Source organism: Peromyscus leucopus, chromosome 9 (genome assembly GCF_004664715.2).
Source record: "Peromyscus leucopus breed LL Stock chromosome 9, UCI_PerLeu_2.1, whole genome shotgun sequence".
In the NCBI taxonomy this organism is placed as follows: Eukaryota; Metazoa; Chordata; class Mammalia; order Rodentia; family Cricetidae; genus Peromyscus; species Peromyscus leucopus.
Genome location: NC_051070.1, coordinates 110,053,296 through 110,197,474, shown reverse-complemented (window position 1 = coordinate 110,197,474; position 144,179 = coordinate 110,053,296). Strand labels below are relative to the sequence as shown.

The following is a 144,179-nucleotide window of genomic DNA, read 5'->3' as shown; positions in this document are numbered from 1 at the left end:
GGAACAACCAAATCTTTAATGCATGAGACCCTGGCCGACATTGCATCGTTAAAGCCATAACAGGTTGTGATTTGTGTTTACTTGAGCTGTGAGCAAAGTTCTGCCTGGAAAGATTTTGTTTACTTACCGTGACTCCTTTAGTTTGTGTACACCACAACCTGTACATCACAAGTGTTCACACGGTTGTTCAATGACTAAAAACAACGTTAGAAAAACAAACGAGCAAGGGCCGGGGAGATAGCCGAGAGGGTAAACGCACTTGTCACCAGGCCCAAAGATCTAGTTCAGTTCCTGGACCCCACATGGTAAGAGAAGAGAACCAGTTCCCACAAGTTGTTCTCTGACCTCTACCCATGCCATGGTATACACACACGTGAGTGCACACACACACACACACACACACACACACACACACACACATGCACCACTAAATAAATAAATGTAAAACAAAACAAATTTTAAACAAATAAATCAGATTCCATCACAAATCCAAAGGTGTGAGAATAAAGGAAGATCCAGGACCTCCTGCAGGCAGCTCACTTCAGGTAGCCTGTGCCTAGGAGCGGGCTATGGGGAGAATGAAGCAAGAAATACAAAGGGAGGCAAACCAAGAAGCATGCTACAAAAGCAGGTCAAAATAAATGCAATTTCCATATTCTGGCACTCAGGCTGTACCACCTCGCTGTGCCTCAGTCTACCGGCTAGGTGGCTCTTTCTTGCTGGATTTGTTGTTGTTGTTGTAGTTTGAGACCAGGTTTCTCTGTGTAGCTTTGGAGCCTGTCCTGGATCTCACTCTGTAGACCAGGCTGGCCTCGAACTCACAGAGATCCGCCTGCCTCTGCCTCCCGAGTGCTGGGATTAAAGGCGTGCGCCACCCCCGCCCGGCTTCTGGTCGAATTTTTTGCTGCTGCTGGCAGTGCTCTGAGAGTTCCTACTCCTCCCCTCACTCCTGGGCCACTCCAGTCCTGACTGGTTCTCCGCACACCAACAGAAAGCACACCAAAAACAGACTTTGCCTTTAAAAATTTAACAAATAAAATCCAGGCGTAACAAGTAGATGTATGAAGAGGTTGGAGAAACGGCATGAAGTATTCTTCAATTACCGAGTTTAAACAGGGTTCTTGTATACTGTAGTATTGGCTTATATTCTAGGTGCTGCTGAGGTGGAGAAAGAACGTAAAATATAAGAAACTCCTACCAATCAAAGGCAATTAGGAATGGAGTCGTCTTCCTCCTCTGGGTGGGGATTAAGGAGGAAATCACATTCTGTTTACTAATACTCACTCAAAACATCAGTTTTTAGAAACCTAGTCCCTGCAAAGCAAGATGCACTTAAACCATTTGTCAATACCTTCTTCCAAAAGCCGCTGAGTCTGTCCCTGCACTGGGCAGCACAGAACCCAGTGAGGCTGGTGCTCTGAGCAAGCCATCTTTGCAGAGACTACTCTTGAGTGGACAGATTGTCCCCACACTGGGGACTAAATAAAATGCTAACACTGACCTCGCCAGTGTGTAAGGGTCACAGAAAGCCATTTTGGAGTCGATGCGATGATGGATTAATGAAGTTTTAGCAGGGAAAAGAAGTATCAGAAGTTAAGATTTCTGGTCCTGATTCTGCCAATGATTTATAACATCATTGTCTACCATGACACGTGTACATTTTGGTCCTTGATTTCTCCACTTGAAGTAACGTGAAGTTGTGAACCACATGATTCTAAAGTCCTTTAACTCAAAATGAAGACTAATCATCAGATTGGTTTTGCACAGCTACTACACCAATGAATTATGCAAGTAAGCAGGTGTGCTTATTGGAGTGTGGAAGGAAGGGGATGATGTTATTTTTATGTGGTTCTGTATTTACATATCAAGGAACACAGTGCATGATTGTTATATTCAGTATCAGCACTGTCAATAACCATCACCTGAAGCACATTCCAACAGTGGGGTAAAGCAGTGGCGGCTTAGAGTCAAGGAAACTGAAACATTACAATTAAATACCCAAGACAATATTACGGGTCCATTGCAAAATGTACCGCTAATTTGCTTAAGAGTGTATACTATCGAATTTGTCTCTTCTTGTTCCCCAAAACAGTGGTTTCCTGAAAACCTAAACAACACAGAATCCAATGACAGGTTAAGTCAGGATCTCTCTGTAGCTCAGACTAGCCTCAAACTTGTAATTCTCCTGCCTCAGCTTCCTGCATGCTGGGATTACAGATATGCAGCACTATAATATATTAAAGAATCAATGTGTTGCTGGGCAGTGGTGGCGCACGCCTTTAATCCCAGCACTGGGGAGGCAGAGCCAGGCAGATCTCTGTGAATTCAAGGCCAGCCTGGTCTACAGAGCAAGATCCAGGACAAGCACCAAAACTACACAGAGAAACCCTGTCTCAAAAAACCAAAAAAAAAAAAAAAAAAAAAAAAAAAAAAAAAAGAAGAAGCAGGAGAAGGAGAAGAAGAAGAATCAGTGTGTGTGTGTGTGTGTGTGTGTGTGTGTGTGTGTGTGTGTGTGTGTAATATATGTGTACGTGTGCATATGTGGAAGCCAGGGGTCAATGCTGGCTTCTTCCTCATCCCTTTCCACCTTATTTTCCCCGTCTTAATTTCTGAAGCTAAGTCTCTCACTGTACCTGGAGTGCACTGGTTGGCTGAGCTCACTGGTTGGCGAATGAGCTGCCACAGATATGCCGGTCTCCACCCCAGCCTTCCAGGACTGGAGTTACAGACATGTGCCATGTAAGGCTTTTGTGTGGGTGCTGGGGATCTGAATTCAGGGCCTCATGCTCAGCAGCAAACACTTGACTGACTACGCCATCTCCAAAGCCACTCAAATTTGTTCAATATAGATTCAAGCTACGAGAATAGAACAAAATGATTAGTAAATGCTACTATGATTGGAGAAGCCTCCAAAAAAAGTGAAACTTTATCAGACTTCACAAGAAGGAAACTCGGTGTTCAGAATGAGGGAAATGGGGGGGGGGGCGTTTAGAGCGCAATGCCTCTAAACAAGATGAAAGGAGAGGAAAAAACTCATGAAAAGTTGTCCTCTGACCTCCAGATTTGTGCCATGCACAAATGTGTGTGTGTGTGCGCGCGCGCGCACACACACACACACACACACACACACACACACACACACACACTGATTCTTTTTTAATTAGATTTGCTTCTCTCATTTTATGTGTATGAGTGTTTTTCCTGAATGTATGTGCAGCACGTGTGTGTCTGGTACCCAGGAAGGTCAGAGAAGGTATTGGATCCCCTGGAATTTGGGGGTTCCAGATGGTTGTATGCCACCATGTAGGTGCAGGAAGTCAAACCCGAACCTATACAAAATTAGCAAGTGCTCTTAACTGCTGAGCCATCTCTCCAGCCCCTCTTAATTAATTTTTAAATTAACAACCTCAACTGACAGAGGAACTCTCTCCCTGATGGCTGACTTAATAGTACTAGAAGTTGCTTATGCAAGCTCCAGGAGGAAAAAAGACTTCTATGTCTCACCCAGGGCTAGATCCTGCATGCTGCAATACCAACCTGCCTGACAAGATGTGTCCACTGACAGTCCTGGGAGTAACTGATCACTTTCTGATTGGGTCTGAGGTCTGCTCTGCAGAAGGGAGTTCATGCCTGTACTGTAAACCAAGCCAAAAGCCTATGGCTCAAGAGCTTATCTGCTGCAGGGAAGAGACAACTGTTGTTTTGCTAAATGGTTAAAGTGCTGAATATAAGGAATTGAGAGTGCTCAGCTGCGAATGAATCATCTCTCTCTAGCTCCCTCCATCCAAGGCCTAGGGACACTGTGGAAGAGGGGGCGGTAGATGGGAAGAGAGTGTGAAATCCTGCCTTCTGCACATGACCTGGCTTTCGCACACATTACCTTAGAGCAGCTGTGGTTACTTGCACAAAACTTGTACAAGATCGATCAGTCAGGATTTCCAGCACGGATAGAGGAAGGCCCCAGGGCTCAACGCCGCGCCCCCTCCCCCGCCCCCCGCCCCCCCCCCCCCCCCCCGCTTGGCAGAGTTACTATTGGCAGTTGATAGATCCCGAAGGGAGAGTCGCTCTCCTGTGGGAACCTGGCTCCTGCAGGGTCCCCACACCCCAGTGGATGGCTCCACGCCCGTGCACGTATGGGCAGCTCTAGTTAAGTCTCACACGGTTATTAATCACATAATAAAAAGAGGACATGGGGTTGAGAGGGAGACAGATGGGGGGGTTATAAATGGAGCTGAAGGGAGGTGGCAGTGGAAGATGATCAGGATATATTGTATCAATAGATGGGAGTTTTCAAAGAGTAAATAAAACATCACTTAAAGAATGAAATTTCTTAAAAGACTAACATTTTGCCTCTTAGAAGAGAGAGGAACAGCCTCCCTTCCTGGCATCCCCAAGAATAATTAGGGCCATTCCTACAGCAGCTATTTAGTCAGAGTTTGTTGACTGATAGAATTCCAATAAAAGGCCGGGATTTCTATCAACTTTGTATTACTCACAGACAAACCCCACTGGAAAGGAAAAATTGCCCAATTTTATTTCCCATCCATCTTTTGTGTCTTTTTCATGCCTGCTGCTGTTTAGAATCCAGGGGAAAAAATGTATTGCCAACGAAGCCATCGCCTCATTAGGAAGCAGGGTCTGAAACCAATTTTTCAGAACAATGACTTGTTAAGTGGTGAAAAATGCGGTGTTTAGTCATGGAGAAAATAAAGACAGATTCACCGTGCAATTTGTGTTTTTATATATATGCTAAAAGATGAGAATTTAGCAGTGAAGGGAGCTGGTCTATTATCAATGTTCTCCTTTGAAAAGAAAAAACAAGTGTACACCTTAATGCACCACTCAGGAAGGCTTCTTCCTCCGCTCCTCACAAACCCTGCCCACCCCCTCCGCTGCCAAGTTTTCTTAAAATTCAGAACAAATGTTGGCCTTGAAAGGTGGGGAATCTCAGAATGGAGGACATATAATGCTCAAAACAAAATCTCCCCCTGAGAGACAAACCGGGTGAGCATTTTCAGGTGAGGGCGTGTGGTGAGCGGTCTGTCAGGGCTGCCAGTGACTGCTGGGTTGTCTGTGAAGGACACTGAGGACCGAAGCTGAGGAGCTCCAGTAGCCCAGAGTGAGAGATGTCAAAGTCAAACCAACCAGACATGAGGCCAGTTCTCCGTAAGTAGCATCTCAGAATCATTCCGTGAGAATAAGTTCCATCCTATTATGTATGTGGTCTCTTGAAGATAAATGGAGAGAAAATAAAAACTGTTTGACTCCATCCAGTGTGACCACTGAAGGAGGAAGAAAGGCAGAATACCAATGCTCTAACATCAGCTTGGCATGCAACTGAAAACACCCGCAATCTTTCTTTCCATGGTCCAGAATGCATAGAGCAGTAATGATTTCCTCTGTAGAGTAATTGCTTTCTCCCTGCTCCGGGCCACAGATTTTAACCATCAACTCCAACAGATTAGTCAGCAAATTTACACCATCTATCACCAGAGAGGCCAGGTCAGAGGATAGAAGTAGCCCCACCCAGATGGCCAAAGAAAAGCAATCCCTAAGAAGATTCTGCAGGCGGGTCAGCCTACCGCGTCAGATCCTGGGGGTTTTTTCTTAAAATTCTTTGTTTTGATTGTTGTTTTTGTTATGTTTGTTGATGATGGTGGTAGTGGTGTATGTGTGCTCACATGTATGTGGGAATCAGAGGAAAACATAAGGTCTCCTGCTCTATCACTCTTGCCTTATTTCATCAACAACAACAAAAAGTGTCTCCCACACTGCCTGGAGCTAGACTGGCCATCAGCAAGCCTCAGAAACCCTCCACAGTGCTGGGGACACAGGCGCTTCTGCAGCCTTGACTAGCTTTAGGCATGGATGCCGAGGATTTGAATCCAATACAACAAGCACTCTTACAGACCGGAGCCAGACTCTCCTCAGCCCCCATGTGAGATTCTTAATCTAAAATATGTCAGCAGGACAGCAGAAGGAATCCCTGCCATCCAAAGAGTCTCAAGGTGCTGTTATTTCTGACACTGGTCTGGTTATGGCTGTTACTGAAGAAAAAGTGTGGAGAAGAAGGTTTGGGCGACACAGCCCTAGCTTTGTAATGTACGTGTTTATTGTTCCCTCCTCTTGCTTCCCTTCTAACAAAAAGGAATTAAGTACCGATACATGCCCCAACGTGGATAAACCCTGAACACACTACGCCCAATGAAAGTCAGATTTGAGAGTAAATCAATTGCATGATTTCATTTACTTCAAATGTCCAAACCAGTCGAATCCATTGATAATGAAAGTACATTAGTGGTTGCCAGGGATTGGGCTGAGGAAGAGGATAGGAGCCACTGTGAACGAGTATGAAGTTTCTCTGGGAGATAGGAAACTGTTGTGAAATTGTATGTGGATGAATGCTTGCTTGCACAGCTGTGTGCGTGTAGTGAAAAGCCACTAGGTTCCACACTTTAAGCAGGTGAATGTTATGTTTTATGGATTCTATCTCAGCTGTATGCAATGTTGGGGAAACAGATGAATAGTGTTTGGGGTGAGATAGAAAGCAGCCCAGCAGCCAGACCTGCATTTTGAGCTGAAGGCCTGAGAGAAGCCGTGCAGCAGGCTTGACAGCACACGGTTCAGGCCCCCCTGCTGCAAGGAGAATAGCTGACTGATGATCCAGCTGCTGCTCCTCTGGATTTGCTACCCCATTTGTGCCAGGCTTCTGCTGGCTGCTTCTAACAACTGGGCACCACAGGAGCTGCCGCAGGCTTATTCCAGCAAGAACCCAAGTCCTCTAACAGGCAGCTTTGGCTCCAGGATTTCCCGGCTGCCTGACGGCTAAGAAGTTTAGTGCTAGCTCTTCTCTGCAGGCCAGAGCTCACGATGGAAAAGGCGATCGGAGCTGACCTTGTTAATTTTTACAGAGATGAAGTGTTATAAAGTGATACAGCGCTGGGCCAGTGGGACAGTCAAGGGAGCCTGACATCCTAAGGGAGAGTTAATACCCTGCGGTGCTCCAGGGCAAAATAGGTGGACAGTCACCCAAAGTGCTGTCTTACATCTGCAAGAAAAAAAGAAAGATAGGAAGGAACGAGGATGTGGCTTGAGGGTGTTCTTCCCAATGAAGAGCTGCCCCCCTCACTCAACGCTTAGGAACGAGGCAATTTTCTTACCCTGTGACTTTCGTTTTGTTGTTGTTTTTTTAAACAATGTTTTTATTAATTCTTAATTTCCCACAACACATTTTAAATCATTCACTCTTCCCGCAACCCCAACTACCCCCATAACCATCCTCTCCACCCTCCCATCCCTTCCCACCCAACTTTGAGCTTTCCTCCAAGTCCACTTCAAGGCAACTGTTAGATCTAGAACCTACTGCCTCCCAAAAATGAGATGTCCAGAAAGAACCCTAGGCCATGACAGCACAATAAGGGCACCCAAGACTCACCCCCACTCCCCTGCCAGTCCCTCAAAGGATGTGGGGCTTTCGCTATTGCCCTTAATATATCATGGGGATAAAGAATTTCTAGACTTTTTGAGAACTATTGAACACAGAATCTAAGTAAAATTGATATCTACAGACCTAAAACATCATGATGGCCCTTGTGTTATCTAATTTGAAGACCAAGCAGTAGGTCCTAAGGTTTTGGGCCTGTGTGGCAGGAGCTACCACGGCAAAGAAGGCCACACAGAAACTCTGCAGGACCCGGATAGATCCTGAAGGATGCCCACAGATAACCACAACCTTGCCAAGCAGTGGTCCTCATTGCTGTGCTGTGCGCAGTAGGAATGCCACCCAGCCTAATCAGGCTTTGGAGATGGGATATGTGGATAAGAATTTGGAAAATGCATCCTGTTCCATTCTGCATTCGCATGAGACCAGTGCAATGTTCATCTATCTACACGGAAGGTGGCTGTGTGCTAGAGGCTTTGGTAAGATACGCAGGGCAGGGTGTGGAAAATCTATTGCTACTCCACCCATCTCTCCCACAAATCAAACAGTCCTGGTGAGCCCCTTTGGAGCCTATGGTCAACCAACTCCACACCTGAGAGGACTGCTCTAGCCCTTGTCGGGTGACCTGAAGGCTGCCAACTGTGACCAGAGCCCAGAGCAGGAAAAGGCTGCCCATCATCTACAACAGAACTGTCCAGCTGCTTGTGTTAAACAACCCAGCCCACTCTATGATATAGGAGTATCAGGGGTGGACAGAAGATGAATGTGGAGCCTGTGTCGTCACGCCCCAGAGGAGAGTCTTAGTACCAGCCCTTGGGATCCTGGAGTGAGTCAATGCCCCTACAGAGAATTGCATGCTCTTTGGAAACTAGTCCCTTAGAGTCTTGCCTCTGAAGCAAGTGAGTAACCACACCTGCCCATTAAAAGCTGGATTTTGGGGGCTGAAGAGATGGATCAGAGGTTAAGAGCAATGAATGCTCTTCCAGAGGTCCCGAGTTCAATTCCCAGTACCCACATGGTGGCTCACAACCATCTGCAATGAGATCTGGCACCCTCTTCTGTATACATAATAAATAAATAAATCTTTAGAAAAAAAAAAAAAAGCTTGGTTCTGTTGAACATGCCAAGGGAAAAATGTGTGACAGCCCCAGCAACATGCCATCATAAGACAGAAATGATACACCTGTGACCCAGCCTGAGCAGGAACAAGGCTGGATGTAGCATGAACAGGTTGCCCAGACTCCAGATCTCCACCACAGCATGCCAGCGCTTCCCTCTCAGCTCACACCCATGGCTATTCAGGAAGTCCTACAGAACCCATTGGCAAGGTGGGAAACAGCCTAGGTCTGGCTTGCAAATGGCTAACAAAACAGTATGTGAATTATATACTAGTTCTGCCTTGGTCACGAGCCGAATATGGTTACATGTTGCTGAATATGGTTACATGTTGCAATGGCTAGAAACTGTGTTACAGCCACATTCAGAATCAGCCTTGAGGGAAGAAAGAGCAGAGGGAAAGTCTTCCCAGTGGGTAGGTTCAAGCAGCTCACTGGGTCATGCACCTTGTGAAGAAGTAAAAGTAGCCTTGACCTGAAGTGAAACCATTTAAAAGTGTCTGAGCCAAATTGCCTGACCATTACTCGGGAGTCTGGAAAAAGGTGTGGGGTGGTGCTTCCTGGTCCCGCCAGCAAGGGGGTGACTGTCATCAGCTAGAGAGGTATGATTATCAAGGGCTCAGAACCCTCAGAGGGAAAGCCTGAGTCACACAACCAGTAAGTTACTAAAACCTACCAAGGTGACGGCGGAGGCGGGGAGGGGCTGAAAATGGACAGTAGAGAAGAGAAAGAATGGGTACCAGTAGTGACCCTCACCCAATCACAGAGAGGGGGCCCACAGTTATCCCACCCACCTCTTTTAATTTTCCCTTTAGAAAAAGAGGCTTAGGGGAACTGTGAACACTCTCCAAGAGAGGTAGATTCGTGCATTGCAAGGAGTGGGCACCGGCAGCCACAAAAAATGGTTGGTCCACATCTCCTCCTGAAGAGTGTGCGCTGACGGACAGCCCCGCCCAGGGATTAGGTCTGTGGGATATCCCCGCAGGCTCATTTGGGTAAGACACGGAACTCTTCTCAAAGGATGCTGCCTGGAGCTCTCCCCCACCGACCAGGCTGAACCTCTTTTGGAAGTGCACTGCAGGCTAGAACACTTTGTACCCAATCCTGTTTCCTTCCTTTCCTCACCCCAAAGATGTCAGGCCCGCATCGAGGGCTGTGCCTCCAGTTCTCTCCCCTAAGGAATATCGAGCACGTCTAATCCCCGTCTTGGGATCTGCTTCCTGGTCGACTCCGAGTAACACCGGAGCTCTGTAGACGAGCTGGTATCGAGTGAAGAATCGCTATGTTGAACGAGGCACTTTTGTGGCTAGAGAGAATTTTTATCATTACCCACTCTGCCCAAAATAGGTGTCATTATTACCTCCTGCCAGGAGTTGAGTGATTGAGTGGAGTGTGCTAGCTCCCATCTGAAGCACTAGAAATGATGAATGGGCTACATCTGAAAGCTGTGTGCTATCAGCTCCTTTTATCCACTCAATTGCTACTGGGTAGACGGCGTGAATACCTGCACGCTTCCCAGCGCACATCGCCAGGAGTGCTGGGACTTGGAAACCTCTTCTGTGTTTCTATGAAATTAGCAGAGTTGAATAAAGCATTGGTGATTTGGGGCCTAACCAGAAAAACTAGGCAAGCACCCTAGTTACAGTAGGAAAGCTCCACGCTGCAAATCAGAGCAGGCCAATAAGTGACAGACCACTCATCTTAACTCCCTACCCAGTGAGGCAAGCGGTACTGGCCAAGCCAGACTAGGCAGCTTATTTTTAATAGCCTTCCTGGAACCCCTTGGTCACACCTGGAGGCTTTTCTGATGTGCCTTAGAGTGTGGATGAGTGATGGAAACCAAACAAGCTGTCTCTCTCAAGGACTGAACACTCCGAAGTGCTTAAGCGGGAACTCCATCACCTGGCCCTTGTTAACCGACACCTCCAGCATCCTGGAGGCGGGGCTAGATGGCTGCAGCTTCTCAATCAAGGCTCATCTAATGACTAAGGAGAGCCTCAAAGTGACAGACGAGAAGCAGGACAGGGGTTGTCACTCCATTATCTAGAGAAAGAGGATTGATGGAGCACGTTCAGTCAGGCCCTGTTTTTCTCATTCCTTGCTTGTTTGCCTAAACGTCAAAAGCATTCAGTCTTCAAGTCTTTTATTTACTCTTTAGTATTAAGATGAACACAGCTGGCTGGGGATGTAGCTCAGTGCTAGTGTGGGCAAGACCCTGGATTTGATCCCCAGCGCTACAAAACAGAAAAAAAAAAGATGCTAACATCTATTTTTACATGTGTATGGCCATATATGTGGGGGGATGCACCTGGGTGGGGGCCCATGGCCGATGTTCAATCTTCCTTGACTGCTTTCCATTTTATTCATTGAAGTGGGGTCTCTCCCTTGAACCCAGAGCTCACTGGGATAGACAGCTAGTCTAACTAGCCAGCTTGCACCAGGAATCCCATCTCTGCCTTCTGAGAACTGGAATTACAGGCAGGCCATCATGCCCACCCTGCGTTTGCATGGGTGCTAGGTATCTTGAGTTCTCACACTGTGTGGCAACTATTTACCAACTGAGCCATCTCTCCAGTCCCTGATCACACCTATTTTATCAACCAAAGCAGAGACGTCAACTGGTATTGGGTATTTCTACCCTTCACCTAATCTCCCTTTAAAAACCAATCACTTCTGGCTTACTATCCCTACAGGAGTGGGTAAAGCATCTTACCAAAGGCAAACACCGAAGACATGGGAGTTTAAGCTAAGCTCTCTTTCTCCAACTTCAGGTAATCAATCGCCAGGGGTCATCCCTTCATAGATTCTGAACTCCCCACTGGGCCAACTGAGGCCTCCACTGAGGTCGCACTGAAGCTCAGCTTGATCCTGCTCCCATGGGTTTTTTGTCTCCACAGCAATGGCTAATAACACCTCCCGCTAATCTTCACCTGGAGCCAGCTGCCTGAGGTTAGGATTTTATACCCAGCCGGCAATGAAGAGCCCACATCGGTGTAGGTGGCACAAGGAAACCCAGGTGAAGTGGATCGAATACTGCAGTGGAAAGTAAGGCCCTGGCTGGCATGGCAGGTCAAGCATTAGGAGAAATATGGACAACACCTTAACAATACGAAATCCAGTGGCTGTGGCTAGAGATAGTTGCCCTGTGTAAAAGGCGGTGGAAAAGTGAGATGATTGACAACAAAGCAAAGCTAAGCATGAAAACTGAACAGCCTCTTTCATGGCATGAAAAGGAGCGTTGGACTGACCAGATGGCTCAGTGAGTAGAGCTGACACGCAGGCCTGACAACCTGAATCTGACTCCTGGATCCCACAGGCAGCAGGAGAGAATGGGCTCCCCGGAGTCGTACTCTGACAGGCATGCCAAGTCTCTCTCTCTCTCTCACACACACACACACACACACACACACACACACACACACACACACACACACAATAAATATTTCTTTTTTTAAGAAAAAAAAAACAGAAAAGAAAAGAAAAGAAAAAAACAGGTCAGGCAGCGGTGGTGCACACCATTAATCCCAGCACTTAGGAGGCAGAGGCAGCCAGATCTCTGTGAATTTGAGGCCAACCTGGTCTACAGAATGAGTTCCAGGACAGGCACCAAAACTACACAGAGAAACCCTGTCTCAAAAAAAAAAAAAAGAAAGAAAGAAAGAAAAAAAACAAACAAACAAATAAATAAGTAAGTAAATAAAAACAGAGAGTAAATCTGGCTCTTAATAAAAGCAGTTGAATTTCAAAGAGTGGAATCCTGGTCACTGTCTTAGAGTTTCTTTCTATGGCTAGGAAGAAACACCATGACCAAATGCAGCTTAGAGAGGAAAGGGTTTATTCCACTTATAATTTCAGATAACTGTTCATCATTGAAAGCTTTGAGGACAGAAATTCAAAACAGAGCAGGAACTTGAAGGCAGGAGCTGATTCAGAGACAGTGGAGGGGTGCTACTTAGTGGCTTGCTCCTCATGGCTTGCTCAGCCTGTTTTCTTATAGAACCCAGGACCACCAGCCCAGGGACGGCACCACCCACAGTGGGCTGGGCCCTCCCACATCCATCACTAAGAAAATGCCCTACAGTTTTACTTACAGCCAGATCTTACAAAGGCAATTTCCTTTATTACAAAGGAAATAAAGAAATATTTATTTCTCAATTCCCTCCTCTCAGAAGAATCTAGTTTATGTCAAAACAGTATGTTTGCTTTGCCAAGGTCAAACTCAGGTAGAAAAGGATGGGGCAGTTTCATGCAGGAAACATGAGTTCTTAAAAATGTTGAGGCAGCCTACTGCTCCCTACAGGACAATGCCTGCTTCTTCCAGGAAAACAACGTGTGTGTGTGTGTGTGTGTGTGTGTGTGTGTGTGTGTGTGTGTGTGTGTGTGTACATGCGCACATACACACATGCACACCCCTCAACATGTACTCTCATCCTCCCTCCTGGCCACCATGTTGATATGGTTTAAGTCACAGCATAATCCAGCAACAAGTAAATGTAAACACTAAAGGTTCCCTATGTGGAAGCAGCCCTTGGGGAAGTGTTAACACAGGAGCAGACACTTTGGGGTGCTGGGGTAGGGGATGGACACGCCACACAGGAGCCTTAGGACCTAGCCAGTACCTCCTGGCAGGAGTGCAGAGAGGATGCAGAGGACTGGGTTCCAAGGGTGCTGGATCAAGAAAGGGAAACATAAGGATGAAGAATGTAGAGCTTATTGCTTCAGGAATACTCTCTGGGGATCCATGATATAAGTCCCTGGCAAGCATCCCAGGCAACGGGCTGCATTAAGTGAAACAGGCATACAAATATTGCCACGGCAGAAGATGGAAAGAGGAATTAAAAGCCTGGGAGGTGGAATATCTACTACACCAGACTAGAAAACCTACCTAAGACTGTGTTTCTTGGGAGGACTTAGAGAGACTGCACTGCTTCCCATGAATCACTGAGAAGCTAGTGGTGGCTGTCCTGTGGGCCGGGGCCGAGAGCAGAGACTCCTCTCCCCTGTGGGCCGGGGCTGACTGCAGAGACTCCATTGCAGAATGGAGCTCATTGGCAGAAATGATGAAAGAGATGAGGGGACCTTTCTCCTAGAACCCTACCCTACAACTAGACACAGAGTCCAAGATGACATTCATTTCCAGAGTCCTAAAATAGCACCAGGCACCCCTCGACACCCCCCAACACACCCAGTGGGTGACAGGACACGTAGATAGAACTGCAGTCCTGGCCCAAGCCCAGGTCCCAGGAGGTCAAGTAAGTTTGTAACCCACACAATAGTCAGCTCTCCGATCCTCAAACGTGTTACCGGACAGGCCTACTGAGTACTTGGAACAGCTACATTGTTCATTTGGCCTGTGGGGCAGAAGGTGGAAGGCCCTGGACACTTCCCACCCCTTATCATACATAGAGGCCAAGTTTGGGAGCCCAGATCAATACTGCCTCCAGGAGAAATAAAGAAAATGAGTGAACACAGATCAAAGGGGTGCAGAGGTCCTAGTCTACCCTTGACGTCACTTAACTCACCAGCCTGGTTTCTGCAAAAATGAAAACTGAGGTAGATCCTAAAGCTTCAACGTAGACTGCTATAAAGTCAGCCAATCGGTTACTGCTGTGCCTGGAAAAACTTTGTTGATGGTGCAGCCTGAGAGGACCTCGGGTATGTGGTAAGAGCTGGTCATTTCAGTGTCTTTCCCTTACAGAAATGATGGTCAGAAACAGTTCAATACCGCTTAGAACAAAGAACAGTATTCAGTCATAACCTTGTCTATGGTGTACGTTTACCATCTTGACCCTCAGCCATACAACTCTCCTACCAGCCTCTCAGCCAGACCAGCCTGAAAATCCCACAAAGCATCATGCTGATTACTGTGTGTTTCACTGCCCTGCCAGTCTTGGCCGGCAGGACAATTGCCTAGCACATTAAGACCTTAAGCAAGTAAGTCCTCCAGAGGGTAGGGAGACAAGTCCTACAAACTTGAGTCTGCCCACCAGTAAAATCAATTACTTTTGGTATGCCAACATGTACCCATGTTAAAGACAAATATCCTTATTTGTATCTTGTACCTCCCACTAAAAATAAAAAAGGAAATTTAAACTTAAAAGAAAGAACCCATGCTCAGTAGGCTTCTTTGGGTTTGAAAAACCATACTGCATTCCATCGATGCTACTGTAACCCCTGTGCCGAGTGATGTGATTACTAGTTTTGAAGAATCCGGCGCAGGCAACAGTCCTGTGGCAGGCCCAGGCTGCAACAGAAGCAGCTCTTCCTCTCTGTCCATGCACCGCGGCAAACTGAAAAGCCATCAGGAGTTTAGGAAATTCACAGTGGGGGATTCACAACAGAAGAGCTTCAAGGTCTGGAACAAGGCGACACCCTCTGCTGCAGAGCTGCGTCCACCTTTTCAAACCCTGTTTCTGGGATCCAGGGGTGCTGCTCTAAGTGGAATTCTACCTAGAATCCGGTATGAACTGAGTTCTGTGAGACCCGCCCAATTAGAAGGTTACAGGTCCAGCGGGAATCCACTGAAGGATAGTAGTGTGTCTGAGAACGGATGCAAGCAGGACCGGAAATTATAGGCAAGCTGCGTCAGCAGGCACAGCAGAGCCTCCTCAGACTGTCCTACTGCGCCAGGGGCCTGGCCCTCCGATCTCCAATTTCTCATGCAGGGCTTTTCCTTTATGATCAGGGAAAGCCCAGCTCTGGTTCTTGGTCAGCTTGTGATTCAAATGCAGAGTCTGGGTGTGATGGACACTGGAGGGCGAAGACGAGCCAGCAAGACCCTCTCTCAAAAGGAAAAAAAAAATAGGTGAGCGAAAGTTTTAAAAAGCTATATGTGCATCTCATTCACAGTAAGAAGATCGTAATATAAATGGCAAGTATTCCAAGGTTAGACTAGGATATATACCTTGGTCCAAGGCCAGACTAAGATAGATACCTTGATCAGGGGCCAAGAATGGGGATCAAGACAAAAGTCTGCATCTAACCCTCAAAGATGAGGAGGCTGCTGACAATGTGTATAGACTTCATCATCTTCAGCTACGGTACCTACCAACCTTGTATAAAACGTTAGCCCAGAGTAAATGAGAATGACTTCAAATTTTGCCTGATTAAAAAAAAATAATTACTTTGTGACATTTTAAAGAAAAAACAAGCCTGTTAAAACACAGCCACTGATTCAACATGACTGAGTCTATATTAAATTTAACCTGCTAAGAAGCATACAAAATCTTATAGAGGCCATATGATTCCTTTTTTCCTTTCACTTATTCATTTTATACACCCATGAGGAAGGACATGCAGGTGCCACAGTGCTTGTGTGGAGGCCAGAGGACTGTGGCAGAAGTCTGTTCTCTCCTTCCACAATGTGGACTCTGAGGATTGATCTCAGAGTTGGTGACAAGCTGACCCCCTGAGCCATCTCCCCAGCCCAAGGCCAGGTGATTCTTATCTGTCACTCTCATTGTCTCCTCCCCTTGATTTCCATTTAGGACCGCTGGCTGAACGGGCTTGGATGCTAATCACATTACCCAGGGTCCCAGATCAGGCAGCTGCTCCTGACATGCTCTGAGAAAGGAAGAAGACATGACAATGACTCACACCTCCTCCCCAGGCCTCCAAGCTTTCTTTAGGACTAATATCATAGATGAAAAGATACAGGGATATAAAGAAGAGAATTCTGCCAGAAAGGATAAATGTTTGAAGAAAGAGAAGTGCCAGTCATCCTAATGAAATCATTACATGTTGTGTACATGTGTAAGTTATCAGTCCAAATCCCTATAAATATGTACAAATACTAAATGTCAATTAAAGTATGCAAATGAAAAAATTTAAATAAAAAGACAACTTTAAAACAAAAAGAGTTCTGGACAAGAAATAAGGTCAGTTTGAGGTCCAGTGTTTACAAACTGGACTCTTGAGCATATTATTTTGTCTATATTTCCCCTAAAGTAAGAACACCAGCTCTCCACCCAACAGTATTCTCTGAAGACCAAGTAAGATGGTATATGGGGAAACACTTTGTAAATTAGAATGTATTAATACTTCCCAGAGTGGTTTTTGTTGTTGGTTTCTTTTGGAGACAGAGTTGTTAGGGGAGGATTTTGTTTGGATTTGGTTTTGGGTTTTCTTACTCAGAATCTTTCCATGTAGCCCAGGCTGGCCCTGAACTTGCAGGAATCCTGACAAAGCTTTCCAAGTACCAGGCTTATAAGCCTGTACCACACATATGGCTAGGTTCTATTTTTATTACCTTGAAGGATATTTCTCCTTCACCATTTCCCTGTGTCTTCGTTAAAGTTTCTATTGCTGTGAAAAGACCCTGTGACCCCAGCAAACTCTTACAAAGGAAAACATTTAATTCCGGCTAGCTTACAGTTTCAGAGGTTTACTCCATTATCGTCATGGTGGAAAGCAAGGTAGCTTTCAGGCAGACATGGTGCTGGAGAGGTAGCTGAGAGTTCTACACCTTGATCCACAGGCAACAGGAAGTGAGTGAACTGTGTACCACATTGGGTGCTAGGTTGAGCACAGGAGACCTCAAAGCCCACCTCCACTTCCCGTAACAAGGCCACACCTCCCAAGAGTGCCACTCCCTGTGCCCAAGCATGCAAACACATGAATCCATGGCGGCCATTCCTGTCCAAACCACCACACCCTGTAAGATTTGAAATGCTCCTCTTCTGCCGTCTGTCTCCAGCTGTCCTCTGGGTGTCCCCAGTATGTCTCACAGATTCCACACGGCTCTATATGCACTGCCTTTCCTGATCACTGTTTCACACAGACAAGTCTTCTCCACAACTGGAAGGTAGGGTGGTCAGGAACAAAATCATGTCACACTATGAAACCTCTCTTATTTAGCTGAAATAAGGGTAAGTCCCCAGTAAATAAGAATCCAACTAGCTGATCCTAAGGTACATATGAAAGAGCAACAGCCATAGGCTAGCCACGAGACTCCTGAAAGAGAAGAGTATGCAGTGAGGAAGGAGGACCTGCTGACCAGAACAGAAGACTTAGAAAGCTGCTGTGGTTAAGGCCATGTTTGTTGGCACACAGACAGACAGACAGCCAATAACCTGCAGGTCAGTCCAAGCCTAGGTAGACATTTAGTTATCTTAAGAGTACCATTGCAGTGCATCGGGAACAGACAGGCTTACTGGCATCGGTCATCTACACGGGCCAAGGTTAAACTGGATTCCTATCCCACAGGAGACAGAAAAATCTATCCAGATAGATTAAATTTTCTTAAGACTGGGAAAGACAGAATTAAAACTTAAAAGGAGATTATCCTCATGTATTTGGGGCAGATGAAGTTTAAAGAAAATAGACATGCACTAAATTTTTTTTAAGATTTATTTATTTATTAGGTATACAGTGTTCCGCCTGCATGTATGCCTACAGGACAGAAGAGAGTGCCAGATTTCATTACAGATGGCTGTGAGGCACCATGTGGTTGCTAGGAATTGAACTCAGGACCTTTGGAAGAGCAGTCAGTGCCCTTAACTGCTGAGCCATATCTCCAGCCCTAACATTTTTAAATATCTGAAAATTTTTACTGCATAATTCATGTGGCTTAGTGGTAAGATTGCCCAACATGTGGGAAACCCTGGATTTGATGACCAACACCACCAAAAAAAATAAAATAAAATTAATGATTTGTATTTATCAAGAGTTCACAAAGAAAGAACAAGCCATAAACTGAGAGAATGCCTTTGCAACATTCTGAAAACAAAAACTCTGTATCCAAAAATATATAAACAAGAACAAACAAAAGGCCATTGGACAGCCTTGACAAGATGTTCAGGAAAGGCAGAGTTGGGGAACTTAAGTTCTGCCAAGATAGAGGTGCTGGGGTTGGCTTGCTGCAGATGGAAGCATTCCACAAAAATGTAGACTACCAAAGCATCTGAACACCACCAGGACAATAGCCAGAGCCCAGTGGAGCACCGTCATGCTTCTAATATATGGCAATTAATACAGGGAAATCTACCCATAAATGATGAAGCATCTAGGACATCACATGGGATGATGGCGTGATGGGGATGTGAGCAACAACAGGCAGCTGTTACCTTCCTTGAGCTTGATGGGCGTGGGCAAACCCTGACCAAACCCAGCCTAGCACCAGTTCTTAGAAACACAGACACATCTGTTCAAAGAGTCAAGTACAATGTAACAGAAAAGGTATAACTCACAAAGCCTGAGATTCTCATGCCTTGGCCCTTCCTAGTGATGAGCAGCCTTAGGCTAGAGAGGCAGAGGAGGAAAGCAACGCTGCGAAATTGCAAGGACAGTAGTCACCGGCCACCACTTGAGTCATGTAGGTAGGGCTGCTCCAGATCTAGCTCAGCCATTGCCGTTTCCAGAGATACTGCTCAAGACACGGCTGAGGGGTGAGGAGTACCTGGCTGTGCCCTTGAATCTTCCCACAGGCAGCACCTCCCACTTACCAACCCAGCAGAGACAAAAGCCAGAAACACAGAGCCTGGGGTGACAGCCGCCTGCAATACAAAACAGAGCTGCCGGAAGCCAGCCATAGATCCGAGAACAAACCAAACCACAACTACAAATCCCTCCGAGAAACCTTTCCACCTCTGCACCAGAAAACAAGACAAGTGTGTTGGTCCTACAGCCTTGTTAGTGCAGGTGGGAATAACGCCAGACACTACCCAAGTCTCCAGCGACAGGACAATGGCTAAAACACTGTGAGAGCCCCTGTAATACAGTACCGCACAACAGTGGGGATACATGAATTCAGCTAGATAGAACATTTTAATCCTGTGTATGTGTGTGTGCAAATCAATATGCCCCAAAATGTACTATACGATAACCAGGCCTAATAGGTAGCACACCTATAAACCCAGTACTTAGAAGGCAAGAAGATCATGAGTTCCTGGGTTATGGGCAGTGGTGGCGCACGCCTTTAATCCCAGCACTTGGGAGGCAGAGCCAGGCGGATCTCTAGGAGTTCGAGGCCAGCCTAGGTTACCAAGTGAGTTCCAGGAAAGGTGCAAAGCTACACAGAGAAACCCTGTCTCAAAAAACCAAAAAAAAAAACCCTAAAGTTCAAAACACACAACTAAATAATACATGATTTTTACAGTTTAAATCTATAAAGAAATGAGGAATAGAAAATCCCAGCTGGGCAGTGGTGGTGCACACCTTTAATCTCAGCACTCGAGAGGCAGAGGCAAGTGGATCTTTGTGAGTCTGAGGCCAGCCTGATCTATGAAGTAAGTTCCAGGACAGCCAGTGCTGTTTCACAGAGAACCTCCATCTCAAAAAAACAAAAGAAAAGAAAATTCCAGGCAATAGTTGGGGAGAGGGGTAGCGCAGAAGCAGTAGCCTTAACAATATTGGCTAACTAAAACTTGGTTACTAAGTAGTTATGTACTGAGTCCATCGACATTCATTTTTTTTTTTTTTCCGAGACAGGGTTTCTCTGTGCAGTTTTGCGCCTTTCCTGGAACTCACTTGGTAGCCCAGGCTGGCCTGGAACTCACAGAGATCCGCCTGCCTCTGCTTCCCGAGTGCTAGGATTAAAGGCGTGCGCCACCACCGCCCGGCCTGACATTCATTTTAGTATTAATCTTTACAACATACCCATTTTATGCCTTCATACTAACATCTGTAATTCTGTCTTTCCCGTGGGTATTCCAAAGACTGTGTTAAAGGAAAACTATTCCTTTAGGTTTGAAGACATAAAGAGAAGGCTCTATGACAAGACTTTTGTCACCTAGACACCCAGCAGGCTGTCCCCAACCATGACAATGTGGACAAAATGTGTCTTGAGACTCCTCTCTCCCTGGGGGATGAGATCTAGAAAAGCCCAGACACATTTTGGAAGGGAAGTGGGGAAGATTTAAAAAGAAACAAAAGTCTTGCTGTGGGAAGTCCTGTGTGTAAGGTGCTGCTGCAGAGGCTGAAGGAGCCAGGATTTCACAAGGACAGTGACACACACGAGGGTCTAGGGTCCGAGGGATGTAAGGCAGAGATAGGAAGACCAGGATGCCTGGGAAGAGGAAGCAGCATGGAGGAGAATGTTTTTAGAACCTTGAAGAAGGCATTAGGAACTTTGCCTATTTTTTTAAGGGGTGTCTGTGTGTGTGTGTGTGTGTGTGCGTGTGCGTGCGCACGCGCGCGCACTCTTGCAGAGACCAAAAGAGGAAAATGGATCCCCTAAAGCTGGAGTTGCCCATTGTGAGTTGTGAGTCACCCAGTGTGTGTGCTGGGAACTGAACTTGGGTCCTCTGAAAGAGCAGAATGCGCTCAGCACATCTCTCTGACCCCAAGATAACTTCATTTTCTGACACTTGGCACAGCAGTTCTGTCTGTGACTCATTATATGATCTTTTTTTTTAACTTTTTTTTGGGGGCGGGGTTTCAAGACAGGGTTTCTCTGTGTAGCTTTGCGCCTTTCCTGGGACTCACTTGGTAGTCCAGGCTGGCCTCGAACTCACAGAGATCCGCCTGGCTCTGCTTCCCGAGTGCTGGGATTAAAGGCGTTTTTTCAAGATTTATTATGTAGAGAGTGTTCTGCCTGAATATATACCTATGCACCAGAAGAGGGCGCCAGATCTCATTACAGATGGTTGTGAGCCACCTTGTAGTTGCTGAGAATTGAACTCACGACCTCTGGAAGAGCAGCCAGTGCTCTTAACTTCTGAGCCATCTCTCCAGCCCTTCACAGCTCTCCTTATTTTCTGCTTTTTCCATTCTTTTCTCCCTCTCTTCTTCAATGTTCCTTGAGCCTTAGGATGGTATAAATGACTTGTATAGGACTCAACACCTTATGCAGTCATTAATATCTGCACTCACCACCATTTGCTAGAAAGTATTTTCTCATTAATAACGACAGTAATGTTTACCTATGGGTATAAACATGAATCTCTGGAGGGCTGCTTGGCACACTACATCAATTTAGCTAAACAACTTTATTCAGATCCTATCTAGGATCTGATCTTCCCCACTAAGAATTTTGTTTTGTTTTTTGTTTTAACCAAGTTTCTGGTACCAGACATATATTCCCTCCAGAGGTGTTAGCCTCAAATCCAACCAGAAAGCAGTTGGTTACTCTCATACCTGTAGTCCTGCTATGCACAAGTGAGCACATCTTGCTTGGCACTTTGATCTCTGGAAACCAAATAAACAATAATAACAACAACAAAATATCTTTACTGGTTTTTTTTTTTAATCAGTATTCTTTTACCTCAATTCTTTAACCTAAAGAATGATCTCTCTGGATACTGCATTTGGGATCAGAGGTTCTTTTGTTTTAACACTTGAAATTTTGAAAAATGTTGTATCACTTCTCCACGACCTTCATGGTTTCAGAGGTGAAATCTGTTGCTCTTTAAACTGTTTTTACGTGGTTTCTCTGTGTATCCCTGGCTGTTCTGGAACTCTCTCTGTAGACCAGGCTGGCCTCAAATTCCATAGAGATTTGCCTGCATCTGCCTCCCAAGTGCTGGGATTAAAGTCATGCGCTGCCACACCTTCATTTAGACTACTTTTAAGTTTTTTTCTTGTGTTTTTTCAGAAGTTTAATTATATGTATTGATAAATATCGCTTTGTGTTTATTCCATTGGGTTTATTGGGTTCTTGAATATGTGGGTTTTCTCTTTCGCCAAACTTGGTAAATCCTTAGCAACTGCTATTACTTATAAATACACTGTCAACAATATTCCCTTCTTTCTCTCCTTATAGGACTCCCATGTACAAATGTTCATTATTTTATTAATGTTCCAAAGATCTCTAAGGCTCTGATAAAAAAATTTTTTTTCAGTCTATTTCCTTCTGGTTGTTCAAATAATTAAATTCTATTGGTTTATCTTCAAGTTCATTGGTTCTGTCCTCTGCCATATCCACCCCAGTACTCAATCTGTCCAGCAAAATTTTTATTTTAATTGCTAGATTTTTAAATTCTATCATTTCTATTTGAGTCTTTTTTGTCACTTTCTTTGGGGACATTATTTAATATTTTTGCTTGTTTAAAGAGCATTTGCAATTGATTGTTAAAGCATTTTTATGATGGTGACTAAAATCCTTGCCAAATAATTCCAACAACTGACTTGTATCAGTATTGGCATCGATGCATCAGCTGATGGCCTTTTCTTATTTGAATTGTGCTTTTCCTGATTTGGGGAGTAATGCATCATTTTTGTCACTGGACATTTTGTTCCTATTGTTTGTTAGATGGGTCTTGAGTCTATCTAAATCCTTGTGAAGTTTAGTTTCAGTGAGAATCTGGTTTTGAGAGCCCTTGCGGCGCTGCTCTGGTCTGCTTCGTTCTGATGTGACAGAGTTCCTGCTCAGGTCTTCCTGGTGCCCTCTTGGAAGCAGAACGCAAGTCTTTCAGCCACCTGCCATTTCAGAAGGACCTTCTGGGGCCACGGGGTGGGACAGAAGCCACTGGCATTGAGACTCTTGTGCCGATGGGTAGAAGGCAGGGAAACCCATGGAGAAGTGATATGGAAGGACAGGAGTCTCCAACAGCCACCGTTTTTAAAGTTTCCCATGGAGTTAACCAATCTGTTGTGGGTAATGCCTTCGGTGCATGGCATCTTGGGAAATGCAAAGAAAAGACACTGTATTTCAGGTCTTGGCAAGGGTGAAGCATAGAGAATATCCTAAAGCAGATAAGACCTGCGCATGACCTGGGGTTTGGAACAATGATAAGACAGCGCCAGTGTTGATCAGGAGAACATAAGCACTCAGAAATTCACAGACCAAAAGGAGGAGAGGGGTCAAGTCAGCTTTCTATATGTCTCTAAGAACTGACAGCATGAGCTACCATATCTAGCTTTCTTTGTAGCTTTGACTTGCATTTTTCTGATAGGTAAAGATACTGAGAGGTTTGGTTTTGTTATGTTCCTTTTCAGAGACAGATCTCACCATGTAGCTCTGGAATCTACTATGTAGACCAGACAGGCCTCAAACTTATGGCAATCCTCCTACCTCTGCCTCCATAGTACTGAGACTATAGATATATACCACCATGCCCAGTCACTGAGCATGTTTTTCATATTTTCAATGAATTGATCATTTTTATTTATGCTTTTGAGAAATGTCTGTTTGGATCATTTGCTCACTTGCTAGATTTTATTAATGGTTTTAAGTTTTTATATATTTTTGAATATTAATCTTTTATAAGATGGATAACTGGCAAATTCTCTCATTTTATGGGTTATCTATTCCCTCTGTCATTTCCCTTACTGTGCAAATGCTTTGTAAAGAGATGAAATCGTGTTCATCAATTCTTCGTTTGCTAGTTTCGGAATCTCTTAAAGTCCTAGGAAATCCTCATCTGTGCCAAGATCCTCAAGTGCCTCTCCTGTCTTTCCTCCACTAGTTTTGGGGTTTGGGGTCTGTCAACTTGTGTTGGTTATCAACTTGGCACACTTGAGAAGAGGAAGTCTCAGTTGAGGAATTGCCTCCATCCGACTGGCCTGTAATCATGTCTGCAGGGCATTTTCTTGATTGCTAGTTAATATAGGTCAATTAATAAACTGTGCCAACCCTGGGCATGTCAGTCTATATGAAAGGTAGCTGAAAAAAATATGCAAGCCCCACTCCAAAGTAGAAAAAAATAAAGGTAGATGAGCAAACCATTAGGCAACCTTCTTCATGGTCTCTGCTTCAGTTCCTGCCTTGGATTCCCTTGGGATGGACTAGAAACCTTCCCCCAAGTTGGTTTTTCTCAGTAGCAGAGAACTTAATTAATACAGAGCTTTGCATGAAGGTATTTGGTCCATTTTGAGTTGGTTTTTGTGTAGAATGAAAGATAGAGCTCTAATTTGAACCTTCTGCATGTGGATATCCAAATCCCCCAGCACCGTTTGTTGAAGAAGCTCTACTCTCTTACAAACACACACACACACACACAGAGAGAGAGAGAGAGAGAGAGAGAGAGAGAGAGAGAGAGAGAGAGAGATTTTTTTTTTTTTTTTTTTTTTTTTGGTTTTTCGAGACAGGGTTTCTCTGTGCAGTTTTGCGCCTTTCCTGGAACTCACTTGGTAGCCCAGGCTGGCCTCGAACTCACAGAGATCCGCCTGGCTCTGCCTCCCAAGTGCTGAGATTAAAGGCGTGCGCCACCACCGCCCGGCTGAGAGAGAATTTTTAATTTAAAAATCATCTTTAGAGAATAAAGGATCTGCTACACTGTCAACAAGCTATTTGATACACTGGTAAAAATCAAACAGAATTCCAGATTACTGAGCTAAATTCCAAAACTGCCAAGTTACACTCTTTAAAAGAAATGGAAGGTGTCTTCCTGCTCACCCACAGAGAAAAGGTAGATCCAGCCCCTGTAAAAGTCTGGGGTGGGCTGAACCCATCATAAGGACTGCAGACCACGTTATACAGCAGAAATGGCTCAGGGGTGGTGGTGTGGAGACAATATCAGAGAAAATGACTCAAGGGGAAACAATCAAGGAGACACCAATAACCGACGGTATACAGGGTGCCCTAGTCTGTTCCATTAGTATGCCTGGATAATGAAAAGAACTGACTCATTTGGAGAATGATAAATAGAACAATCATGAGCATTTGCAAAGTATTGATTTCCTTGGGACCTCCAAGGTTTTCCTGGTAATAATCTAATTTATAATCAAGCCGCTCCCATGATGAGCTTGGTAGGCATTTCCTACACAGGTCTGTGCTATGCTACACATCTCACGGAAAAGGAAACTGGAGAGAGAAGATGCAGGCTTCATCGAGACCACATGGAAATGTTCTAAACAGCTGGCCTCTAGAGGATGCTAGAACAAATGGCTTCAGATTACATGACGGGCCATGGTTAAGGCATTAGCTGCCTCCAATCCACCCTCCAATCTAATTAAGTCTAAATAAGTGTTGCTAATATAATTTAAAATATGGGCGCAATTGTCTGATGGTTCTTGAAAGAAATAATACACAATGTAGAACAGTAATTTAATAAGGATAAAAGCAAGCACTTACTTACTATATACCAGGCACTATTCTAAATATTTTACGTGTAATTCCTCATTAAGTTTCACAAGTACCACTTGATGGCCATCACCTCCATCATTTGAAGAACAAAACTGAGGCAAAGAAGGAACCGAGATAAGGGAAAGGCCCAAGAATAAAAGCTGGGCAGTCTAGCCCCAGCATCTCAACCACTGTTCTATGCCACCTCTCAATACACTCCAGTGATACTTGAGCATATCTTTAAAATTGAGATCTTTTTTTCCAGGGGAGTGAGAAAGGAATTCAAGAATACTTTTCCCTCATTTTGATCAAAACAAGATCAATTTCTCCCCCCCCCCCCCCCGCCGCCTTCTCCTCCTTCTTTTTTCCCCTTGAGATGGGGTTTGCCCAAGCTGTCCTTCAAGTCTTGTTCAAGAGATTCTCCTGACCTAATATTCCAAGATCTGGGATTGTAGGCATGGCACCATGCCCAAATCATTTCATCTTTGAGTTTGAAAGGGGAAAAAATGCATTCAGACCTTAGAGACTTGGAAGTTTTGGGGTGATGGTTGTCTTCATAAGACTGTGTGAGTTACATGTCAATACTCAGTGGACATACACTTCAGATACATTCATTTCATTTTATATACATTTTACATCACAAGGAAAAACAAATATTAAAGTAGTTGGTGCTGTAAAGGTAATACAGTACTGAGGAAAAAGAATATATCTGTAATTGACTTTGAAAAGTATCCAAAACTACCATGGATCAGAGAGAGGGAAGGATGGGCGCCCACATATGTGATGGAGTGCAGTAACAGCTTCAAAACAGAACTTTGGAAGAATATTATTATAGTCACCACCTGAGTCAAGAAATAGTTTTTCCAGCTACATTAGAAACTCTTCTGGGGCTGGAGAGATGGCTCAGAGGTTAAGAGCACTGGCTGTTCATCCAGAGGTCCTGAGTTCAATTCCCAGCAACCACATGGTGGCTCACAACCATCTGTAATGAGATCTGGTGCCCTCTTCTGGAATGCAGGCATACATGCAGACAGAACACTGTATGCATAATAAATAAATTTATTTATTTTTAAAAATTTTAAAGCCTAGAGGCAAAAGGTAGATGGGATAATTTAAATTAAGAAAAGCTGGCCAAAAACAAGCCAAGCTAAGGCCAGGCATTCATAAGTAAGACTACATCTCCATGTGATTATTTGAGAGCTGGGTGGCAGACCCCACAAAGAGTAAAGAGTAAAAACAACCAACTACACAGTTGCTTGCACTCAATACCTAGGTTCCCTGATTCATCTGAGACAGGGAGATAATATCCTAATTCTATTTCACTGTTTCCCTTTAATAGTCAGTTATAAGGTTCAAAAGGGGAAGGGAAACCATGCACTGTTTTTACTTACAGTTTTAGAAAAATAAACTGATATAGGTTATCCAACTAGTCTTTCTTTTGAAATACTGTGAACTCCTGGGGGTTTTGTTCTTTTTCTGCTTGTTTTGTTTTGAGGTGTGTGGTTTTTTTTTTTTTTTTTTTTTGTATGTTTGTTTATTTTGTCATTTGAACAGGGTCTCACTATGTAAACTAGGCTGGCCTCAAACTCATAGGGCTCCTCTTGCCTCTGCTTCTGGGTGCTGGGATTAAACACCTGTGCCACCACCCCCGGATGAAATCCTGATTTAAACATCTTCATTAAAGCTCACCTTGTTGGTTTTCAATCTGCAGGAGCCTCTTTCAATGGCCATAGATCTTTTGCCCACAACTCCAATCACCTTTGCTAACTTGTCCACTGTGTGATAGTCAGAATATTCTGGTTCATCTTGTATAATTAATTCCCACTTTAGACCTAGAAGTAGCCACTTTTCCAAAAATCCCTAAGTTTTTTGTTTTTGTCTTTTGGGGTTTTTGTTGTGTTGTTTTTTGAGACAAGAGCTTGCTATGTAAGACATCATCATTACAATGTAGATGAGTATAATCCTCAGTGCTGGGATTATAAGCAAGCTCAGCCATGCCCAGGCTGAACAAGGCATTTCTAAATTCTAAGCTGGGAACTAGGGTTATTTCCTAATGTGTTACTAGGGACTTCTTGCCAACATCCTTGTTCTCCACGATTCAGAAGATGGTGGTTAGAATGTCTCCTCAGATCCCCTGGAACTGGAGTTACAGACATGTGGGTACCAGGAACTGAACCTGGTTCCTCTGGGAAAGCAGAGTTCTCTTAACCACTGAGTTGTCTCTCCAGCCCCCTCCAGAAGATTTTTTAAATAAAGGTCCATGAGAACCATTTTCCCAGGTTCTTGCAAGTTGATAGAAATTCATGTCAGTCTTTCTGCATATTGAAAGCCCCTCGAGGGGCTGGAGAGATGGCTCAGAGGTTAAGAGCACTGGCTGTTCTTCCAGAGGTCCTGAGTTCAATTTCCAGCACCCACATGGTGGCTCACAACCATCTATAATGAGATCTGATGCCTTCTTCTGGCCTGCAGGCATACATGCAGGCAGATCACTGTGTACATAATAAATAAATCTTAAAAAAAAAAAAAAGCCCCTTGCTCATATGTTCCTTCCTGGAATATCTTCAGTATGTCATTTCCTTTTATTTTGGCATACAGTCTTGTCATCAAAGGATGATAATCATCCAATTTTCTTTGTTTCATAAGTCACAAGCTATTGGTGTCTCAAAGCTTTCAAGAAAAAAGTTTGTTTTCTTTAAAACTCAAGAACTATTCTGTAGTCTATCTTGGTGTTAGCATTCTGGGTTGACATGCTCAGGGACATCGTGTGCTTTGATAGGCAGTTCAAAGCACTCCAGTGAATGCTTTGGGAAGTTCTCTCACTCTCTCTCTCTCTCTTTTTTAATTAAAACTGTTCCGCCATTAGCTCAGCCTTACCACTGACTAGCTCTTACACTTAAACTCAGCCCATGTCTGTTAATCTATATGTCATCACATGTTCCATGGCTTTACCTGTGTGCCATTACATGCTGCTCCCTGGTGGACTGGCGTCTGCTGACTCAGCCTTCCTCTTCCCAGAATTCTCTCTGTTTATCCCGCTTATACTTCTTGCCTGGCTACTAGCCAGTCAGCATTTTATTTATCAACCAAATCAGAGCAACATACATTCACAGCATACAGGACAAGATTCCCATCATTTCCCCTTTTCTTTCTATTTAAAAGGAAAGTTTTAACTTCAACATAGTAAAATTATATATAACAAAACAGTTATCAAGCAAGAATTACAGTTACAATATCTGGTCTATTTATATTTGACAAAATCAAAGAATATATCCTATCTATCCTATATTTGTGAGTCTAAGGTTTCATATCTATCTTATCTCTTATCATAACCAAGGAAAATTATAACTATCTAGTCTTCAACTACATTAAAGACCCCAGAAGGATATAATATTATCTAAGTAAACAGGAAGAGCATTGCAAGCAAGGGAAGTTCTCTTGACTGTTGAGTTTTTCTACTGGTTCTGTTTTCTTCCCTCTGTCTTTCCTCTCCAGAATCTTCTACTACTAATGTATAAGTTCTCTTATCTCTGTATATGTCGCTTCTTGAAAAATGTTTTTAATTGCCTCACTTCCTTTTGGTTTTTAAATTGTATTTCTTGGGCTGTGAGATGCCTCGGTGGGTCATGGTACTTGCTGCCAAGCTTGACGACCTAAATTGCATCCCAGGGACCCGAGTGGCGGAAGAGGAGAACCAACTCCTGCCAGTATTTTTGTAGTTTGGATATGAAATGTTCCCTTAGGCTCATGTTCTGAAAGCTTGGTCCTCATCTGCTGGATCCAATCATTGAGAGGTGACCAGACCACTGAGATTGTGACCTAAACAGTGAATTAGTCCCTGGTGGTACCCCTGAGAGGTGGTAGACACTGGGAGATGAGGCCTTGCTGGACAGGACAGCTACTGCGAGCAATGCCCTGGAAGGGCATGTCTCCTCCCTGTTCAGGTCTCTGCCCTCATGAGGTAAGCAGTCCTTCTTCGTCACACAATCCTGCCACCACAACGTTCCCACGTCACCACAACAGCATCACAACGCAGCCAGCTGGCCGTGTCCTGAAACCATGAGCCGAGAAGGCGCCCCTCCTCTTGTTTTTCTCTAGTAATTGTCACAGTCAAAAAGCTGGGTGACATAATATTTTTCCTATCTCTTATCATGTTAATGCTGTTCAGTTCTTTTGAAATACTGGTACTGCACTCTGTCTTTTCAGCATGCGTTCCAAAGTATTTTGTCCATGCTGTCTCCTGATGCCTGAAAACGTTGAAGAGAGCCTGATTGGCTCTGAGGGGAGGAGAAGGAGGAGGGCTCCAACTTACCCAGGTACTGTAAGGCCACGTGACAATGCAGGTGTCACGTATCACAACAGACCTGAGCAAGAAGCTCCTAGTTTTTAACTCAATTGACAAAGTGGTCAACTGACTTCTCAACATCTAAACGTGTACCCAGGACAGCTCTCTGCCTTAATCAGAGAAGCTTCTCCTCACAGTGATCAGCAGTGAGTGCAGAGTCGTAATTGCCCAGGATGCAGAGGGTAAGTGATGGTTGTTGGCCCAGACCAAACAAGGCATTTATCCCAGCCCCTCTAAGGCTCAGGGAACACTGCGGAAGGGGCAGGAAGTGTGCAAGATCTAGGGTAAAGAACTGTGAAATGCCCTTCTCTAGACCTAACACAACTATTGCGATTATTCCTAAGCTGGGCCCGTGCAAGACTGGCTGTGAATGAGGCTGAGAATGAGAAGAGGCCCGCAAGGTCCTCCCTACCCTTTACCTTGGAACTGTTCGCTGCTGATAGACTTTGGGAGAGAGGGAATTGTACCCACTGCTGAGCCTACCAGGTTCCAAACATCCAAACCCATGGTCACACAGAAGGCCCTGTTTAAACTGAGGTTAAACTCAATTAAACAAAACAAAATGAAAGTGAGAAAGAGATTTGTGGGGAGCGGGGGAGTTGGCAGGGTAGCAGGAAGGTGGGGACAAAGGGAGGCAGTAGGGAGAATAGTTAGTGTGTATTGTATACATGCATGGAACAGCTTGAAAGCAGATTTAATTAACAAAAAATAGTGGTTTACCATTCAAGTCCACTTTTAAAAGTATGGAAAACAACATAATTTCAAAAACAAATCTGCAGGCTGATGTTTCCTTTGGAGAAAAGTAGGGAAAAGAAGTTAAAAAAAAAAAAAATTCCAAAGTAGGCCATCCTTGCTGGAAGTTTCAGGGAACTTTCCCTTCTCACATTTCAAAAGTAAATAAGCTATCAGTGTCAAAAGGAACTGCTCCAAACAACACTCTGAAAATCCCAGTGTCAGCTCAGCCTCGCTCTGAGGTCCTCCTTCCAGATGAGACTTTCTCTGACTCCTTCATGCAAAGCAGAGAGATCACTGACGTTATGAGATAATATGAAAGGGCATTTCAGAGAAGACACTATTCAGCATCAACCCTGAACATACAGCTCTGCTTTCATTGAAATGTTTGATCAATTGTTTGATGTCAAACAATAATATTTAATTAGATATGTCTCTCTTGACATAAAAGGAAATTACAGAAAAATTAATTTAACAACTTCCCATCAATAAAAAAAAAAAAAAAGAACTTTGCCCTCAAGCTGTTTTAATCATCTGACTTTTAAAATGCAAACTAGACTTTAATCCCACTCAGGAGGCCCAGGCAAGGAGATCTCTCTGAGATCAAGGCCAGCCTGGTCTACGCAGCAAATTCCAGAACAGCCAGAGCTACAAAGAGAGATCCTGTCTCCAAACTAATAAATAAATAAAAATAAAGTAAAATGCAAGCCAGAGTTGAGGAAATGTCTCAGCAGATGAAAGCATTTGCCTCTAATTCTGACAGCCGGAGTCAAATCTCAAGAACCCGCAGTGGAAGGAAACACAGACTCCCAATGTTGTCCTCTGCCCCCCTACACACACACACACACACATACACACACACACACACACACACACACACACACACACACACACACTGAGCACGAGCACACACACACTCACACACATACCAGTCCCCAGGCACTAATAGTAAATAAAATTAAGAGCACTGATACAAGCGTCTCCACAATCATTTTCCACTTTCTTCGGATTAATAATGTACTTAATTGTGATAAATTTAACAACTTACATTAGTATACATGTAGCAGACAAGTGCCCATGAAAATGACCATCTTGCATAAGATATAGAAAAAGTCTTATCTTTTGATTGGAGGACACAAATCTCTGAACATTTGTATAACAAATCCCGCTATGCTATTACAGTAGAATCATATGCTAGTAGTAGTAATTACAGTATATCATATGTCAACAATGCTGCTTTCGGCCTTGCCACCTAAATAGAACCTTTGAAAGGTCAGAAAACTCCTCGAGACTTTTTTTTCTTCCACAATCATTTCCTGTGCCTTCCTACTCGTGCCCAAGTTCATTCCCAAAGAGTTAGCCCAGGCTGCAGCACCGTGCTTGGGCGACAAGGCTCTAAACAGCGTTAGCGGAAGCACGATTAATGCGACAGCATGACTTGTGAGGAGGTGTCGAGAAAGAAAGAGACCCAGAGGAGAGAGAAAAACTAGAGAAAGATCCAAGGGGAGTCTGACAAAATTGGGAGCAAGAGTTTGGCGCCATCAAACCGTCCCCTCCCCTTGCTGAAGAGACCGCTGCTGTTACTGTAACTGTTCTCTGGATCTGGAGTCACCGTTTACTCTGTCACTGTGTGCAAAGCACTGCGGTCTCCAGGAATCCTCTGTTCTCCTGACCCCTCTCCCCGGAGCCATTCCACTTAACATCACAGATTTACTTTTATGTGAAGTTCAAAGCAGTGTTATCCATAAGGCCCAAAAAGTATCGACCATCCTAAAACCCGTCAACTAATGAAATTATAAACGAAATTTAGGGTATTTATACAAAAGACTATTATTCAACACTAAATAGACAAGCATTGAAACGTGATAAAACCTGGTTAAATTTCAGAGACTATGTGAAGAGGGTGGTGAAGGAGGATTGCCTATACCACAGGGCGGTTTATGTGAACATTCAGAGTTGGCCCATCAGTAGAGAAGAAAGTAGATTAGGAGTTGCCTAAATCTGGGAGCAGCGAGGGGAACTGAGAAATGATTTCTAATAGGTCTGGGATTTCTTTGGAGGTGATGAAACTGTTCTGATATTGATTGTAGGGATGCCTGCCTAATCTGTGAATATACTTAAAAACATTTAATAATACACTTAACTGGGAATATTATAAGGCACATGAATCACATAAGTCATAAACACATTATTTTTTCAAATCACGGGTTGAATAAAGCCATCATCCTTGAGGAGAGGGGGTTAAGACTGACTTCTTTAAGCTTAAGAACTGGCATATTCTTGAGATACTTAAAGAGTATAAAGAGTACTAAAAATAAGAGAAAGTGTTTGTTTCTCTGCTGGGATTGCGAGCCAGAGATCTGAATGCTAGTAATCTCCGTCAGTTAGCTGTACCCTTGAATAAAGAAATCTTGAACTATGAGAGGCACAAAATCCCTTGTTAGGAAAATGCCACAGACGTGCTTCTGAGCGAGGCCTTTGTGTGCTTGCCTCCCTGTGCTTGGAGCTCACCTAACCATCACCAGGGAGCCTAACTCCTCAATTCTGCTCCCACCCTTTCTGTTCGGCATGTCCGGCTTCCACCACACACTGTCAGCCAGGTCCCCAGTCTTCATCATGTCTGGATGACTGAACTGCTCCTGCTAGGTCTTGCTGCATCTGTTCTGTGCCCTCTCCAGCCCCCACAGCCACATTACCATCAGAATAATCTCCTTGAAACAAGGATCTGCCAGTCCCCACCCGCTAGCCCTTCTGTGACTCTTCTATATGCCAGAAATTTCATCCCAGCATATTTTAAGAGGAAGACTAGGTGGAGGGATCTAGTGGAGGATGATTATGTCACTGAGGACACTGACTTTGGAAGAGTAAAAGTAATATTCCTGCGGCCCATGAGTTATTTCTCACAAGAAGGTGGTTAGAAAACCATGAGCTTGTCCCTTGAATATATCTTTATGGCTTCATGTCCCACCATGTGACATCTCCCTCTTACACACATGCCCTCCATTCTGATGCCGCATACCATGAGATCCTCACTAGAGCCAAGATGATGCCAGTTCCTTAGCCTTGAGTCCCTAGCACTCTGAGCCAAATAAACCTCTTCTTTATAAAGTGCTCGGCCTTGGGAATTTTGTTATAGCAACAAAAACACATTAATACATTTCACTTCCATTTTTCTCAAAGGATGAAAGTGAGCCAGTTCATTTTTCTATGCCCTGGTCACCTGGCTCCCAGGCTCATCTCCATCAAATGTCTACCCACCAGTGATGCCCTGCCTTTAGTGCTGCAGGCCGCAGGAATGTATCCTAAGAACTCAGCTGGTTATGGCAAAGTCACTACCTGGAGGGATCAGGGAATTCCTCCAAAGGAAGCCAAATCCCAAGGAGCTTTTGGTGTTATTTGGCTTGTTATATATCAGCTGTATTCTGTTATGAAAATCATAACTGATTTTCAGTTTTCCCAATTGACTTTTCCTTTAGAAGGACTAACAGTGTGGACTGATCACTCTCTGGACATACACGTTCCAGGTATTTGGAGAACAGCCTCAGGAAAGGCTTTCTCTGGAAAAAGCCACTTTCAAGAACTAACAGGAGACACTGCCCAGGTGGGCACCCGACTTTCAATGACTAACAGTGATAGCAGCCCACGTGCAAGTCTCCTGACTTAAGGTAAATTCCACAAGGAGACACCGCCTAGGAGAGGTGGACACAATTTTTTTACACAATTTAGCTCGGACCCTCCCTTTATATACCGGGACTTCCAGGGCACCAGACAGAGAAGAGAAAAGAGAATGGAAGAACTAGATGGGTAAGAACTTGAGAGGAACAAACTGAGATGGGGAAGAACTAGATTGAAGAGCTAGAAGAGAGTACTAGAGGAACGAGATGGAAGATGAGGAAGAGCCAGATGGGTAAGCCCTAGCTGGGTAAGAACAAGGTGAAAAGGACCTAGAGGAGGCAGAATTAAGATGAGAGAATTAAGATAGAACTTAAGAGGGAGCAGTAGATAAACAGAGAGAAATCAGGCAAGAAAGGAGCTAGGCACGAGAACAGAACTGAAGCTGTGTATAAAGGATGTTATGCCAGAGGAATTAAAGCAAGTGGACTATAGAGCTCGGTGTGCTGAGATTCTATTTCCTGAAAATAGTCCTCACCAGTAGTAGTTCTCTCTCCTGAGCCCCTGGGATGTATAATATTAAGACTGGTCTCTCTAATGTTATACAAGACTTTAGCCCTAGCAACATGAGATCAGAGGCCTGGGGGTCTCGTATATGTCACCTTCCTCACATATCACAGTATATCACATGTCCTATACTGTCCTCCTCATGGAACTGCTCTTTCCCTAAGTCTTTCTACCCACTAATAATGCCTAGACCAATGTAGCTCATCTGATTGCCTCTAGGGTGGTAGCTGGGGTGAGGAACTGGCTAGAAAGAAATGCAAAGGAACTTTTTTCAGTGATCAAAACATTTTGCATCTTGATTGGAGTGGGATTTTCAACATTCATTGAACTACATTACGATTTGCACTTTGTTTAAATTTTTTAAATGTTAAGAAACAACAACAAAAAAAGATGCTTAGAGAGTATCATTTCCTAAAACAAGTTCCCTCAAGACTCACACCTAATACAGACTGAGTTAGACATCATTCCTCAGTGGCCCCATGGCACCCTATGAATTCCTTTATCACAGAGTTAACTTGTCCTACTATACTACACAGGGTGCTACAGTAGTACACAGTATATAGAGTACACACTGTCATACAGTAGTACACAGTATACATAGTACACAGTATACAGAGTACACAGTGTCATACAGTAGTACACAGTATACATAGTACACAGTATATAGAGTACACAGTGTCCTACAGTAATTAGTACACAGTATACAGAGTACACAGTGTCCCACAGTAATTAGTACACAGTATACAGAGTACACAGTGTCCTACAGTAATTAGTACACAGTATACAGAGTACACAGTGTCCCACAGTAATTAGTACACAGTATACAGAGTACACAGGGTCCTATAGTAATTAGTACACAGTATACAGAGTACACAGTGTCCTACAGTAATTAGTACACAGTATACATAGTACACAGGGTCCTACAGTAATTAGTACACAGTATACATAGTACACAGTGTCCTACAGTAATTAGTACACAGTGTCCTACAGTAATTAGTACACAGTGTCCTACAGTAATTAGTACACAGTTCCTACAGTAGTACACAGCTATTGTGTCTATCTTACCAAACTATGACCTTTAGGGTAAAAAATAAGTCTTAATGGTTGTGAATCACCAACAATTATACCTTTATGGTATCTCCAGCATAACACACACATACACACATACACACACACACACACACACACACACACACACACACACACACACTTGGATTTTTTTTTAGCCATTTGTACATCAAAATGAAACTTATAAGCAGAAGATGGTGTAGGTGGTTAGCAAGATAGAGAAGAGTTCTGAGATTTTAATGTAACTAAGAGAGAAGGAAGGAGGGGAGGCGTGGAGAGGGAGGGAAGGAGGGAGGGGGAGAGGGAGGGAGGGAGAAGAATAAAATGTAATCATCCACTGCGTTAGGATCAGCCTTGAAACCACTACTGCCCTTGGCCCCAGCAGCCTCCCACAGCCACACAAACATAACCCACACCCCTGTTCATCTTCCTTTGAAACAGTTTAAACCAATACTTGTGTTGGGGTTGAAGGGGACCCCTTACCAATGAGGTTGAGCTTGCCTGTTTATTCCCCCTTTAGTGCCAATAAAAGTTCTGAACAGAGGCGCCTAGAAGTGCAGCTGCGCCCTGTGAATGGCCAGCAGGAATGATAGCAAATAGATTTGCCAGGGGGGCAAAAATTCTGCTTGCTTCTGATTTAGACAATTCACCCTAATCTCTTCAAAACACGTGTCTAAGGGAGCTTTATCATCCCTATAATTAACTTAATTTAGATAAATATTAGTCACCAGAAATCTTACTTTATAAACTTAGCTATGGTTGAACGCTCCTAGAAGGCCCTAACGTGCTCCAGGAATCGATGAAATGTTAACAAGATCTGACGGCTTAGCAGGTGCTCCAAGGAGACCGGGATCCTAAGAGAACCGCGGCCCAACGGCGTTCTGTCCCTTCAAGGTCATCATCCTGCCACTGGTTCACATATTTATTGATCTAGAAGCCTTAGCCTCGGTTAGCCATCCAATTCCTCCTCGTATCGTACCTCTTCCCTTTGCCCTCCCCAGAGAACACCTCTGCCCCGAAAAACCTGTCAAGAAAGAACGGAGACATCTTTGGTGGCAGAACAGACTGAGACAGAGAACGGAGACATCTTTGGTGGCAGAACAGACTGAGACAGGCTCGCTGGTCTCATCAGCAACTCTAAAGATCCCAAAGCTGAAAACCACAAGGGTAATTTGATGTGAACTCATTTGGCAGCACACCCTGACCTGAGTTAGCATGAGATTCTTTGTGTAAATTTAGTATAAATTTGTACCATTTGGTACGAATATTCACCACTGTCCAATTACAGAGCTCTGTCCCGGACCATGTTGGCAGTATTTCATACCAAATACTATACGCAACATATCACCTTCCCAAAATCCAAGAATGTCTGAATGCCAAAATACTTCTGGCATCAAATGTCTTAACTAGTGATTATGAGTCTAAGCCTACTTGAATACCAACTGAATTGATTTGTTGTGGGCATTCAATGGCATTTTTGTGACTAATTGGGCAGAAAAAATACCATGGCAGCAAGGAGTGGGACCCTGTTGTCTGATAACACTATTCCTGCCTCTTCTAAGGGAGCTAACAACCCACCAGAGGAACATCATAGTTAGGACCTAGCTCTTGGAAACCTTGCTAGGTGGTGGTCTCAAGAGCAGGACCCTGATACACAGCTAGGAGAACACCCCCACAGGCCTGTCCATGGAACAAGAACTGACGGAACAGACACTATTAGCTGTGGTCCCCAAGCCATCAGCTCAGAGACATAGGTTCCAACTAGTCACCAAAGCTTGTTGGCAAAATATGCAAATATTGGGAGATTTAACTGAATCTCAGACTTGGTATTGAACTCCTCAGAACAGGGTACACTGCATGCATCAGAGTAAACTGAATGACTTTTAGAAAATCAAACAAGACCTTGCAACCAGTATCTAGAGCCAAAAATCTAGTATCTCTAGTACTAAAGAGTTTCCCATTGTATTCCCTTCCAAATCATTATCATCCCCTCCCCCAACCAAAGACAACCACAATCCTGACTTACAAAAGTCTGGCGTTTCCAACTTGATTGGCCTTCCTTCCGTCCTCCTTCCTTCCGTTCTTCTTTCCTAGGTTCCTACCATCAAGGGTCCCCAGACCCTGCTTGATAGTGTTTCGAGGAATGAGAAGCAAACCCAGAGACTCAACGCTCTTACACACACACACACACACACACACACATGTAAAATCAAACCCTGACAGGAAGCTGATTATGGAGGCTCTCAGAAGACTGAAGCAGGAGGATGAGGAGATCAAAGACAAGCCGGGCTACAAAATAAGACCCTATCTAAAAAAACAACAACACAAATTAAAGACTATGTCTTCATATAGGTGTGTGTGTGTGTGTGTGTGTGTGTGTGTGTGTGTGTGTTTCCTGTATGTATGTCTGTACACCACGTGTGAGCCTGCTGCCTGTAGAGTTTAGAAGAGGGTAATACATCCCCTGGAGCTGCTGTGTGGATGCTGGGAATCGAACCCCAGCCCTCTGGAAGAACAGAAAATGCTCTTAACCATTGAGTCATTGCCCTACCCCCCAAAGGATATTTCTTTACATGATTCAAAAAAAATCAAAGTTTGTTTACAATAAATACCACAGAAATTAAATGTAAACAAATTGATTCAACTATATACCATTTAAAACTTGCAGAATGCCAATTTTTTTTAAAGATTTATTTATTTATTATGTATACAGTGTTCTGTCTGCGTGCCAGATCTCATTACAGATGGTTGTGAGCCACCATGTGGTTGCTGGGAATTGAACTCAGGACCTCTGGAAGGGCAGCTAGTGCTCTTAACCGCTGAGCCATCTCTCCAGCCCCCAGAATGCCAATTTTAATTAAGATAAAATTCACATACCATAAGATTCACCATTTTAACCATTTTAAAATGTGCGGTTCGGGACAATCATAGGGTTCTGCAACATACACCACTACCCAGTTGCAGAACATTTCTTTCCCACCAGATGTAGTGTCACGTAGCTGTAATTCCAGCACTTGGGAGCTGGAGGCAGGAAAATCGGAGTTCAAGGGCAGTTTTGACTATACAGCAAGCTGGAAGCCAATCTGGGATACTTGGGATTTTGCCTCAAAAAAAATTTTTTTCATCTCATCAAAAAGCAGCCCTGTGGGTTGGGGATTTAGCTCAGTGGTAGAGTGCTTGCCTAACAAGCGCAAGGTCCTGGGTTCGGTCCTCAGCTCAAAAAAAAAAAAAGTAGCCCTGTACCTACACGAGTCACTCCCAAATCCTTCTTCCCTATCCCCTGGCAATAACTCTCTGAAGATATGCCCATTTGGATACCTCATATACACTATCCAGCCTTTTCTATTTCTCTTAGCATGGTGATAACAAGGTTCACCCACTGCCCACTGAAATGTCATGTGTCAGAACTTCATTGCTTTTTGTGGCTGCATAATCAAATTCTGTAGATGTACCACATTTTCTCTATCTGTGCATCAAGAAGTAGACATATGGGTTGTGTTGTCCCTTAGGCTGTTAGAAACAATGCTTCTGTAAACATCTGTGTACACGTTTGTGTGAAAAGGAATGTTTTCAATTCTCTTGTACATACTAGGAAATGGAATTTCTATGTTACATAGTAATTTTAACACCCTAAGGATCTGCAGATTATTTTCCAAGATGGCTACAACATCTTGTGTTGCTACCAGCAATGTGTGAGGTTCCAGTTTCTCCACATCCTTGTCTGTACTTATAGTCTAATGCTGTTATTATTGTTGTTATTATTATTACTATCATCATCTTAGTGGGTGTGAGAACGGTAACTCATTGTGACTTGTCTCAAAACAGCACTTGTCACACAAAGCATAATCAACAGATATTAGCTGCTATAATTTTATATATGCATTATATTATATCATAAAATGTAAATTTTTAGTTATACAATGCGTATATTTACATATATAATTATAAATGGGTTTTTAGCAATTTTTAAAATAAGTTTTGCCATGATCCTCTCCATCCTCTCTTGCCCGCAGAAGATTAGGCTCTATACATACAAAGAAGTGTGATAGTTTAAGATAAGATAAAAGGCCATGTGAGAAGTCTGGAGGGTAAGAGAGAAAATCTAGAAACACTAGAGAAGTTAAAGACAAAGATATGTTTTTCAGTCTTTGTCCACTAGATCTCAGTTTCTGAGAGCGAGGCGGTTAACTTCTCCAGGAAGGTTTCATCAATATCTTCCTGACCGCGCCCTTGTTTTCTGGGAAGGTAACAGAATGTATTCCAAAAGAAATAAGAATCAAGAGACATGAGTCTGGGCTCTGATTTCCCCACTAACTCTGTAACCCTGGAGATTCGCCTCATTCCTCTGACTCTTGGTGTCCTAGTTGAGGGAAGCACACAGCGGGAGAGGAAGGGAGATGCAGGGAAGAAACCGAGTGGAGAAGGAAGAGAAGGTGGGAGGGAGGAAACGGGGCAGGGAGAGAAAAGAAGAGGCCCCCAGGCCCCCGGTCCAGTGATCAGGCGTTGCATCCTGAAATCTCTTTGTAACTCTATGGTAAGCAGCATCGTTCCGGCCGCTCTTCCCATGTACGCGTGCTAACCTTGCTGCGAGCGTTCCTGTCACGTTGATTTTAGTGAGCAACACAGAATGCCCCCAAATAATCTCCTCTCCTTGTGGAATCTCTGCCCGAGAATCAAGCACCCGTACATCTGAAGGAGGGGCAGTTTCTATGTCAAGCTCAGAGGTGGGCATGAGTGTCGACTCCCCAAAGGCCGCAGGGAAGATGTGCAGAACAAAGGTCCCTGGGACGTCGCTGTGCAAGCCCACAGGTTGGAGGAGCTGTGTCATCAGAAGAAAAGAGGAGGCTGCTGCCACGCCACATGGTGTACAGCCAGCCCGTGTGCACCAAGCAGAAAGCAACCAATTTTGAAAGTGTTTCTCTTCTTGCCGTTTGCCTCTATATGCTGACAATAACTATATAAGTAAAACTATCCCAGTTACTGGGTATACAGCAGGGCACGAAATGAAGCCCCTGTACCCATGAAGTCTACAGGTAAATGGGGAAGAAATACAATAAAGCAAATAGGTGTGTGCGTGTATACATGTAGGTGCATTATGTACATATGTGTGTACACCTATGTGTGCACCTACTGAAGTATAAGCATGTGTGTGCCCACTGGTACATGCTTTGAAAACAGTTAAAGGAACAGAAAGTGGAATAGAGAATGCGGGGGAGAGCTAGGAGCAAGTTGCTTCTACGAACAGGACATGTTGCAGATATAGCTCATTTGGGAAAGGGTTGCCTAGCGTGTACAAAGCTCCGGATTCTGTTTTTGAGTACCTCGTAGACTAGGTATGTGATACACACCTGTAACCCCAGCACTTGGGAGGTGGAGACAGGAGGATCAGAAGTTCAAGGTCATTTTTGCCTAGGTAGCAAGTTTGAGATCAGTCTGGGATACATGAGACCCTGTGTCTAATGAATTAATTAATCAAAGTAGTTAGAGTGAGGCTGTATTGATTAAGTAACATATAAATGAAGAATTGAACAACAGGGACCTGAGGCATCTGGAGAAAGAGCACTCTAGGCAGAAAGAACAGTGAGAGCAAGTGCGGGTGTATATTCGAGAGGAGGAATTGTGAGGCAGCCACTGTGACTGACTCAGAGAAACCAAGGTAGGAACAGGAACCATAAGATGGGGTGAGTGGGAAGCATCGCGTGCAGGGCCCGAAGGACCATGTCCAGACGTTGGCTTTTATTCTGAGCAATGTGGTGATCTAGTGAATGATTCTTAGCAAAGAGAGACATGACTCAACTTGTCTTTAGACAATTCCTAAAGCTACTAAGAGCATCCATAGAGGTAGTGGCAGAAACCCCCGTCGGCAGTTTGTGCGTTACCCGATGGGCTAGGGAGATGGGTCTATGGGAAGAGGGCTGGCTATGCGGACAAGAAAATCTGAATTTGAATCCCCAGCACCCACATAAAAGCTGGCATAGCCATGTCTGTAACTCCAGCGTGGGGGTGGGGAAGAGGAAGGGTAGGCAGAGACAGACAGGCAGGGGCAGATCCCGGGAACTCGGTGGCCAGCCAGAGTAGCTGAAAGAACAAGCCTTGGGTTCAGTGAGAGACTTTGTCTAAAAAAAAAAACCTGGATAGCCATAAAACCTGAATCCTTCCAGGCCTCTCTAAATTCATATTCACACACACACACACACACACACACACACACACACACACACACACACACCATGCATGAAAATAGATAGGCTTCCCTAAGCATAGCTGTTAGGAACGTGACAAGGAGCTGGATTCCGGGTAAATTTTGCAAGAAGAGGCAGCAGACTGTGATGTAGATGCAATGTGGGGCAGGGTGTGAAGAAGGTAAGCATGGCTGCAAAGTTTCTGAGCTGAACAGCTAGAGAGGAAGCTGTGTGGGGGAGGAAGACCAGAGAGGGCAGGAGGATGACCCCCGAGGTCAGTGCTGGGTACGCTGCTTGTACAATGCCTGCTGGAAACAGAGAGCAGATGAACAAATAGTTCTGAAGTAGAGGGAAGTCCTCGCTAGGGGTATAAATTTAGGAACTGATGACATCATTTCTTGGCTAAGATCAAGTGTAGAAGTTGATAGCAAATGTACAGCACTTAAATCCATGAGCCCAGGGGTCCCCGGGGAGTTTTTGTGAAAAAGAGATCTCTCAGCTGAGGGGTAAAGGCTCCCCAACACTAAGAGAATGGGAAGATAAGGAGGAAACATGGAAGAAGACAGAGAAATGTACCCCAAGCCGGGAGGCATGTGAAGGAGAGGATGCTCTGGAAGGCAGATGAAGGAAGAGGAACTATCACAGACCACGAGGAGAGCTCGAGATCACATGCACAATGACTCACTCCATTACAGAAGATGTCAGGAGGAGGCAGGTGGCAGTCGGTCCGTCCGTTGTTACCAGGAGCTGGGGCTAAGGACTAGAGTGAGCCGCGATGGATCTCAAGTTTCTTTTGGAGATTAGGAAAATGTAGGCCGGGCGGTGGTGGCACACGCCTTTAATCCCAGCACTGGGGAGGCAGAGCCAGGCAGATCGCTGTGAGTTCAAGGCCAGCCTGGGCTACCAAGTGAGCTCCAGGAAAGGCGCAAAACTACGCAGAGAAACCCTGTCTCGAAAAACCAAAAAAAAAAAAAAAAAAAAAAAAGGAAAATGTTCTGGGGTTAGAAAATGCTGATGTGGGGCAGTGGTGGCACACACCTTTAATCCCAGCACTCAGGAGGCAGAGCCAGGTGGGTCTCCGTGAGTTCGAGGCCAGCCTGGGCTACAGAGTGAGATCCAAGACAGGCACAAGCTTACACAGAGAAACCCTATCTCGAAAAACAAAACAAAACAAAAAAAAAAAAAAAAAAAAAGAGTGTCTTCAAAAAAAGAAGAAAGAAAGAAAGAAAATGCTGATGTGACTGAAGTTTTGTGAACAAACTAAAAATTTAGCTGGATGTGGTGGTGTGTAGCAAGGAACCCAACACTCAGGAGGACCATAAAGTTAAGACTGGCGAGGGCTACAAAGTGAGACCTGACAAAAAAAGAAAGAAAGAAAGAAAGAAAGGAAGGAAGGAAGGAAGGAAGGAAGGAAGGAAGGAAGGAAGGAAGGAAGGAAGGAAGAAAGAAAGAAAGAAAGAAAGAAAGAAAGAAAGAAAGAAAGAAAGAAAGAAAGAAAGAAAGAAAGAAAGAAAGACTACTAAATTACAAACTTTGGAAAGTGAGGGTTATGGTATATAAATTAGGTCTCTTTTTTTTTTTAACTTTGCAAAAACATGAAGCCTCAGGTTTGTACTTTTGAGTGTGAAAAGTACAGAACATTTTTATGGGCTGGAGAGATGGCTCAGAGGTTAAGAACACTGGTTGTTCTTCCAGAGGTCCTGAGTTCAATTCCCAGCAACCACATGGTGGCTCACAAACATCTATAATGAGATCTGGTGCTCTCTTCTGGCCTGCAGGGATACATGCAAACAACACTGTGTATATAATAAATAAATCCTTAAAAAAAAAAAAAAAGAGGGCATTCTAGCTAATCCATGTACATCAGCATTTGAGGACATGTAATGAATTAGTGCATCTATCCATTCATTCATTAATATTACTGATCATCAGCAGCTATTAACACCTCACAAGGCTTTACAAGCTTCCTGATGGAAGAAGACACCCCCACCACTTCTGAAGTCGTCCTGGCCCTGTGCTTCCCCAAGATCACATGGTTTCCAGCTCTGGCTGCTTATCTGCCCCACAAGAATACAAGCAGCAGAATCCAGATCATGAATTGTGTCCAGGTTCAAATAGATTTTTAAGGAATTACCACAGGGGCTAAGGGGGTTGTTTGGTAAGTTAGCTTGCCTTTCAAGAACAAATACCTGAGTTCAATTCCCCAGGGGAGCAGGGGGTGGGGAGGGGAGTTAATCGCAGGACATGATAGCCTGCATTTGTAATCCTAGCACTGAGGAGGCAGAGACAGGTGGATCAATCCCTAGACTCATTAGCCAGCCAACCTAGTCTACTTGGAGAGTTTCGGGCCATTAAAAGACCGTGTCTCAAGCTGGGCAGTGGTGGCACACAGGCCTTCAATCCCAGCACTTGGGAGACAGAGTCAGGCAGATCTCTGAGTTTGAAGCCAGCCTGGTCTACAGAGTGATTTCCAGGATAGCCAGGGCTGTTACACAGAGAAACCCTGTCTTGAAAAACCAAAAAATAAGAAGAAGGAGAAGGAGGAAAAAGAGCCCTTGTCTCAAAAAAAACAAAAATAGTTGGATGACACCTAAGGAGTATTATCCAAAGTTGTCCTGTGGTTTCCATATTCATGCTCGCACACATACACACTGATAGAGAGAGTTAGAGGAGAGGCCCTGGGGAGAGTAAGTTCAGCAAAGGAGACGGTACAAGGGAGTTAAGAAATGAGACAAAAGGAGGTCCCTGGGGAAGGGAACAACATTTTCTGGAACAATGCTCGAGTGCAAGCATCAGGCGATTCCCCCAAGCACGTCCAACTGTGTGTTCTTCCAGAAATGTTATGGCAGAGAAGGGGATCTCTTAGCGGGGGAAACCTGTCGCCTAGTTTGTTACATTCAAGGGATGCCAAGACATGAGCCCGAAGCATTTCCCATCCTCAGGGAGCTCTTCCCTGAAAGCACTGCTTTCTCTGGGGGTCATGATTACTCTTCACCAATAACATCTCTACTTCATCAAAAACATCCACCACAGCACCTTTCCGTAATTCTTGAAAAACACTTGGATCTTTTTAAAGAGGAAATAATAGAGAAAACAAAGTCTATAATCCCGTTACCCAGATTCCATTTCTCTTTTTAATAGATGTAATATGAGAAGTAGAAACCTCCCAAACATTATTCTCCGTGACCCTTTATCTTTGAAGCAAAAATTCAGACGCCTCTTATAAATATTTGAATTAAAATTCACACACAGCCCCAGGATACTTCAATTCTCCACCTTGCCCTTTATGCTTCCAATCTTGGAAGTACTTACCCACACATTGATTTCCATGGCCACGGTGCACTTTTTAAGAATGCTTTGAACTTTATCATATCTAAGTCTCATCAAAATACAGTGAGAAAAAAAATCTCTATTTTGCAGATACGAAAACTGACCCAGAATGAGATTAAGTGGCCTGTCCCACGTCTCGAGGGAGATGGAAGTTGAGGTAACTTCAGACGCTGGTCTCCTCTCATTCACTGTACCACTGCGCCCCCTCGTGGCCCTCAGGAAACATTTCCCCCCCCCACACACACACACACACACACACACACTCCCCGCAGCAGCGAGCCCCCTTCCTCCTCATAGTCCTTAGGAAATACTTCATCTGAATTAAGACCATCCCACACTCTAAGTTGTGTCCTTTTTTTTGGTTTTTTGAGACAGGGTTTCTCTGTGTAGCTTTAGAGCTTGTCCCGGATCTCACTCTGTAGACCAGGTTGGCCCCGAACTCACAGAGATCCTCCTGCCTCTGCCTCCTGAGTGCTGGGATTAAAGTCGTATGCCACCACCGCCCCTGAGTTGTGTCTTTATCAGCTCCTCTGTCTGGAAATTTAAGGGCGTCTCATTATAATCTTGGTTCTCACAACCAGAAAACTTTGAGATAGGAAGAAGAAAAAGAAGAGGAGGAGGAGGAAGAAGAAGATGGAGTGGAGGCACATGCCAATAACCCCAGTACTTGGGAGGTGGAGGCAGGAGGATGAGGCATGAAAGGACAGACTCAGCTGCAGAGGAAATTTGAGACCATTCTGAATTACCGAAGATGCCGTCAAAATGCACCGTTCAAGAAGGCTGGTCTTAAGGCTGGAATGTAGCCCAGTAACAGGGACTTTGCCTAGCACATGTGAAGCTCTGGGTCTAATCCCCAGGACCCCCCCCCCCCCCCGCAAAAAAAAAGGAAAAGGAAAAGAAGGAAGATTGACTTACACAGTGGTATGCTCCTGTATGTGGTGAAGAGGTAGAGGCAGGATCAGAAGTTCAAGGTCACCCTCCACTACATAGAGAGCTCTAGACCAGCCTGGACTGCGGGATCTGTGTCTCAAAAATACAAATGAACTCATTAAATTTTCCATTGAAAATATGGTTCATAGTCAGGTATGGTAGTGCATGCTTGTAATCCTAGCAGTTGGAGAGCAGAGGCAGGAGGATTATCGAAAGAAAGCTCAAGGCCAGCCTACATAGGGTGCTCCAGACTAGTTAGGATTACATAACTAATAAAATAATAAAATAAATAATAATAAAAATAACTAATAAAAAGACTCTATTTTTGCCGGGCGGTGGTGGCGCATGCCTTTAATCCCAGCACTCGGGAGGCAGAGCCAGGCGGATCTCTGTGAGTTCGAGGCCAGCCTGGGCTACCAAGTGAGTTCCAGGAAAGGCGCAAAGCTACACAGAGAAACCCTGTCTCGAAAAACCAAAAAAAAAAAAAAAGACTATTTTCAAAAATAATAATAATTCAATTTTAAAAGATACATAAATTGGGGGGCTGGAGAGATGGCTCAGCAGCTAAGAGTACTAACTGCTCTTCCAGAGGTCCTGAGTTCAATTCCCAGCACCCACATGGTGGCTCAAAACCATCTGTAATGAGATGTGGTGCCCTCTTCTGGCCCACAGGCATACATGTAGGCAGAATGCTGTCTGCATAATAAATAAATAAAAATCTTAAAAAAAAAAAAAAAATAAGACTGTCTCTCAAAAAAAATCCGTTAAAAAAAATAAAAGAGTAATAATTGTTAAAAAAAAAAAGATACTTAAATTGAGACTTGACATAGATTATACAATAATTGCTTAATGTCAATTTTTTCCTGCACTAAAAATCAAATCACACCAAGAGCCAGTTTTGCTTATGGTGGGGAGGGGCCATATATATACAGGATTTGTTATGTCAATTAGTCATTTATTTATTTATTTATTTATTTATTTATTTATTTATTTATTTGTTGGTTGGTTGGTTTTTCGAGACAGAGTTTCTCTGTGTAGCTTTGCACCTTTCCTGGATCTCGCTCTGTAGACCAGGCTGGCCTCAAACTCACAGAGATCTGCCTGCCTCTGCCTCTCGAGTCCTGGGATTAAAGGCGTGCGCCACCACCGCCCGGCAATTAGTCATTTATGTTTGGACATAAAATAAACCTTAGGGGCAGACAAGCTTTGCCATGTGGCTTAGAGAAAATGCTCCCGAAAGCAAAGCCTGTCTTCTCCCACTTCAATCCCCCACTCTAACTAGGGTGTCCTTTTCTGAAGAGTCCTGAGCCTTCTTACACAGGCTCAGGTCCCCATCCAGATGAAGTTGACATACAGAACCACTATTAAATAACAGTAAAATACTACAACAGCTTTCTTCTCCATGTAGATAAGGTACTATTAGGGGCTGGAGAGATAGTCCAGTAGCTAAGAGTACTTGCTGCTCTTCCGGAGGACCCAAGTTCAGTTCCCAGCAGGTGGTTCCCAACTACATGTAACTCCAGCTGCAGCGGGTCTAATACCATCATCTGGCTACCACTGGCAGCCACATACATAGCATACAGACACACACACACACTCGTTCTTAAAGGTAAAGACTTCTCTAATATGAGTCCCTGTGGTGATATTTTATTTGTGCTGAAATGTGATATTTTATTTGTATGTTAATAATAAAGTTTGCCTTGAGATCAGAGGTCATAGTCAGCCATAAATAGAAGTCAGGTGGTGGTAGCACACACCCTTAATCCGATCACATGGCAGGCAGAGTTTCTGTGTGTTCAAGGACACAGCCAAGCGTGGTGACTTTAATCCCAGTACCAACCATAGAGACCTGGAGGTCTGTCTAGACAGGCAGTGATGAGGAAGTGAGGTGGCTGGGCTTAGAGCCAATGAGAAGGCAGAACAGGAAGGCAGTAAAGGCGCAGGTTAGACAGGAAGAGGCTCTCTTGGGAAGATACAGTGAGGTGGTGAGCTAAGGTTAGTTGGCGGCTATTGCTCTGATCTGTACGGCTCACACCTCTGTATTTGGTTCTGTGTTTCTTATTAAGACTGTTTAGAAGTTTGTCTACAAGTCCCCCTCTCTGCTGAGTTCCAAGAGGAAACCAAAGCCTGTGAGCTTGGAAAATGGTGCTGCCGAATGGAGACCACCCGCTGGACAAACCTTCAGAACCCACCCAAGCCCCTCTCACCCCATGCCAGCAGATGTTAATGACAGAATAGAAGAGGATGTTGGATCTGCTTCTCTGACCGAAACTACTTGGTTGTCTGCTGTCTCTCACTCTTGTTACGGAATACTCTCAACAAAACCCTGGACCGAAAGGTCGTAAGACCTGCTGGTTTTTATCTGATTCCCACTGACATATGCTTAGCTTTGTTTTGAAGACTGTTATTTTATGTGAATTAGTGTTTTGCCTGCATGTATGTATGTGGACTTCACATACACCTAGTGCTTGCAAAGGCTAGAAAAGAGTGTCAGATCCCCCTGGGAATAGAGTTAAAGATGGTTGTGAGCTGCCATGTAGGTGCTAGGAACCAAACTTGGGTCATCTGTGAAAGTTATAAGTGCTCTTAAGCACTGAGCCATCTCTCCAGCCCCTACATTTACCTTTTAAAAGGATGTTATTTAGAGAGCTGGGTGCATGCCTTTCACCCCAGCATTCAAGAGGTAGAGGCAGGTGGAGCTCTGTGAGTTCCAAGACAGCGAGAGCTACATCGAGAGACCCTGTTTCACTGTCTCCACCCACAAAAGGGGGTGTTATTTAGCTTACAGGGGAGGAGGGCTATGATGATACCACCCCACCTTTCTTCAATGTCTAGTCTGAAAACAAACTCCAAACTCAGATTTTGATTCTTTTTCTTACAATGACTTCTTTCTTAGTCCTGATTAATGAGCATGAAAAGCCATTTCTCTGAGTCTGTCTGCTACAGAAGGCAGGCTTTGCTGGCCTGTTTGCCTCATCTGATTGTACTGTTCCTGGCTTTTAGAAGGCCAGCCTGAAAAATACGCCTAAGAAAAGCTGTTGTCACCCTATGCTGGACCAGCTCACTGGAGAGCTTCTCATTACCTAGCAAGATGCACTTGTCCTTGGCTAACAGATATCCTCACTTTTTAACACATATGCCTAGACTCAGCATTTTGTAGCTCTAACATCTGACGTCCTCTCTCTCAGCAGCTGGCATGTGTTAAGCTGCACTGGAGGCCTGGGGAGAGTATGGAAGTGTGAACTGCAGCACCTCCGTCCACTTCCCAGACAGAAATGAGGGTGTTTGAAGAGCCCACCCACCCACCCAGAGAGGTGAGGGGTGGGTTTGCAAGAAGGTTGAAGCATATTCTAGATACAGGCATTTCAGCCGTTACCATGATTTCTACGTGGTGCCAAGAGCTGTACAGATTGTCCCTACTCATAATACAAATCTACCACTTGCGGTCCAGCAATGGGGGACACCTCATTGTTGAATGAACCCTGGTATTAATTTGCTCATATTTTCCTAGCATGGGCAAAGTTTTCAATGTCTATGAGGCTAGGATATGGATATCTTTCAATCTGTAGCTTTCAGATGAGAAAACAGATCTAGAGAACGTCTGTGACTTCCAAGCTGCCAGCCATCGGGTGGAGGGGCCCAGTTCTGCTGGGTAATCAGTGTTAAGATGCTGTCTTAGTCTGTCAATCCACAGAAGGGAAAAACAACCTTTCCAAGCATGTTCTGAGAAGCAGTACTCAAGAGCCAGGCATGGTGATGACATATGCCTATAACCTCAACATTTGGGATATAAAGGCAAGAGGATCAGAAGTTCAGAGTCATCCTCAACTGCATAAGAGAATCCAAGCCATCTTGTGCTATATGAGACCTTGTCTTTAAAAATTAAAATTTAAAAAAAAAAAAAGTGGGGGCTGGAGAGATGGCTCAGTGGTTAAGAGCACTGGCTGCTCTTCCAAAGGTCCTGAGTTCAATTCACTGCAACCAGATGGTGGCTCACAGCCATCTGTAATGAGATCTGGCGCCCTCTTCTGGTGTGCAGGTATACATGCAGGCAGAACACTGTGTACATAATAAATAAATCTTTAAAAAAAGAAAACAAATGCTAGAGAAATTGCTATCAGTACAGCTCTTGACTCAAAAACAGGAAGGCCTGAATTCAAACCCCAGAACCCATGCAAAAATGCCATATGTGTGGCACACGTGTGCATTCGTTGAGGACAGGGGACTCCCTCAACTGGCCAACTAGCCTAGCTCCGTGAGCTTTGGGCCAGGAAGAAACTGTTTCAAAGGAGGTGGGTAGCACTTCAGGGATGACACTAAGGTAGTTCTCTGGCTTCCACATGTGTGCATCTATGCACATGATCTCCCACACACACACACACCAACACATACACACCAACACACACGTAGACCCACGCATACATAAATATTCACATATGCATTTTAAACATTTTAAAGTTTTGTTTTTACTTTATGTGTATAAGTGTTTTGCGTGTGTGTGTGTGTGTGTGTGTGTGTGTGTGTGTGTGTGTGTGTGTGTATACCATGTGCATGCTTAGTGCCAGGAGAGGCCATAAGAGGGCACAAGATTTCCTAGAACTAGAGTCACAGACTGTTGTGAGCCACCATGTGGTTGCTGGGAACCAAAGCTGGGTCCTCTGCAAGAATAGCAAGTGCCCTTAACCTCTGAGTCATCTCTCCAGCCCTGCAATGCGCATTATTAGAAAAGAAACATTATTCAAGAGCATCATCCTGAAGAGAATCTGTTTCTTTTTCTCTGAACTAAAAGCATGGAGAATTATGGGGCTTGACTCTTCTGCTCTCGGCCTTCTCATCCTAATCCCTAATCTGTCTACCTGCTGCTCTCCCCTCTATGAGGGAATCAGCCAGATCAGAGGTTCTCAACCTGTGGGTCGCTACCCCCCAGGGCGTCACACATCAGATCTCCTGCATGTCAGATATTTGTATTACAATTTGTAACTGTAGCAAAATTGCAGTTATGAAGTAGCAAGAAAGTAATTTCATGGGTGGGGGGGGCATCACCACATGAGGAACTGCAGGGTGGCGGTGATAGGAAGGTTGAAAATCACTCATCTAGACACTCAGCACCATTACCATTTCTTTCTTTTTTTTAAGATTTTTTATTTATCATGTATTCAGTGTTCTGTCTGCATGTATGCCTGCATGCCAGAAGAGGGCGCCAGATCTCATTACAGACAGTTGTGAGCCACCATGTGGTTGCTGGGAATTGAACTCAGGACCTGTGCAAGAACAGCCAGTACTCTTAACCTCTGAGCCATCTCTCCAGCCCCACCATTACCATTTCTTTCTCTCTTTTTTTTTGGGGGGGGGGGTTGTTTTGGTTTTCTGTTTGTTTGTTTGTATTTGTTTTTCCACTATAGGGTTTCTCTGTGTGACCCCAGCTGTCCTGGAACTCAATCTGTAGACCAAGTTGGCTTGAGCTCCGAGATCCATCTGCCCCTGCCTCCAAGTGCTGGGATTAAAGGCATGCACCACCACCGCCCGGCTCCATTATCGTTTCTTTAGACTTACTGTACATTGCTTTATAATGCTGGTTTCCTCTTTCTGACATTCTTTCCAAGTTCCTAATTACCTGATGAAAATTTTCATGAGCAGAGAAATAGCAAGAAGGCAAAAAGCAAAGTTATTGGGTCGTCACAGACTGGGTCAGCAGCCCCCAAGATAACCAGAGTTGACTTCAGCGGACGTGCGGTGACCTTGTTACAGTTCAGCTACAGGAAAAAACAGGTCTTCCAGTATCCTATGAGCTGCTCAACAGCAAGAGAGCAGGAGACGAGGACCAGCTCCAGTACAAAGCAAAACAGGATCCAGCAACAACATTCAGAGTTAAGTCAAGCAGGTACGACCTTAGAAACACTTCCCGAAGTTCCTTTACCACCTGATAAAATCTTACGGAGACAATTTTTGTTTATTCCTCCTTTCTTGCTCCACAACTCAGTTTCATTGCTTCATCTTTCATACTTTGGTAGGCTATCCACCATGCACCGTGGGGTAGCTGGGGTAGTGTACGTATTACTGTGGAATGGACCTTTAGATCACCATGGTTTTATTTGCGCTGATTTATGAAGCTAAGGGACACCTTGGGAGCCAAAGAGCTGAGATGCCAGCTGAGCCCACAGAGAGTGAGGCAGAGCAATCTTGTGTGAGGAGCCCTGCGGCGGTGGCAGGATTGGCTCCGCCTCTGTGAAGACAGGTTGTCACTTTGCATATCAGAGCGTCTACTTACTCCTTGACATCCTGGCCCTGCTCAGAATGAGCATGAAAGAAAATCATACATCTGGATAGCCTGTGTATAAGTGAAGAATAGTATATGCCTATGATAGGGAATATACTGAAAATCACGACACCAAAAGCATGGTGCATTGATCATTGTGATAGAGGTCTGATATACCTTATCAATGCTGGAAATATAGATTCTTTTATCCATACAAAACTGAACTGCCTAGTTAGTAAATGGCGAAACTTTGGACTCTTTATTATCATCCTTACTCTTCTAGATCCTTTCAGAAAACCAGAATGTGTTCTAAGAAACCTGGGAACGCACCAGGGCACTGAAATGCCTCCTGGGAGAAATGCTGTTTCATTCCCCGTTGGTTGCACACTCCTTTGCTTTGAGTGTGTTTTCATGCATTGGATACTGTTTCAACCTGACAGTCTTGGAAGGTGGGGCCTAATAGGCAGGATTTGGGTCGCAGATATGGAGGATATTCGAGGATATGCTCGGCTATGAGTCTCACTTGTGGAAATAGGTGAGCGATCTGAGCATCCAGGCCTTTGTGGCATTCTTCGGTGTGCACACTTGACTTCCATCTTTTTCACTGTGAACTGACACACGTGAGGCCCTTACTGATGTGCCCACTCCAGCCAGCCTCCAAAAGTACAAACCAGGAGAACCCCCTGGTTCCAGGCCAGCCAAGGCTACATAGTAAATCCTGTCTCAAACAAAGCTTAATCCCTAAGGCAGTGGTGCTTGGAGATGAGGGATCTGGGAGGTGATAAAGTCATGGTGTGGATCCTCATGAACGGGATTAGAACCCTAATTAAAAACAAAAACAAAAAAACTGGGATTTAGCCAGGTAGTAGTGGCGCACATCTTTAATCCCAGCACCTGGGAGGCAGAGCCAGGCATATCTCTGTAAGTTCGAGGCCAGCCTGGTCTACAGAGCGAGATCCAGGACAGACACCAAAACTACACAGAGAAACCCTGTCTCAAACAAACAAACAAACAAACAAACAAACAAACCTGGGATTTATTAGAACCCTAGTAAAAGAGACTTGAGAGGAACCACTTTCAGGATGCTAATAGGTTGACCCTCCACTAGTTTTAAAAAGAAAGATATAGATTAATCAACTTTTGTGGTGATATTTTGTCTGTGCTCTAACAACTAGAGGCCAGGCAGTGGTGGCACACACCTTTAATCCCAGCACTTGGGGACCTCCAACAGGGAGTGATAAGGCAGGGTGGAGACAGGAGCTCAGCCCTTAATCTGAGGATTCCTAGTGTGGAGAGCCCCAAAACAGCTTGACCACACAGCAGCATGACAGGCTTAGGGGCCTAGATACAGCTTCTGTGACAGGCTTCCTGGCAGGCAACACCCAGATCCAGGAAAAACCTTAAGCTGATACCACCCTGGGATGAGGAAGTACCTAACATCCCAAACATTCCAACCATTAGATAAGGATAACACCTAGAGGTAAGAAGTCTCTCTAATGGCTAGCTGCTCTGCTTCTCTGATCTTTCAGCTTTCACTCTGAAATCTGACTCTGGGTTTTTATTATTATGACCAGTTAGAACTAGTGCTACAAACTTTGCCTCTGGAAACTGTTTTCCAGTACAGTTACCAGTTTGGAAGGACAGAATTCAAAGAGTGGATCTTTTTTTCTTTTTCTTTTTTTTTGGTTTTTCGAGACACAGTTTCTCTGTATAGCTTTGTGCCTTTCCTGGATCTCGCTCTGTAGACCAGGCTGGCCTCAAACACAGAGATCCACCTGCCTCTGCCTCCCGAGTGCTGAGATTAAAGGCGTGAGCCACCACCACTCGGCTAAGAGTGGATCTTTTTATAATCAGTGATAGATTTTTTTTTTAAAAAAAGACCTCCCTATTCATATCAGGAAAGACGCTATTCAAACTTTAAAAAGCAGTAGGTGTAAGGATTCGGTCCTTTATTACGTCCCAGCCTAAAAAGTGAGTGGGCCCTCTGTGCGTCCCTCTCTTTCCTTTCCGCTCCTTCCTTCCATCTGGACCTCCTTCTTCTCTTTCTGCTCTCTCTCTCTCTCTCCCTCCCTCCCTCCCTCTCCCTCCGAATAAAGCTCTAAAAAGGTAACCATGGCTGTGATTCTTCGGATCAGCACTCTCCTCCGCTGGTGGCCAGCCAGGAGCAGCGCACTGTTTAACCACCAGTAGGTTCCACTGGGGAGGAGAAAGGCTCCTTGCTCCTTTTGAAAAGGCACAGCAAAGTACAACATTGAAATTACCCGTTTGAAGTGGGGGCGGGGGGGGCGGGGCGCTGGCTGGCAGAGGGCGTGGTCTTGGCTGTATGGCTCATGGCTGTACTCCCAGCACCCAGGAAGCCGAGGCAGTAAGAGCATCTCAAGTTCAAAGACAATCTAGACTACAGAGTGAGTTCCAGCCCAACCTGAAGTACGGAGTAAGGCTGTCTCAAAAGAACAACAAAAGACTGCTTGTCAATTCAGTTCTGCTGATCTATTTTCAACAATTCACAGCTTCAAGGCTCTGCTTCTGTGGTATGACAGATGTCTTGGTAGCTTCCCACCCAGAGCTGTACCTCATGAGTTGAAGAATTGTATTTATGCAGGACTAAGATGTAGTTCAGGGGAAAGAGTGTCTACCTAGCACAAGCGGCCCTGGATTCAATCCCCGGTAGTGCCAAAAGAAGAAAGGAAAAGAAAAACAAAACAGTTCCGTGGGTACAAGCATGAAAACCCCAGCTCCCATGCAAAAGGCCAGGCACGGAGGTGTGCACCTGTAATCCCAGCACTGAGAGGCAGAGAACGGAGAATGTCAGGGTGAACGGGGCTCACTGGCCAGCCGGTGAGTGATTCTGTCTCACAGAATAAGGTAAAGAGATAGCCAACGCTGGAGACTAACCTCTGGCCTCCACAGGCACACCTGCACACAGTCATGTATACAACATATACATACAAAGATTTAAAAATAAAGAATTCTATGTGTGTTTCATTATTTTTCACTCATCTCAGTTCTCAATAGATTGCTGAACTGTTGAGATCTGCAGAAAGAAGAGAAGAAAAAAAAAAAAAGCCTGACCAGTAAGGTTTTCCTAAGAAACCATTTTAATCATCTTTACTGAAAAGGAAATTTAGCCCAACCAGACAAATGGAAGGCTTGAAACTGTGCTTCACTACTGGACAGAGAGGTCGTCAATGGAACAAGATAGGAAAAGCAGCAACTTTTCTGTTGCAAAGCACCCATTTAGATCAACAATACTTCGGACACAATGTCTAGACATTTACAGATAAGAAATTCCACTTTCAGGCCGGACAGTGGTGGCGCACGCCTTTAATCCCAGCACTCAGGAGGCACAGCCAGGTGGATCTTTGTGAGTTCGAGGCCAGCCTGATCTACAGAGCGATCGATATCCAGGAAAGGCGCAAAGCTACACAGAGAAACCCTGTCTCGAAAAACCAAAAAAAAAAAAAGAAAAAGAAAAAGAAAAAGAAAGAAAGAAAAAGAAAAAAGAAATTCCACCTTCCCAACATTTCTTAAGACAAAGCTGCATGTACTGATGAATAGTTCTCTTACGTTCTTTTCAGCATCAAATATATTTTACTATAACATAAAATAAAGACTAAGGAAGTCTAAAAAGTTAATGAAACATTAACAAGTAATTTTCCAAAACTCAATAAAGCCCTTTTATGAAGAAATGTTGGTAGTTTTGGCCACTGGGATATTTTACACAATCACTATCCTGTATTTTTCAACCAGAAAGACATTTATGATAAATTTTAACATGTGGAGCATAGAAAACACAATTATTTGATTCTTATTTTAACATTACCTTTCTATACCATCTGCTTCTGGATTTTCAGCAAAACTTCCCCTGGGGTTTGTGGATCTTCATCTTTGCTGAGAGTTTCTAGAGCTTCCCAAGCTGCCTTGCTAAGGCAGTCACAAAGTGAGATGCACAGGGCCATGGAGGGCGACACAAGAGAGCAGGTATTCTATTACATTTCTGCCCCAGATCATTGTTTCTAGAAGGTAATGCATACATTTTTAATCCTTCTTCTGTTCCCGAGCAATGTAAAAAGGCCCGCTCCTGACCTACTTCAATCTCCTATCACAGTAGCGCTGATGATTTTATTGTGCTGGGGAAACTGGTTATCCTGTGTATTATAAGTCAGTGCCTGTTGAATGGAAAGCATATTTTATGTCCTTCTCTTAACTAAATGAATATTTTACTTCAAGGTGTAGAACAGGTACTTTTCCTTAAGCTTCCTCAAGGCTACAGGCAAGGTACAGATGAGCAAATGTTTTTTCATACTCTGATAGTGCCGCTGTGATAAAATGCCACTGCATTAGACCATTTCAGTAACTCAAAGTAAGCTTTAATATATCCTGTTTCACATTAATTTATGTAAGTGCAAGTGAGGGAGCCCATGGGATAAACGAATCAAGTTAAACAAAATATGCTTATTCCAGAAACCGTATGAGTGGTTTATCTGAGGAAGACTCCATCCAACACATCTTATGTCAGCTTGGTTCCAAGTAGACCTATGTGGAAAAATCCAAATAAAGACAGAAAATGCAAAAAACAACTGAGTGGGTAAAGAATGTGGCCCTGTGGTTTTATCTCAGGGTAGCAGAGTATGTTGAAAATAAATAATTAATCCTTATCTGAGATCCTGGACAAATTCAATCCATAGGCATTCAACAGCTTGTCAGTATGCCTTGGATCTGATACTCGGTCTTCAGTTAAAACTCATTAAGGGAATTAAAAACAAAAGTAAGACAAACCATGTTGATTTTGTTAGAAAAGCAAATACTGGTAAGTGAAGAATGGCACTATAAAAGCTGGGACCCGAGAGTGTAGCTGGCACCTCCCTTGAGTCAGCGAAGGAACCTGCAGTTTCCAGAACTGACGCAGCAGAAAGACACCTGTAATCAAACTCGTCCTATTGTGTTCGCTCAGAAACACATCTTCATTGCCTAAGGAGAAGCAGGGCTAAAGGTCCTCTGAGAGCAGCTGTGGATTTGACACAGACCAGCACATTTTCAGTGACAACCTCCCACTCTGCTTAGCAGATTGCTTCACAATGCAAAGGCGAAATCGATTGCTGAATAGTGTAGACAGAAAAATAATTTTTTTTTTTTTACACTTTAGCCACTTTGTGACTCTGCAAATGTGTGGCTGCAACTAATTGTAAATGCAGAGCTGTGCCTGGAGTTCTTTTCAGACCTTGACTTCTTGTCAAGGCACAAAGCAGTACGTTCTGCTAAATCATATGCTTAATCTCTATTCTCCTTCAGAGTGGATTGTTTGGGGGTGGCTTAAGACAGGGCTTCTCTGTGTAGCCCTGGCTGCTCTGTAGCCCAGGCTGACCTCACTCAGAGATCCGCCTGCCTCTGCCTCCTGAGGGCTGGGATTAAAGGGGTGCGCCACCATAGCCCAGTATGAGTGGATTTTTGCTGCTGAGTTTCTAAACAATTTGAGCAGGATAACATCTTCAGATGGACATTAGGGTAAAAAGGAGAACTTACAGACCTATCTTTCATTTATACAACTGTCAGAGAAGAACATTTCCTCGCCCCCAGCAGGTCCCTCCCCGTGGTGATTCGGATCCACTGTCTCTACTTCCTATACTGTGACATTCTGTCTTGCCCCACCATGGCTGCCTGCCCACACTAAAGGAAGGTGAAATAAGAAATGTGGAAGGCCATGGGCTCCCTAAAACCAAGCCTGGAGATAATACACATCACTTTCTCTAACAGTCCACTGGCCAGAATTGGGTCACAGAGCCACACCTGAACCAAAGAAATGGCCCATCACAATGGAAAAGTATAAGAGGGATTGTCCTTGAACTTCAAACAACCTCTGGCACAGGCAAAGTCAACCAATCTCATGCCTCAGGGCTCTTTTCTTTATAAACAGATGACAGAATACACACAATACCCCTATTGAGAATTTATTAACATATGTACCTATGAACCACCTTGGTGACAGTCTGCCAGTTGACTGTGGGGCTATTATTTAGGACATTGCTGGAATACTGCTGGCAGAGACAGTATGTTAGATTAAGTGACCGTAAAAAGCACAAAACTTTTTCGACCTGAGAATATTATCAAAAGCACTATGTTAAGTGTGATTTTGTCTGGAAATCAATGCATCAAGTAAAAGATGCTCTGTTGCTGTCCTCGCTTCTTTCTCTCTTCCCGACAGAAGCATCTGCCTTTCTTTCCCATGCCCCAAACCCCCACCCTGTGTGTGGGGGCGGGGGGGGGGGGGGCGGGGGGGGCATGGACACGTATGAGTGTGAAAGTCAGTGATCCACTTGGGGGCATGCTTCTTCCAGTGCCACATGCCTTGTGTTTGTTGTTGTTTTGAAACAGGGTCGGAGGTTTCCATACAGATTCTCATCACCAGGGTAAAGAGAAAAAAAAGACAGGGAGAAAGGAAGACACACCCAAGAACGTGAACATGGGCTTCTCAAAGGAGATGCACCCTCACCTTGTTTTTTGAAACAGGGTCTCTTGCTGGTCTGGAGCTCAACTAGTTGAGCCCAGCCAGCTAGCCCCAGGAATCTGCTTGTCTCTGCCTCCCCATAACTGGGCTTAGAAGCATGAGCCGCTAAACTCATGTTTTGTGTATTAACTGAGTTCTGAAATGGAACTCAGATCTATACATTCAAGACATACACTTTTACTAATCCAGCTGTCTCCCCAGTCTCAATGTGTATTTCTATTCCAGAACCAACCGTCTAGACCAGTTCACATATCAGAACTCTAATTCTAAAAAATACTTGGCATCTTTAAAAAAAAGAAAGAAAAGCTTGGCGGTGGTGGCACACACCTTCAATCAGAGGCAGGTGGATCTCTCTAATGGCCTTTAAAGTAATGAAATAATTACTCTTAAGTATCCGGTAAGGACTCAATTGTGAACCTCACAATAAGCTTGCAACCACTTGGACAGCATTCACACAAAAGGAATTAAGCGGGGATCGGTGATGAACAGCAGCATGGAGGTAACAAGTTCCACTCACGTGCAGCTAGCGTAATTCAAGAGTAAGCCATGCAGAATAGTAGCCAGATACATGATCTATCTGGACACCAGAGCTAAAAGATACTCATCCCAGCTCAGCAAATGAATCATGATAAGACCTTGGGAAAGTTAGCTTTCGATTCTCAAAAATGAAAACAAAAATAAAGAGATACTTCTAGAATAAGCCTTAAAAAAATCTAAGCAGGGGAACTGGGATGAAAAGATAAAGGGAAAATAAGGAGAAAAAAACACATGTGGGGAGCGGACTGAGAGGTTACGCTGGGCTATATTAAAAAGTTTGCTTTTAGAAAGCATGCAACCTAAGGATAATAAATATGCTAATACAAACAAATCGGGCACCTAGATAAGCAAATGTTTTGTTAGAGCTAAAAATTGCTATGTCTTCTCTCAGATTTTTGGGTTTTTGTTTTGTTTCAAGACAGGGTTTTGCTGTGGGACGGTCTATATGTCAAATTGCTCTGATTGGTCAATAAATAAAACACTGGTTGGCCAGTGGCCAGGCAGGAAGTAGGTGGGACAAGGAGAGAGGAGAATTCTGGGAAGCAGAAGGCTGAGGCGGAGAGACACTGCAGCCGCCGCCATGACCAGCAGCATGTGAAGATGCCAGCAAGCCACCAGCCACGTGGCAAGGTATAGACTTATGGAAATGGATTAATTTAAGCTATAAGAAGAGTTAGCAAGAAGCCTGCCACGGCCATACAGTTTGTAAGCAATATAAGTCTCTGTGTTTACTTGGTTGGGTCTGAGTGGCTGTGGGACTGGCAGGTGACAAAGATTTGTCCTGACTGTGGGCAAGGCAGGAAAACTCTAGCTACAGGGTTTCTCTGTGTAGCTTTGGTGCCTGTCCTGGATCTCTGTAGCCCAGTCTGGCCTCGAACTCACAGAGATCCACCTGCCTCTGCCTCCCCAGAGCTGGGATTAATGGCATGTGCCACCACCGCCCGGCATTCTCTCAGATTTTTGCCACAAATCTGTGGCAAATAATGAACATATTTACATAATGAACATTCTGGGGGTGGTGATATTCAACTTTGCTCCCAGTACTAAGAAGCCAGAAGCAGGAGAAATAAGAGTTTACAGCTGCCCTGGGCTACTTAGCAAGCTCCAGGCCAACTTGAACCACATATGGAGACCTGTGTAACAAAGAGAAAGTGGAGATGCTTAGAAGGATGGCTCGGGGCTCGCCATAGAAACAGAAAGATCTGAGTTCAACCCCCAGACTCCACATAAAAAAGACAAGCAAGGCAGCACGCCTATGCTCCCAGCACTGGGGATGGGGAGAGAGGAGGATCCCCGGGGTTCAGTGGCCATCTAGTCTAGCCAAATTGGGGAATTCATGGTTCACTGAGAGATCCTGTCTCAAACAAAAAAAAAAAAAAAAAAAAAAAAATTTGTGAGCAACTGAAGAAGACATCTGACTTCCACCTCTGGCCCCCACATGCATGCATATCCACTTGCCACATACCTGAACACATATGGGGGAGGACACACAGAGGAGAAACAGAGAAAGAAAAACAGTAAGATGGGGCGGGGTGGGGGAGGGTGGGGTGGGGGTGGGGACAAAACAGCTTGACCACACAGCTGCCATGACAGGCTTAGGGGTCCAGACACAGCTGCCATGACAGGCTTACTGGCAAGCTACACCTGGATCCAGGAAAAGCCATAACTGGCACCACCCAGGAACGGGCCAGCACCTAAGGGGAAGTACCCGACATTCCAAACATTCCAACTCTTAGATAAGATCCCCAAATGTCCCTGAGACCAGTACACACCTATTCCCCCTAGACAAATGTCAGCCAATCAGGGTCCTGAACCCTGGAAATCCCCTCACCCCAACCTTTGCTATGATAAAAACCCTACCCCACCCAGAGGTGCTCTCTGCTCTCACTGCTGCATTGGACAGACAGAAAGTCCAAGCTCAAGCTTGAAATAAAGGCTCTTTGCTTTTACATAGGAGATTCTTTTTTGTGGTCTTTTAGGGGTCCCCGAGATCTGGGCATAACCAAGAGAGAAGTGACAGAGGTAGAGACGGGGTGAGGGCAAGTGAGGGTTGAGGGGAGAGAGGAAGGTAAGCAGGTGCTCCCATGAGCAAGCACACTGAATGGAGCAGTATCTCCCAGGCCTTGGCAAGGCCTTTGGATTTCACACTGGGGAACTGAGAAAGCTATGGCTCATTAACAAGGTTATATATACAGTGGTTATATTTGGAACTAAAAGACGGTGCTCAACTTGTGTGATGGGTATTCCAGCATCTTTTATGGTAGACCCTCTTATTTATCATATGTAGACCAGCCTGGCCTCAAAGTCACAGAGATCTGCCTGCCTCTGCCTCCCAAATGCTGGGATTAAAGGCACAAGCCACCATACGTGGCTCTGTCTCAGAATTCTGAGGAGTTAGAACTACAGTTGCACATCACTGCGACAGTACAGATTAACCCCATAATTTTAAATGGCAATGTCCTGATTTCATTTCTGGTTGCTATGACAAAATACCCTAACAATGAAAACATCATCACAGGAATGCTTCATGTTTTACCACAGATCAGCTCACAGTAGAGCAGGGGTGAGATTGACTGCCTCTTAGGTTTTTGTTTCTAAATCATTTTTATTTATTTGTTTGTTTGTTTGTTTATTATGTATATAACATTCTGCCTGCATGTATGCCTGCACACCAGATCTCATTACAGATGGTTGTGAGCCATCATGTGGTTGCTAGGAATTGAACTCAGGACCTCTGGAAGAGTAGCCAGTGCTCTTAACCTCTGAGCCATCTCTCCAGCCCTATTTATTTATTTTTTAATAACTGAAGCCATGTATGGAGGCACAAAACTGTAAGCTCACCATTTAGTAGGCTGAGAGGAGGATCACAAGTTTGAGATCAATCTGATATCCATAATAAATTCAAGACCAGATTAGCCTCAAAATAGTAACAACAGGGCTGGGGAAATAACGCAATAAAAACCTACATTTTTTTTTTCCCAGAGCTGGGGACCGAACCCAGGGCCTTACGCTTGCTAGGCAAGCGCTCTGCCACTGAGCTAAATCCCCAAACCCAAAACCTACATTCAAAATGACCTACATTCTAGCCCCAGAACTCATATAAAAATGTAAGTTGTCAAGGCAGGCAGATCTCGGTGAGTTTGAGGCCAGCCTGGTCTACAGAGTTCCAGGACAGCCAGGGCTACACAGAAAAACCCTGTCTCAAAAAGCCAAAAAAATAAAATCATCATCATCATCATCATCATCATCATCATCATCATCATCTTTGCCAGGTGGTGATAGTGCATGCCTTTAATCCCAGCATTTAGGAAGCAGAGGCAGATGGATCTTTGTGAGTTCGAGGCCAGCCTAGTCTACAAAGTGAGTTCCAGGACAGCCAAGATTGTTACACAGAGAAACTGTCTCAAAACAAACAAAAAAGTCAGGTGTGGTAACACATTTGTAATCCTAGCTCTGGGGAGGCATATAAAGGGGACTCCCTGGAGCTCACCCAGCAGCTGGCCTAGCCTAATTGGTGAGTTTCATGCTAGCTTGGGCTACACAGCAAGACCTTGTCTCGAAAACAAAGCATTTTGAAGAGAATTTTCTATTCCAAAATATGAAATCTTGGCCTACTACACAAGTTTAACCTTGCTTGATTGGAAATAGTGGATTAAAAGGTGTTGCTTTTTCTTGGGAAATGTGACCAAGTGTCTGTTTTCCCCAGGGTACAAACATATACTAAAGGAGGGTATCTCCCCAGGTCTAACTTGCTTACTGACATGTGTTTGGATGAGGGATTATCCACAGCGTTCCTCCCTTGGGTTTCTGCCAGGCCTCCCAGGTGGTCTCATGACCGCTAGTGAGCTGCCCTTCTCTCCAAGGGCACATGTTCATAGGCCCAACCTTGTGAGGAGCTCTGAGGTCATCATTGTTTCCTCTGACTTTAAGATAGCAACAGCTCAATCATTCGTGGGGGACAGCATTTCACAACGAAAGGAAATAGTTTGGATTATTTTAGAACAGCTACATAAAAAAAAGGAAGCTAAAGACAGTACCTCGTGTGTCTCTGAATTTAGTACCTAACTTAAAATAATATATTAAGAGCTGGAGAGATGGTTCCACTGTTAAGAGCACATGCTGCTCAACCATGAGGACCTGAGTCCAGATCCCATCACCCAGGTCCAGAGGCTCACAAACGCCTCTAACTTAAGCTCCAAGGGCTTCAACACCCTCTTCTGGCCTCCACAGGCAGCCCTGCAAAAAACATATGTTGGCATACATTTACACAGACACATATGCACATATGTAAATTTAAATTTTTAAATAATAACATTAAAATTAGGGTGCAGGGGGTAACTGAAGGTACAGAAAGTAACGGGGCTCCTACCCACCACTGGGTGAAAGAAAGGTGGCCCAGATGTGGAATAAAGGATCCCAGAGATTCTAACACCAGAATCCTCCTAACTGGTGTGAAACTTTGAGCCACTGACTTCTTCTCTGGAGTCTGAATTAAACCATCAATTAAATGGTAGGTTCCCTCTCACCACTGGGCTGTGAAGCAAACCTCAATTTCTGTTTTGATTTCCCAGGGAACACCTATTCACCAAAGCATCAGTCCAGACATTACCTCCTCCTAGGAAGCTTTTCTGCCTCCGATGGGATTAAGGGCTCCACCCTCTGGAATTCGATTAAGGGCTCCACCCTCTGGAATGTCTAGCATGGTGGTTATTTGCTTGCTTTCAGCTCCTCCCAGAGCCCGCCACTACTCTATACATTCATTTAAAATACACGTGAGGGAAGCGTGAATAAATAACATGTTCCTTTCCCTGCTTTTGTACTTGCTCCACACACGATTCCATAAATGATCTTGGGGTGTAAAACCATAAGCAATACAAATATGTGGTGGTGTTTTGATGAAAATGTAGAGGTTGTCCTTTCAAAAATGTTCAATTGCACCGAGGTGTCTTCAATAAAGGAAAACGTTGGTTTTTAAAGTAACTCAGCGAAAATAGGCTGGGCACTTTGTTTTACTTTTTAGTAGTACCTAACTCCTTAAGATGCCCAATAAAGCCGGGCGGTGGTGGCGCACGCCTTTAATCCCAGCACTTGGGAGGCAGAGCCAGGCGGATCTCTGTGAGTTCGAGGCCAGCCTGGGCTACCAAGTGAGTTCCAGGAAAAGGCGCAAAGCTACACAGAGAAACCCTGTCTCGAAAAACCAAAAAAAAAAAAAAAAAAAAAGATGCCCAATAAATGTCTGGGGTTTGTTTTGTTGTTTTGAGACAGAGTTTCTCCGTGTTACCGCCCTGGCTGTCCTGGAACTCGCTCTTGTAGATCCTACTGGCCTTGAACTCAGATCCACCTGTCTCTGCCTTCAGAGTGCTGGAATTAGAGGCCTGAGCCACCACCGCCCGGTTGCTTTTTGTTTGATTTTAAGTGATCTTCTTATAAAATAACGGTGTTCTTTAATCCGGAACGATAGAAATATTTACCTGGGACTCCGAAGAGAAAACGCAAAGGGGTAGAGAAAGGGATAGACCAAGTCCTGGGTAGTTCCAGGCAAACTAGTTTGGCTGCTTTGAAACATTTCTTTCAAAATGTGGCGTTGTTAACAGTGAAGGTGCAGTCTGAGGTCGGAGGTTGACATGGTCTTCTAAACGGTCCGTGGAGACTCATTCCGACCTGGGGACAGCCCCGGGGCCGGGGTCCCGCCCCGCAGGCAGGAGGCGGGCGCGCTCGCGGACGGAGCTCAAACCCCGCCAGGTGACCGAGGCCCCGCGACTACTTAAGCGCCACGGCGCAGTCGCGGACGGACGCCGGGACTTTCCGGCCGATGAGGCCTGAAGGAGGTCGGAACCAGGCTCCCAGGGCGTGGGAGCGGCGGAACGGAATAGCTGCCGTACCAGCCTCCGCGAGGCCGGGCGGAGAGGCGGAAGCGGCGGGCTGCCTGAGCTGGGGGAACTTGGGCGGGATGGCACTTTCCTGTTCTCGAGCCCGCCCCCGCCGGAGGGGCTCGGCTCCGGGATCCAAGATGGAGTCGTTGAGTCGAGCAGGGCAAGAGATGAGCCTGGCGGCCTTGAAGCGACACGACCCCTATATCACCAGCATCGCAGACCTTACGGGCCAGGTCGCGCTCTACACTTTCTGCCCTAAAGCCAACCAGTGGGTGAGTGAGGCCCCGCCGCCGGGGGATGCCAGCCTGGCCGCTGCCGCCTCTTAAAGGGGCCGCGCAGGCAGTTTAGGATTGGGGGTGGGGGAGCGAAGCCGGGGACTAGGACGGCTGAGGCGAGGCCAGAACCTCTCCTCAAGGCCCGGGCAGAGCCAGAGGGGTGACACGGGGGATGGGAGGAAAGACGCTGAAGAAGCAGGCCGGAGGCATAGCGGGGAAAATCAGATGGAGAGGGGAGGAATGAGGCAGGGTCAGTCCTTGGGGGTCGGTTCTGGGGACTTGAGTGGTTCACCTTCTTTACGCGTTGCATTGGAAGGATATAAGACAAGTTGGATTTTTTAAAAAGTGACTGAAAACCTATGTTTGAGGCGTTGAGAAGTATTAGGTACATTACATGTATTTAATTACAAAGTCCACCCCTCTCCCCCAACCGACCTAAATGAGATGATAGGGTTTGAAGCTTAAAAAATCAGTTTCAAGAGTTAGTCCAGCTTCAATCGAACTACTCTTTATCTCCAGAGTTTGGGGAAAGATTTCAAGGCATTTTGGGAAAGGGCTACTACGGTAAGAATTGGATTCCTTGGAACCTTTTTTGCAGGGAAAAGACACCAGTGGTACATCTCCTTGATGGCTCACATCTGAGTACTTTATGGATTTTGTGAGTGGCGATGGAGTTCCGAAAAAGTTACAGTGACTATTCACTGACTCTGGTTAGCCTCAGCTAAAGCACCTGGAGCTGGTCACATGATTTTCCATGTTCTTGTGCTTGACTCTTCCTAATTTATTCATTCAGCTGTAGAAGCTTTATGCTTTTAATGGGCAACCGTCGGTTGGATAGACTTGATCAATGATTGGCGGTCACACTTCAACAAGTAATGAGGCCCTTTAACTAACAAAAACGCTGAAGTATTGTAACTTTTATTCAGTGTGATACTGATACATAGATGTAATTTTGTGGAAACTCATTGTCACTTATGAAAGTTACTTGAGAAGAAGTTTCCATAATTTTCCTCCTCCTCCTGGAAGAGAATAGGATGTAGGAAGCCACCAAGAGTGAAATTATAAACTGTTCTACCCTTGTACCTCTTTTAAACAGGGCCTTAGCTTGAAATATTTTGCATCATTTTTCTTTGCTTGATCTATGTGTGAACTAGGGGCTGCAGGCAAGTGGTGAGAATTGTAGGTAGCATTTATTACTGTTAGCTATTTGTAGTTTTTCACAAAGGCTTAAAACACTTGAGGATTTGAACCATGGAGTTCTGTAAAGTGAAAACTAAGCTGCTGTTGGTTTGTTTGGACCTTGATACATGGTGTGTCCACCATCTTTTCTCATAGTGAATGGTGAGTTGTAACTTTGCCTAATGTATTTCGGGAGGCAAGTTTACTTTTTTTTTTTTTTTTTTTTTTTTGGTTTTTTGAGACAGGGTTTCTATGTGTAGCTTTGCACCTTTTCCTGGAACTCACTTTGTAGTCCAGGCTGGCCTCGAACTCACAGAGATCCGCCTGCCTCTGCCTCCCGAGTGCTGGGAGTAAAGGCGTGCGCCGCCGCCGCCGCCGCCGCCACCACCACCGCCCGGCTTGCAAGTTTACTTTTATTCTGAGACAACTGGCTGCCATTTTCTTCTAATGAGAATATTTTTAAAGGCAAAAAAAGCCCTCAAGAAGGGAAAGTTTCATCGTGGCATAAAAGACATGTATAAGAAACAGATCTTGGCCGGGCGGTGGTGGCGCACGCCTTTACTCCCAGCACTCGGGAGGCAGAGGCAGGCGGATCTCTGTGAGTTCGAGGCCAGCCTGGGCTACCGAGTGAGTTCCAGGAAAGGCACAAAGCTACATAGAGAAACCCTGTCTCGAAAAACCAAAAAATAAAAAATAAAAATAAAAAAAAGAAACAGATCTTTATTCATTTTTAATTTTTATCACAATAAATTGATATAACTAACATTAAATTTTGGTAATTTTGTGGTTACATTTAAAATATCAAGATTCAATGTAGGCCATGAACTCTGGACTGATAGGATTATTTGACTTTAGAAAAAATTAAAAGCACCACGCATGTGCCTAAAACCTGTTTGTTTTTTTGAGGCAGGGTTTCTCTGTGTAATAGTCCTGGCTGTACTGAAACTCGCTTTGTAGACTAGGCTGGCCTTGAACTCACTGAGGATCCGGCTGCCTCTGTCTCCCAAGTGCTGGGATTAAAGCACTTAATTAAAGACCACTGCCCGGCCTACCTGACTAAACATTTATCACAACAAATGAAATAATACTAATGGGTTGTATTTTCTTGTTTTATTTCTTGCAGTGCAGAAGATCAAACCCAGGGCCTCATGATGCTATGTAAGCATCATATCTCTACCACCTGGTTATATACCCAGCCCAAGTTACAATTTCTTAATCAAAATTTCAGGTGCTTATTTAAAAAACCTACCAGAATTGCCTGAGTCAGAATGGTTTCTATCCATGATAAAAAAAAAAAAAGTAAAAAGTTATGTTTGGTAGTAGTCCTTAACTAACCACAAAATGTGTTACTAATGAAAATAATCCTAAATTCTCCAGAGATGAAACAAAGTATCTTATAAGAAAATTACTAGAGGGTTAGGGATTTGGCTCAGTGGTGTACAGCTGTGCATCATTAGCCCCAATGCCTGAGTTCAGCTCTGGTATCAGTTTACTTTCTTTTTCTATTAACTTTGATAGACTGTTAAAGTTTGTTGTTTTTGTTTTTGATTTTGCTTTTTTGAGTTGCAACACAAAATACTTTGACTTGATATTAAGATACCTGGTTGGAAGGTTTTAGCTTTTGCAAAAGTAAAGCTGGGGCTGGAAAGATAGCTCAGTAGTAGCTAAGAGCATTGAAACCAGAGGACCTGGGTTCAACTCTCAGCACCCACATATCACCTCACATCCATCTGTAACTCCAGTTCCAAGGGTTCCAATGCCCTCTTCTATCTTCTGTGAGCTCCAGGCCCACATATGGTGCACAGACATATGTGCTGGCAAAACATGCATGCACATTTTTAAATAAAAATGAGTACATAAAAATAAAAAGTAAAGCTATTTCTGTTTTTTGGGTTTTTTTGTTTTGTTTTGTTTTTGTTTTTTGTTTTGTTTTGTTTTGTTTTTTTTTTTTTGGTTTTTTCGAGACAGGGTTTCTCTGTCTAGCTTTGGAGCCTGTCCTGGATCTCACTTTGTAGACCAGGATGGACTCAAACTCACAAAGATTCGCCTGGCTCTGCCTCCCAAGTGCTGGGATTAAAGGTGTGCGCCACCACCGCCCAGCTTGTTTTGTTTTTTTAATGTTCCTTACTGTTAAAATACAAAAATGCTACAGATATAGACATGCTGGATTGGATATTGCATACACTCCTATAAACACCTGTAGAGTTGAATGGATACACAATTTGTAAAGAATTGTACCCACATAATTGTACCCTGAGGTACTCACATAAAAAGCTGGGTGTAGTATTGTGTTCTTCCAATCCAGCACTAGGGAAGTAGAGGCAGGTGATTCCCTGGGGCTCACTGACCAGCAAGCTTAGCTTAATTGTCTGGCCTCTGGCCAGTGAGAGACCCTGACTCAAAAGAACAAGATGGACAGTTCCTGAGGAGTGACATCTGAGGGTGACCACTGACCTCTATACAAGCACCTGCATGCACACACGCACGCACACATACACACACACACCCTCTCTCTGTCTCTCTGTATCTCTCTTGGTTTCACAATAAATAAAACAAGTTGGTCTGATGAAAGCATTTCTTCTCCACTAAAGCCATTTGGCTTTGGTTTATTAGTGGAAAACTAACAGAATTATTATCTGTTACAGGAGAAGACTGATATAGAAGGGACCCTATTTGTGTATCGAAGGTAAGTTTTTTAAGTCTTTCTATTTCACTTGAACGGGGAGCAGTTTCTTGTTATAGCATGGTCCGTTTCTGGTGTTTCTTTGGAGCCTTCCTGTTTGTTTCCTTCCAGTTCCATCCACACAGGCTGTGCACTCCTATCCTAGCCTGCTTCTCTACTCAGAGCCTGACATGGTTATCTCGGGATAGAAATCCATTTCTAATAATGCATCCCAAGGAGATGCTGCCCAGCCCTCCCATATTAAAAAGGATGAACGTATGAGTGTCTGTGGATCCAGTACACATTAACTGTAGTAGCTCAGACGTCAGTCTTGCTGATCTGTAGTCTCGAATGAGAGTTTGTCCTCTATGACTGGTTCTGCCCCTTTCCCATTTCTTCCCCAAAGTTCTGGGCTGTATAGTCTTCATCATACCTATTTTAGTTTGAGAGTTTAGACTGCCTAGGTTATTCATAATTGTATATCTATTTACTTTAAGCTCCTGAAAATTCTTTACATTGGTAATTTGCAATGGTTTACAGCATTACCTTGTTTGGACAGACCACAGGATATGACAGTCATGGGACACTTGTCTTTTGAGATGCCTATAGGGCTTGTTCTTAAAGGAACATCCCTTGTTTTCTAGAACTTGGAGTGGTGGCAGCAAGATGATTGTCTGGTTCTGTTTGTCTTGAGTTGGGTTGAAGAGAGTGTCGTGTTAGCTTAAGGAACGTTCAGTGCATTGTGTGTTGAATCCCTTAGTAAAGAAACTAAGAGCATTCTTACTGTAGGGGTCAAGTCCATCTAACTCAGGAAAAAACATCCAAAAACTATTTAATGTAAGAAAGATTATTGCTGCTATGAGTGGCAGTCATAGACATATTTGTACCATATTTAAAAAATGGTATTTCTTCCAGCATATATGTATTACATGCCTATGTCAATCTTATGTCAATACATGCTTATGTAGACATGTATGGGGGGGAGGCAAAGCTCCTCAGATGCAGGGAGCGTACATTCTAGTAGTGGAGAAAGGTGGTAAATAGACAAACAGTAGGTGGTACTGAGGTGAGGAGGTGACATTTGAGCACATGCCTGCTGGAGATAAGGGGGTGGTGCTCGTTGGGGAGCAGGAGTTCAGACGCGTCTTTAGGTGGAAGCACACCTGCAGACAGTGACAGCCAGAGCAGCGGAAGCAGGAAAGACACCGGAGGTGAAGTGGGGTGGGACCCCGATGACTTGACTGTGACGCTGAGGAACTGAATCCTTATCAGCACTTAGGAGCAAACGGGATGGTCTTTTAAGAGTTGAGTCCCTGCAGGGTGGTGGTGGCGCACGCCTTTACTCCCAGCACTCGGGAGGCAGAGGCAGGCGGATCTCTGTGAGTTCGAGGCCAGCCTGGGCTACAAAGTGAGTTCCAGGAAAGGCGCAAAGCTACACAGAGAAACCCTGTCTCGGAAAAACAAAAAAGAGTTGAGGCCTAACCCCAGGACTTTGTTCATGCTAGGCAAACACTCTCACTGAGTTACATCCCTGCCTTGTGTTTTTGTTCATGGTTTCAAATGTTAATCATGTCATGTGATGTGATAATGTAGGCATTTTTTAGTGAAGAAAAAAATAGATACCTCTTCTCCAGATTGAAAGGTAACATGTTCCCTTTCTTTAAATCTAAGGTCCGCTTCACCTTACCATGGTTTCACCATTGTCAACCGACTGAACATGCACAACCTGGTCGAACCAGTGAATAAAGATTTGGAATTTCAGCTCCACGAACCATTTCTTCTGTATAGAAATGCAAGCTGTGAGTATATCTGTTTACACTGAACAGAGGTGTTTCAGTTTCAGGACGTTAGAGTTTGGAGTTTCAAATTATACAAAATATGGTCTATACTCTATGATTATTAATATGTGTCTTGGTAAAAGATCGAACTCTTCTAAATTTATCTCTGTGTGTGACTGTGAACTCATGAGTGCACATCCACCACAGCCCATGTATGGAGGACAACTTTCAGTTCTCGCCATCCACCATGTCAGTTCCAGGTGTGGAACTCACTCGAGTCGTCAGGCTTGATGACCAGTCCCTTCATCAACTGCATGTCCTACCAGCCCAAAAGGCAAACATTTTAAGCGAGCTCTAAAATGAAGACTTTTGCAAGTAACTAACTTAGGTTATTTTAGTTAACTATACTATCCAGCCCAATTGTTAGCATTGTATTTGTTTCTGTTATGAAATATTTAGTCCTTTGTTTTTGCTGTAGTGCCGATTCTTGTCAGTTCCTATCCCTGAGCAACAGAACTTAGTCCGAGAGACAAAATGAGAGCAGATACTCATGCTTTCCACAGTGAAAGGACTTTGCCATGGATGGTGGCACTTTTCAACCTGCTAGTTTAATAGAGTGTTTAGTAGGTACAAATACTGTGTCAAAAGCTGTGTGCTTTAATGATAGAAAGTAACCTGTGTAGGATACACAAGTAGTTTGGTCAGCTAAGACTCAAAGGTGCATGGCATACTGTTGTTGGTTGTTTTTGGCTCTTTACTCCTAGGGGGTCGCCACCCAGCTCCCAAATAAATCACACATGGAGACTTATTCTTGCTTATAAATGCCTGGCCTTAGCTTGGCTTGTTTCTTGCCAGCTTTCCTTAATTTAAAGTATCCATCTATCTTTTGCCTCTGGGCTTTTGTCTTTCTTTTACTTCTGTATATCTTTGTTTCTTACTTCATGGCTTGCTGTGTAGCTGGGTGGCTGGCTCCTTCCTTTCCCAGATTTCTCCTTCTATTTCTTCTCTCTGCCTGCCAGTCCAACCTATCCTTTCTCCTGCTTTGCTATTGGCTCTTCAGCTCTTTATTAGACCATCAGGTGTTTTAGACAGGCAACGTAACACAGCTTCACAGAGTTAAAAAATGGCAACATAAACCAAAGTAACACACCTTAAAATAATATCCCCAATAGCATACAATTAGATGGAGAGTTCCTAGTCCAAGATCTTTTCAAGCATTTTTACACATTCTAATAGTGATTGAAATTCAGTCAACAAAGCTCAGAGTAACCCTTTCGAAAAAGAGTATACACGTTCTTCACCTCACGTTGAAGTTACTTGCTGACAAATCTATCATAAATTGAAAGTTCGTCAGTATACTTAAGCTACCAGCTATCATAGCTCAGCAGCACAGTGCACTGTAGATTACTGGTTGTCCCCCGTGATCCTCTGGGAGTGGGAGCTGTGGTTGGTGGTTGTATACAGCACTGCAGTAGAGTTGCCCGTTGTCCCTACTCTGAAGGCAAGGTACAGTCCAAAGTACGGTTTTCATTCAGTTCATTTGTAAGCAAAAGATCTTACGTCAGATTATTTTAAGTATGGGACCATCTGTTCAAAAACATATACTTAAAGGGCAAGGATATTGCTCAGTGGTAGATGAATCCTTAGCCTTCATAGGCTTTGGGTTTGATCTCCAGAAACACAAACACACAAAATGTACGTTGGATTCTGATAGTTGAGTGTGGGTATTAGAAGTGTGATTGAGGACAGAGGGGCAGTTTGTCTAACCCATAGGGTTATGAAAATGTGGTTTAGAAAGCTGGAAGCCCCAAATTCATTCTTGCTCATTTTTAAGTAAGCAAAATAAGGTCTATCTCTTGGTTTTTCAGTCAACTGTTTCTCAGGTTTTTACATCCTCTGAAATTTTAAATCCTCCATTCATATTAGAGACACTTTTTGAGCCAGGAATGGTAGTCTACACTCGTAATCCCAGCACGTTGGAAGCTGGATAACCCGTGCTATAAGCTCATAGTTCAAAGAGTCAAACAGAAGAAGCATGGTATTTAGTACCTGTAAGTTCAGGATTTATGTGAACTAGTGAGAAGGGTGGAATGTTACAAAATTTCCATTGTGGGGAAATTCTTCAAAAGAACACCTACCCTTTTTCTTCTGTGTAGTTTTGTGCCTTTCTTTCCTGGATCTCCCTCTGTAGTCCAGGCTGGCCTTGAACTCTGAGTGCTGGGATTAAAGGTGTGCTCTACCACCCTGTCCACTGACTAAAATTTTAAGGTGAAATGGGATAAATTCTGCTTTTTACTGTTCTGACAGTTCTGTGTTGTTCCTCCACGTCACCGGGGAAAATCACCAAGGGACTGGTGCACCTGCTTACCTGTAGCATAAGCCTGAGTCCTTCACAGTTGCAGTCTTGTGAAACTGACTGACACTGGCATGCTGGAGGTGGAGCACACCCTTATTCCCAGCACCCAGGAGACAGAGACAGGTGGATCTCTGTGTGTTCAAGGCCAGCCTGGTCCACACAGGCCAGCCAAGGATACATAGTGAAACCCTGTCTATAAAGCCAAACTAACAAAAAAGCAAATAGAACCTACCAGAGTTTGGGCTCTTTGGAAGTGATTCTCTAGTACTTGTGCAGAACAAATAGGGAGATTTATAAGCAAACCAACTATCATCTGGCTTTATTATGTCAATACCTAGCAGCTATCTAGACTGTAACTGGGATCAACATAAAATTGTCAGGGTTCTGTAAGTTTAACCCATTACAGTATCATAGATTAGTAGACCTTAATCATCAGCAGTATTCATAGATTAATTGAAATATTCTTATGGAGAAAAGTGAACTAATGCTTTTTGTTTGTTTGTGGTTTTGTTTTGTTTGTCTTTGTTTTTAGAAAGCTTTCAAAGTATAGAAACATTTCCTTACTTGAACAGAGAACTCACCCAGGTCATCCTATTGAGGGCGACATTTAAATAAAGGAGGAGCTGTATCAGAGGTGGCCCAACAGCGTAGGCAGTGGTTTTCAACCTTCCTAATGCTGCGACCTTTGATACAGTTCCTCGTGCTACTTCATAACTGGAATTGTGCTACTGTGAGTCATCATGTAAATACCTGGTATTTCCAGTGGTCTTAGGCAACCCCTGAAAGGGTCATTCGACCCACAGGTTGAGAACTGCTGGCATGGGGTGATGTGGAGTCTTAGGACTCTCCTGGGTGTACCATTGTCTAATGAGTCATAAACACAGAACGTAGCTCTGTTGGGTCAGGAAACTGTTGAATTGTTTGGGGATTTGTCTGTTAAATAAATGCTAGGATCTGATTCTGTGTATGGGTAATTATACCTGATCCTTTAGCTGTTCTTTCGTCATTCTCCCATGGGAGATGCCACCAAAATACCTGGCCCATTTAACTCAAATGATACTTTGATACCCAGCTTTTTCTCACTCAGGTTCAGTTTTAGAGTAAATGAGGGTGGGGAACAACCATTGAACTATAACTTTTTCCAATTCTAAACTGTTGTATTTCTTTTTTAGCTTTTCTTTATACAAAATACTTGCTCACCTACTCCCCAAGAAAAAGGTCAAATCTTAGAAGATACTTTGATTGGAGTCAATGATTCTCATGAATTTCTGAGAAATACTGTATTTTCATTCTGTCTAGAGCCTTGTGGTAGCTACAGAAGTGTTTAATTGGACCTCATTGAGGGATTGAGGGGTTGCAGATTCTGCAGATACTGAATAGTGGTGATGTTCCTGTCTCCATCTCTCTGATTCCCATCTTAAAAGATGAACAGACAAGATACTCGGGTGTCTAGAAACTTGCCCAGGCATTATGAAGCTGCTGAGAGATGGAGACTCGAGCGTCATTGCTCTTGAGAGCCAGTGTCCTTCACTGCAACCGTAGAGTTACACAGCTCCTCTAGAGCAGCCTGGCTGTATGCTAGAACTCTGCATGATGGAAGGCTTCTCTACCAGCACTCGAACACTGACCGCCTGCCATCTGTGACTGACTGCTGAGCGCCAGGGTGCGGCTAGTAAATGTAAGGGATGATGTTTTTAATTTGCTTGAGCCATTTGAACTTGCCGTGTTGAACGAGTGAAGCCCACAGCACGAATCTGTACTCCAGCATACCATTTACTCTGTCCTGTTTAAATAGGACATACACGGAGGAAGCTTCTATGCCTCCCATTTCCTTTCTGAAATTTATAAATGATTTCTGCATTCAAAAGCTGCAGAGTGAATCCCTAAGGAAGGCTTTACCGTGGTAGTACTTCCTTAGAGTGGAGTTTGATTACAGACAGATGGAAGCTTTGCCATCTTACTGTGACCTTGTATGAATCACTTAAATCTGTTAAGTGTTGTATTGTATCCTATCTTAGATTCAAGCCAGGTGATCTTATTAGTAAACAACTGTAAGTACTTTAGTTTTAGCATGATTCCCTCGTAAGCCAGGCCTGTAGTGTTTCCTTGATCACTTCTCACAGGAGCCACCAGGAGCCTGCTTCTCAGGAAGTTCTCTCCACCCCTCTTCCCTCCTTTTTACAAGCCAAGTACCTTACACATGCTAAGCAAGTACTCTTCCCTAAGCTACACCCTCAACTCTCTTTGTTTCTCTTTACAAATTCTATGTTCAACATTTTAGATACAGACAGGTTGAGATATACATTGAAAAAAAGATACATATGCTAAAATTAAATCTTTAAGGCTACTTTTTATTCAAGTAATCAGATGTTAGCTGAAAGTTGAATCCAGGGCTTTGTACATTCTACAGTAATGGGTACCACTGAGCTACATCCTCTGTTCCCCAGCCTTTGGTTGGTTGTTGTTTGAAACAGTGTTTTTTGTAGCCCAGGATGATCTCCAACTCACTGTATGACCTTAAACTCTTGATTCTCTGCTGGAATTATAGGTATGCCTAGATTCCCAAATCTTTTTTTTTTTTTAATACTCAATAGAAACACTTCTGACAGGTAGTCCATGGTGTTACAAAGTTCTTTTGCTATATGAAACATTAAGTACATAGCAGAACCAAAGAGGGGAGGGAATAGAGGACCTTTCCATGAACCAATACCAAAGTGAAAACTGAAAGCTTCAATGAGAGACCTGTGAGCTTAACACTTGCTGTCAGCTATTATGGGGTCCTTGGAGATGAGAAGTCTCCTAAATTAAGGATGATCTTATTTTGTGTGGTAGGATGAGGAGACAAGATTTCACAAATGTGGAAAGTTAGAGCTGAGACAAAGATACCACTATCTAGCCAGATCTAATGCTCTATGCATATCAGTTAATTAAAAAGATATGTTTGTCAGCCTCATGAGATGACAGCTAAGTGTATCAAAGTCTGAGTTATAGGTTCAATAGAAAATGTCTTCCCAAAAGATATAACCATAGGCCTTTCATCATAGAAATTCTGGGTCTGAGGTAAACTGCTAGGTGTACAGTCTTGGGCAAAGATTAGCATAAAATTAATCACTGTCCAGCAAGTATTCAAAAATACTGGGCAGAAGCAATTGCAAGACTCTTTGATGTGTAACCCAGGCAGCCCACAAATGTCACATAAGCTTTGTGGTCCAAAGTTACAGATAAGCAAGGAGGTAGTTCACAGGGAGTAGGGAGAGACACTATACAAGAAAGAGCAGCATTAGACAGCCCGTCTCGGGAACTTCAGTTAATGGACAACCACTTGGAGAACGTAATGGGTGTACTATCAAATGTGGATTATAAATTAAAAAGAAGAAATAACTTCAGAGTTAAATGCTATTAAAAATAACAAGTAGACTCAAAAAGTAACCAAGTAGAACTTACAGAAATTAAAATTTTAGTTACAAAAATAGACTCTACCTGGATTCAGCAACTAATTAACATCAGCTTTAAACATGCACACATGAGGCCAGGTGGTGGTGGCACATGCCTTTAATCACAACACTCGGGAGGCAGAGCCAGGCGGATCTCTGAGAGTCCGAGGCCAGCCTGGACTACAGAGCGAGATCCAGGACAGGCACCAAAGCTACACAGAGAAACCCTGTCTCAGAAAAAAAAAAAAAAAAAAGGAGGTTGTGGACAAAACAACAACAAAACCCATGTACACACACATTGGTAAACTAGGAGGACTATGTGAGGAAATAGAGACTGAATCCTCAAAAGGGAAAAAGGAATGAAAGTAGGATGATTAGAAAGTCTCCGTGATGGGCAAGATTGTCAGGATGTTAAAGTTGATTTAAAAGAGGCAATAATTGAAGAAATTATAATGGAGAACTTTCCAGAATCTATAAAAGATGTAAGTCTTAGGTTTAGTCATTGGGATAGGCCCAGGCACAATAGGAATAAATGTTCACCCTGCTGCATATGGCAGAGACAGAAGAAACCAGAGGTTGCTTGAGGTGGATTCAAAAGAGCCCCCGTCAGACCGACCACTCCGACTGGGGGGTGCGGGGGGGGGGGGGGGGGGGGGGGGGGGGGGGAGACAATGAACCGGCGAGGAATTCAGGAGAGCATTCCAACAGCAAAGCATTGGAAGCATTGGTGTCTGGGAGAGCCCAGCTGGAGGGGCTTCCAAGCCTCCTGTGCCTTGAAATGGTGCCGGTGCTGCTGAGTTTTCAATTGTAGTTCACTTTAATCACTGATCTTTAATTTCAGTTCATTTAAACAGTAGCATAATTCCAAAGGTACAGTTTAGAAAAAAGAATTGAACACAGAAGAAATGAGAAGAATTTAAACAATGGTGAAGAAAAAGAGAAGATGACAAAGTAGAGAGAGAGTGGAAGGTGGCCCAGCAGGGAAGAGAGCTTGCTGTTCTGTGGAGGACTGCATACCCACTCACAGACACACAGCACACATACAGTTAAAAATAATGAAAATCTTTAAGGAGGATGAGCAAAGGAAAAGTCCAGTCGAGATAGGCAGTGGCTGTACAGAACAATGAAATGCCTGGTTTCTTCTAACAGAAGTGTGAGACAAAGCGGAGCTGAGCTTTGGCGTGGAGCTCCGTGGTAGAGCAGCTGCTTTATTGCTTCATGTGCTCAAGGTCTGCAGCACAGAGAGAAAAGTTGAAGCAGGTTTTGGAGAGCAGTCGCGGGAGTTTTTCACACTGAAAGCATCCCAAGAGTGAGGATAGTGAAACCAGGCATCATAGCTCACACCTGTAACCCCAGCGCTCCTGGAGGCTCAGGCCAGTGATTGCTGAGTTTGTGCTGTGATTGCTTGAGCTGCAAAAGGAAACCCTTTCCAAAGGGAAGAAGGGGAGCGCTTTTTTGGCGCCAGCACTCAGGAGGCGGAGGCGGAGGCAGGGGCAGGTAGATCTCGAGTTCCAGGCTAGCCTGGTCTGCAGAGCAAGTTCCAGGACACCCAGGGCTACAAAGAGAAATCCTGTCTTGAAAAACCACGAAATTAAAAATAGAGGGAAGCATGAGAGAGGAGAGGAAGGGAAGAAAGGAAAAGAAAAAGATGAGGGTAGCTGAGTTGATGAGCTGTGAACTTCTAAATGAGATTACGAGTGATTCGTTGTGGGGCGGGGGGATGGCTCAGTGGTAAAGCAGTTGCCTAGCGTGCACCAAGTCCTTGGTTTGATTCTGAGTACCACAAACAATAAAGATCCAGGATGGCCACCGCAGTTACCCTGTCTCGAAAAGAGAAAACTAGAAAAGGAGAAAAAGTAAATAGAAACTCCAAGATAAAATGGCAGAATAAGTAAATCAATAATTAGAATAGATGAATATGGAATTGTCATGTGTTGTTGAAAATGGAGGGTAGAATGAGCTGTATCAGGCAGATTTTAACTAAGAAAGGTTGAGGTAACAAGAATATGTAACTGACAGAAAGTTATCAGTAGGGATACAAATGTGAACAATTTTGAACTAGTTTGTACTGAGTATATGAAAATTTTAAACTGAATGTTAGAAACCTCTAATTGCAAGTTTCTATAAGGTTATGGGATAGTATAGTTAGGCAATCCAAGACACGAGGTTAGGAAAGAAGAAAGGAAATCTGAATAAAGATGAAGGAAAATAAAAGAGTAGAAATTGATTGGGAAAGCAGAAACTGCATTGTGGGAATAAATGCACAAAACCTTACCTGTAGATAAAATGATTAACTCATCAACAAAAACAACGAGAAGAGGTACAGTGGACATGTAGGAAGATAGACCTGAATGTATTTTTTTTTTTTTTTTTTTTTTTTTTTTTTTGTTTACCATGCAGTTTTTTAGAAACAAGCAGTGAGGGTGATGGTGGCCCATGCCTTTAGTCCCAGCACTTGGGAGGCAGAGCCAGGTGGATCTCTGTGAGTTCAAGGCCAGCCTGGGCTACAGAATGAGTTCCAGGACAGGCTCCAAAACTACACAGAGAAACCCTGTCTCGAAAAACCAAAAAAAAAAAAAAAAAAAGAAAAAGAAAAAGAAAGAAAGAAAGAAAAAAAAAAGAAACAAGCAGTGAATTTTTTGCCCGATTTAAAACTTAGATGAGAAATGTCCCATTTAACAGAAGTGTCCTCAGGCCTAAACAGATCTAAATGGACTCAAACAGCACAACAAATGGTCTAACAATGTAAAAATCCCCCCATCACGTCTAAAGAAATTCCCAGAGACATGTTCTGTTTGGTGGGGGTACTAGGACGGTTAGTTCTCTGTAGACCAGACTCTGAAAAAGCAGATTCAGATCTCGTACGTTTCTGGTCTGTCACTACAGGAAACTTGTTTGCTTAGGCTGTGCTTCTGTGGTGAAGAAATCATGCTTCATCATCCACTCTTTGCAGAAAAATGCCTCACTATTCCCCGGGGTCATGTTTTACCCCAGTGTCAAGTGTCCCTTGATTACTACTTCTGTGGACACCTTAGCATTACAGTGATAACCTGGGATCAGTTTTTAATGCATTTGCTTACCTATTACTTAATAATGAAATGCCATAAAAATATACTATAAGATTACGTTCTGAGCAACAACAACAAAAATAGAAGAAACAAGCAACCTTTTTTTTTTTCTTACAGCTAAACTGTTTACAATAACTAAGTTTGTGATACCTTCAAGCTTTATAGAATCAATTCTGGCATTCAGTTGTTTTCTTTTATGCAGACTAGCTTGTATTAATTTCCTTTGACAGAAACTATCTCAAACTGCTCTTTACTTTGTTTTTACGTAAACAAAGATGACTATTTAACTCAGTTGTCAATTCAGTGATACTTATTAGATATGTCATCTGCCTAGCACCTTAACCAGATGCCATGCCTTATAAATTTTAAAACTTTTATGTACTTTCAGAGAACTTTGTTTTTCTTGGTCCTTAAGTTCTATTTTCTTGGAGAACCATAAGTACCAGTTACTGAAATGATTTGGAGTTTCCAGTAACTTTTGTCTGTCTTCCTCAGAAGGGTTAGGATTCTCAGTGAAGCCAGCAAGGGCAGCTCATGCACTCTGAGGCTGAGACAGAAGGATTGACTAAGGCTGAAGCCAGCCTGAACTCGTAACAAGTATCAGGCCAGCAAGGAACACACACACACACACACACACACACACACACACACACATTCTTAATAAAGTAATGCTACTTCATGAAGACTGGAGCTGTACATGTTTAATTCTTAAACAGCTGTAGGAAAGTGGCAAAATCTGATGATTTAAGGTCTGTAACTTAAAAGAGTTACCAATTATAAACTTGAAGGATTAACCTTTTGGTGCTAAAAATCTGATGTCAGGTGTGATATTTTGCATGTTTTTCTTAGTAAGTTTCAATCGCATACCCATTAATTAGAAAAAAATTATGTCTTACAGATTTTTCTGTTCTCACTCCTAACTTTATTCTGTTCTGGGGGAAGTGGAGTGGTAGTTTTAACCAAAAGAGAAATGACTATTTTGTGCACTTTATTAGAGTTTTTACTGGAAGGAATTATCTAAAGGAAGATAGCCTTTCAGCTCTCCCCCACTCACCACCTGAAGGTGGCCTCCCGTTGAAGGCTGCTTCCCTCATTTTAAGATGTTTTCTAGAATTCCAATTGAACAAAGTCCTTCTCTGGTTCCCCAAGAACACCTGGGTGTGTCCTGATTTTCATCTCACCTGACACTTCTAAGCAGTAACAGATCTGTGGTTTGTATGAAGCAGTATAAAAATAATCACATTTAGATAAAACCCAGTCTGGAGTTTATCCAGAGAGTTTTAATGACATACAGCTACTAGTCTCATATGTTACTCCTTAGCCTTCCCAACAACAGTCAGTTACCTACAGATACAGCTGGTAGTAAAAACATTACTGTTTAACTCACCTAAAAAGTCCTGGGAGAAGTCCTCCTTGGTTTCCACTTCGCTCACAACTTTGCCTTTATACCGGGTATCAGTCTCTTGGGAGAGAGCATTTTTAATTAAAATTAGGTCACTAGAAAATGTTGGAAGGTTCATATCCATAGTGTTGAAAATACAGCTGCCACGTGGAAAGTTTTAGTGAAGAAATGCTGGAGCGCTGCTGTTCTTGTCTTTCTCCGTGTCCTTTCTCAGTTCAAGGGCAAGGCAGAGCAGTCGAGATGGTGGGTGCTCTTGGCATTTGGAACAGATCTTCAGACTTAAAGTGCAGTGCAAGAAGTTTCCTCGCAAGATGAGTTTATAATTTATCAAGTCAAAAAATGTGAGTTCTACCTCCAGACTGAAAAAGGAATTTATAAACAATAAAAAAAAAAAAAAAAAGTCCAGCAGTTCGTTCTTTGTGATCTCCCAGCTCAGCACACTGCTGCTCGCAGCCTGAGGAAAGGCAGGTGGTCTCCACCAGCTGCAGGCTGAGGTTGGTATGATTCTGTAATCAGAAGGGAAAGAGGACCTGTGGCAGCTGCATTAGCCTGCCTCCAGGACCAAGATAAGGAAAGTGCCTCCTCACTCTTGCCCCAGTTGTAGATTGAAGAGGTAAAACCCCATGAGAACATACAGAACTCAGCCTGGGAGCTGACGGAGCTGGGAGCTCAGCCATTGAAAACTCTGTACTGCTCTGTCTCATTGTATTCTGGTAGAAGTGCTGCCGGGCACTCTCGGTAAGTTTTTGAATCCTCAAGCATTTCAGAATGTCCACAATGGAATATTTTTATTATAGCTCAATAATTACTGGCTTTTTCTCCCCTAAGGTAGTTTAAAAGCAGCTTTTATCTTTATGTTCCAATGTTATCTTAGTTGCTAGATAATTATATCTAGTTTAGTAAATACTTTGAATATTTTCTTTTGAGAAGTCACTAACCATAGTCACATATCTAGATGATAGAAATATGTCGCATGTATATAAATGTAATGTCATGTTTACATGTTACATAATGAGATTCATCACTGCTATAAAATGTGAAGCACAAGGTAACCACTAGCCCAAGAACTAAAGCCCCGTGGAGTGGGCAGCATAAACTGCAAGACTGAGCTCTGCAGGTTCAGTGCCCCGGGAATCTAAGCAGATCTCAGTTACAAAAAAGTCACTATTTCCAGGCATGGCCAGCTGTGTCTTTTTAGTTAAACACAGGATAAGCATTTGCTACCAACGTATAAAAATTATATATTTGATTCTTAAGCACACACCCCTGGATTTGTCGTTATTTTAAGGTAGAAACTCACCTTGGGATCTGTGTAAGCAAGGATGACTTGGAATTAGTGATCTACCTAAATCTCCCAAGTGCTAGGACACCAGGCATGCACTGCCACGCCCTGTTTGTGTAGTGTTGGAACTGGAGCTCAGGGCTGTGTGCATGCCAGGCAAGCATTCTACCAAATGAGCTGCAGGCACATCCCCACACACCTGGATTCCTTGACCACAAAGTGCTAATGTGACTGCACATATTGATCTGAGGCAGAGTTCTGGGGAATTAGCCTGTGGTGGTATTGTGTTCCCCAAAATATTGTGTACTCTAATAAATTTATCTGGGGTCAGAGAACAGACAGCCACTAAATACAAAGGCTAGAAAATGGTGGCACTCACACCTTTAATCCTAGCATTCCAGAGATAGAAATCCCTCTGGATCTCTGTGAGTTCAAGGCCACGTTGGAAATAGCCAAGCATGGTGACACACACCTTTAATCCCAGAAAGCCAGCCTTTAATCCCAGGGAGTGGTAGTAGAAATCAGAAAGATATATAAGGCGTGAGGACCAGAAACTAGAAGCATTTTGGCTGTTTAAGCATTTGGCTGGTTAGGCATGTGGCTGGTTAAGCTTCAGGCTTTTGAGCAGCACAGTTCAGCTGAGACCCATTCCGGACAAGTACTCAGAGGCCTCCAGTCTGAGGAAACAGGACCAGCTGAGGAATTGGCAAGGTGAGATAGCTGTGGCTTGTTCTGTCTCTCTGATCTACCAGCATTGACCCCAATAACTGGCCTCGGGTTTGATTTTATTAATAAGAACTTTTAAGATTCCTGCTACATTAGCCTGTTGCTAATCACACAACACTCTTGAGATCTTATATCCTATAGGCACTTATGCTTACAACTCTGAGTTGGATGATCTCTTAATAAACTGACAGGAAAATGTATAGGAAAGCAGAAGTCAAGGGAAAAAGAGGAGGTTTGTGTCTTAAACCATAATCAACCCTATATCTAGACGTTCTAACTGTAGATTCCTAGAAATCAAAAACAAGAATTCAGACCTATAAATGTCAAACGCCATTTCCCGCTCTTTATCTTTCCCATCCAGTATGTTAATGTGGTAAATGGTGTGCACATAGAGTAGGTAGATGGCCAGCGGGATATTCCCTGAGTTGCGTCACACCCATAATCATACATAGCACGGGTTTGGAAACCCCGCCTGGAGTGTGAACACTGCGATAACGGTGCATATAGTCCTGTATCCAGTGAAAGCTCTACTGTGATTCCCCTTTATTTGGAGTTGCCCTTCATTTAAGAACAGAATTTTGATAGATGGGAGCCAGGCAATGGTGGCACACGCCTTTAATTCCAGCACTCAGGAGACAGAGGCAAGTGGAGCTCTGAGTTCAAGACCAGACTGCTGTGCAGAGCAAATTCCAAGACAGCCAGGGCTACACAAAGAAACCATGTCTCAAAGAAAAAAACAAAACAAAAAACCTTGATAAATGGGAACATCAGACATAGTATTGTTGAACTTGTTTTCCTAATTCCCAAATTCAGTGACCATCTCACTGGCCTGAATCCCACTCAGGTCACATTGCTTCCACAGTATTTAATTTTGAGAGTGCAGCCCTTTAAAAATAAGCTGAGAAGCTTGCAGAGTATAGTTTTTTAGGTCATATGGTTCAAATCTTCTACCCAGTGTTCAATAAGAAGATACTAAGACTTCAATTTTAGGATTTGGGCTCTTCTACCATATTAGTGTGCATTGTTCTGGGTGACTACTCTTTGGAAAAAAGAGGTCAGACACACAGCATCCTCTCGTCTACCTAAGTGTTTGCAGCCTGCCAGGTATCTCCTGATAGAATCAAAGGCCAGTCTGTCTTTGGCTCTGTACAGGGGCTGCCAGGCTTACTCCTCTCTGAAAGGAAATGATCTGTCAGTGTAGAGACATGTTTTCTTACTAGCTGGAGCAGACGGCTGTTTGTGTAGCAACAGTGTTCCATTTCTGATTATTAAAGAGTGTTTGACTATGTTGAAAGTCCATTTTCTTGTTTTTGCTTCCTATTATAGGAAATCTTCATACCTATAAGTCTTATTTATGTATATGTATGAGTGTGTGACTAGGAATTTATATACATCATGTATGTATGCATGTTCCCTTGGAAGTCAGAATCTGTTAGAGCCCTGGATCTAGAGTTACAGGCAAGAGTAAGGGTCTGAATTCAGCTCCTCTGCAAGAGCAATAAGCCACTGAGTCATTTCTCCAGCCCCTCTTTATATCTTTAGAACTATTTCCACTTTGGAGGTTTGGTTTGGTTTTCATGGTGCTAGAAATTGAACTCAGGAGACACCCTCCCCCTCCTGCTAGGCAATTGCTGTACCACTGAGCTACAGCTCCAGAAATTCATAGCTCTTTTCTTAATTCTTTGTTGTTTATGGTGTTCCTGTGTGAATGTGTGTGTGTGTGAGAGAGAGACAGAGACAGATACACACACACACACACACACACACACACACACACACACACACACACACAGACTAAGACCGAGACCGACCATGTGGGTAATGTGGCAGTCAGAAGACATCTTGCAGGGAGTCAGTTCTCTTCTACTATGTGAATTCCAGGGATTGGGGTTAGGTCAAATGCTCTTACCTACCAAGCCATCTCTCCAGGCCCCCAGAAGTTTTAGAACTCTTAACACTAACACCAGAAGCCCTCCTTTTCTACTTGGCTCTGTATTAAGAAAAGTACCACCAGCCTCCTCAGATCCTTTTAGAAAATAGGTCAGGTATAAATGATAAATGAATCAAGAAGACATCATGTAACGAGAGTGTGTCACAGTAGCTCTAGAATTCTTCAAAGCCTTTGGTAAAGTCTTCGAATTACTTTGAATTTCCTTAATCTTGTGTATGTCATATACAGCTTAAATAAAGCTGAGTAAAATATAATATCAAATTTTAATAAGTAGGTTTTTAGAGGGCTCTTTTGATAACTAAACATTTTTCCCATCAGCTTTTAAGTTTTTCTAAATTTTAGATAATCCAAATGCTTTTAACAGTTTTTTTTTTTTTTTTTTTTTTTCCTGATTTCCAAAGGATAGGGCCCCCAGTTGAAAAGTAGAAGAAACACTTGTTTGGGGCTATTTTGCCTCTTGATATTTTTCATGGAAGTACACCAATGGTACATTATACTCCCTACCTTTTCAGTGGCTGCCATTATGTCTAATTGGGACCAGCAGTCAAGACATATGGTGGGTATCCACCAGCTAGTTCCCTTTGATCTTGACAAAAACCATTTATGACAGGTACAAATCATTGTTTGCTGTGGCAGAGTAATACTGCGTTCCCAGAAGCCTGAGTCTTGTGGGACAGTTAATGAGGGGAGATTATTTCAGGACATCTCAGCACGGATTGTTGGCAGCATGTGTAGGACCTTCAAGTGTGGGTTCTCTTAAGAATACTTAACTTGGGTTTAGAGACAAGGTCCTCTGTGGTCGCGGCTATCTGGCAGACTTATCTGTTTTTCCTCACTAGTGGCAGTGACAGGCGCAGTGGCAGCTCCCTGAGCTTTCTTGCCAGTTGCATGCACTGAGCTTTTGATATGTTGGCAGACAGCACTGATTCTTGGATGCGTCTCTGAACCTCTACAGGTCTGCTTCTGGCAGAATAGAGTGTGACTCTTATCCTTTGCCCATTAAGCTATCGTTCTGGCCTCCTTATCTGTTTCTTCTGCAAACATGCCTTTGAAAGTGTTTGGTTCTTTTTTGGCAGTTTGTTTGATAATGGACAAGTATAGAAGCAAATGTCTTATTTCTAAATTACATTGGTTTCTTGAAAGAAAAAGGGATAACTTAAATGAAGATTTGCCTTAAGCTGGCAGCTCTGGTGAAATTACTTTAGTTTTCAATTTGAAATTCTAATAGTTTAATTTGGAATCCCAGAAAGAGCTTTGTGCTCCTCTGCATACCTGATGATGCACTGCATTTTAACACACTTTGTCAGCCCTGCTGCACACGTGGCTGTGTCCAGATGGAGATTGTGTAGTATGTGAAAACCGGAATCTTCTGTATTTGGGCTTAGTGTTTCAGGTCTTCTGAGCCAAGGTTAGAAAGAGGGATATTTAAAGAAAGGTGATTGCCTGTAATTGCCATATATGGAGTCTTTTGAAAGCCTTAGTGTGATTTACTCTAAATTAGTGTTGGGGTGAGATTTAGCTTCTAGACCCAGTAGTAGATAATGTGGAATCATTCTCTCTAACAAGGCTACTTCTGTGTTCTTCCATTGAGATATCAAAGCTGAGTTAATTTTTTAATTTGCATTATGTAAAACATTACAAAATTCCTGTTCATTGGAAGCACATGCAGTGTTTTGAAATTCTGTAAATAGAAGAATTGCTATAAACAATGGGTCCCAGGCATGGAAAGCAGCCTCATGTTCGAGTACCGTAAGGATCTGTGGCCACACAGAGCTCTGAAGGTTTAGGGCAGTTTTAGTGTGGTTGGAGATTTTCCGTGCCAGAACATGGAACCTTGTCAACAGGGTAGGGAAAAAAGAATCTTGTCCATGTTCTTCATTTATTAAAATGAAGCCATTTGCTTACTCTCTTTATTAATATCTTAATTCACACAGTGGTAACAGTAGGAAAATCCAACTTAACCTTTATGAAAATTAAGCAGCGGATTGTCAAATGATTTGCCATGAAGTCTTGCAGAAGACTGGTCTCACTTAACTCAAGATGCAACAAATAATTTGCCATCAAAATAACTTTTATTAATTGGCTTTATAGATATAGTCTAATAAAATCTTTACAGAGCTTATTTAATATTTATTTTAAAAGGATATTTTTTGCCGGGCGGTGGTGGCGCACGCCTTTAATCCCAGCACTCGGGAGGCAGAGGCAGGCGGATCTCTGTGAGTTCGAGGCCAGCCTGTTCCAAAGCAAGTTCCAGGAAAGGCACAAAGCTACACAGAGAAACCCTGTCTCGAAAAACCAAAAAAAAAAAAAAAAAAATTTAAACTTTACTGAAACAAGACCTCTTTACATGGCCCAGGTTGGCATCAGACCTGACCTCCCTCCTCATCTTCATTTGTGAATTATTAGGCACGTACCATGATCACACCAGGCTTTTAAAAGTGCATTTTTAAATCATGCACAACCACTTTTTTATTTATTCTAAAAAACACATTTTAAATTTATTTAAAATTCATTGAAAGCAGTAGATTACATGAAAAACTTTTTAAAGAAAAAAGTTTGAGGCTAGCCTAGGATATATAGAAAGACCCTGACTGGGGGAAAAAAAATTAACCCTCCCACCTCATTTCTGGTAATATACTGTTTATCTGCCATTATCACATGTGTGAGTAAAGTTTAATAAAGGACATTTTTAATAGTCAAATAAAATAAAAGTTACTGAAACCAGGTATGATGGCTTATACCTACTCAGTGCTTGGGAAGCAGAGTAAGGAGAATCAGAAGTTTGAGGACAGCCTGGAATACATATCTAAAAAACAACAAAATAGTAAATAAAAAACAAAATACAGTTTCTTATGCTTACATTTATATTTTCTGAGTTTGTTGGCTCGTGTGTGCGTGCTTGTGTGTGTGTTGTGAAGCAGGGCCTTGTATATCTCACGCTATCCTCAAACTCTCTGTGTGGCTGAAAATGGTCTTGAATTCCTAATCTGCCTCCGCCTCCCAGTGCTGGGATTATAGACATTCACCGTCACAATGTTGGGACCAAACCTAGGACTTTTCAAATATTAGGCAAGCACTCTACCAACTGAGCTATACCCCCAACTTCTTGTTTCTTTTTCTTTTTCTTTTTTTTTTTTTTGTTTCTTTTTTTAAAGATTTACTTATTTATTTACTATGTGTACAGTGTTCTGCCTGCAGGCCAGAAGAGGGCACCAGATCTGACTACGGATGGTTGTGAGCCACCATGTGGTTGCTGGGAATTGAACTCAGGACCTCTGGAAGAGCAGCCAGTGCTCTTAACCTCTGAGCCATCTCTCCAGCCCAACTTCTTGTTTCTTTATACCATGGTCTTGCTGGTGTAGTTCAGTATGTCCCTAATTTGTGACCCCCTCACTTTAGCCTCCAGAGTGCAGGATTACATATTTATGCTACCATTCCTAGCTTTATGCTATCCTTTAAATGTGCGATTTTGACTTAATTTTTTTTTCTTTCTTTTTCTCTAGTCTTTAAGTGTAATTCAAATTCACTATTTTATAGAGCTGGGTGTGGTGGTACTTGTCTGGGCCCCCAGCATCCAGGACATTAAAGTAGGCGGATCTCTGAGTTCGAGATCCCTGGTCTCCAGATGGAGTTCCAGGAGAGCTGGGGCTGCACAAAGAAGTCCTGTCACTACTTTCACTGCCATAAAGAAGTGTTATGGGGCCGGCGGTAGTGGTGGCGCACGCCTTTAATCCCAGCACTCAGGAGGCAGAGGCAGGCGGATCTCTGTGAGTTCGAGGACAGCCTGGTCTACAGAGCAGGACAGCCAGGGCTGTTACACAGAGAAACCCTGTTTGGAGGAGTAGGGGGTTGGGTATGGGGCTGACAAAATGACTCAACATATAAAGGTATTTGCTGCCAAGGCTTATGACCTGAATTGAATCCCCAGAACCTACATAGTAGGAGAGAGCCAACTCCCTGTAAGTTGTCCTCCGACCTCTGTATACATGCTGTGACACAGACATAAATAAATGTACAAAACCATTTTTTTTTTAGTTTTACTTTACCTTTTTTTGTTTTTGTTTTTGTTTTTTCTTTTGTTTTGTTTTTTGAGACAGGGTTTCTCTGTGTAGCTTTGGAGCCTGTCCTGGAACTCGCTTTGTAGCCCAGGCTGGCCTCAAACTCACAGAGATCTACCTGCCTCTGCCTCCCGAGTGCTGGGATTAAAGGCGTGTGCCACCACCGCCACCACCCAGCTTTATTTTACTTTGATGTAGTGAGATCTAGGTTCCAGGTGTGGGGTGGCAAAACAGGTGCTCTCGGAGTGCACCAGCCTGTGTTCTAGCTCTAGTCCTAAAACTAATCTTTTTCTCTGCTTTATTAATAAACCACCTAGTCGTCGTCATCTTAGACTCCCGTTTCCAACCATAAAATTGCATATCACGACTTGAACAGTCAAGCAAATGGTTTGTCTCTTCTTGAGAAGTACAACTGTAAAACCTGGAGATAATCCGGAGCACTGGAGAACTCTGAGGGCTAGCCAGAGGAAGGTGATGGGGGTGTGACAGACATGCAGCCGGCCCAGCAGGAGGATGTCTCTCACAGTCTGAACACAGTGCAAGGCTGCCGAGCAGCAGAAGGTAGCCCAGGTGGACTTGGCCTCCTGTAGACTGCATGGGCTTGTGCCGACAACACTAGGCAAGCCAAGTAAACCTGGCAGTTGGAAGCCCTGCTAAGAAGTGACCACCAGGGTGATCCCCTCCACCCCACCCCGGAAGAAGGCAGGGTAGGAATGGCAGAGGGGCTGTGTCTCCATTCCGGCCTGGGACATAGTTTTTAAGCCATGGTCAGTGCCTGCCTTTCTGTGCAGCACTGGCTGAGAACTTACTAAATTCCCACTGAAAGAAATTAGAAATAACCAAGTGTGCTAGCACACGCCTATGATCCCATGCACATGGAAAACGAGGGAGGATTGGGAGCCCAATGCGACCTATGAGAAACCTTATCTTTAAAAAAAAAAAAAAGGGAAGAAATGCAAAATTAACTCAGAGCATAAAAAGGGAGGAAATTAAAAAGATAACAACACATTTCAGTGAAATTGGAGAAAGTGAAGAAAAATCGATGAAGCCAAAGCTTGTTCTGTGAAATAAAGACAATGTAGTTGATGAAATGTTTAACAAACTCACAAGAGTACAGGCATACGTTGATAGGTGGACATAGTACCACATGCTTATAATTCTTGGCATGTGGATCCTGAGACAAGAGGATTGTGAATTCCAGGTAGCATAGGCTACAAAGTGAGGCCCAGTCTCAAAGAACAAAATCAAATGTGCCTCTGTTGGAGGGTGAGGGGGATAAGAAATTGCAAATCCTGCAACTGTCTAGATACATGAGATTTTAAGAACAACTTCACATTTATCAACTCTTGGTGACTTAGAAGACGTAGAACAACTCCTTTAAAACTCAGAAACTGTGGCATTCAACCAAGATAAAATAGATAGCCTGAGTACTGCTGAACTTAAAAAAAAAAAAAAAAGAAATTGTATTTGTAACTTACATGTTCCTGAAAAAGAAATTCAAAAGCATTGACACTAATGTTAGTCTCCCGAGAGTAGGCAAAGAAGGAATACTTCTCAGATGTTTCTGTAAGGCTGTTATTACACTAATACCACAACAAAGATGAAAAAGAAAACTACTAGCCTGTGTATTTTTATAAACATAGACTCAAAAATCCTCTCCTAAATACTAACATATCAGGTCCGTTAATACATTTAAAAAGTGTACTCAGTGCCCAAGGGAGCGCTATCCAGATAGGAAAGGTTGATTCAGTATTGAAAATTAATAAATGAAGTCTACCAAGTCAATAAGCTAACGAAATACATGGTTTTTGTTCTTATTTTGAGGCTGGGGCCTTGCACAAGCCATGCATGTACTCCACAATCCAGTAGCACACCCAGCCTTCACGATTACATCGTGAGGAAAGTTTTAAAAGACCAACAAAATCCACTGTCCATCTATGATAAAAACTCGAATTATGAATAGAAGTGACCCAGTACCTTGGTGAAGCATACCTACAAAAACTTACAGCTAATAGCTGGGCGGTGGTGACGCACGCCTTTGATCCCTGCACTCGGCAGAGGCAGGCGGATCTACCAAGTGAGACCCAGGACAGGCACCAAAGCTACACAGAGAAACCCTGACTCGAAAAACCAGACTTGCAGCTAATAGCGTGTGTGTGCGTGCGCGCGCGTGCTCGCAGGCTAAAGGACTAAATGCTTGCCCTCTGAGATCAAGAGCCAGGCAGTGATGTTCATCCGATTCTGTTTAGAATAGCTCTGAAACTTGTGACCACTGTGATGAGTCAAAGAAAATACTTACAGGAGTTCAGTCTGTCCCTAATCAAACGATATTGTCTATATACAACTCTGAGCTGACAAGTTTGGTAGTCTCAAGATAGGAGATCAGTACACACAAATCCATTGCAGGGCTGGGAATTCTGGTATAGTTAAGAATGCAGAAAATCAATCAACATGTTAGAAACAAAAACAGTGCCTTCATCTGAGTTTGGTGACACACACCTGCAAAGGAAGGAGGAGCAAGAGTTTTGAAGTCAGCCTGAGCTACATTGCAAGACTGTCTCAGAAACACCAAAACCCTGCCCCCAAAATAAATAAAACTTAAAGAAAATCTCCCCATACATCTATACAACACTAATCAAGACATGGTAGAGATAGGCAAATGGAAATAAAGAATCCAGAAACGTGTACAAAAAGCTCCACTGGTATTTACAAAGATAGAAGAGATTCCTGGATAGAATGAAGCTGTCATTTCTAAGAAAAAAGGATGCGATGGTTAATATTGGTTGTTGACCTGCCAGGACCTAGAGTCACCTAGGAGACAAGGCTCTGGACATGTCCACGAGGAGTTAGCTAGATTAGGTTAATTGGTGTGGGGAGACCTGCCCTGACTTCCAGACAAACCAATGGAGCTAAGCAGTAGCATCCATCCCTCTACTTCCTGGCTGTAGGGGTAGTGAGACCATCTGCCTCAAGCTCCTGTCCCAGTGAGTTACCTCCAGGATGAGAGACTGCACTCCCCCAGTGGTACATGAGAACAGTCAGTGGGCCTTCCCCAGCCATGTGCTTATTTTGACTTGCATCTTCAGTATTTCTACACACCATATCCAAAACCTGATTTAAAAGCCTATTTATATATTGCCATCTTTGATGATAAAAGTAATTTATCTTGCAACAAAGATTTTGAAGTCCTTAGTTATGTGGCTCACCATTCTGGGAATAAGAAAAGGTGGCAAAGAGAGTGTGACTGACTGATGGCGAGTGTGAACAGTTCATCAGTTATTTAAAACTTCCTGTTAACTTTTTCATTGTAATTAAGACCTTTTTGTATTTTCGTGTTTGGAATCATCAATACTGATTGAGTCTTAGTTTATTGGCAGCCTTTCTTTCTTGATATATAAGTATCTTTCATATATATATATATGTAATGGTGCATCTGATTAATAGGTTTTCTCTGCCGACACAGTAAGCCAGATCAAGCCAAATTGAAAAAGTATAGCAACAGGTTTATTTGAGCAAAGCAACTTTTGGGGTGGGTTCTCTAGTCCCAGAGAGTGAGGCTGGAGAAGCCACACTCCTGAACTAAAGCAGAGATTATATAGGCTGTAGATACAGGGTGATGATGTGTCCACCGCAGGCTGGGTTTGTGCCCAAGTATGGTTAAAGTCTGAACGCTTTAGGTGGGGACTTGGGCTGCTGGTGGCAACATGGGAGGCAGTTGCGATAGTTGCCCAGAATTCAGTACGGGGCTTTGGTGCCTTTTCTTTGTTAGGAGATTCTGAGAGGGAGAAACAGCAGTGAGGTTTCCGGATCAAGCAGGAGTGAGTGGAGGTTCCAACTGAACGTTGATATTTAGTGGCAGATTTTGATGTTTAAAACAAAGTGTGTGGGGGGGGGGGTATGTTTTACTGTGGATGAACTAAGTACCACTGAGCTATATCCCTAACTGGTTTTTAATTTTATTTTGAGATAGCCTTACTTAGTTGCCCAGGCTGGCCTTGGACTAGCATTCTCTCTGCCTCAGCCTCCAGAATAGCTGGATTATAGGCATATGCTACCACACCTCACTGGTTTTTGTTGTTAATATCTTGAGTATTTTACCTGTCCTGGTTTTAATGGACTTCTGGGGGAGAAGTTTTGTGTTTCATTTATTCCTTTTTTTCTTTAGAGGGATTACTAATCATTTGAGGATCTAATAGTAAATCCAGTATTGTGTCGTTCATGTCCTCAGACTTGAAAACCTTATGCTTATCTCTCTTTGTTTTCCTTTGTTTTTCAAGTGTCGATATACAGTATCTGGTTTTATGACAAGAATGACTGTCACCGCATAGCAAAACTCATGACTGAGTAAGTATAAAAATCTAAAAAATCTATTTTATAGATTAATGAGAGATAAAAGATTACTCCAATCCCAACTTCTCTTCAGTATTAACATCTCTTAGTTAACTTACATCCCTCTTAATTTCCTTTTTATTGCCAAAAGTTTGACAAAGGCAGATTTTTTTTTCTAAAAATTACTTATGATCCTACTAATCCAGTGAATTTACAAATGTCTGTTCCCTTTTAATCTATGTTGTGTATACATTAAATTGATGTGTGGGATTGTTATCTACAAATGTAAGAACATTTGTTTAATGATTTAATGTCAACAGCATTTTTTCAGGATATTAAATTTTCCTTTGTAGCATTTATCCATTTTATCCAGTCCTGCAGACAGTTCAGTTTAACAGATGCTTAGCTGTGATTACAGTTGCCAAGATGCCTGGCAGAGAATATGAGGTGCATCAGGATACATAGGCTGACCACCATATGCAGTAACTATGCCAATTTCTACTGTAATGAGTGGTACTGTGTTCGGTAGCTCGATGCAGATTACATATCCTTTAGATGAACTTAGAGCACAGGCTGGGTTTAGCAAGTCCTAGTGTACAGTTTATTTTCCAAAAGATATTTAAAACTCACAGTCTTGAAGTCTGGAAAATGATTTCCATTGAATCAGTGATCTAAAGGATGACGTCTTGTCCTTGTGCTAGCCTGTAGAAGCCACCTCTTGAGTGACCAGAGTGCAAGGCTGCCCATCTTAATTCTGGGAGCCCAAGACACTATGGTGCGAGGCAGGGTCTGGGCCCACAGCACTAGAGCAGGGTGTGCAGTGGGTGGTGGCGTCTGGCACAGGTTGGCTGCTGCTTCAGGGTTTGCCTGAATCTGCAGTGAGCTCTTATTCCTACCAAATCCAAAGTCTGCTGCTCCCTTCAAGGTGTGTGTCTGTGTATTTGGAGGAAAATGTTCTGGATTTATTTAACTGTAAGTTTGAATTAGTCATCTTGAAAGTAACCTCAATTCTAGGTGTGTTTACATGTCTTTAGAAGGTCCCCGTACAAAGGTCAGGTTATAACCCAGGACTGCTGGAGTGTCCTAACTGAGCGTGTATCCACTCACTGTTCTGTCAGCTGCTCTGGCTGTGAGCTGCAGGACAGCCCTGTTGTGTTTGTCGCCTGTAAACGGACGGTCTCACTGGAGAAGTGCTGCCTTTCTTAAGCACACTTCCTTTGAAAACATTAAAACATCTGTGAGTTACACTACTTTTCAACAGTGGCGTCCATTTAGTTTATAGAGAGAAAGGTTTCTTCTGCTCATATAGAATATGGTGTGGTATAGCTAGAGGAAGTCAGGAGCATGGGCTCACTTGGGAAAGGACCTTGCTGTATTGTAGAGATGGAGTGCATCATCACATGAGAACACAAACATGCTAGCGCTGAGCTCCTGGGGCCCTGCCTCATGACCTCAGCCAAGGCATTTATTTGATCACAAAAGTGGCAGATGTATTTAAACTTTGGACTATATTGATACATTGATATTTTCTCCTGCCAAATTAGAGTCTTTAATCCCAAATGAGAGAATCTGTCTGTTTGAGCCTAACAACTACTGAAGGAAAATCATCTTGAAGTTTCTTCTGAGGGCCTCGGCAGCACTCCACATACTAAAAACCTCAGTGGTAACTGGAGCTGAAGACTGAAGGCCATCTGAAAAGACTGTACTGAGCCCGGAAATAGATATGGAAATAGAAATGGGAATTGAAGGAAGTTACTGAAAGTGATTACAGATGTCTGTAATCCCAGGACTGAGGTGAAAGGATTGTGAGTTCAAGATCAGCCTGAGTGACATAGCACATTTCAGCTATGTAAGAAGGGAGGGAAACCTTGTGTCCCCAAAAGGGTGCCCAGTTGATAGTGACTTTTTGAGTGCTTGGCCTATTTATATCTGAAGAGAATGCCTCACAAACATTGCCACTAACTCTGGGATAAATGCCTCTGGTCACCAAAAATTAAAGAAAAAGGAGAAGGGGGGACAACGGTCTTTGACTGTTGTCTGTCTGCCTGCATATACCTCTGTTCTCTAGGTCAGTCAGTATCACCCCACTGGCTAATGCTCAAACTTCCGCATCTTGTGCTTTTTGGGGTTTTTTTTTTGTTTTTGTTTTGTTTTGTTTTCGAGACAGAGTTTCTCTATAGCTTTGGAGCCTGCCCTGGAACTCTGTTCTGTAGACCAGGCTAGCCTCGAACTCACAGAGTTCCTTCTGTCTCTGCTTCCTGAGTGCTGAGATTAAAGATGTGTGTCACTACCACCCAGCTATCTTGTGCATTTAAACCAGTGACTTTGGGCAGACGATGAAGTTCCTTGGTCAATGTTCTAGGCAGGCACTGGGTTTAGTCTCCAGCACCACGATAAATGAAGCTTGTCTGTCAGTCCACATTCTGTTAGATACAGTTCTCATAACCTCTTTGATAGATAGCCACAATATAATAACAATTCTTCAACTTAAAGCTGAGAGGCCATGTGGGAAATTTGAGTGACTGCCTCAACCTTTGTCTATTTAGATCTAAAATTCGGATGCTCTCTTTGGTCAATGACAAAATTCTAAACTTAACCTTAAAACTTAGAATGTTGAGGCTGGGCATGGTGGCACATGCCTTTAATCCCTGCACTCAGGAGACAGAGGCAGGCCGATTTGTTCCAGGACAGCCAGGGCTGTTACACAGAGAAACGCTCTTGAAAAACTGAAAAAGAAAAAAAAGAAAAAAAAAAAAACTTTGAATGTTTGCTCAGAAATGGCTGAGCAAACTTTGTAGAGCTTGTGAAAGTGTGTTTTACACTTGATCTATCTCAGGTGCGTGTTTTTGGACTTTGAGAAGGGAGAGAGGCAAGGGTGCCTTACTTTTCAGTTGTTGTAAAGGGACATCATGATGAAGGCAACGTATAGAAGAAAAATGTGTCCTGGGGCTTCCAGTTTCTGAGGCTGGCTCCCTGACCACCGTGTCAGGGGCATGACAGGCATGACGCTGGAGCAATAGCACCTTTGGTTGGTTGGGCTTGGGGGGGGGTTGGATTGTTTGTTTGTTTTACTGTTTTCGAGACAGGGTTTCTCTGTGTAGTTTTGGTGCCTGTCCTGGATCTCGCTCTGTAGACCAGGCTGGCCTCAAACTCACAGAGATCCTCCTGGCTCTGGCTCCCGAGTGCTGGGATTAAAGGCGTGCACCACCACCACCACCACCACCACCACCACCACCACCACCACCACCACCACCACCACCCGGCTATTTTGCTTTGTTTTGACTCAGGATCTCTGTGCTTGCTAGTTTTATGTCAACTTGATAACAAGCTAGAGTCATCAGAGAGAAAGGCGCCTCAGTTGAGGAAATGTCTGAGTCAAATCAGACTGTACACAAACCTGTAGGGCATTTTCTTAATTAGTGATTGATCTCTGGGCTGGTTTGTCCCTTTTTTTTTGGGGGGGGGCATTTTTGGGGTTTGGTTTTGGTTTTCAAAACGGGGATTTTCTATATAGTCCTGGCTGTCCTGGAACTTGCTCCATAGACCAGGCTGGCCTTGAACTCACTGAGATCCACCTGCCTCTGCCTCCCAAGTACTGGGATTAAAGGCAAGCAGCATCCCCTCCATGGCCTCTGCACCAGCTCCTACCTTCAGTGTCCTGCGCTGCTTGAGTTCCTGTCCTGACTTCCTCCAGTAACACACAGTGATATGGAAGTGTAAGCCCAATCAACCCTTTCCTTCTCAGTTTCCTTTAGTCATGGTGTTTCATCACAGCAATAGGAACCCTAAGACAGTCTCTCTACAGAACCCTGGCTGTCTGGAACTCACTCTGTAGACCAGGCTGGCCTCAAACTCACAGAGATCCACCTGCCTCGGCCTCCCAGATGAGTGCTGGGATCTAACGTGCACCACTCTGCTCACCTGAGAGCTTACATTTTACCATAAGCACAAGATGGAGCACAAGCTGGGAATGGGCTTTTGAAACCTCCAAGTCCACACCCAGTGACACCCCTCCAAGGAGGCTAAACCTCTTAATACTTCTGCCTTAGTTAGGGTTGGTTTCTATTGCTGTGAAGACGCACCATGAACATGGCAACTCTTTTTAACTTTAAGATTTATGTATATGGGTGCTCTATCTGCATGTATATCTTTATGCCAGAAGAGGACATCAGATTCCTTTATAGATGGTTGTGAGTTACATGTGGTTGCTGGGAATTAAACTCAAGACCTCTGGAAGAACAGCCAGTGCTCTTAGCCACTGAGCCATCTCTCCAGCCAAACACGGCAACTCTTATAAAAGAAGGAAAACATTTCACTGGGGCTGGCTTATAGTCCATTATTGTCATGGTGGGGAGCATAGTGGCATGCAAGCAGATGCGGTGCTGGGGAGGTAGCTGAGAGTTCTACATCTCTATCAGCAGGCAGCAGGAAGAGAGAGTGACACTGGACCTGGCTTGGGCTTCTGAAACCCCAAAGCCCACCTCCAGTGACACACTTCCTCCAGCAAGGCCACGCCTCCTATCAGTGCCCCTCCCTATAGGCCATTTTCATCCAAACCACCCCACCTTCCCAAAGTTTCACCAACTGGAGACCATTCAGATACATGAGCCCATGGGACCCATGGGAGTCATTCTCATCAAGCCGCCACTGAGAGCACTGTCCGTTAAGTTTGACCTAGAAGAGACCTTCAGGCCAGCCCTCTTCGAGTGAGTTTCTTCCTTACCACCCCAACAGCAGCTTTTGGTTTCAGCAGTAGTTAGCTTCCTGAGATGGTCTGTTCTGTGGGTAAACAGTGGGGATTATTAGAGAATATTGGTTTTGAACCAGAATCACAGATCCAGTCCAAGTCAGGGAAGGGTTGACCACCAGCTTGGCCAAGCTAGGTGGCAAGTGAGGAAGTAGGTAGAAAAGCCTATGTGCTGGAGTCCTTTCTTGTGTGGGCTCAGGCTGGTGTGGCCTTTAGCTGAGTATTAAATACACTGCTGGTGTTGATGGGATTCTCGATTCACTGCCCAGTCTTCTTTCAGTCTGCCGTGCAGCCTGTGTTTCTGCAGTTGTTGTTGTGGGAGTCATGACCTCCTTACAGGCTAAGACTCCAGAAGGAAAACCGCACTGCTCTAAAGCAGCGGAGGCTCAGGGGATATCGCTCCGCGGTGGAACACTTGCCTAGAATGTAAGGCAGGCAGGAACTTTAGAGTCAAATAGAGTTGGAGGACGTCTACACGTTCACCTTTCCTACAGAACCACAGAACATCTTAGCACGTCAAAACCCAGAGCCGGCCCGAGCCGGCCTAAGGATTTAACACTTGGTATCTAGGCACGAGGACCTGAGGTGTGATCCCCAGCGCTGGTGGTGGAGACGGGCAAATCCAGGAGCTCACTGACCAGTTAGCCTAGAGGAAACAGAAGCTTCCCAGTTTAGGGAGGGACTCTAAGAGAACCTCTGCATGAGCATGCACAGGGTGCACAGTGACACACACCTACAGTCCAGCTGGTGAGTCAGAAGCAAACAGACATTTAATTCATGGATCAGAACGGGAGCCAGAGAGATGGCCCAGTAATGGGGAGCACTGGCTGCTCTTCCAGAGTTTGAGTCCCAGCACCCATATGGCAGTTCACAAGTTCCAAATGATCCAACAACCTCTTCTGGCCTCGATGGGCACCAGGCACACATGTAATGCATAGACATGCATGCAGGCAAAACACCCTTACACATATGATAATTTTATATATAAATTCAGAGTGGCAACTGGGTGTGATGGTATATACCTATAATAACAACACTCAGGATGCTTAAGCAGAAGTCTTTGGAGGCTAGCCTCAGCTACATAGGAAGCCTATCTCAAAAAAAAAAAAAAGCTCATAATGATTCTGATATCTTGGTGTGTGCGTGCACACATATGTTTGTGTGTGTGGAGGCCAGAGGACAAGTGTCATTCTTTGGGTGTTATTCTTAATTTTATTTCATTTTTGTATTTACTTATTGTGAGATAGGTCTCGCTGGCCTGGAACCCACCACCACATAAGCTAGGCTGGCTGGCCAGTGAGTCCTAGAGAAACCACTCGTCTCTTGATTCCCTAATGCAGGATTACAAGCAGGAACCATCACATTCTTTTGTGTGTTTGTGTCTGTGAGTGTGCATGTATGTGTGTGCACATGCAGATGGAAGCCAGAGGTTAATGTCAGGTGTCTCTGTCACCCTCACCTTTCTGAGACATGTTCTCTCACTGAACCTGGAGCTCACTGACTCACGTAGATTGGCTGGCCAGTGAATCCCGGGGTCTGGTTCCTCTTGTCTCCACTTCCCGACAATTAGATTCCAAATGCACTCTGCTGCTCCTGGCTTTTTATATGAGTGCTGGAGAGCCAAATCCTAATGTTTTCACAGCAAGCACTTTATCGTTTTAGGCTGCTTCCTCCCCCGCCTTTTTTTTTTTTTTTTTTTTTTTTTTTTGTAAATTCTGGAACTCTAACTCAGATCCTTGTGCTTACAAAGCATGTATTTATGTATTTGCACAGCAACTGAGCTATCTCCGGAGATGTTGGCTCTATCTTTTTAAAAAGTGGTATTGTCTAACCTAGTGTCAATGAACATCATTGCCGTGTGCACGCGCGCACGCACACACGCGCACACACACACACAGTAATTAGTTTTGGGCAGGCTGTCCTAACTGACACTAAGTGACCAAGAGCCTTGGGACTGCTCATGTTCCTTCTGTTACACATGTCCTTTCAAAACGAGCCTTTTGCTACTGAACTGTTAGACTCCCTGTCATCATTGTCTGTTCTCAGTTAACAAAACTGCCAAGTGAGACTTGCACACATAAAATCTCATGGCAGGAAGGCCTATTCATTGCAATATGTGACTAAAATCTGAATGTATTGATTAATTAGTTACATTATTAAAATCTATACATTTTACATAAACGTAACATTTTACTGAAATTACTCAATTGCTTCAAACCTTTTTTTTTTTCCTATGGTGAAGGATACAAGGAGGAACCAAGGGTGTTATTTAAAATATAAGCCTGTAAAAAGCTGAAGACTCCAACCCTGTGTGGCATTCTTAGCTTGAGACTTTTGCCTTGTGGAATTTAAAGTGAAGAATTAAATAATGCCGATAAAAATACAGTACATACCCGTAACTACCCTAAGATTGGTTACTAGTTTAGTGCAGCTCCTTTTGTCTGGTTATAGAGAATTCAACCCCATTTTGGAGACTAGTCCACAGTATGCTGTTCAATTTTCCATGTCTTAGTAATGTCCACTTACCACTTAGTTCTACTGCTTTTGAGTTACTTGTAGGAGAAAAGGAGATGCTTGAATGCGTTTCTTAATGTACCACCTCCAGAAAGGGATTCCATTTGTCTTTCTCAAGGTAAGGGACTGTTCACTGTTATGACTGAGATGGTGACATGGTGAAGCCATATGTTTTCTGGAATTAGGTCACCAAGGCCTGTTATCTGTTGCAAGGGCAGTGTCATGTGACACTCTTCCTTTATCCTTGGGAAGTCAACAAGAGAGCACTGGAGTCCAGTTGTGTGACGTGGCCTTTCTGAACCCTGTTTCTCACCCTCCAGTGTGGTCAAAGAGGAGACACGGCGATCCCAGCAGGCTGCTCAAGAGAAACAGAGTCCCAGCCAGGCCAATGGCTGCAACGACCAGAGGCCCATTGACATCCTGGAGATGCTTAGCAGAGCCAAGGATGAATATGAGAGGGTAAGGCTCCCTGGGTTCTGCCAGGGCATACCAAAGGAGAGGAAGAGGCCTACTGGAGTCTTAGAGAGGGGCCAAGTTACTCCAGCACCCACAGAGGTCATTAGTTTAGAAAAGAACCAAGTCTACGATTTCAAGCCTGCCAGACTGAGGAAGATCTGCTTTCCCCAGAGTACGTGGTTAGGGAGGAAAGTTTAACAGTCATTTTCTGTTCTGTAGTCCTTGTAGAATTGCTGTGGGAGGAAATGGTCATGGAGAGCAGAAGCTGGTGCTCAGCTGGCGTCTCAGGGAAAGTGTCATGGTGTCTCTTCACCCCTGCAATCCTGTTCAGTGCTAGATGGCCTTAAGGACTTACATGGGCTCTGAAAACAGTTGGTAATTTGTGCCCCAGAACAGTAAATGGCACATTTGTGTTCGTTCCATAATTGAACCCATCATTACCCAAATGTGACACTTTTCTGAAATTCAGTGTTTTCTATCTCTTGTTTGTTTGGAGGTGTGGCTTTTTGCTTTTTGGGGTTGTGGTTTGGGGAGTGTTTTGTATCTTGATTGTTTTTGTTTTGGTGTAATCCTGAGGTGGAACTTCTTAGTAAACCAAGCTGACCTTGAACTCACAGGGATCCACCTACCTTGGCTTTGGAGTGCTAGGATTAAAGGCATGGGCTATCACACCTGGCTGTCATTCAGTTTTACATTATATTCTTTTGGTTTTGGTTCTTTCAAGATAGGGTTTCTTTGTGTAGCCCAGGCTATCCTGGAACTTACTTTGTAGACCAGGCTGGCCTCTAACTCAGAAACCCACCTGCCTCTGCCTCCCATATGCTGGGATTAAAGGCGTGTGCCATCACCAGCCAGTTATATCATGATTATTAAAAAAATCAAATAAAAATAAAATTTGAAGTTTGGGGGGGTTGTTATTGTTTGGTTTGGTCTAAAGGCTAACTTATTTTCCATAGATCCCTACTCATAATAATACCTTGTGCTTTTCTCGTTACCCCTGTGTTCATGTGAGTACTGATCATCACCATCCTGAGTGGTGACTGGATCAAAATACCCATTAGACAGAAACTGATACTGTTGAGCAGGACAGGTGCTGAAGAAGTGGTCTTGGCTGACTTCTCTGGCTGAGAAGTAGAAACCACAAAAGGAAAGAAGGCTGCTGTTCTCTTTGGACACTTTTCCTAGTGTTGAGTGTGCTACCTACCACTGTGCTCAACCCTAGACTCCAGAGACTCCAGTGTCAAGTGGGCAGTTTGAAAATCTGATATGGTTTCTGTTTTCAGTTACTGCAAAAGCAAATCATACAGTGAGCATCTTCTGTTGTAAAAAAAAAAAAAAAAAAAAAAAAAAAACATGCTGGAATACATAAGATGTTATCCAAGGTTAGATTTATCAATTGAACTGTTTGAAGATTTGTGACATCTTGAACATTTTACTTACAAGGATTTGTTGTTTATTTGTTTGTAAAAACCAAATAAGCAGAGCTTCCCTAGGACAGTTCTGCTTTCTTCCTTGTTTGCCTGTTTTGCTGTGTGGAGCGGACGTTAGAAGTGGCTCTGGGCCTGGATCTTAGTGTTTGGAGGGACTCCCCAGCAGCATGTAGGCAGGTGGTCCCTGTGCTTCTTTTTGATAGACTTGAGAGATTGGCACCAAGGGCAGGGGGAGGATAAGCAAGGCCTCAGGTTTAATGAGATTTAATTCCAATTCTGAATCTTCCCTGTTCAGTCAGCTTATATAAGATAATCTTCTCTTATCCCTTTTGTATTCTCCCCCACTCCCCACCTCAAACAAACACTGTACACTACCACACTGGCGCAAACCCAGCATTATGCATAGTATTTATAAAGGTTGAAACTTAAAACTCTGTAAGCATTTCCTCTCTACAATCCTTGTAGTTTATTTATTTATTTATTTATTTATTTATTTATTTATTTATTTTACCAACTTTTGTATTTCATGTAATGAAATGTAGCTAAAACCACAGACCTTTACAGCTACCCAATTGGCATTGCTTCTAGCTACAGGACATAATCCTGGATTTTGATCCCCCCCCGAAGTTTTGGGGGGCAGGAATTTTTAAGAACAGTATTTTTAATTGTTCTTCAAAATGTAGGAATACCATTATTTTTCTTAGGCAAGCAATGCATAATATTCTAGGAAATTGTATGCTCAATAATTAGTAAATGAAAGGAAGAGAATACAGTGATTCTGCCAGCTAGAAATAACCATTGATAATACTTCATTATGTGTCCTTCCAAAATTCTGTCCAAGTGCACGTGGTTTATTTATGTTCGGATTAGTTTGTTTATTTTTCAAGACAGGGTTTCTCTGTGTAGTCCTGGCTGTCCTAGAATTCACTCTGTAGACCAGGCTGGCCTCAAACTCACAGAGATCCACATGCCCTTGCCTCCCACTGCTGGGATTATAGGCATGTGCCACCACTCCCAACTGGAACTTTACATAAATAATTCCCTAGATTTCTCTTAATTTCTTTTTTGGTTTTTCAAGACAGGGTTTCTCTGTGTAGCCTGCTCTGTAGACCAGGCTGGCCTAGAACTCATAGAGATCCACCTGCCTCTGACTCCCAAGTGCTGGGATTAAAGGCATGGGCACCACTGCCTGGCTTAATTCTTTTCTTTAAGACTTCAGCAATACAGTCCTAGAACTCGGTCACCATATATCACATTAATCTTCTCCTGAGATTAATTACTTGAAATAGAATTAGTAGATGAAAAGGCTTTTCCTTAGGCTGGGCTCCAGCTCATTGTTGTAGCAAAGGACCCCTTGAACCTCTGCTTCCAGTTTTCCAAGTGCTATAATTACAGGCATGTGCTGCCACACCACTCTATAATACTGGGGATTGAACCTCCTCAAAGATTTTACCAAATTCTGTAAAATTATCCTCCAACAAATTTGTGTGTGATTGGACATATCGCCTCAATTTTGTGGCTGGTTGCCATCAATAACAGAAAATAAACCTTCAACAAAGGCCCTATACAAGTACCAAAACACCCTAAAGTGCTTCAGAACAGTTAGTGAGGTGCCCATAACTTCAACACCATCTCACAAGTTCTGTTTAAGGATTGCAAAGTCCAATAACTCAAGAGCTACATGGGCCATAGTGGGACTGAGGCCCATTCATTGCCTGCTCCCCAAGTGAAGGGGTTATTAGAGTACAGCCCCAGCCAGTGATTACCAGGTGACCTACTGAGTCCAGACCATCTAGCCTCACTCTGAAAAATGACAGATCTGGATTTTTAGCAACGCTCCCAATTTTTAATATTTCTGAGCATTATACCTTCTGCTTTTAAGTGCTCCAACAATATTATGTTACTCTGATATTCAGTGCCAATCATTCCCTATAGTGGGGTTGATAGTAATTGATGATGAATGAGCCTTCTCAAAAAGCAGCATGTTAGGAGATTAAACTATTTCATAGCCTTTGACAGACTGCTTTCACCCTAATTCAGTTGACACTGGTTGGATGTGCTCTGGAGCTAAGCATAGGAGCATATGCCTATGATCCCCACTCTTGGAAGGTGGAAACGGGAGGATCAGTGGTCAAGACCAGTTTTAGTTACATAATGAGTTTAAAGCTAGTCTCAAGGAACCCTGTCTTTAAAAAAAAAAAGAAAAAAAGTCTGAATAGGAGAATTATCATTTGAGTAGGAGAAATGGCAGCATTCTATCCATTTAATATTTGAGGCCCTATCCTCTGTTGAGCATGTTTCTTCTTTTGTTGTTGTTTGTTTTTGTTGTTATCCTTACATAGACAGTACTTAACAAAAGCTGAAACAAATGCCCCTCCCCTCACCCCCGAGACAGGGTTTCTCTCTGTAGCTTTTGGAGCCTGTCCTGGAACTCGCTTTGTAGACCAGGCTGGCCTCGAACTCACAGAGATCCGCCTGCCTCTGCCTCCCGAGTGCTGGGATTAAAGGCGTGTGCCACCACAGCCAGGCAACAAATCTTTAAAATGTGACTTAGGTTTCCAAAACATGTAATTGCATGTTCCTCAGGGATCATCTTTAAGGATTCTTGTGTGTATTATGCTGCGTTGTGTTTATTTTACAGTTTTGCTATTTGAGCCCGGGACCTTGGCCATGCTTGGTAGGCACCCACCAGTGAGCCACATATCCAACCAAAGATTCTTTTTAGTAACAAAAATATTTTCACTTGTAGTATCACTTTTGTTTTGTTTTGTTTTTTCAAGACAGGGTTTCTGTGTAGCAGCCTTGGCTGTCCTGGAGTTCACTGTGTAGGCCAGGCTGAACTCAAACTCACAGAAATCTGCCTACCTCTGACTCCTTGTGCTGGGATCAAAGTCATGTGCACCATGCCTGGCGCAGTATCACTTTTAGCAAGTTTGAATTGAAGTGGTATTGAAATGATTGGGTGTCCATATGCATACACGTCCACACAAAATGAATCTTTACTCAAAATTCAGCTCAGACTGGCCCGTAAATCTAAAGGGAGAGAAACACCAGACAGTTCTCCTGAGGACTGGAGCGATGGTTCAGTCAGCAGAGTTCATTCTGCAAGCATAAGGACCTAAGACTCCCCATGCGTGCCCATGTGTTGAGTTCAGGACAGTGCTGGGAGGCAGAGACTAGTGGATCTCTGGGGCTTGACGGCTATCCAGCATAACAGCATCTGTGAGCTCCAGATTGAGTGAGACAGCCTTCCTCGATAAAGTAGAGTGATTGAGGACATCTGACATCAACCCCCGCCTCCACATGCACACAGAAAACATCTATGTGCACCCAAAAAAAAAAAAAAAAAAAAAAAGCTGAGTCAAGTGTGGTTGTCACACCTATGACCTCAGGACTTAGGAGGCTAAGGCAAGAAGATCAATTTAAAGTCAATCTGAAATACATAGCAAGACAGTCTCAAAAAAAACTTTAGAAGAAAATGGTATTACCACTCTACCCTGATTTGGCTTTGCTCGGTATCTCCTCCTCCAGTAAAATGAAACTGTGCTCTACACAAAGTGAGTCAAGCTGTGTTCATTATTGAAAACTGAAAATGGGGCCTGGGGATGGCTCAGACTGTAACGGAGTTTGTGTGCAAACATGAGGACCAGGGTTTGGGCCCCATCACCCCATAAAAAGCATGGCCGTGTCAGCCTGCACCCCCAGCTAGAGGGGATGGGGGTAACAGGAAGATTAAGAATTTGGGATTAATTAAAAATTAAGGGTTTGCTACCAACCTGTTTAGCCAAAACAGTGAGCCCAGGTTCATTGTGTGAGACCCTGTCTCAAGACAATGACCTGAGATCCTCCTCTGGCTTCTTCCCCATGGGTGCTCACCCATGCATACACACGTGATTACTACACATAGACTGATAGTTTAAGAATGAAAATGTGCTGGAGAGGAGCCTCAGTGGGTAAGAGCACCTTCTGCTCTTAGAAAACACTGGTTCAGTTCCCAGCACCCACAGCTCACAACACCTGTAACTCCAGATCCAGGAGATCCACTGCCCCGTTCTTACCTCCCTGGGTACCAGGCAGATACATGATGCACATGTGTGGAGGCAAAACAGTCATACACACAAATGAAAACTCTTTAAAAATGAAAATAATCCAAATGGTATATGCTCAGCATTTTAAAAGGAATGAGCTGTTGGTTCTATAAATGAGCTCGCATGAATCTTAACGGTTTTGTGCCGTGTCAGAAGCCAGTACTGTGCTTATATTCCATTCCACTTTATGTAGCAGTTTTCAAAAGTCAGAGCCATGGCAGAGAACAAACCACTGATTTCTTGGAGTGCTCAGGGGCATGACTTTAGCGGGCATCCCAGGAGAGCACCTCTGCAGTGGTGGAATGTGTACTCTGCCTCCTGCCTGTAGAGGTGGGCATCCAGGGAGGGCCGTGTGTCCCAGCAGTTAAAGGTGTCCAGTATCACTTGAGTCATGGGAAAATCTGGTAGAATGATGACATCTTTCCTGAAAATGAGTGATAAAACCATACTAGTTGGGCCTACCATGTGTAGAAATAGATTCTCCACTTACTTTATAGAAATTTTGTAATAGAGGTTATGAGAATTGATAGAAGCATGAGATTTTTTGCTTATTTTTTTAATTAAGGAATTTTTGATAACTTCAAATGTGAACCAGATTTTAGACAGCAATCCTTTTTCACATGATAGACTTTTTCTTTTAATTTTTTCCCAAGAATCAGATGGGCGGCTCAAATATCTCCAGCCCTGGGTTACAGCCAAGCACTCAGCTCTCCAATCTGGGAAGCACCGAGACACTAGAAGAGACACCCTCTGGGTTACAAGATAAGGTTCGTACAGTTCAAGGCCTGGCCTTGTCCAAGTAACAAAGCAGTGACAGTTTGTAAGGATTTGAACCACTGTGCAAGCTTGGTTCACCACTTGTCTGTCAGGTCGTGCGCGCGCGCGTGTGTGTGTGTGTGTGTGTGTGTGTGTGTGTGTGTGTGTGGGTGTGTGGGTGTGTGTGTGTGTGTGCGTGTGCGCGCGTGTGGGTGTGTGTGTGCGCGCATGCGTGCGTGCGTGTCTGTCTGTCGTAATGACATACACCCAGCTCTAGACTATGCAGTGGCCTCCTGCTCTTGGTACTGCCTTCTTGCTCTGTGCTCAGCTGGACGAGGAGGATGACCCTAATAAACCTGCCATCAATGCCTCTGCTTTTGCAGCTCTCCAGCAGCGTCCTGTCTCACTCATAGTCCCGGCCCACAGGACTCCACCTGCATCTGGCCCCTCCCTCTGCCTCTGCCAACAACCCCTACCGTCCGCCTTGCTCGCCTAGCCCCTGCCTCGTTAGGACTCGGACCTGGTGTTCCCCTTGGCTTGCAGGACTTCTCTCCATGAGTGTGTACATTTTCTTCTGGTCTGCAGTATCCTCCATTTAGTCAGGCCCTTCTGTCAAGTGCTGGGATTAAAGGGGTGCACCATCACACCCACCCAGGACCAGCCATTTTCTCTCCCTGTTCAGTGCTGTGTCTTTTTGGTTTTTTGAGTCAAGGTTTCTCTGTAACCCTGGCTGCCCTAGAAGTCACTTTGTATCACTGTTGTGTCTTTAGCACCTAGAAATATAAATATTTATTGAACTGATTTGTTCTCTTTATAATTGATGATCTGATAAAACAACATTATATTAAGTCATTAATTTTTTTCTGTTTATTTCTTTGTATTAAATATATTTATATTAAATAAGTTGGATAGAAAGAGCCAGATGTAGTGGTGCACACCTGTAATCCCAGCACTTCAGAGGCTAAAGCAGGAGGATCACGAGTTTGAGGCCAATCTGCTATATTACATAACTTTCCCCAGCCACCTTGGGTAATCTTATCTCAATAATAATACTGAATAAAAATATGAACATAATACAGAAAGATTGCATGTACTCATCTCCTATTTCCCATTGATAACATCTTGTAAAGTGTGGTATACCATCACATCCAGGATGTCCACACAAGCCACACAACATCTTGCTCATAGCTTCTCATTTGTGTGTGTAAGTGTGCACTCGGTCTAGAGTTCTATCCTGTGTGTAGCGTTTCTGTATTCACCACCAGTCATGATAGCTACTGTTTCAGCATCAGGGAATACCGGAGTCCTGTGTGTTACCCTCTTCTAGCCACACTAACTTCCCTGTCAGGCCCTCTTTCATTCCACCGTCTTTTTCATTTTCTTACATTTTGTTTTTTTGAGACAGTCTTTATATAGTGCTGGCTGTCCTGGAACTTGCTATGTAGACCAGGCTAGCCTCAAACTGAGAGATCTGCCTACCTCTGCCTCCTGAGTTCTTAGATTGAAAGTGTGCACTACCACGCCCAGCCACCACCACCCCATCTTTAATCCCTGCTAACCACTGATCTGTTTTTCCAAATCAAGAATGTGAATGTTATACAACTAGAGTTATAGTATGTAATCTGAGAGTCTTTCTCATTAAGCATAATTCCCAGAGACCTGTTGAAGTTGCTGTGTGTGTCGAATTTGTTTGCTTCCCACTCCCTTTGAGAGGGTTTGATCCATGTATGCTAGACCAGTGCTCTTCCTCAGCTCAGCATCCCAGCCCAAGTGTGTTCCTTCTTACTGCTCTGTAGAAGTTAATGAGAGTAGTTCATAGTGAGTATCCCGTACCTGAAGTACTGGAGACCAGAAGCGTTTAAGGTTCTTAGGGTTTCTTCAGATCTTAAAACATTTGCATATAGATAGTGAGATATCTCAGAAAGGGACTGAAATCTAAACCAGAATTTTCCTTGCTTTTCATATAGATGTGGCTTGATGGTAAAGTTACAGAATATTTTTCAGTGTGCTTTTAACTGTGACTTATCATATGAAGTACATCTTTCATCTCTGGCCTCACATTGCGATTTAAAATATTTGGGTTTGGGGAGCATTTTAGATTGTGGGGTTTTAGATTAGGAATGCTCAACCTTTATAACCTAGTTTAACCATTTTGAATCATTTTCCTATTAAAGGATGTTTAGGTTATATGCAGTCTTTTGGCTATTAAGAGTTATCGGAGTATTTCTAAGTTTGCATTATATATGTTAACAAGATTGTTATGTTACAATCATATATATGTATACCAATGAATCATTTGTTTTTTTCATTTGTTTTGAGAAAGGGTCTCCTATAGACTAGGCTAGCCTCAAACTTCCTATATAACCTAGGATCAGCCTTCAACTTCTGATCATCCTGTCTTTATCTCCCAAGGTCTAGGATTACATGCCCAGCTCCACAAATTTGTTTGCTTTAGGGGAGAGTGTGGGAAGTGTGCACATACGTGTTCGGGTACTCTTACACATGTGTGCATGTGGAGGGCACAGCAACCTCAAATGCGATTCTTCATGCCCCATCTGCCTTTTATTGTTGTTGTTTGGGTTTCAAGACAAGGTTTCTCTGCATAGCCCTGGCTGTCCTAGAACTAGCTTTGTAGACCAGGCTAGCCTCGAACTCACAGAGATACTCTGTCTCTGCCTCCTGAGTGCTAGGATCAAAGGCATACACCACCACTGCCCAGCTTGTTTTTAACCAGAGTTTTTCATTAGCTCCTAGCTTGCCATAGCTAGCTAGGCTAGCCAATAAGTCCCTGTTACCCACCTGTTTCCACTTGCCTAGCACTGGGATTACAAGTATTCAAAGCTGAACAGGAAAATCCCAACTTTGAAGGCTGTTTAGACTACATAGCAAGACTTTGACTCAAAAACTTGAAATAAAGTAAAATTGCACCTTTTTCCAGCTAAAACCAAGGAATTCTAAAGTATTGAGATTTGGATATTGTCAAAAGCTGTGTGATTGTCTAAAACAAATACAAATCCTTAATCTGCCCCTACACTGCCATCTAGTGTTTCAGAGAAATACTGTATCTGTTTAGTAACACTGCCATCTAGTGCTTACACAGAGATCTTGTATCTGTTTAGTAACACTGCCATCTAGTGCTGAGTAGCAGATGATGCAGCCAAACCTTACTATTGAACCCCATTTCACGAGGGCCACTGAGGTAACTGAGGTCTGTACAAGTGCTGCCGTGCAAGCATGAGGACCAGAGTTTGGATTCCCAGCACCCACATAAAAAGCGGGGCTCGGTGGCACTCTTTTGTTTGTTTTTTGTTTTGTTTTGTTTAGAGACAGGGTTTCCCCGTGTAATTTTAGTGCCTGTCCTAGAACACACTCTGTAGATCAGGCTGGCCTTGAACTCACAGAGACCTGCCAGGCTCTGCTTCCCAAGTGCTGGGATTAAAGGCGTGCGCCACCTCTGCCCGGTGGCACTCATCTTTTAATCCAGCATTGAGGAGGCAGACACACACAGACCTCTAACGCTCCTTGGGCAGCCGCTCTAGCTGAATAGGTGAGTTCTGGTTCATAGAGAATGACATCTGACATTGACCTCTGTCCTCCACATACATGCACATTACCTACATGTGCACATGTGTACACCTGCATGAACTTGTATGTGTACCACAAGTACAACTCACCAAAAAAAATGAATTTCACTTTCATAATTATTAAATTCTCTTGGTAATATTTCCCTGGTGTGGTTTCTTTTGTTTTTTCATGAGATTTAATTATTTCTATTCTTTAACATAGAAGTATGATTTCTTACCTGAAATTTCTGCAGACTAGCCCTAATATTTCATTTTTCAAAATAAGAATCTCTAAACATTAGTATATATGTAACAGTATGATTTTATGCTCCACATTAATTTATATTAATGAATATAAATATTGCTTTCCAGTACTTTTTTTAAAGATTTATTTATTTTATGTGCATTGGTGTTTTGTCTGCATGTATGTCTGTGTAATGGTGTTGGATCCCTCTGGAACTGGAGTTAACAGACAGGTGTGAGCTGCCATGTGGGTGCTGGGAATTGAACCCGGGTCCTCTAGAGGAGCAGCCAGTGCTCTTAACCACTGAGCCATTTCTCCAGCCCTTCAGTACTTTCCAAAACAAAAAAATACTTTGGTTTTGTTTGTTTACATTAACTTGGACAGAATTGCATTAGCTCCTAGGGGATAGGCTCATCTAACCAAGAACTCCGTGGGTAGCTCAGGGTGCCTTTGAACTTCTGATCCTCTACCACTGTCCCCTGAGTTCTAGTATTCCTGTTGTGCTCTGCTCCCAGCTGGGTGGGTGAGTAAGATTGTTAGGCTTTTGTTTCGGTTTGGTTTGGGTGTTGGTTGGTTGGTTGGTTGTCCAATTTGGAACACACAATGTAGCCTAGGCTTACCTTAAATTCAGACTAACCCTTCTGCTTCCACTCCCCATCCTGGGGTTACAGGCATGAACTCCCACGTCCAAGTGCTTTTTGTCACACAGTCTGGAACCATTTTATTTTATCACAAAGAAATTTTTAATTTTTGGGCATTTAGCAATCAGGAAGATGAAACAGGTGTGTTTAAAAACTCAGGATCGGCCTGGATACATGGCCCCAAATATAAAACATCCCCAGATCTGAGGTGTACAGAGCTTGGTAGTAGAACTGTGAAATAATTGTTACAATTTTGTAGATGGTTGTGTAATTTTTTTTTTATTTTTTTTATTTTTTTTTTGAGCTGAGGACCGAACCCAGGCCCTTGCGCTTGCTAGGCAAGCGCTCTACCACTGACCTAAATCCCCAACCCCTGTAATTTTTATATTTACAATTGTGTTAATTTTCCAGTTAATGCTTGACTTGAACCTTGATATTTTTTACTTAGATACTGGGCTTTGGAGAAGTAAAAATATGAGGCAGTTGAACCATGTGAATTATTATTATTCCTCTTCTACTATTTATTTATTTTATTTATTTGTTTATTTTTGGTTTTTCAAGACAGGGTTTCTCTGTGTAGCTTTGGTGCCTGTCCTGGATCTCGCTCTGTAGCCCAGGCTGGCCTCAAACTCACAGAGATCCACCTGGCTCTGGCTCCCGAGTGCTGGGTTTAAAGGCGTGCGCCACCACTGCCTGGCTCCTCTTCTACAATTTATAAAGCGGTTTTGATATAGCCTCTCTATGCAAGAGGATCTCTCTGAGTTCAAGGCTAGCCTGGTCTACATTGTGAGTTCCAGGTCAGGGATATGTAGAGAGACCCTGTCTCAAAATACAAAAAAAAAAAAAAAAAAAAAAGAAGAAGGGAGAAGGGAGGGAGGGAGGGAAGAAAGAAAGAAGAAAAAGAAAGAAAAGAAAGAGAAACATTCCAGATTTGAAGACGAAAAATAAAAATGTGTGTATGCGTGTGCTGGGCAGGGCTCAGCAGTGAGCTGCTTCCCTAGCTCCAGTCTTCAGTGTAGATGTTTTCATTTTCTTCAGAACGCTGTGATTTGGGGGTATGGAGCAGGAAAGGCTGGTAATAAATGCTTAAAATTGTTTTGGGTATTTAGGTTCATGTAGTTCAATGCTAGTTTTTGGTCAAGAACAGTAAAAGTGGATGTCTTAGAATTTGGTCCCCCTTTCTTGCTGGCATCATGTCCCAGTGTGTTCGTAAGAGTAGGCACTTAGGCACATTAGAGCTTTATTGTAACCTAAGTGCCCCTTACCTTAGCCACACTCACCAAGGGGAACAAAGTAAACTAAAGGATTACCTGGAACTCGACAGTGCAGAACTTTGTTATTAAGCCGATTTCGATCCTCGGACCTGGAGAGACTGATAGAAGCTGTTTGAGCTCTGCTGCATCTTAGTTACCCCTGGCGGTTTTCACACTCTGCCCTTGCTTCTGCATGATGAGAAAGAATTTGGGTTACATTGGTTTGCAGGGATTTCTTTCATTTTGTCGTCGGATCTGTTTTTCAGTCTGCTCCATCGGGTCACAAACATCTGACAGTAGAAGAGTTATTTGGAACCTCTTTGCCAAAGGAGCAACCAGCAGTTGTGGGTCTCGAGCCGGAAGATGTGGAGAAGCCGCCCGGAGACGGATCGTTCCTCCCCTTTCCCTTGGAGCAGTCAGCGGGCCTGCCGCAGTCTGAAAACCTGGGTGTGCATTCTGTTGCTCCCCACACAGTCCAGCCTGAAGTCACCGCCCCAGTGCTCATCACTCCCGCCTCCATTGCCCAGTCGGGGGAAAAGCATGCCCCAAGCTACACAGTCCCGCTGAGCCCTGTCCTCAGTCCCGCTCTGCCAGCCGAAGCTCCCAGCACACAGGTTCCTCACTTACCTCGGAATAGCACCATGATGCAAGCCGTGAAGACCACACCCAGACAGAAGTCTCCACTCCTGAGCCAGCCAGTTCCTGAGCTAAGCCCCTTCAGAGCCCCAGTGAGTCTGTCAAGCCCCGCTGGCACATCCCTCCCCAGCGTTGATCTGCTCCAGAAACTCAGGTTGACCCCACAGCATGACCAAATACAGGCCCCGCCGCCGCCGCCGCTTGGAAAAGGTGCAGCGGCACCTGGCTTTTCCTCAGCTGCTGGCCGGCTGGCCACCCCTGAGAGCTTCATAGAGCCTCCCTCTAAGACGGCAGCAGCCAGAGCAGCGCCCTCAGCCTCCCTGAGCAACATGGTGCTTGCTCCAACCCTTCAGGTAATGATAGGAGACCGTGCGTGCGTGCGTGAAAAGGGGGAGGGAGGAGTGGGGAGAAAGGGAGAGATTTTGTGCACTGGCCAAAGGTGTCTGCGCGCCCCACCACCACCCGCCCCATGGTCTGAAGTAACTGAATTTGCTGTGGAAACAAACCTGGGGGAGTTAGCATTGAGAGATGAGTAAATTGTCAGTTATGGAGTTTGAGCTTCGTCCTCAGGCCTCAGGCGGCACCAAAGGGTTCTGAATGAACAGAGACAGGAGTCAGGCCACTCATGACAGAGACAGGAGTCAGGCCACTCATGACAGAGACAGGAGTCAGGCCACTCATGACAGAGCGAGCTGATGGTCACTGGGGCCTGAGCAGCAGGGCCTGGGTTGGGCGGTGTGGACAAGTGGTGTAGAAGGGAGGAGGTTTGCCCTTCAGAGTGACCCATAAATGGCAAGTTGACAAGCGAGGAAGCAAGCTGAGTTCAGGTGAGTGGTCATGGTCACGGCTGGAAGGGAGTGGAGTGTGCTGCCTGTGACCGATGGCCGCCTTTCAGCATTTGGGTGGGACCGAATACAAAGGAAGGAGCAGTCTACTCTGCGGGCAGGGTTCTGCTCGGGAGGGAGATGTCACAGCCCTGAAGTGCTCCTCATACTTCCTTTTGCTGGGACACAACACCAGAAGAAGCATATGGAAGTAAGTGTATTTGGGTTTCTGTTCAGGGCAAAGGGTCTGCTCCTGGCTTAGTTAATCTGGAAGCTCAGGCAGTGGTCCTGCCCCTGCCTTCCCCAGGTTCAACCCCAAAAGACGGCACAACACTCTTGCATGCTTCCTGGCAGAAACCACTTACATATGTGTAAATACTCCTTTAGAGGAAGTAACTGGTTTTAAGATCTTGCTTTTGCCTGGTATAGTGGCACATGCCTTTCGTCTCAGTAGGCACTCTGTGATTTCAAGTCCAGCCTGGTCTACATAACAAACTCCAGGCCAGCCAGGGCTATCCTGTCTCAAAACAAAAGACCTTTGTTTACATTGAGTTCTCTGTGTGTGCTGTGCAGCATAAATCTTTCCCAAAGGCCCCAATCGTGCGTGCCTACAGGAAGAAAGCTGAGGCAGCCGAGTCTCAAGCTAGAGACCAGCCTGAACTACCCTTGTCTCAGAAGAAAAAACCAGAGAGAGGAAAGTCTGTCTCTCTTCCTCTCACAAAAGTGAGCTTTTAAAATGTGACTTAGGATGAAGGCTGTTTAGTGCCCCCAACCCAGTTCCAACACCTTTGAAGAAATGGGGGCTGGGGACACAGCAGTAGGACCACTTGCCTGTCATGTGCAAGGTCCCGAGTTCAACTTTCAGCACCGCAGGGAAAACATTTGTTAAATCATTCCATCTCTGCACTCGCTGGCAGGATTGGCCTGGGCTGCCCTGGTTTTTACAGGTGGTGTGTTTTCCAAAGGCAGGCACAGGGCCACAGACCTTTAATGCCCTCACTTGGGCGATAGTGGCAGGCAAATCTCTGAGTTCAAGGCTAGTCTGGTTTGCAAAGTGAGTTCCAGGCCAGCCAGGACCACAGAGAAACTCAGTGTCAAAAAAAAAAAAAAAAAAAAAAAAACCATACACGTGCCACATGGTTATGGATCACGCCTTTAATCCCAGCACTCAGGAGGCAGAGGCAAGAGGATCCCTATGAGTTCGAGGTCAGCCTGGTCTACAGAGTAAGTTCCAGGATAGCCAGGGCTACAAAGAGAGAAACTCTGTCTCCAAAAAAAACAACAAATTCCAGCTGCTTAAGAGGCTGAGGCAGGAAGATTGTAAATTCAAGGGCAGTCTCAGTTCTAGACATGCAAATCCCAGGACTGAGGATATGGCTCCCTAGTAGTCTGCCTGCTCTGCACAAGCTCTGAATTCAGTTCCCATCACACTTCTTAGGGTCACCGGAAGGGTCTGCCTGCACATCTTCCCGAGGGAACTCCACAGGAGCTCTTGTGCAAAGCTCTCGTTGTGGAGAGGACTCTGGACCATTCCTTGTTGATAACATAGATATCACCAATAACTCATGAAACTTGCTGTATCTGTTCATCTTTTTTTCCTATTAAATATTTCAGTCTATGCAGCAAAACCAGGATCCTGAAGTATTTGCCCAGCCTAAGGTGTTACCCAGTGCCGTGCCGGTAAGGACCCCACCTCCACCCCACCCGTGTGTGTGTGTGTGTGTGTGTGTGTGTGTGTGTGTGTGTGTGTGTGTGTGTACATGTACATAACGTGTGGAGGGCCAGCGCTGACTTGCGGCATCTTCCTTGGTTGGGCCACCACACCCATCCAGATTTTTCCCATGCTCCTGGGGATCCAAACTTAGGTCTTCACAAGCTAACCTAGGGCAGACAGCAAGCACCAGGCCATTTCCCCAGCCCTGAGAGTTCCTCTTCTCTGAAGAGCACCTTAGTGAAAACCTGTCTAGGTGTCCTTTCTGGGCCTGAGTTGCTGTGGCTTAGAGACCTTATATTAACTCTAGGGAGATGTTGACCTTGACTGAAGCAAGCAGGTCGGCCACTGGGTGGGCCAGCATGCCTCAGTTGTAACTGGGTGGGTGCTGGGCACATATCAAGCTGGTTTCTTTTGTTTGTTTGTTTTTGGTTTAGTTTGGTTTGGTTTTTCGAGACAGGTTTTCTCTGTGTAGCTTTGCACCTTTCCTGGATCTCACTCTGTAGCCCAGGCTCGAACTCACAGAGATCCGCCTGCCTCTGCCTCCCGAGTGCTGGGATTAAAGGCGTGCGCCACCGCCGCCTGGCTCAAGCTGGTTTCTATAAGTAAGAGATCCTCCCAGACCTGGAAAAGCAGAGCATCCCAGGAGACAACCAGTATCCTGTCACAGTCCCTCAGTTCTTATGACAAAGCCTCCTGGGCCTGCATACTTCATTCCTTCTTTATGACTCACTCGCCTCATTTTTACATCCACCAAGCCTGAAAGACACGGTTCTTCCTTGTCAATTGCCCACCTGCTGGTGAGCCTGTACAGAAGTTAACCTCTGTCTGCTTTAGGTTAGTTTTTCCTCTTGTGGTCAGTAGAAGCTCCCAGCCCAGTCTTAGACCAAAAAAGCAAGCGAAGAGCTGGAGAGACTGGCTGCTGGCTCTTCAGGATCCAGGTTTATTTCCCAGCACCCACTGCCCCTGTCACTCCAGCTCCAGAGGACCCAGCGCCCTCTTCTGGCCTCTATGGGCACTACATGCACAATGGTGCTCTGGCACACATGCAGGCAAAGCGCCCATACACATAAAATCTTAAGGAAAGGGGCAGGGCGTGCTGAGTGCCTTGAATAACAAATCTCAGATTCAGACAGGGGGAGAGTGAAGACCGGTGCCAAGGCTGTCCTCTAGCTTCCATACCTGCTCCATGGAACTCACGATGGAATACACAGATTTTCAAGCGAAAAGAGACTGGAGTGATGGGCACCCCTTTAATCCTGCACTTGGGAGATAGAATTCTGGGCCAGCCTAGTTAGTCTACACAGTGAATTCCAAGACAGCAAGGGCTGCACCTCTCTAAAAAGAAAGAGAGGAAGAATAAAAGAGTCCAGTGTTTAACTCGGCTACGTCTCGTGCTAATGGCTCTCCTCCTCTGTCCCCGTCTGTGGGCCTAGGGGTTTGCCTCTGCACAGCAATGCGAAGTGACCGTTGTTACTCTGTTGTTTCCCTGCAGATTGCAGGCCCTGCGTTGGTCACTGCAGCAACCACAGCAGTGTCTTCTATCCTGCTGTCCCCCAGTGTGTTCCAGCAGACAGTCCCCAGGTCCACAGACCTGGAGAGGAAAGCAAGCTCTCCCTCTCCCCTCACTGTTGGAACGCCAGAAACTCAGAGAAAGCCTTCCATTATTCTCAGCAAGTCTCAGCTCCAGGACACACTGATACATCTAATAAAGGTATGTAAGGTGTCAGCTTAGCTCTTCATTTTGTATCTCAGTAAAAGTGTAAATTCAGACAACTGCCGGGGAGAAACCTCGCTCTTCCCAGATATCTTCTGGTGGAATGACAACGGTCTGTCGTTGTGACTGTCTCTGGGGCGAGCTTTGGGGGAATTAACTACACCAATCATTTTTTTGTGTCTTCCTAAGTTGAAGTAAGTTCTGAAGCGGTAACTGACACTGTGTGTCTCCTGTCTCTTCCAGAATGACTCTAGCTTCCTCAGTACACTTCATGAGGTCTACCTGCAGGTGTTGACCAAGAAGAAGGACAGCCACAACCTATGACTGGAGTACAGTCAATGTGAGGTCAAGGGTGCACCTCAGAAACCAGCAGGCTTCCTCATGGAACATCTCAGTAGAACATGGAGCTTTGAGAAGCCTGAGTTTGAGCCTTTGAGAGAGCCTTGTTCCTTAAGGCTGTTTTCTAGAGACATTCTCAGTGATGATGGAGGTTTCACTGTGAAGCATCACCAGCAGACCTTTGTTTGACAAAGACAGCAGAAAAGACCATTGTGTTGAGTTCCGTGGGGTGTGGAAGGAGGAGCCTGATTGTCAGCTTACTTTCCAGGCCTCGGGCGGGGCCCCCAGCCTTGTAGCAGAGCCCAGGGGAGCCCAGGCCTTCCTCCACTGCCGGCCTAAAGCGCTAAACTGAATGTCAGTTCCACAAAGTAGCTTCGAGTTCTAAGGATCAGAATTAAGTTGGTTCTTTAGAAGTTATTTGTTCAAGTGAAGTATGTTTTCTATGAGCACCCCGCTTGGGCCTTAAACTTGTGGGATTTCTTTGTGTTTCGTTAAGTGTCCCGGTCCTGCCGTGTGCAGACTCAGTGAAGCTCGGCCGTTTGGATAGGCCGGCCTGGGCTCTGGTGGAGGAGGCTGGGAACCTGGGAAGCAGAGGCTGGGGCTGCCCAGATCCACATCCTCCCGGAGGCTTCGCTCTTAATAAACTCCCCAGTGCTTTGGAAGTGTCAAGTGTGTGTGAAGCACAGCCTTATTTTCCTTTTCTGTCTACACAGTTCAAGTTCTTGTTGATTGTTTTCCTTAACACTTTGACAAAAGGACCAGTGGACCAATCTGACAAAGCCATTCTGGTTCCATTCCTCAGATGTGCTGAGAGCAGTTTTCAAGCTATGCAGAAAAGGGCCGGCCGTCCTCACTGCTCTTCCTTCGTGGTAGACGATGGAGTCAAAGAAAGTGGGAGACGCAGAACCTCACCAGTGTATCCCTGGGCTGTGAGCTCTGGAGCCACAGTGTGAAACTGTAAAGATGCTTTGTGATGCTGCTAATTGATCTGCCATGGTTTCTATTTATTCTTTTATGGCATGTAATGGTGTTTAGTAATATTTTAATGTAGAATTTGATGATTTCAGCAATAGTAATTTTGAGATATTCTTTGAATGAAAAGTCTTTGTTTCTATAATGCAGGTCGTTTTGTAGTATTTAACCAATTAAGATGCACTGCTTACTTTTCTGAGCACTATGTAATGATGGGTGGGAACCCAGCTGGCTCAGCCAGCTGGTGTAAGGACTCGCCGGGACTGTGCTCACGGATGCGGCGGTCCCACAGGAGTAGTCACTTAAGCTTTAATGGGAACTCAATCAAAGGCTCATCCATTTCTTTCTAGCTGAAATTTTAGAGAATTACTTATTAACTACTTATTTTAGTTTGGTCTTAGTTTTTTAGGCTAAAGAATACTTGGATTGGCTCATGCTGATCTCCACATGCTTCCTGGACAATGTTTCTGCTTCTCAGTTCAGAGTCTTCTCTTGATGTCTACCTAGTTATATGTGAAATGTGCAGAATTCAGGGAAGCCTAGACTTTCTCATACTCAGTTAGGGATAGTTTGTTTTCATGATAGTGTGTAAATTTAGTAACCAAAAATTGTTGATGCGTCATCTAAGGAAGGTAGAATTGTAGTGAGCGGATCTGTTGCTGACAGTAGGAAGTGGTCACAGAACCACCGGACTGTTCTCCTAAAGTGAACACTCCTGTAGGTCTGGTCCCCCGTGTGTGGTCTCAGTGGACATCAGGAAGCGGATGAAAAAGCATTCTTCTTCCAGTAGGTGTTTGAACTTAGCTGATGCTTTTGAGTGTGTGATACTCTGGGAGGGGAAGATGGGTATCCTGAAGAGTGTCTGCAGTCAGATGTGTCGCTTCTCACCCTAGTCCTGGGAATGACTGACGGAAGTGCAGTAGAGGCTCCTGGATTGCTTCCTCAGACTTCTAAGTGCCGAAGTGATGGAGACTTGGCCAGGGGAAACCCCTTTCGGCTCCCAGATTTATATATTCCAAGCATTTACTTCAGATTCAGAAGCCAGAAGTTCCAGATCATGATTACTAGGAAGTCAGGCCAGAATGAGTCCCCAGAGAGCCAGGCCAAGCTTGGCTAGTTGCAGCTGGATGAGTCTGGTCTCACAGTCGGCCCATTGCCTTATTCCTCATTCAGGCGACGACTGAGACCCTCTGCTAACGGAGCTTGTGTGTTTACAGTGTCTTTGCTGGAACCTTAGCTGAACTGAAAGGGACATTGGAGATGCTTCTTGCTAGGTTGGCAGAGCCCAGGAGACGGCATTGAGGCCACTGCCCACCTGTGTACACGTCCCATCCCCTCACCCCTGTGGTCAAAGGCTCTGGGATGAGCAGCCCAGAGTTTGGAGTGGCGTGTGTCTGGGGCGTCACCAGTGAGTGACACTGCTCTTCTTTTCGTTGTGGTTAATGTTACGTCTTTGAGTGGATGCACACCCCAGCCGACCCCCCATCCCTCCCAGACTGCCTTCTTCCCAGTTGTACACCTCTCCTGGGCCTCGGGACGCTGCCACTGATCTACTTGACCCTGAGTCCCGTCAGGATCGGGAGAGGCATCCCCTGCAGTCTCCATATGGGCTGTCCACAGTTGGCCCTGGACAGTGGTATTTCTTTTAAGGCCTTGGCCCAGGCTTGGCGTAGATACCAGTGACCCGAGTTTGCATGTGCGAGCATTCGTTGTGTCTGTGGCCTGAATCTTCTTGTGGAGATTATAAAGCTATTGACTCCACTAGTAAGTAGTCTTTGGAAACCATGCAGCTTATTGCTCTCTTCCCCCAAAGAATGTTTGTTCTCCTTTCAGTAGTGGAGGCTGTAGCTGCCATTGTAATACTAACAATGCAATGTGAAACTGAAGGTGCCTAATGTTTGCAAAGCAGAGTTCGCCATCGCTCTTGAACTTGGAGGGAGAGGAGGGCACAGCAGGACCCTGTGCGGGCCAAGGACTGAGGCTCACGGCCTGAGTCCTGTGTCCTTGTGGCACATCCACTGTGGGTCGTGTTTCTTCCTGCCTGCCTTTGGTTTTCTCCAGTTGTGTTCAGAGTACCTGCTAGAACTAACAGTGCCCTGTTTTCAAGAATCCAGTGTTGGGGTCTGAGCAGAGCACCTTACAGTGGACTTCAGAGGCCACACTTGAGAGTATTTCCACGAGCAGCCAGGGCCTCAACACTCCTGCTGGGCTTTTGGTTTGGGTTGTTTGAGTTTTTTTCTTCGAGTTTCAGCAGGGGAAATGCAGTGTTTCACGTGGATTCAGAGCTGACGTCATTCTTTAAAATGCTGCGTTGCAGTATCGATCACTTTGAAGTGGGGAAAATGCAAAGTAGTTTCCCTTTAGCCGTGAACCCTAAAGAAGCGTGTCCGCGCTGTGGGTGGTCTCTGCTCGTCCTGCTTTGGCCATGTGGCGGCTCTCGTGACTTCACTGTACCAGCTTCTCAGCTTCTCCGTGGAGACGAGAAGCCCGCACCACCGTGAAGCTTTGGTTCCATGAGCGCAGTGCCGCCTCGTTAACCTTTCTAGTGGTGTGGATTTTATACCATCTGTGTGTGTTTGCAAATATTAAGTTATTACATGTTTTAAAATGAGCATTTTTCATCCTAAATTTTATATGTTTGCAAATATATTTTTTTAATAAAATTTCAAAACCAAGTTTTAGCACCTACTAAAAATTCTAGTTGTGTTTTTATTTAATTTGTGTAAATGGGAATTTTCGAATGAATTGTACCTCACCAGAGCCCTGTACTGCCCAGGTGTCACGAGGGCAGGGAACAAAGCAGCCAGAATCAAGACAACCCACGTGTTTTCGGCCTCTGTTTCTCCCGAAAAGCAGCCATCGGAGACAGGCACGGGAGCACGTGTGTGGGGCTGGACTCCGTGGCTAAGTGCTGCAGGAGCATACAGGCGTGAGGTTCAGACCCCCAGCAACTGGCTTTGTTTATTGCCAGTGTGAGGACATGCCCAGTGCTGATGAGGCAGAGGCAACTGGATCCTGGGAAGTCACCGGCTAACCGGTTTACACAGCTCCAGGTTCAGTGAGGGGCCCTGTCTCAAAAGAACAAAGTAGAAAAGTGGTTGGGAAAACACGTGATGTCAGCCTCTGGCTTCTGTGTGTGCCCACAGGCACACCTACACGTGCACATCCACACAGGCAAAGGTGTGCCTCAGGCCAGGAAGCCTGCCTCAGAGGCCCGCTTACAACAACTTCAGTTCAGGAGCTAAACTGGCCTGCCTTGTAACTAGAACCCTGTTTCCTTTGTAAGTTTTGGTTTTAAATTCGACCCAGGGCTGTGTGTGTGCTAAACAGACACTCTAGCACTGACCCACACTCCACTTCCTAGGAGTTCCTAGGAGGTTGGTTTTTTAGCAGAAAATGAAAGCAAATTAATTCACAGTTACTCTTCTTTATAGAGGTTACAGAGGTTAGAGCTACAGCTGGCCTGCTTGGGAATTGTCAAAGAATAATATGTTCTTGAATGTATTTTGTTCATTGAGGCACAATATCAAGAGAATAAAGACAACCACTGAATGGAAGAAAACGTTTATATTTGACAGAAGTCTTGTCTAGAACTCTGCAGGCCTGGTAGCGCACACCTGTGTCCCAACACTTGGCAGATGGAGCATGAGTTCCAGGCCATCCTTGTCTGCATAGCAAGTTCAAGATCTGGGCTATATGAATGAAACTGTCTCAGGAGGGCAGAGGGGGAGAGTCATGAATCCAAAGGGACCAACCTGAGCTACGTAGTAAAAGCTTGCTTTGTTCTGTTGCTTTTCTTAAAAGGCCTTTTTTTTTTTTTCCTTTTGGTTTTTCGAGACAGGGTTTCTCTGTGTAGCCTTTCCTGGAACTCACTTGGTAGCCCAGGCTAGCCTCGAACTCACAGAGATCCGCCTGGCTCTGCCTCCCGAGTGCTGGGATTAAAGGCGTGTGCCACCGCCGCCCAGCTAAAAGGCCTTTCTTTACTCCACCCCCTCCCTGATAAATTATTCTATGTTGTAGGTTCTTGGGTCATTCATGCTGCTAGTCATTAACAGAGTTAGGTTGTAGATGCAGCTTAACTTTGATAGAGCACTTACTTCACACACACACACACACACACACACACACACACACACACAGGCCTGGGTTCTATCTATCCCCAGTACCACATCACATAAAGCAGATACATCTAATCGCAGCACTTAAGAGATAGATTCAGAAGGATCAGAAGTTCAAGGTCATCCCAAGCTCCATAGCTCAAGGCCAGGCTAGGCTGTAAACTAGAGTATTCTGCTCACCTGTTGTTTTTCATCTGTCAAGACATGGGGAGGGGTTGCTGTGGGAGATGGCCCAGTTGGTAAGGTGCCTACCACACAGACGAGGACCCAGTACCTAGTAAAAGCCTATGACAGCTGGATCCCTAGCACAGAGTGTGGGTAGTGGGGGACAGAGAAGTCTCTAGAACCAACCAGCCTAGCCAGATTGATGAGGTTCAGTGAGAGACCGTGTCTCCAAAAGTACTGTGGAGAACCAGCCAGATGGTTCAGTGGGTAAAGCACCTGTTGATGACCTGAAGTTTAATCCTCTGGACCTTCATGGCAGAAAGAAAACCACCTCCTCCAAATTGACCTCTGACCTCCACTTGTGTCATACCCACATACAAAAAAAGTGGGACAGTGATTGAGAAAGACACTTGGTGTCAATCTCTAGCCTCCACACACATGTACACACAGACACCTAGGTGGGAGTTGAAGTCCCTGGTTTCTTTGAAATTGTGTGAGAAACTAAATCCAGCAGAATCTGAATAAGCTGGAAAATTTGCTAAAAAATGAACAAGACGAGGTCAGGGACCTCTGAGTGGTTCACTCACTGTTTGCAGATCCTGGTTCGTGGACTAGGTGCTGCTGGGAGTCCGGTTTGAATGAGGAACATGAATCCACTGAGTCAGAGCTGTCAGGGGTGACAGGACTAGAGGAGAAGCTGGAGATGGTGTAGGGCGAGGGAGGAACACCTAGGTAAAGGGGAGCACCGCAAGAGGCAATCGGGTGGGGATCTAGCTCAGTGGTAGAGCGCTTACCTAACAAGCGCAAGGCCCTGGGTTCGGTCCTCAGCTCCAGAAAAGAAAGAAAATAGATATTTTGTCGGGCGGTGGTGGCGTACGCCTTTAATCCCAGTACTAGGGAAGCAGAAGCAGGCGGATCTTTGTGAGTTCGAGGCCAGCCTGGGCTACCAAGTGAGTTCCAGGAAAGGCACAAAGCTACACAGAGAAACCCTGTCTCGAAAAACCAAAAAAAAAAAAAAGCAGTCAGGGCTGGGGAGCAGACTCCAAGTATCTGCACAAGTGTGAGGACCAGAGTTCACGTCCCCAGATCCCACAGAGATGCCAGGTGGGCAGTGGGCATGGCTGCCCCTTGTGTAATGCCAGTGTTTGGAAGGCAAAGGTGGAGTCATATCAGTGAGCTCTGTATTCAGTGGAGAGACTTTGCCTCGGTGAATAATGTGAAAAGCTATTGGGGAAGACTGCAGACTTCAGTCCTGAGCCTACACAGACATACGACCACACACACATTCATGTGCCCCACACCATACACAAAAAAGCAAGGGGGAGGAGGGGGGGGTCCTGCGGCACGGCACAAGTCATGGAATCTGACATGTCCATGTTCTTAGTTCCTGTGGTGTGAGTCCTCACCAGGCTTCTAAACTGTATTGATGAAGTCAGGATTCTAGACCTCTTGAGAGCTTGCTGAATGGAGAGGTGCCATGGTCAGAAAGAAACATGGAGCCTGTGCTATCCACACAGTCATGGGATCAGCTTCCAGAGCCTCAAGAACCTTCCACACCTCACACACACCCTTGACTTCTCTGGCCAATTGAGCCAAAGGTAGAGACAGCCGCTAACAGGTTTTTTAAAACCAATCTGGGTGGAATGGTTTGGGAGGAGGTAGTGCAAGATTAACATGATAGTCCCATTGGAGGGGGGGATTATATCAAAGGACACTGAACAAGTTTAAAAACCTAATTCCACAGAAACCTTTACATAATGTTTGTTGCACGAGCCTTCTGGGTATGCATTTTTTCTTCAACCCTGAGGGACAATTATTCCAGGGCAGCCTAAGGAGGCGCCCCAGGAAGGGGTGGGGACGCACTGATAATCAATTCAATCTGAATAGGGTCCAGACAGCTTATCGTATGTGCAGCCAAGAAGCAGGCCTCCTAGAGATCTGCCTGCCTCTGCCCTCCAGAGTGCTGCCTGCTCTAAAGGCAAGCACTGCCACTCCTAGCCCTTCATCCCCTTTATAAAAAAATATTCAACAATTCCCCTTTGGTATTCTGACCTGGACTTCATAGAAAATACAACCTATGGCTCCACAGACTATTTTTTAATTTAGTGGTAAGGTTATTTAATGATCAAATGCTTTTTATTAACTATTCCATTGGCTGAGCAGTTACTCGAAACTTTCCTAGAGGTCTTCACTGTAACACCTCCCTCCCTGAAATGCTCACAGCTCAACCTGCACCTGTCTGGGACCCAAAACACTTGGGAAGTCAGTCCCTGTGCTAACTGTCCTCTGACCCAAGCAAGCACCTCTTGGGGAGTTCACTGCACCCCACCTTGCAAAAATTCATCCCAGCTGGGCTGGTTAACATTTGTACTTCGCCCCCACCTGGCACAGGGGGGCCAAGCATCCAGCTGCTCTCAGCACCTGCCACGGCTGCACATTGCCTGCGGAAAAGGCATGGAGCATAAAGAGACCTGAGAAAACTAGGCTTTGTGCACGCAGCTACAGGGAAGTCCTCAGCCCTCCTGAGTGAGGCTTCCCGGCTGCAGCCCACTGAGGAGGCGCACCCACAGCTCTGAAGGAACTTTACCTAGGCTCTATAAGGAAGACCAAGAAATTCACTGGTTCCCCCAGAGGGAATTTTGGCGGAATCATGCCTCAGTTTGTCATTGGGACCTTGGGAAGAAGTAGTTGACCTAGCTTTACGGCTCTCTCGGGGAAGGAATTTTAGCAATGAGCTCCACCTGACACGGCCCCAAACCAGGCTTGGTCTCTCATCACCCAAACTAACCTGGGCTCCTGCCCAAAAGCAGAGTGACAAGCTGTTCGACTCCAGCCCAAGATGATTAGATTATTAACTAATTCTCCCGGAGGACTTTGGAGTCCTTCATGATGGACATTGTGCTGTGACGACTGGAAACTCAGCACCTTTGACCACCAGCACTTTCCCAGGCTCCGTCTTGGAGATCAGGGGGCAAGCAGGTGGACATGCACAGAAGCTGCCCTCTGGCCTCTTCATCTGAAAGACTGGGTGCCAGCCATTTCGTGCTCGGTACCTCGTCCATTAGCCCATGCATGCACACGCATCAGCCTGTGCACTCCATGGAGGAACCCCTCTGCTCTTGTGGGTGACATGAATAAAGATGCCAGGTAGAATGTATCGATAGAGTGAGCTCCACTGTCAGGATGTGTCAACCCATCTTACGGATGAGCGAACCACTGGAGGCTGAGTAAATCACCTACAACAATCAGTTCAAGTTCTTCCTGCCGGACTATGGCAGAGGAGTTTCACCCCGCCCTCTTTGGGGGTTTGCAAGACGTGGAGAAGACCTCTAGGTCTCTAGAATCGTATCTGTAAAGGACAGCGGCCTTGCTTCCTGACTGATCAATGGATACAGGTTCAAAGGATTATTTCCCCTCTTGTTCTGTAGAGATGAAGATGTTGTTGAGATAAAGGGTTCAACTGAACTGTTAACAGAGCTTGCTGAGAGCGAAATGACCAGTCCTGGAACAAGTTACCTGGGTCACAGCACTGTATCCATATAATAGTTGCAGAACTATCTGCCCGAGTGCAGAGGGCTGGGGGTGAGTCCATTGGAAGAGTGCTTGCCTGCTATTTAGGAAGCCGTGGGTTCAAGCTCGGCCCTGCACAAGCCAGGCACAAGTCTCTCTCACCTATAGGCCCAGGACTGGGAAGGTATAGACAAGAGGATCAGAAGTTCAAGGCTATCCTTAGTTGTATAGAGAGTTCAAGACCAGTCTGGGCCACACAAGTTTCTATACCAAAGGAAAAAAAGAAAGAAAGAAAATTATCCACTGGACTGAAGAGGCCAGGGTATTTTACAGTGAAAATTTGGAAGAAGGCACAAAATCTCTTCCATTCAACCTACGTTGACTCCTTCAGACGATCAGTCTTCGCTGCTTGTCACACCTTGGTTGGTTTTCAAAGCAGAGAACAGTCACCTTATTTTTTTTTTTACCTGTTTGTCTGTATGTACATGTGTGTGATGGGATGGGTGCCAGGCCACAGCGTGCATGTGGAGGATGGAGAAGGATTCTGTAAAGTCTTGTGTGAGTTCTGGGATCCGACTCAGCGGCAGGGCTCACACAGCTCGCCCTCCACCCACTGGGCACTGTCCCTGCCCTTCTGTCCCACCAAAGGCGACACATCAGCATACAGGAGAGTGTGGGCCAATGCTTTTTCTTTTCCTTTGTTGGTTTAGTACAAAATTCTCAATTAAAATAAACTCCTAAATGAGCATGGTGTTTCAGGCCTCTCATCCCTGCCCTAGAGAGGCTGAGGCAGGAGGATTGCAAGTTTGAGGCTAGCCTGGACTACATAGTCAGTTACAGGTCCACCTGGGCTATTCATTGAGACCCTATTTTTTTTTTTTTAGAACATCACTGTCTTCAATTTCATACATACATATAATGTATGGTGATTACATTCCACCTTATTTTTTTAATGAACATAATATTTGCAATTGTAACCATTTTTAAGTTCACAATTTAGTGGCATGAATTACATTCAAGATATTAATTACACTCATATTAATTACATTTGTGAGACCCTATTCTTTTTTTTTTTTTTTTTTTTTTTGGTTTTTTGAGACAGGGTTTCTTTGTGTAGCTTTGCGCCTTTCCTGGAACTCACCCTGTAGACCAGGCTGGCCTCAAACTCACAGAGATCCGCCTGGCTCTGCCTCCCGAGTGCTGGGATTAAAGGCGTGCGCCACCACCGCCCGAGACCCTATTCTTATATGTTTATTTTTATTTTTTGAGATAGGATCTCACTATGTAGCCCTGGCTGTCCTGGAACTTGCTGTACAGACCAGGCTGGCCTCGAACTCACAGAGATCTGCCCTCCCCTGCTTCTTGAGTACCATCATGCTCAGCTAAGCCCTTATCTTAAATAAATAAATTAGAAGTAAACTCTGACAAAAGGGAAGTGACTGCAGCCATGGCTCAGTGTGAGACGCCTGCTGGGACGGATCCAAGCCTCTCCCGACTCTGCACCCTGCGGCGACGTTTAGGACAGCTCTCGTTTTGCCTCCTGTCATAGACATTCCCACCTACTCCTCACAGGGGCGTTTCTTGGGAGGCATTCTCAGCCCTGAGCCAGAGCATCCTGCCGACACATGGACCAGAAGGGAAACTGAGACCTGGGCAGGAGGCCGGTGCTAACCCAGCCCTCAGCCATACATAGCCTTGGTCATTTTCCAATGCAGCGCTTTGATAGTTGAAAGGAATTTATTACCCCAGCCCCTCCTCGTTCACGACAGCTGGACAGAGGTGCAGTTTGGTTGCAGGAATTTTGTTGTTGTTATTTCAGAACTGGCCAAGGACTGGGTGGGATGAAATCCCACATTTTGGAGACGTAAAAGCAGGAAGATTGAGAATTTGAGACTAGCTGGGTTTCACACACACACACACACACACACACACACACACACACACACACACACACAAATAAATAATATTTTTAAAAATTAAAAAAAAAGACACCTTGCTTACCATGGTCACCTCCTCCTTAGAGCTTCCCTAAACTGCAGTCTCAACAAGAATTCTTTCTAGAACACGTCGTGCTGCCTGGACACATGCTCTCTGCAGACCTAGCACCCGCTCGGTGCTCAGAGCCCAGGCAGGCTCCTCCTGCTGCTTAAGCATGTGGCAGGCACTTTGCACAGAGCCCTTGGGAAGTGAGTTCCTGAGTCGGACATTGAATGGACAGGAGTGGCAGGGCCGTGTCCCGAGCCTGCTTGGGCGGCCAGCATCAGCTGCCCTCTTCTGTTGCACACAGTGGCACCTGGCAAGTACTTGGACCTGGTCCCAGCTGGGGGCTGGCTGAATGCCGTTGCCGGACCTAGAGGCGGCGGTTAGGATGCTGGATGGTGGGACGAAGAACTGAGCTTGGAACTTGATGTCTCTCCTTACTGTTCCTGCCCCAACGTTACGAATAAGATACAGTCAGTGGCTGCCAAGTGTCCCGGGGTGCTTGTGGGTCAGAGCAGTTGAGGCCCCTTCCTCACTCTATCCCAAGCTTTTTGGCACAACACTAAGTAGCCATGCTCTGTCAGCTGTTCAACAACCAGCCCAGGAGAAGGTCCACCTATAACACAAAACAAAATTCATGTTTAAATACATGTTTCAGATTTGTTCATTTTATTTTGTGTGTATGAGTGTTTGGCCTGCATGTATGTCTGTATACCACATGTGTGCCTGATGTCCCCAGAGGTCAGAAGACAGTATCAGATCCCCTGGAACTGGAGTTAGGGATGGTTGTGAGCCACTATGCTGGTGTTGGGAACTGAACTCGGGTCCTCTGCAAGGGCAACAAGTGTTCTTAAGCACAGAGCCATCTCTCCAGCCCCCAATGAAACTCACTTTTCTATCCATGGGAACATTGCGAATATTTCCGTCTCCTCTTCCTGCACAGGGTAATCAGGAGCTGTCGGAAATGACAAGGAAGAAAATCCTCTCTACTGTTACAGCCCAACCTCCCTAAAAGCGCCCTGGGTAGCACCACTGATCCCCAGCCCAGCCTTGTGTAGCATGGTGCCCTGGGCAGAGCCCACAGAGGCTGCCTGCCCTCCACCCAGGGAGATACCCATGCCTGGGGCAATGCTGGGCAGGACTCCACTTCTGAAATTACAAGTTGGAATGACTTGGCACCTTTTCTGTACATTCAAGGAAGCAAGGCCGGCAGTACTGAGCTGGGCTTACAGGAATGACTCAGAGGGGCAGCCACACAGTCTGGACATGCAAGGGCCTGTCTGTACAGCTCACTCTGCAGCCAGCGTGTGTGTGTGTGTGTGTGTGTGTGTGTGTGTGTGTGTGTGTGGCGTGTGTGTGTGTGTGTGTGTGTGTGTGGTGTGTGTGTGTGGTGTGTGTGTGTGGTGTGTGTGTGTGTGTGTGGTGTGTGTGTGTGGTGTGTGTGTGTGTGTGTGTGTGTGTGTGTGGTGTGTGTGTGGTGTGTGTGTGTGTGGTGTGTGTGTGTGGTGTGTGTGTGTGTGTGAGTGTGTGTGTGTGTGGTGTGTGTGGTGTGTGTGTGTGTGTGTGTGGTGTGTGTGTGTGTGTGTGTGTGTGTGTGTGGTGTGTTCAAGAGCGCATGTGTTACAGGCATAACATCCCTACAGATGTCTACCCAGTGGGAAGCAGATGGTTGATCTTCCTCTGTACCAAGAGTGACCCAGGAGCAGAGAGCAAAGGGTGGGGGGAGGGCTGGGAACACAGGTTTCTAAGGCCAGCACTCAGGAGGCTGAGGCAGGAGGATTGTGAATTCAAGGCTAGCCTGGGATATGTAACAAGATCCTGTCTCAAAAATAGACCCCACAGGAAATGGGCCCTAAGAGATTTGTTGCAGAGAGGGGACCCAGTGCTCCTGGAGGCTGGCTGGCGAGCTGGAAATGTGTGAGGCTGCTGGAAATCTGTGAGGAGCTGGAAATGTGTGAGGAGCTGGAAATCTGTGAGGAGCTGGGAATCTGTGAGGAGCTGGGAATCTGTGAGGAGCTGGGAATCTGTGAGGAGCTGGGAATCTGTGAGGAGCTGGAAATCTGTGAGGAGCTGGAAATGTGTGAGGAGCTGGAAATCTGTGAGGCTGCTGGCCTCTCAGCACTGAAGCTCATCTCCACAGAGGTCTTCTCACCCGAACAAGTCAGAGTCAGCAGATCATCTGGGAATGCTCCTTTACTTAATCACATCTACATGACAGAGAGACCAAGTTAAGTTAGTGTTTCATTGAATAACAGGGATACAGACCACACACAAACACACTCACACATGCACACATGGACATGCACCCAGGCACACGCACCGGCATGTGTGAATAGTCACATGAACACATATGCGTGCGTGCAGGAACACACACGCACGCTTGCAAACATATTAGACTTTAAAAATTACATTTATTTATCTCCTGCATGCATATACATGCCACAGCACACATATAAAAGTCAAGAGCAACTTGCAGGAGTCATTCCCACCCTCCACCTTGTGAGTCCTGGAGACTGAACACAGGCATCGGGCTTGGTACACCTCCGTCACCTCCTGCTCCGTCTCTCTGGTTCCAATAAAACTTTGCTTTAAGCAATGAGGGATATGACTATAGCTCAGGGGTAGAACCCTTGCCTAGAATCCCCAAAGCCTTGGGTCTGATCCCTGGTGCCACAAGAATATAAAAAGCAAGAAATGTCAAGGACCTCCCTGAGGTCCCCCTGCACACACTCAGCAAAGAGGGTGCTGTGGCAAGGGTTGCTGAGGTCTTGAAGAAACTGGGAGACTTAAGGGCTGGGCTTGCGGCTCAGTGGCAGAATGCTTATCCAGCATGCACAGAGCTCAGGGTTCGAGCTCCGGCCTGAGGGGGGTGGGGCAAGTCAAGAAGGGAAGGAGACAAAGGACTCGGGATCCTCAGCCACCCTCGGTAAAATTATAAAATAGTAGCCACTTTGGAAAACAGTTGGACAGTCTCTCTAATCGTTCAAAGCTACAATGGCAGCCTGGTCTGTGGGGGTACACCCCTATAACCTCAGCACTGGAAGGGTGAACGCAAGGAAATCAGTTCAAGTCTTGGAAAAAGAAAGTACAAGGGCGGTGTGACTCAGTGATTTCACTCCTCGGTGTACACCCACGGGAACTGGACACAGCCACACACACACATCTTCCCATCACCATCCAAGCCGGCATTCGTGGGTCTGAAACAGCATGAGGGGCGCTCAGCAAGTGGCTGGATAAACCAGACGTGGCCTCCCCACACTGTAGAATATTATACATCCGTGAAAAGGAGGAGGGTACAAACACGTGCTGTGCTGTGGATGGACCTTGATAGCATCATTCTGAGTGAAAGAAGCCAGACACATTGTGTGTCTTCTTTGCATGAAGTGTTCAGAATAGAGATGAAAACGATAATGGCCCCGGAGGCCTGGGGTGGAGAGAAGGAAAATAAATAGAGAATGTCTGCTAATGGGCCCAGAGCTCTTTGTGGGGAAGGAGTATGGAAGCATCTTAGATCGCACAACGCCATGAATGTACCTGAGGGATATGGTGTCTGTTCCCAGCTCTGTTCCTTACAGCTAAAACTACTGGCGGGCCAATGGGACGGCTCAGCTGGGAAAGGCGCTTGCTGCCAAGCCTGGCCACCTGGGTTGATCCGTGGGAAGCACGTGGTGGGATGAGAGAAATGGATCCCAAAGTTGTCTTCTGACCTCCATCATGCACCACAGCATACACATCCCCTCCCATAAACGTAACAATTTTTAAAATTAAAAAAATAATAATAACAAAACCACGGGAATTTGCTGATGGATAAGAACACCTATCATTGGGGCTAGAGAGATGGCTCAGTGGTTAAAAGCACTGGCTGCTCTTCCAGAGGTCCTGAGTTCAAATCCCAGCAACCACATGGTGGCTCACAACCATCTACAGTGGAATCTGATGCCCCCTTCTGGCATGAAGGTATACATGCAGAACACTCATACATAAAATATAAATAAGTTAAAAAAATTTTAAAAGAATAGCTATCATTATTTTTTTAAAAAAATATAGAATGCTTTGTGAATTTTCACATCATCCTTGCATAAATAAGGGCCATGCTAATCTCCCTGAACTGGAGTTACAGACAGTTGTGAGCTGCCATGTGGGTGCTGGGAATTGAACTCAGGTCCTCTGGAAGAGCAGCCAGTGCTCTTAACCTCTGAGCCATTTCTCCAGCCTGTGAGCACTATTCTTAAAGACTTCCTTTGGATCCAGCAAAATGGTGAAGTGGGTAGAGACGCTTGGCATACAAGCCTAACTCCTGGATTCCATCTTGGAGCCCACACAGTGGAAGACAACAGTGGAAGCCGAGAACAGGCCCCCCCCCATACACACACACACACACACACACACACACACACACACACACACACACACACACAAATAAATAAACATACATTTTTATTCTAATTTAAAAAATAAAGACCTCCCAATAACAGCTGAGTTTATTGTAGTGAGGTGTCAGGGTGGAGCCCCAGACCACGTCGGGTTTGGGGAATAAATGATTACAAGGTTAAATGTTAGAACTTCTGCCCTCATCCTCCTCTCCTCTTGGAAGTGGAGAGGAGGCTGGAGACCAAGCTCTACCACCTCTCTCAGGTGCTGAGGTGATGCAGCTCAGTGACAGCGCTGGCCTGTCATTCAGGAGGTCCTGGGGTATGTCCCCAGCAGCACAGCAATAATAATACCCTTAGAAAATCCAGAATCGCAGGGTGGTGGTGGCGCATGCCTTTAATCCCAGCACTCGGGAGCCAGAGGCAGGCGGATCTCTGTGAGTTCGAGGCCAGCCTGGACTACAGAGTGAGTTCCAGGAAAGGCGCAAAGCTACACAGAGAAACCCTGTCTCAAAAACAACAACAACAACAAAATATCCAGAATCTCTCTATATAGCTTTAGTTGACCTGAAACAAGCTAGATAGACCACCCTGGCTTTGAACTCAAAAATCTTCATGAATACTTTTTTTTGTTTTTATTTATTTATGTGTTGTTGTTTTGGTTTTTCGAGACAGGGTTTCATTGTGTAGCCCTGGCTGAACTCATTGCCTGGTTGTTTTATTTTTTAAGCTAGAGTCTCTCCAACTAGACCAGACTGGCCTCAACCTCACCGAGATCCACCCGTCCGCCTCTGCCTCCTGAGTGCCGCACCACCATGCCTGGCTTTGCCTGAATACCCTGGAGGGCTGGGTGTGTATCTCAGCTGGTAGAGCGCTTCCCCGGCATGCGTGAAATCCCTGACTGTGACCCCCAGCACCTCATAAGCCAGGCTCGGTGCTGTGTTCTGGAGGTAGAGGCAAGAAAGCAAAAAACCAAGATCAGCCTTGACTACACAGAGAAGTTGAAGCCAGCCTGGGCTACCTGAGACCCTCCCTCAAACAAAATCCAACAGGGACCGGTGAGATGGTTCAGTGGGTAAAGGCACTTACCACGGCCCGGCGGCGGCAATCTGAGTTCCAACCCCAGAACCCACATGAAGGTTGGTTCAGCTCCACAAAAGTTGTCCTCTGACTTCTCCATTGGCCTTCACATATGCACACACACACACACACACACACACACACACACACACACACACACACGGTGCATAGGAACATGCAACTTAATAAAGCACATTTTTTAAAGATTTATTTATTTACTATGTATACAGCATGTATGACTACAGGCCAGAAGAGGGCGCCAGATCTTATTACAGATGTTTGTGAGCCACCCTGTGGTGGCTGGGAATTGAACTCAGGACCTCTGGAAGAGCAGTCAGTGCTCTTATCCTCTGAGCCATCTCTCCAGCCATAAAGTACATTTTTTTTTTTTTTTTAAAGTAAACTTGAGCACTTGGGAGTCAGAGGCAGGAGGATCTCTGTGAGTTTGAGGCCAATCTGGTCTACAGAGAAAATTCTGGGACAGCCAGGGCTATACAGTGAAACCCTGTCTCAAAACACCCCCCCCCACACACAAAAGTAAACTTGAATAAAAATTTAAATAAACATCCTTGAACAAGATTTGATGAGTTTCTGGGTTGCTGAACATATGGATGCTGAAAGGGGTGTCTCCTAGAGAGGGCGTGGGACCTTCATACCCCAAATCCTCACCTTGCCCTATCCATCCCTCCATTTGGTGTCCATTGGTATCCTTTGGACAAATGGAAGGAAAGTGTTCCCTTGAGTTTGTGAGCTAGCCTAGTAAATTAACCCATCCCCTGAAGGGCTTTGTGGGAACCTCAAATCATTACTGGTTGGTCAGAAGTTCTGGAAATCCAGACCTGTGAATGGAGTGGCCTGGGACTGAACCTGTGAGTTCAGACACTACCGAATGAGAGGATTCCAGCTGGTGAGCACGGCTGGATTGCTGGTGGGTAGAAATCCTCATGCGTCTTAGTGAGCAGCAGCCACGGAAGCAGGGGAGGAAGTCTGGGGATAGGAAAACACTTCGCTCGGATTCTCCCCCGAGTATTTAATACTCAAATCACTGAATTGTACATCCTCAGCTACATAGTAAACTCAAGGCCAGCCTGGGCTGTGTAGAAACCTGTTTTAAGACACAAAATAAATAAAAATCAAAGGGTGACTTCCATGGTGTGCTTGCTATATCACAGTGAGACTGTGGTTTAGACGAAACATCAGAAAGAGTCAACAAATGAACAAGGAGAAAATGAGAAAGTGAGGTGTGCCTGGGTGAGCTGGCTCCCTGCCAAGTCAAGGAGCCGCAGCAACTCTCTGCCATGTCCAGGCTCCTTTCCCTGCCCTTGCCTTCCTCACGGGGGCTGGCCTGGCTGCTGCCCAGGGTCCAGAGCCTTCAGAGGTCCTAGAGCCAGACATCTGGAAAGCGTTCCTGGTTGTTTGCTGGCCACGTGGCATGGGCTAGTTAATTCTGTTAGCTTGACACAGACTGTCGTCATTGGGGGAAAAGGGACCTTCATTGAGAAAATGCCTCCGCTAAATGGCCTGTGGACATATCTGTGGGATATTTTTTTAAATTAACAATTGGTGTAGGTAACTTTTCCTCCCCCCCCTCCCCCCAGAGCTGAGGACAGAACCCAGGACCTTGTGCTTGCTAGGCAAGCGCTCTACCACTGAGCTAAATCCCCGACCCCGGTAACTTTTTTAAATGGTAAATTTCTTTGTAATTAATGATTGGTCCACTGTGGGCAGCACCATCATCCCTGAGCAAGTAGTCCTGGATGGTGTAGGAAAGCAAACTGAACAAGCCTAGGGAGCAAGCCATGGAGAGCGAGCTAGCAAGCCTCTGTTTCGTTCCTGCTTTGAATCCTGCCTTGGCTTCCCTCCATGACTGAGTGTGATCAGAAAGTGTAAGCCACATAAACCCTTTCCTCCCCGAGTTGCTTTTTGGTCATGGTCTTTAACACAGCAACAGAAACCTAAGGAGGATGTGACTCCAATAACTTCCCCGCGCTGCATCCCACTGCTTGAGAAAAGCATTGACTGAACTTGCTGGCAGGTTTCAGAGGTCATGGCCTGGTGGCGTTTGCTTCTGCCAGATGGAGACTGGTCCCCCAAGGCTCTGAGCCAGCACACAGGACCTGACACAAAAGGGGAACCCAAGCTTTGTGACAACGAGCATTGTGAGGAATACCCATCTTACAGATGGGAAGACTCTGACACCCAGTGATGGCCAAAGAGCCATCCAAGACTGAGCAGGCTTTCGGCCGCTCTCTTTGAGAGCTCTTCCCACACAGGATGGGACCTCACCAGTTAAAGGCAAAGGTGACTGAGCTAGCAGGACCAGCTTTTCTGGAGAGCTCTTTGCCAAATACATCCAGAGCTCCAAAAGGACCGTCACCCTTTGGCCCAGTAGTTTCTTGTGTAGGGCTCTCGTTCATAAGATAAGGCATGCCACCAAGACAAAGATGTACATAGGTAGCCATCATGGTGAAAAGTGGAAAACAGTCCAAACATCCCTGACATAGACACAGCCTCATGATTGGACAGTACACACCCACTTGAAATAACACCTTTGTGGCTAGTGACATAAAAGGCTTGCCTGGTAAAGGTGCTTGCCACCAAACCTGGCCTCCTGAGTCTGACCCCTGGGGGTCACAGGGTAGCAGGAGAGCACTGACCCCGGCAAGCGGCTGTCCTTTGACCTCCACTGTGGCATGTATGTGCCCCTCCTGCACACACCAAATTAATTGAATGAATGAATTAACATACTTTAAAATTTTATCATGTCTTTGAAGAATTTTTAAATACCAGGGAGGAAATATAAGAGAGATGACATGTTCTAATGATCTTGATATATATATATATATATATATATATATATATATATATATATATATATATATATATATTGTTTTTGTTTTTGTTTTTGTTTTTTGTTTTTCTGAGACAGGGTTTCTTCGTGTAGTTTTGGTGCCTGTCCTGGATCTTGCTCTGTAGACCAGGCTGGCCTCAAACTCACAGAGATCTTCTTTTCTCTGCCTCCTGAGTGCTGGGATTGAAGACGTGCGCCACCACCACCACCTGGCCTTGATAATAATTTTAAAGAGCCATAATAGCAAATGCATACTGAACAGTCACTACCTATTGTCAGCTTTGCATGGCCATCTGAGGTGCATAGGTACCCCAACTCTATTCTGCAGTAATTCCTTAGCACAACCTAAAAATCAATATTTTATTTGTCAAATGAACAGGCTAACAGTGGTCCTCTTTGAATGAAATTATACATTATTTTAGTTTACTTATGAATTTTCTGTATTTCCTGGGTATGCATGGTTTCATTTTCTTTCTTTCTTGTTTTAATTTTTATTTTATATGCATTGGTGTTTTGCCATGGGTATTGGGTCCTCTAGATCTGGAGTCACAGATGGCTCTGAGCTGCCACATGGTTGCTGTGAGTAGAACCCTGGTCCTCTGGAAGAGCAGCCAGTGCTGTTAACCACTGAGCCATCTCTCCAGCATCCTGGTTTCATTTTCTGTAATGTACTGGGATTGAACCGAGGGTCATGTGGGGACTAAGTAAGCACTCTAATTGAGCTACAAACACAGCCTTAAAAAACATTTTTTTTTTAGGCCAGAATGGCCTTGAACTTTCTTTTATTTCTTTGTGACAGGGTCTCACTATGTAGCACAGAGTGGCCTAGAACTCACTACACAGCACAGGCTGGTCTTGAATTTCCCATAATCCTCTCACCTCATCCTCCAAGTGCTGGGGCTGTAGGCATCTACCATCATTCATGGCTCCTTAACCCTTAATTTTTTTTTTCTTTTGCTGATACACATCTGTAATGCAGCACTTAAGAGATAAAAGCAGGATGATGAAGTGTTCAAGGTCACCCTCAGCCACATGGTGAGGTTGAGGCTTGCTTGTGTTATATGAGACACTATCTCAAAATAATAATAATGATGATGATGATGATGATAATAATAATAATTTTTTTCTTGTGAGTCAAGGCCTTACTAAGTTGCCCAGGCTGGTCTTGAACTCAATGTGTGGACCAAGAAGGCCTCAACCATCTGGAATTACAGGCCTGCCTGGTTCATTTTTCAGGTTTTTTACAGCAAAAATATCTGACTTTTATAATCAGAAATTTGAAGTGTTTTGTTTGTTGGTTGATTGGTTTTGTTTTTGGGTTTTTTTTAAAACATAATTCCATCCAAGAGAAATTAAAAGTGGTCTCCTTCCTGGGGCACCTTATGAAAAGAGGTATTCCAGAGCTGAAGAGAGAGGTTCAGTGGTTTAGAGCACTTACTGCTCTTGCAGAAGACCCAAGTTCAGTTCTCAGCACCTACCTGGTAGCTCACAACCATCCGTAACTCCAGTTCCAGGGGATCCAATTCCTTCTTCTGGTCTCCTCGGACACCAGGCACACACATGGTGCACATACATACATACCCACAGGTAAAGCACTCATACACATAAAATAAAAATAAATAAAACTTCTTCTTCTTCTTCTTCTTCTTCTTCTTCTTCTTCTTCTTCTTCTTCTTCTTCTTCTTCTTCTTCTTCTTCTTCTTCTTCTTCTTTTTTAAGAGAGAGAGATCACAAAAATCCTCTGGAAGGAAATTCTGGTATTGGGGGGACAGTAGATTTCTAAATCAGTCTACAGCCTCAGTCAGGTGCTCTCTGTGAGGTGCTGTAGAGGGCAGTGCTAGGCACTTATCCCAGAAAGACTCATCCCAGGGCCACGCTGGCCAGGAGCCCTGGCTAGGAGTCAAAGGAAGTGTCCCAAGGCCATAGCCATGGAGATTGGCTTCAGTACAAGGCGTGGGCTGGCTTGGGGCTCCCAGCACCCAGCCGAGGCATGCCCCAGGAGTGCACACGGGCCCAGGGCTGCCAAAGCAATGCCAGCACTGTCACTCAGGAAGGCAGCTGCTCGAGGCCTTTCACGCCCCATCGGTGCCCACTCAGTAGATGGTGGATGGTGAGCGGCAGATGTGTCGGGGCACATCAGGGTAGCTGCACCCTGAGCTGCATCCGGACAACCGAACAAGGGCAGGGGCACATCCACAGCCTGAGGCTGTGCTCTCAACTCCAAACATCCCAGGCAGCAGCCCGACTTATGAAACGCGGCTTTACATAATCATGAGGAATAGAGACCGATGGTTACCAAGGCCCCCAGCCTCAGCACTAGGTTTTTTCAAGATGGCATTTTCTTTTGCTTTCTTCTGATTATAAAAGCCAGTTGTGGTCATTGCCACCAAATCCCGGGCGGGGGTGGTGGGGGGAGGAAGTAATGGGCAAAGAAACATCTTTCTCAGTCTCACCCTTTCAAATCTCTCTAGGCTCTGAGCTCATCCTTGCAGCCTTTCTGATTTCTGCTGAGTCCATATGAATGGGTGTGAGCATGGAACACACACACGTGCACATACATGCATGCTTCATTTTTTTTTAGTGTGTGTGTGTGTGTGTGTGTGTGTGTGTGTGTGTGTGTGTGTGTGATTTAGAGGTCAGAGAGCAGCTTGCAGGAAAACAATTCTCTCCTTCCACTGTGTGGGTCCTAGGCCTCAAATTCAGATTGTCAGGTTTGGCAACAAGCTCCTTTTCCCACTTAGTCAGCTCTCCAGCCTCCCTCATCCCTGTAAATGCTTTTAAAATAAGATTTGATTTGACTTTGACACAGAGTCTCACTCTGCAGCCTGACTGTCCTGAACTCACTGTGTAGACCAGGCTGGCCTCCACCACACAAAGATCCACCTGCTTGTCTCAGGTCCTGGGATGAAAGGTGTGTCCACAACACCCAGCCCCTTGCTTGTGACAAATATCTACCTGTTTTTCTGTCCCTTGACTTTATTCCGGTAAAAGTGTGCAATGGGCATCTCAGCTTGTTTTTACCTAGGTAACCCAGTCTGGCACAGAACCACCGTCCTTCTGTCTTAACTTCATAAGTGGGTGCCAGCCCTCTGAGCCCAGCAAAGCACTGTGTCCAGGAGTACCCAGTTCTACCACCCTGTCTTGCTGTCCGAATCCCAGGACCCAAACACAATTGCCTGAGGGTCTTGTTACCAATGCAAAGTCCTAGGCCCTGCTCTATAGAGACAGGTCAGAAAGTTAGATGTGGTGCCAAGCAGAGAACTGTCACATCTTCTGGAGCCACCATGGAGCAACATTTCCCCATGGGTCTTACTTTCTACTCCCCAGTCCACGTGCCTTAGAAAGACTCCTTTTCTCAAGAGATTTGGAGCCAGGCACAGGTGCCTATAACCCTAGCACTCAGGAGGCTTGGGGGTTTAAAGGCCAGCCTGGGCTACATATTGAAGCCCTGTGGTCTCAGTCCCTGTCCACTGCCACCACAGATGCCTGTACAGGGGAAGCATCCCTCAGGACCACCTCTTGGCATAGTTCTGGGTCAGTGAGCATGAGCTCTGCCAGGTCTTGGCTGTGAAGCCTGAGCCTCCATGTCTGAGATTCCAGTTCAGGCCGATAGCACGAAAGCTGGACCCTGGCTTCACCCAGGGCCTCGGCCAAGGCACAGAGGCTTTGTAGGAGGCCAGGAAGATGCCATGGTAATGCCACAAGCACTGTTCAGGGAAGAGCAAGTCAGAGGGCCAACAGGAGAGGAAGCCAACAGAAGAGGTATCAGACCGCATCAGAGACACAGTTGCAGCTGGCTAGTGGGTTGTGTGTCCTGCCAGGGTGTACGTGAAAGAGGGTGGGGAGTGAGCGTGCGCCAGCTTTTGACAGTGTCTGGGAGTGAAAGAGAGTGAGAGCATAGAAAGTGTGTCTATGTGACAGAGCATGTGAGAGTGAGTGTGTGGGAGTGAGAGTGTGTGTGTCAATCTCAAACCCAGGCTTCCTCCAGCCTGCTCCAAGTGTGATATTCTCCCCAGCTAGCTGCCCTGTACAGCCCAGCTGAGCAACGCTGGCCTTTCCTGCTGGGGTGAACTCAGAGCTCTGTTCTCCACATCTCATCAACCCTTCTGATCCGTCATCACTGTCAAGTGATGTCTCCTACAGCCATCCCAATAACAACACCAGGGTGCCCGCTGCCCACCCAGCACCCCTAGTAGCCTCCCAGTACATCCTGGTGGGTGGTGATGTCCCTGGAGTCAGCTGAGGTGGGGACTAGATTATGAGCACTTGCACCCTTTGCAGGGGATCCTGGGTGGGTGCTGAGGGACAGCTTCTTCAGTGTGTGGCTCTGCTCTTGGGTTGCCATGACCTCTGCTGTCACCTGTCGCAGGACAGGACATCTGTGCCACTTCCTACCTTCCAACAGAGCACCTTTGTGTCTCAAGGCGAACAGGTGAGAACGGAGGGCACGAGCTGGAGGACCAGATTCTCTCCGGTGACATCTTCCTGACACCTCTCTCTGGGTGCAGCTCTGACACCGGCCGGCTGTATTAGCTCAGACAGTGACAGTGATGCTTTCATTTCACTGGCATTTATTGGGCCCCTATTATGTACAAGAGGTCACTGGAGTCCGAAGGCGTAGAGCCAGAGGCTAGAGCTCTCCTCCTCTATTCTACCGGAACTGACATAAGGTAATTTGGTGGTGCACGGCTTCAACCCCAGCACTCTGGAGGCAGAGGCCAGTGAATCTCTGTGAGTTTGAGGCCAGCCTGGTCTACATAGTGAGTTACAGGCCAGTTGAGGCTACATATAGTAAGACCCTATCTAGAAAGAGAAAGACAGACAGAGAGACAGAGAAAGACAGAGAGAGACAGAGACAGAGAAACAGAGAAAGACAGAGACAGAGACAGAGAACGCAGCTAGAAAACAGTCTTTCTTCAGACCCTGGCAATGAGAAACACCAAGAGAAAGCAGGAGAAGGGCTTTGCTGGCTCAGGGCACAGCAGGGACAAAGCTCTAGGTGGGAATGGGTTTGGTGGGTTTTTGTTTTTGACACAGAATCGCCATACATAGCCTAGGCTGGCCCCAGCCCTCCCGGCTCAGCTTTCCCAATGCTGGGATTAAGTTGTACACCACCATGTACAGCTGAGTTTCATGTTGTTGGGTGTGAGTGCACGTGCACATGTGTATGCACATGTGTGCAGGCCAGAGAACAACTTCAGGTTTCATTCATCCTGTACTGTCCATCTATTTTTGGTTAGTTTTCTTTTTTAGAGACAAAGTCTCACTGTTTTTTTTTGTTGTTGTTGTTGTTGTTTTGTTTTGTTTTTGGAGCTGAGGATCGAACCCAGGGCCTTTTGCACTTGCTAGGCAAGCGCTCTACCACTGAGCTAAATCCCCAACCCTGTCCATCAATTTTTAATTAAATTTTATTTTTTGAGACAGAATCATTAAGCTGGAGCTGGTAAGTAGGCCGGCTGGACTAGCTGGCCAGTGAGCAGCCTGGAGCCAACTGTCTCTGCCTTCCCAGCACTCTGATTTCAAAGTCACGTGACACCACACCAGGCTAAGTAAATCTAGGTTCTCATACTTGGGTCCCCTGAAAACAACAGCAGTACTCTTAACAACAGAGCCATCTCTCCATCCTGGATCTTAATGCTCTTAAAGCAAGGAGTGGTGGTTTGAAGAAAACAAAGGTCTCCATAGGGAGTGTAGCACTATTAGGAGGTATGGCTTTGGTGGTGTGGAGTAGGTGGGGCCTTGTTGGAGGAAGTGTGTCACTGTGGGTGGGCTTTGAGATCTCCTTTGCTCAAGCTACACCCAGTGTAGAAAACAGTTCACTTCCTGTTGCCTGCGGATCAAGATGTGGGACTCTCAGCTCCTTCTCCAGCACCATGTCTGTCTGTACACCACCATGTCTCACCATGATGATAATGGACTAAACCTCTAAACTGTAAGCCAGCCCCAATTAAATGTTTTCCTTTATAGGAGTTGCTGTAGTCATGGTGTCTCTTCACAGCAGTAGACACCCTAATTAAGGCAAGGCACTAGTGTGCTAAAATAGACAGGGTTGGATGCCACAAAAACAAGAGAATGGTTGGGAGGCTAGCGGGTGTATGGGCTGAATTTTATTCCCGCAGTGGAGGGAGGTCATTGAGGAAGCAACAGGAGTTTTCTCTGGCAACCACAAGGAATGTGACTAGAAGGCTCAAAGAATCTGGGATGTAAGGGGAGCAGGGGAGCAAGAAGGGAGCTGGAAGCCAGGTGGCACCCAAGGTCTTGCTAAGATGTCTCTGAATAAAG

General features: G+C 44.7%; 1 protein-coding gene across 2 annotated transcripts; it reads left to right on the top strand.

Moving 5' to 3' along the window:
* Nucleotides 1-65,469: 65,469 nt before the first annotated feature.
* Dcp1a (decapping mRNA 1A) lies at nt 65,470-119,520 on the top strand. Of its 2 annotated transcripts, XM_028891207.2 has the most exons (10): nt 65,470-65,704; nt 69,532-69,572; nt 71,220-71,347; nt 93,881-93,947; nt 101,514-101,652; nt 107,821-107,934; nt 113,891-114,613; nt 116,699-116,764; nt 118,291-118,509; nt 118,756-119,520. In XM_028891207.2, the coding sequence occupies exons 1-10, from the start codon at nt 65,510-65,512 to the stop codon at nt 118,834-118,836; spliced, it is 1,773 nt and encodes a 590-aa protein (XP_028747040.1). In that variant the 5' UTR covers nt 65,470-65,509; the 3' UTR covers nt 118,837-119,520. The 2 variants fall into 2 exon arrangements, with proteins under 2 accessions (XP_028747040.1, XP_028747041.1); XM_028891208.2 differs by lacking the exon at nt 107,821-107,934 and having other exon boundaries at nt 65,480-65,704.
* Nucleotides 119,521-144,179: the final 24,659 nt, after the last annotated feature.

Coding starts and splice junctions, on each gene's coding strand:
- Dcp1a (XM_028891207.2), top strand. CDS start 65,510: ATGGCACTTTCCTGTTCTCGAGCCCGCCCCCGCCGGAGGGGCTCGGCT. Junction 71,348..93,880: donor TCTGTATAGAAATGCAAGCT/GTGAGTATATCT, acceptor TTGTTTTTCAAG/TGTCGATATACAGTATCTGG. Junction 107,935..113,890: donor CCTCTGGGTTACAAGATAAG/GTTCGTACAGTT, acceptor TCTGTTTTTCAG/TCTGCTCCATCGGGTCACAA.